This window comes from Lagopus muta, chromosome 1 (genome assembly GCF_023343835.1).
Source record: "Lagopus muta isolate bLagMut1 chromosome 1, bLagMut1 primary, whole genome shotgun sequence".
Classification (NCBI taxonomy): domain Eukaryota; kingdom Metazoa; phylum Chordata; class Aves; order Galliformes; family Phasianidae; genus Lagopus; species Lagopus muta.
The window spans coordinates 77,602,382-77,704,870 of record NC_064433.1 but is presented as its reverse complement, the minus strand read 5'-3'; the positions used below and the strand labels follow the sequence as shown (position 1 = coordinate 77,704,870).

Genomic DNA, 102,489 nt, shown 5'->3' with positions numbered 1-102,489 from the left:
GTAGGTAAAGGTACGTAAAATGGGAGGAAATTAATTTTAAACAGAAGACAGAAAGCAAAGATCACCTAAAAATTCCTTATTACAAAATAGAGTATGCCTTAAACGGGGCAAGTGACACTGCTTAGACCCTGAGAGAATCAATGGAAGAAACACAAGTAAATATCTTCATGTTGAAATAAGTATCTTTCATGTTTAGAACATAGAATTCTCATACAAACCACAAAGTGCTACTGGATTTGGCCTAACGTCTCAAAACCCTTTAAGAAGAGGCAGACAATACAAGAATACTGGCATTTCAGAAATGCTCCTTTCTCTCTGGATTAACCAATTCCCCCAACCTGCTATCAGACAGCAGTCTGAAAAGTGCCAATTTAAAAGTAAAATATGAAACCACAGTGTTGCTATTCATGATCAGTGCCTGTGCCACCCCAGAATCAGACACCTCCTTATGCCCCATCCTACCCCACTGCTGTGAAACTTCTGTCCAACTGCAGTAGGTGTGTCATATCACTAATACCAGGATAAGACTTACACATCTCATGTGAGAAATGCCCTTACAGTGTAACAGGAAAACTCACTCTGCTAAAGTAGAAGATCCTGTCAATGTGATTGTATCATCGTATTTGTCACAATGGCCAAGAATTTGTTTCAAGGTAACCACAGACACACATGAGATTTTAACCCTGTGTAGCAGAACATGCGATGTTCTTATATTCTCAGTGAGAAACAGTATATGATGGTCTACTCTAAGGAGTTTCTTCAAGCCATGTGGACTCTTTCCAAGGTTTTCCATCAGACAGCCTAATTGAGACCCACCCCCTTTCCTGAGATCATCCTTCCTCAGACGCAACTCCCCTGTCCCACAGAAATAAAACACTTCCACCAGCCAGGATGGCAAGACCACATTCTGTTTAATAACAACTCCATAAAGGACTGTACATGCTATTTTGAGCTACCTCCCCTATGTGGTTGCTGCCACATACAGGCATGGAGGTGTATAATGCCATACAGTTTCCTAAGTCTATATGTAGTGTGTGTACATGTATGTATGTGTATGTATGTATTTGTATATGTGTGTATTTATATATATATATATCTTCGTAGAAGTGTTATCTCATAAGTCACATTATCAAAACATGCGAAGTATATTCAACAAAACTTTTCAGGCAAACATGTTTTGGAGCTGGAAGACCAAAGGCAAATAAATCACCGTTAAGGGCTAGGTAGGGATGAAAGCTTACAACAGTGGACCTCTTCCTCTTTTCGTTTTACTTCCATTCATTCCATACTTTCCCACCAAACATTAATGCATCTCTGTAAACACTAATTTGAAAGAATACAAATAATCACCATGCAGCCTTCCCCTACAGAAAATGTGTACAGACTGGTCTTAAAATTGCTTTGCTGCAACTTCCATTGTCCCATATGCTTGTGATAAAGCAGTTTCAGAAACTAAGAATACAATAACTGGAGCCCCAAACCTTTACTTACTTTTAAACATGCTCCAGGAATGCATTCCCCGTGACACCCGAGTCCCATCAACCACCCTTGCATCTCCCAGATCCTCAGTCTGGACCCTCCTATATATGAAAAGAGATAAATTATGTTCCCTGCGAAATTACTTCTGAGTTCCTACCATGTTGTCTAGGGATTCTCAGAGACCTCCAATAATCCACAATATCCACAAACCAGAGAAGAGAAAATGAAGCCAAACAAGAATATATGCCTGCAAAAGAGCTTTTGGCTTGCTACATTGCTCACATGCAATATCCAAAAAGAAGTGAAGCCCACCTGCATTTGCCCCATGGAAGCTCAGCAGAGCTTTAGAAAAGGGTTCCTAACCTTTTAACCTCCAACATATCACTGGAGTTCCATGCCTAATGAAAATGAATCCAGCAAACTAGTAAATATGTACTAGATGATTTTATCTCATTACAAGTAAATCTTCATTCACATATTCTTGTTTCCAACATGGAGAAAATCCATTTTAGATGTTTTTGTCTGACTAGCACGGACATTTGCTCCCTTAGGGAAAAGCAGAAACAAGACCAGCACATGCAAAACATCCCCAATAAAAACAGATAACATTCTTTTTACATAACGCTGCAACTCCTCTGTTCCTAGAAGACAGCAGCTACCACTCATCAGTACATAAGTTCTTTGACATCTGCACTGAGAGACTTCTTACTTGAACAAGTTTTCATAACTTTAAGAACCAAGTCTCCACAGTTTTAGTAAACATACTCTTTCTCAGAGTCCTGGACTAATTTTTTCCAATTCCAGCATTGTGTATTTGCACTGACAAAAAAAAAACAAAACAAAGCAAAACAAAAACCAATCCACCACCTTTTTCTCTTGGTCCATCTTATGGACCAACAACAGACATTTATAGAGCTTCTCTTGATTACCAAAGAGAAGATACCACTTTTTTTCCCTATTTTGGGGAAAAAAGTAAATAGACCCTTATGTTGTAATGCAGGTCTCCTGTGTCCATTTCTTAACATAATAACTATCTGTCCTCTTTCCCACCCCAGTTAATTCTTGCTCAGGCTTCTAGATGCATTCTGAGATGAAGAAAGACATTGCTCTGACACAGATGTCAAGTTCTACTCTTCTGTTCCTGCGCATTCACTACTATTTAGTCTGCTAAACAACTGTCATACAGAAGAGGCACCTGATGTTGACTTTGCAGCCTGCATTCATATTTGAGACTGTGCTTTAATGACTGTAGGCTGTGCTACACATACGTTTAGTTCTAATAGGCACTACTTTACTAACACGTTCCCTGTTTATTTTTTCCTTTCCCTGAGCCATGGCATAGCAATCTTTCCCTGTCAGATTACTACAGGGTAGTGGAACCAAATTCACAATGAATCTGTTACTTATATTTTTCTAGTTTTAAGCTGGTGTTGCTGATAATCTCGGTACTGGAATGGGTTTCATTTCTATTTCCTTTCTTGTTCTTCTTTTGGAGGAAAAAAAAAAAAAGAAAAAGAAAAAAAAAAGTCAAACAATTAGTTTAAGGGAAATGGTGATTTGTTTATAGAGTTGCCTGAACAACAAACAAGGGATATTCCATCCAGAAAAAAATGTTTCACCAAGTGAAACAATAAAAATTGCTGAAACTCTTTTTGTAATAGGGAACTGAGTTCATTTTCATTGGTGCCAGTTCCTGAGCAGCCAAATGAATGTTAATACTCATGCTTCTTAGGCAGCAGAAGCATACAGTTGTTGGAGAGGAAAGGCAGGAAGCATGACAGCTTCCTTTGGCAGCTTAGACTTGTCATGGAGATACAATTTCAAAATGGACTTTCACAGTTTACCTAACCTGATATAAATGCCAGATGCTGAGAATAATGCTCATTCTCCATCTGCTCACAGCTGTTCCCTCTTCCCTTTTGCAGTAGAGTATAAAGGTTTGTTGTGGGGTCAGCTGTCTATCAGTATCTGCACAAGGGCTGTGGGAGGTGAGTACAATCAGGGCAGAGGGCTGCTTCCTTCACAGCATCTCACCGTTTTATCATCTTAAAGTTACGGTTAAATTCTGTTCTCTGCTTCAACCTTACCATGAAAGATGATTTAAAGTCTTAAAGGGGTAAGAGAAAAAAGGGAAGTGGGTGACTTGTCAGCGGTTTCCCAGAAGTTGCTGACTTAGAAGCACAGAAACTGAAGAAGCAGATTGACTTCTCCATCCCAGAGTGTGAGGTAATGGGGTTGAAGAAAACTCAAAAAGCTTGTGAAGAGTGCTTAAAATGTGTCTATAAAGAAAAAATTATGTAAGCTTCTCTTGCATGGTTCTTGTCTTTAAGGTTTGGACCAAACAAGCAAAATTGTTGAGTCACTGTAATCCCAGGGCCCTGAATGGAAGGAACTCATCCTGTGAAACACAGCAGGGTCTGTAGATCTCATATGACTGAATTGGATGGGTGCAGTCCAGAGCTGCCTAAACAGGGGCACTCCATTGTATCTTAGGTAAAGTAAATAAGATCTGCCCTCCCTCTGAGTCATAAGACAACAGGAACAGGAGCACTAGCATTATGTCATTTCTGATGCCATCACTGAAAAGAAGCAAGGGGAACAATTAAGCAATAATCTGACATTCATCAAATTACATCAGTGGTCATAAAGGGAAGATTAACAGCTGCTAGGAAGGTAGAGGCCCAAACCAATGATTTAGTAGTTCTAAGGTGCCTCGCTTTCCTAGCCACTTTCTTTGATCAAGGCTTTAGCATAGAATATTCATGTACCACTTAGTAATTCCCTACATCCCCCTCAACATGTAAGCGAGCCAGAAACTATGCCTTAGAGATGAAACATGCTCATCTCCAATGTTCTGAGGTAGTCACTTTTCATGCATTATTAGGGCAGCCCAAAGCTGCTGGTTCCAGCACTTGTTCCAAATCTTAATATAACAAATCTGCCAAGATTTTGCCAATCTGATGTTCTTATTTCTCCCCCATTCCATTTTCTGGGTTTAAATAAAGGAGTATAATTGATCAAAAATAAGCAACCCTGACGATAGATCAGGTATACTCAGCTTACATTTCCTTACTATTTTCAGCCTCGCTGTTCAATTTGCACTCTGAGTACTTGGCTGGACACTGTACAATTCATCCACCCTCACCAGGATAAAGAACTGGAAGCCAAATTTTGCTCACAGAGCACCTGTGCCTTCCATATGCTTCAATAGGTAACTATATAACGATGGCTTTTTTGGAAAATGTGCTTTAGGTTCCAGGTAACTCTCTCTGATAGAGGATACACACAAGCAGCAAGCCTATTACATAAGAAAAGGCCAGGTTATACAAACCTTTCACTTGTATTCAAATCACCTTTCCAGTTCAGCTCTGGATGCTTACTCAAGTAGCAAGTGATTATGGGTGGCCTGCTATCTCCAGTCAAGTTCCTTTCAATTAGAGAAGCAGATACATTTATCATCTGGATTGTGGAGAGGTTGTGAAAAATAGCCTTTTTCATCTTTCAGAAATAGGCTGGAATTTCATTCACAGACAGTCATGACCTTTATGAAAAAACTTTATAGAGTGTCGTAAGCTTTAAAGTTTTCACAGAGTACTCCTCAAACTCATTAGACTGCACAAAGAATGAGTCTATCTGTACATTTCTAGAGATCAGGTTATGAAATTATACATCGTATATCCTATTCAACAGAGTCTAGAAAACTCCAGATAGGTTTTCCCTCGCTATCGAAATCCACAGAATTTTCCATAAGTCCAATTCTTGTTTTTTTCACATTTTTTCCTATGTAGGTATTTCCCTGTCATTCCCTTGCATGGAGGAAAATGTACATCTTTTAGACACTGATTATATGCCTTATTAAATACCACAGTATAAAAAAAAAAGAAAAAAACCATAGACAATATGACCCACTTGTCTCAGTCACATAGACAACATGGAAAGATAATCTGAAGCTTCTCTGAATCACTGTGAACCATCCGTATTAGTTCTGGAGAGGCATATGAGAAAAAAGCAACAAACCACTCAAATCTTCTCCCACAAAGAAACTTCCCAGACTATTCTGTTTCCCTGAAGGTTTTTTTTTTTAGGAAGTAACAAAAGATTAACACTTCCTCATTTGTCCTCTGCTGAGGTACCCTTGGCACTTGCACTGTCCCCTGCTCTGGTTAGTGTGATTTCCTGGCCCTGATCCACAACTAGATCAAAGCCAGTTCAGGAAAATGAGCTAGCAGAGACCCTGAAAGAACTGTTAACAAGTGCTGCTGCCCAAGGGAAGTTAGCACTTGAATGTGTAAACATCTGCACAGAGAAACTGAAAGTCCATCATTCAGGAGAAGAGCTACTTCCTACGACAGATTTAAGAAAGCCCAAGGAAATTGACTAAAAAAAAGGGTCACAAAAGTTTTTATCTCTTACCTACACCAAATTATCAATCTTGCTTAAAAATCCCAGAGGTCTTTTGCTTTAGAAGAACAACAGAGAGGGAAGACATCCTCTTGAAATGGTCAGGGCTGGAAAGACCTGGGAGTTCTTAGACTTCCCTCTTCATGCAGCTGCCAATGTGAGAGAAAGCTGAGTGGGATAAAGTTACCTGAGAGTCCCATTTGTATTTTTCATAATTCCTGGACATAGGCTACTTTGCTTGCCAGGAGCTGTCTGAACTCTGACGTCTGATGATGCTATTTTGGTCACATTTCACTCTCCTTAGACATCCTTGATGAGTCTAAAGCTGAATCAGGAAGTGAGCACGTATCATTCTCCTGTAATCCAAAAATACAAGCCTGAAGAAGAGGCAAAGAATAGACAAACACTTGATGAACTGAACAGAGTAGGTATGAATCAGAGAAAGTAGGAAGTGATGCCCCTAGCACAGTATGGCAGCGTCCAGGCAAATTCCTCCCTCTAGCTCATCAGATCTAGTATCCCATCTAAACCCATGCTTTGCCGATGCTTCATTCCTAGAGATATTGCAATTAAAACTCAACATGTGTAATTTCCACTGTTCTGGTCAGCCCTCTAGCAAAATCAATAGCCTTGTACAATTTTTTTTCTTTTATTTCTGTTCCCATTTGTTTCCTGGTGAAAGCATAAGGGAAGACAGTTTTTTAGTTACCTTACAAAGTCCTTTCCCTTCAAAAGGAGGTCCATAGAAACATAGTGAGGAACTGTGAGAGACCAAATTCCCACTAGTCAACAAACTGTAATTTTTTTAACATAAAAAAGAAAGAAAAAAAAACAGAACCCAAAAAAGTAGAAAAAACTTGTAAAATCAGCTTTCTCCACTCCTAAAAAAAGAGCAGAGATGGGGCAAAAGAAACAGACCAAGCTTTGACTGTTATTTACATTGTCTGAAGGTAGGAAAACAAAAGAAAAAAATATATATAAGCAAGGAGAAGAAAGAAATAGGAAGAAACTTTGTCTCTAGCCCCTTTCCTCCGTCTGTGTTTGGCACTGCAGAAGGAGTGGCAGAAATGGGAAAGGTGCAGTATTTATAGTAAGTAACGACGGGAGAACAGGCCTTCACCACTACTAACTGCTTTTTTAGGAACACTTAAACAGCAATATAAAAAGTTTTTTTTAAAAAAAGCAACAACTGAAAATTCCAGCGTAAACTGGAAATCTGTGATCTCATAGCTGTACATGCTATTCCTGGATCTGCAGACTCTCTTGGTCTGCCAATGTTGCTGGCAAAGGAAAAGACATAAGGATGCTGCAGCAGCACCAAGATGGACATGTTCTCAAGCCCCCCACAAGAGTCAGCTCTTGGTGACTGACTCAGTAGCTGACAAAGTCCTTTCTACTGGTATTCGGTGCCCAATGCCAAAAGGACACAGCATTCCTGCCAGCTCCTGGGAAGATAGAAATGTCAAAGAGAGAAACAAATAAATTAAAGACTACAAAGAAACCAAAGCGTGAGTATCTCAGAGCAGGGTTAGATACATATCTGCACTCATTCCTCCATGCCACAGTACAGCCATGCACACAGAGCCAGGCCATCTGTACTGCAGCACAGCCCATGCCCATGGAGCGCAGTCTGTATCCACTGAGCCTACAATTTCATATCAAGGTGCTATTGAGGATCTGGTTACACAGTGAATCCTTCATCTCAGTACAGTCTGTATTGAATACAGCCTTATTCTCTGTAGCAGCCACAATCACTATACTAGTGCAATCTATATTTGTAAAGCCATATCTTCATTTTAAAACAGTCTATATTCATATATTCTATCAAAAACATCATGTCCACAAAGCAATATCCATTCTGCCAGAATGGATTCTAGCCACAAAGCCACTCCCTATATCAAGCCTATTGCATCAGCCATATCCCTATACCAGAAGAGTTTGAATCCAGAGCCAAGACTTTGTATTTAAAAGATTTAGAAATGATTTACCAATCCAGATCTCTCCAAGCACCTCAGGTGCATTGCTCAGAGCAATGAAAATTGAAAATATGTGTCCATTGTAGAGGGAAAGAAGAGGTCTTCGTGTGTCAATCACTTTGAGATTTTCCTCTTGTTTAAAAAAATAATTAAACGTCAGAAACTGAAAGTGTGTCTGCTTGGAAGTATGGGGAGCTGGATAGAATAATCCCTGTCATTTCATTCCTTGCCACCCCACTCTTTTTTCAGCAGTGATGAGAATTTCACAAAAACCATCAGTTGTTTGTTTCTCCCTCTTCCTCATCAAAAGACTGCACCCCAGAAGAGGTAACATCAGAGACTTTGCGGCTCAGCGCAGCATGTTCCATCTCCTCTCGAGGAGACAGTGATTCCAGGTCCCGGCATACTACATCATCTTCCTCTGGAGAGGGCTTCTTGTTTAGGAGAGGAGCCTTCTCCAGCCGTGGGTTCCCATTATCCTCAAGGTGGTCCTCCATGTAAGTGCTGGATTCAGCGCCACTCCCACCCTGCGCAGTCTGCAGAGGCCACACATGGACCAGCCCCGTGCTCTGGATGAAGTTTTGCTCCTGCTGCTGTTGCTGCAGCTGTTGCTGCAGCTGTTGCTGCTGGAGAAGGCTGCTCTGAATCAAAATACTTTCCTGAAGGTTTGTCTGCGATTCATCAAAATTCTGGCCTAAGTAGGAGCCAGTTGCAGGGGAAGCAATGAGGGACTGATCACTGGTCTCCCAGGCATCAGATGAACCTAAGCAATACATGCCCTGTGAGACGTAGGAATGAGGCCAGCTATCATACTGCGTCTGGGCCATGTGCTCTGCAGGAAAAGAAGGGAAACAACACATAGTTAGACAGTGTAGACCAAGCTGGTTCATTCAGATAGCTTGGGTGTCTGTACATAGTACTGTATAGGGCAACATGGATAAATCCTTTACTGGGGAGGAGAGCAAAGATGAAAGGCAGTTCTAAGCAGCAGGCATATGAACCTCATTACATCCCCAAAAGACTGCAAGAGTTGGTGGCTTTCCAGTTGTGCCCAACAAGCCAAAGAAACTGGGCTTTGGAGCCTCTCTGTTAATGTTAGATTCCTTGGATAGCAAACAGGTGATGGCTTTCTTTGATTTCAGCCCTGGAATTTGAGGCTACAGTATGAAAAAGGGCAAGTGGAAAGAGAGCAACACAATACCAAGACTGAAAGAGAGGTTTTTCAAGATTAGCAAGAGGTGCTGGAGCTCACCTTGGCTCTCCATTAGTTCCTGATAATTCTCAGAGTAGTTGCCCACTGGATTCTCCTGATTTGAGTTTACACTCACATCCTCACCATCCATGGAGGACCAGGCCATGAGAGTCGCCTCTGATATAGCAAATTGCTCCATCACTCCTGTGCCAAAGGAGACACGGACAGAGAGCAGAAATGTGTGAACATCTTCATCCCTTATCCCCTTTTTAACCGCATCTCCTGGTCCCACTGCTCCATCCTAGTTCTACTTCAGCAATGCCCATCACTCACAGTTGGCTCTTGCCCTCCCCACTTTGCATTCCACTGGGAATATTCTAATCACAGTCTCTCACCTCCATCTGCCATATGAACCACCCAGAGGTTCTCCTGAGTATGTTTATCATGTTTCTTCACGTTATATCAGGGATTCTGCTCTGGAACATCCCAACTAACCCAATTCTCATGCAAAAAAAAAAAAACAAATCAGAGCTACCTGCAAGGAACCGGGCCTCCTTTTCACCATCACTCAGGTCTGAGTAGGCGTCAGCATCTTTGCGTGCCGTCTCGTGCGTATGTTGCTGCTGCTGGCTGTTACCTTTACCCCAACCTTGCCACTCAATCATGTGAGCCACACGGCCTTGGCCCATAGCCGTTGGCTTTGTGACATGGTCCTTCATGCTGCGGGATATCCCTAAGGGACCAGACATTAGAAAACAAGGAAGGGCTATTACACAGTTCCAGAGCTGTCTGCCACGCTGTTTTTCTCTCTTGGAAGTGAGATTTCTCCTCTCCTTTCCTGACTAGGTTCAGGCCTTGGGTTGGGTGGGCTGGGATGTATCCCACCTTTCACTGTTTCCCTCTCCAGGAGAGTTTCTCCACCTTTTCTTGGACTAGTTCTCAGGGGGGAAAGAGAAACCCCAAATATGAAAGGCCATTTCCTTCCTTGCCTAGAATCCATTTAGAACAGAGTTGAGCATGAGTGGTGAAACCTGGAAGTGAACAAACTAAGAAATAGAAAATGGGGTTAAACCCAAGACAGTTTGAGGGAATACAAATGAAGATGTCAGAGCTGGGGTGCATGGTGAGAAGCAAAATTTGCTCTTTGAAAGTGCAACAGCTAAGAGATTTATATATCTAGAACTGTGGTAGTGGAACTACTCTAAGGCCTAGAGTACGCATGAGTCAGAAGAGAGCAGTTGGGAAAGCAACAGGGAGCTATGGGAAGAAGCAGAAAGGCTTGTGGAGAGAAGCTGCCAAAGATAAACCCAAGTTTTAAGGACCTCACCAGAGAAAGATGATTTAGCCAAAGCCCCAATCCCATAAGCATTGGAGTTACGTTTCAGCTTGGGGAGGATGGAGGTTGTATCTTCCATGGAGAGCTGAAAAGAAAGAATATGAAGAAATGATATACAGGAAGGAGAAAATAAAGTGAATGGAAATCAGTTCAACAATTTCAGAAGGTATGAGAAAGATGAAGAGCAGAAGCAAGCAATAAAAAGACAACAAAACAGAGGATGGAAAAATTAGAGGCTATTTAACTAATATTAGATATTGCATAACTGTGGTACTGAATGAGGTAAGGCCAGTGGCAAAGGCAGAATCAGGCTGCGAGAAGCCTCCCTCTGGCTGCTTCCAATCCTCCATGGACATGCTGCCCTGTTCCAGCTCTTTATTTGAAAGGCAATGCATGGTTGATGGACAATTCAGGAAGCTTACAATGGAGAGCCGACAATGTGATAAACAAAACACACAAATATGCATCACATAACAGTTATTATTTCATGCACTGGTTTCAGTATTTACTTCTTCTTGTATACATAGTTTACATAGTCTTAAAAATGAATGTGACTTTATCAGTGTATTCTTCATTCATTCTAGTATAGAAATGAGATCTACAATTTTACTAAATTTCCTTTACTCTCTTCTCTGTGTTCATCATCAGTCTCTGAATAACAAGTACAGGCAGCAGTCACAAATATCACAGAACACAATCTCTCAAGATGAATCCAATAGTCTCCTCTAAAGATGCTGGGCATTGCATTTGAGATTATATTTTCTTAAGGGCTAAACAAGCATTGCTTCTGCTCTTCATTTCAAGTCCATCATGTTCATACTGGGCATCCAAGCACAAATATATTCAAAAGTAGTGACCATGATGGGAAATTTTAAATCCTGACACAAAGCAACTATTCGGTCACAGGCACAGGCCTCAAGAAAACCGAGAGGTGCAGTAAGTAAGCAGTAAAGTACTTAGAGGCAAAGAAAAGTAGTGTAAAGATACTGAACTGCATGTAATCTCTGCCAATTGCCAAGCTAAGAAAGGTAAGTTTCTCTGAAAAGTGAGTGTATATGCAGTAGTTGAGGCATCCTGTAACTTTGCAGCCACATATGTGTGCGTAACACATGAGCTGAAGCTATCAGGAAGTGAAGGAAGAAGAGTAAAAATTGAGAGGTGTAGTGGAGAACGTAGTCCTTGTTTCATGATCCATCTCTTTTGATGGTAAAGCTGGTTAAAGAATGTCAGGCTATGCTAATTCTGGTCATTCTATCCTAGGTTCATTACCTGCCCATTTGTTTCAAAATGAGCCACCTCATGAAAATGAACTAGAATAGAAAGTATCTGCAGGTGGTCTCTACCACTCCAAGGCTGGACAGCTATGGCATGAAGGCAAGAATGAAAAGAAAGAGAGGGAAACTCATAAGCCAGCTTTGACATCAAGGTATACAGAATGTACACAGAATTACACTGAGGAAGAGAAAGAGGCACTTTGAGAAATCAGACTGCCATGGATTCAGAGTGGGTTGGAAAAATCAGAAATTGCAAATAAGGAAATTGTCTTCTATTACCTTTAAGGAAACATGACTATGTGTACCTTGCTTTCAGCTAGGCGGAAGCGCAGTGAGGAAAAATCTGACAAATTTATTCTGGACAGTTGCCGCAATGCACTGCAATTTTCCCACATTTTCTCTAGCTGAGCCTAGGCAAAAGTCCCAAGCTATAAGTGCCACAGTGAATGAGCTGTCAGTAGAATGAGGATTGGTTAAAAAACTACGCCCCCTTGTTATTAAGTGACAAATCACAGAAAACTTTTTAAACTTTTGAAAGCATCAGGATGTTGAAAATGCTTACACTACCAAAAATGCATCCCTAATTCTACCTTTCAGAGTATCAAACTATCAAAGCTAATCTATTTGAACACCTTTTTTAATCTACTAGAGCAGAATATTTTGGTAGCAATAATAAACACTATTCCCTTTTCAGGATGCTGGTTTTATATTAGTGGGGGAAAAAAAAAACACGTTTTTTTATGGTGTAGGTATTAAGAGCAACAGGGAACATATATTATTAAAATGTTTGCTTGTTTCTTCTTCTACTTGTTAACTGAAGTTAACTGGTTCTGACCGTTTTCCTCAGGGGACAGTAAAAATTGCCTTACTTCTGTATACAGCTGAAAATGATAAAATACACTTCCTACAAACCCCTGAAAAAGATCAAATGATGCTCTAATTAAAGACTATGGATTTTTAAAACACGCTAGGTATACTTCCCTTTTTATCTAACAGCATCCAGAAATCTCACACAGAGAACATCAGAAATGACACATATTTGTCTCAAAAGGAGAAAGGCAAGATAATAGCCAGATCTAAATACCTGCCAGACAGCAAAAGCAAACAAAATTTCAGCAGCATCCTGTGAATCTTAAACAACACTCAGAATTTCAGTGGCAGTTAAGACTTTCAAAACATGTTTCCATGTCATGTTTCCATCATCACTGCCACTATATCCTATGACTAGAAATGTGAACAGTAGTATGGCACACACTCACATTGATACCATCCCAGGAGAAATCTGTCCGTGTTTGCTGAAGAAAGCAAAAAAGGACATTGTGTTAGTGAAACAAACAAGCTGCAAATTCTCATGCACCTCTCTAGTAGTTAGTGATAATTAACAGCCTCTATTTTACCTGGGGAATTAAACAATGTGTCTTTCAATCTGGCTTCATTCATAGAATAGAGTCATAGAATCGCTCAGGTTGGGAAAGACCTTAAAGATCACCAAGTCCAACCGCAACCTAACCGTACTACCTTAACAACCTGCTGCTAAATCACATCCTCCAGCACCACATCCAGACTGGTTCCTTGCTGTTGATTGTGGTGTCTGTAGTGCCATGGTGCTTGAAGGTATACAAGTAAATATGATGATAAAGAGTCTAAGGGAGAGAGAAATACAAACACCTTTTGCTAAGACTCCCCTTCTAACTTCTTTGCTAAATAACACAACACTGGCAACCTTGTGTGGGTGGTGCATCCCTCCGAGGCTAACACAAGGAGGAGCCACACTACCTATGTATTTTTAGCATAATATAACAAGTTACAGACTGATTTTCTCCCAAAATTATTTTCTCTTGTGATCTTTCAGTTTGTCCACTCTGATCCAGTTTTCATTTGCAAACCAGATCCATTTTCCTTACCAGTCAGCACAGTAGCAATTCATAGTGCATTTCCCTCAGCTGGGAGGGCTCACATCTCAACATCTTGGTTTTGTGATGTGAGCACGCAGGAAGATTTAGATGAATAAATTTTAGTCACAATAACTATTCCTACAAACATAAATGATCCATGAGATAGAGTTCATGTTCAATGAGTTATAGATCTGTGTTAAACTTCAACTGAGTTTTCCATACAAGGTTATGCCCCACAATTTCTATCAGGATTTCATAAAACTCCCAGTTTCTTAGAGCTGCGTTCCAGTGTAATAAGAAAATAAAATACATACATGCTGGCGCTTCATCACATTATCTAAATTGTATGTTATTTATGAACATTATCTGTGATTTTCAAAATGTTATTTGTTTAAAACAGTTTAATATTTTTACTAATCATGACTGCCTGCCCTGAACCTTACCGAGCTGAAAATTCAGGTATCTAAGCTGCACTAACTCAGAACAGGAAATGAATCAGACATTGAGGTACTAAACGGTAAATCAATTGGCAGTGAATTACTAGTGAATAAATTCCTCAATATCAAAATGGAGACAAACACACTTCTTCAAAACATGGTATGGCTGTAGAGCCATGGTGTTGGGCATTTTAGTAAATCCATCATTCAAGGAATGCAGACCTACAGGCTTGCCACAACTGCCACAGTTTTATTCATATTCTATCTACCCCAGTTGTCAGTGGTTAAAAGTACTTTCATTTGCAACTCTTACTCACTCTAGATAATCTATACAGAATGACTCAACTCTATTCTAAACAAACCAAACAGCATCCTTGGGTGTGTATTAACACTCTTGTCCTCTCCGAGATGATCCCAGTGATGCACAGCACACATTTCTGAACACAGAAGGAACTGAAATTTTTCAATCTCCTTGGATAAGTGTATCTGGGACAAGCACTCACCTCAGTAGAAGGACGATGGAAGCTGCTGCCATGTAGTGAACTGGTGCTGTCCATATTGATTTGGTCCACATCTTTCAGTCCCTTCCAGTCGACTGCAATCACCTCGTTTCCTGTGGGAACACATCAACTCAGGCTTCCAATTGTCTCTACAATGCATTTTAGCATTCTTAAGTCAAGTCAGTTTAGCATACAGGAGAATCACTGACCTTAACACAACAGTAGCCTTAAACCAGACCTGATTTTAATCAGATCGCCTGTACATCATCAACTACTGCATTTCACACAAATGTCCTCATGTGAAGTCAAGTCATTTGCGTCGTTCTTAAGCAGAATGTAAGCTTGGCTAAACCATAGCTCCCCAAAATAAAAGAATCTAGTCATGATGTCTGACTGAGAAATAACCAATTCTTTTTGATATCCTGTTTCATTATTAAGCTTTCGTCACTTAAAAAGGCATTTTTCCTCTCTAGTTTGAATTGGTTTGGCTTCAATTTAGAGGCGCTGTCCCTGCTTTGCCTTTCTCAGCAAGATTAAAGAGTTTTTTAATACCTGTCATTGCATTTCAGAAAAGTTATTCATTCACTTGATTTTCTTCTTGATAAATTAAACAGACTGAGATCCTTAGGCTTCTTATTGTATAGCATCTTTCCACCTCTCTGCATCTTTTTTTAAAAAGACATTTCTTAGTTCTTCAAAACACAGACATGAAAGAGTGCACAGTACTGCAGGACTGCTTGCACCCATTCTGCTGAAGGTAAAAATGACTAACCCCTTGTATCAAAAACTTGCAGCAGAGTCTCACATTCAGCTGTTGGTTCACTGTGATCCCTGTGCTTTCTGCACAGCTTTCTAAGATTTTCAACCATTCAAAGGCAGTCTGTGCTGCCTGATCTTAGAGGCACTTTAATACACCTTAAAAGATCAAATTAAAATAAATATTAATAATATAAAACTAATAAAATTGAAAGAATAAAGACAAAAAAATTACTATAGACTTAATTTTAATATAAGTGAAACTAAATCTGAGTAGTAACACACTTCAAGTAGCCAAGGAAAAAAGATTTCTCCATATGACTGCTCTGTCCATTTGGCTATCCACTGATCTTTTTATTGCACCATCCTTAAACTCTGTTTAAAAATATTTTATTCCCTTATCCATGTCATGGAGTAGAAGACCGTGTTACATTTAAAACTGAGCTTTTGGAAATCTAGAAAGAAAGACAGCTCCTACAATGATAATCGATTCCTGGATCAATTGAGCAATCTCTATTCTATTTAAAATAGATGCCTGTGGATGTGAATGGTGCTATTTTCGACAGCTTTCAACTTTTTTAGTTGATCTTTGCTTGCTTCACCACACATGTATGAAGACCCACTTGCTTGTCCTAGCAGCTCTGGCATGTCTACACTGGTTCGCCACCACCAGATCTTCTGACAGGCAAGAGGTGTTGTGCAATCTCCTTCCCTACACAGGCCTGTAAGAAGCATGGAGAAGCCTGAGGCACACTCATTAGCTAGGTTCAAAATGCAAAAATATTAATTTGGTATGTTAAAAAAGGATAAGCATGGTGAGCCAAAAACCAGCAGAAAGCAAACGTTACTTGATTTAGCAACCACAACACCTCACATCTCATCACTTTCTAATGTGTAAGATCTGTCTTTCTAAGAGAATCAAATCATATTTTCCCCATCACACTCGAATTATGTTTCTCTTTATCAGGATAATTGGAATTGAGTGCTTTAATAGTATCCCCCATGTGCTACTGACTAGGCTGAACAAAGCAGAAGCTATTCAGAAAACTTAAAAGAAAAAAACATTCCTGTACCGTCTGCTACAAAGCTGTGCATCAGAGGTCAGACCCAAACAGATTTCAGGAGGAGGCAGGATTTGGCTATAATGAGCACAACTACCCTTCAATGCTGTGATCACCTTGACTAATTTTCCTAGCAAGTACATGCATGTATTTGTCCTTACTGAGTTCCCTTACTTATTTCTAATTGCAATTACTATTAACCATGATCAATTCATGTGCTACAACTGTACAATTTTGTGTTAAATCCTGATCAGTTTATTTAGCTTCAGACTGCAGGCATACTTCTTTGTAGGGCATGTTAGATTGTGTGATAAAAGCCCACCTGCACACCCACAAAGGAGCACAGAGAGACAAGGTCAGAACAGAGAGCCCAAATAGAGCGCCTGAACGTTACTGAAAATGAAGTTGGACTTGTTGGTGAGGGATCTGTACCAGCATTTGGCTGGGGCTGCAGCCTTGAAGGCTTATATGTCTGGGTGCCAGCAACTGTAGATACCAGGATCCAGACACAGCCACTGCACAGACTGTGCAGCCCAGCTGAACGTGGGCAGGAGGAGCTGAGGAATCAACAGAGGTGCGTGAGAGTCTGACAGCGGAGTCAGGAGTAGGAGTGAGAGCCCACCTCTGCTTGCTGGGACCAGGTTGCCTCTTCTTGTGGAGGCAGATTGCTTCTTTGCTCCATCAGCACCCTGTCTGTCACACAGAAGGGGAGGCTTGGGGCTGTCCTGCTGCAGAGATGATGTACGCAGTCAGCGATGCTGGAGAAGCAGGAGACACTACCACTACGGAGCAAAAGGCAGCAATGCAAAAGCCTTCATTACAGGCTTTAAACAGCAGTGCCAAGGCTGTTTTATCTCCATTTATCCTCAGTCTCATTCCTGTACGTTCAGCTGTTGTTGAGTATAGTGCTGCGGTGCGACTGCAAATCTCGACATCCTGGCATACAGCTCAAAACGGGCTGCAGTGCTGTTCTGAAAATGTACCACAAAGAGACCTCAAACACAGAGAGACCAACCTCAGGGAGTCAGGTGCTCAGTAGATGTGACTTAACGGTCTCAAAGTTTGGCACAGACACTCAATTTTTTTATCTCAGTATTGCTAACACACTGATAGTTTCCATGAAGTGTTAGACTGTGGAAAATATCATTCTGGCAGATGGTGGCATCAAGTAGTTGAACTGAATTATCATCAAACTATTGTTTGTCTCAAAGTCCATGCTTGCTCTGTAGTAGTAGAAGTAAAAGCCCATAAAATGTATTTATAGATTGAATAATTATTGAAAATTCTTGGTCCAAACAGTTTCACAGATGCTAAGAAAGATTTTAGGAGAGAACACCTCTTTAATATCTACAAAATGTTTTGCAAGGCAAAAATATATAAATATCTGCTCAAGTGTTACAACATCACACACTGTGGTAGAAAAGGAAATCTCTGGACTCTAATTGGTGTTGAGCCTGGGGCAATGTTACTTCCACTTACTGAAAGTAGGAAAAGTTTAGCAGTGGGTTTTTTTTTCAATTCTGCTAGAAACAGCCAGAGCAACATTAATACATAGACATGAAAAATCAAGTTCTGCTCTGACAGATGGAAGGAAAGAAACAGAAAATCTGGAAGAGACATGGACAGCAAAGTAGGAAAAGGGAAACTAAAAGTAGCACATTATAATGAGTACGGTTTTTATCTGACCTCATCAACATCTTTCTCCCTTCAATTAGTACGTTTCTCTGTTGTAACAGTGCTTTTCTTCTCCAAAATATTTCCTTTTCTCTTACCCACCTTCCATTTCATCTTAATGTCTAATTCATTTGTAAACCCATCACCAGTCACCTCTACAGACACAATTTGCTTCTCTTCACGTAGAGCTGATGAACGTTTTTAAGTATAAAGGGGTCTCAAAGCTAATTTTTAAAGTGGGATTTTTACAAACACATGCAACTGATTTCTTGTGAAAACGTCCTGAAGGAAGGTAAAGCAACATAATACAGTTTCTGAGGGCTTTTTTTTTTTTTTTGTACCATCCACATAGAAAGCACAGAGAGGGATTTTGTATTTCCTTGCACATTTTAAAGATCTTTTTTTTTTTTAACTTCTTTTCAATTTTTATAACATCATAAATTCCATCACCTTCTAAGACACAATAGATGACTGATGAACGAGCAGGAAGCTAACTATATGAAACAGTGAGACAAAACCAACACAGCTGAACTTTATAAATATATTAAGCCACACTGTTTACAAATCATAGCTCCTATGTATTTTTAACACAAATTTAATGGAAAAAACTCTGGCAGACACTTATCAGAAAAAGATGTATCCATGACAACTGAAGAAATGTTTCTACTCTAAGTCCTTAGGGGGGAAGATATCCCTCTAGTCTTTATACTATTGGTTAGGTAAAAATCAAGAACCAGTTTTAAGTCAGGCCTTTCAAAATAAGAAATATGAAAAAAAAAAATACGGAAAACATATGAAAAAGAGTTGGGGAAGGAGAATATCAGGACATGTTTCATCATGTTGTTTTTTTTTTGTTTTTTTTTAATATGGTAACTGTCATCTCAAATATTAGAAAATGTGCGCATTAGGATTCTCAAGAAATATGAAATAGTGACCATCTTTATGAACACACTGGAAAACTCCAGGAGTCCATCTGCATGTCAATATCCCACCCTGCTAATCTGATTTATTTATTTATTTATTTATTTATGGTAATTTTAGAGCTCATTTTGGTGCATAGTTTGGAATTCTACAGAGATGAAAAATTTTCAGGGTGCATTTTCAGTTTCTTTCAATTTCTGCAATAATAGGAAGTTCACCTAGCTTTAAATGACTTATCTGTCATAATGTTAACAAGTCCATCTTTTCTGGGTTTCTGCTTGATATTCTCTCAGTTTTACTTCACTGATACTGTATGTGTGCCTGTATTCTGTTCATTTAACAAGGTACTTGCTTGAATCAGGCATCTGCATCTATGCAAAAGCCTTTAATAAACTGTTTTGTTGCAACTTCTGTGATGGATGCTCAAGATCTTCTTTAATCTGTCTCCTATATTTTGTTTTGTACTAAATAGGACACAACAGTTTTAGAGTCCTAAATGCTTTTTTCTTCCAACATGCTGGTTATGAAGATGCATGTCCTATACCAAACATGATTTGTGTCAATTGCTTTCTGATGTGTTATGTCAATTAACATAAGAAGAAACTTAATAATTAAACTGAATTTTCAGCACTGTTATTATCCACTGTCAGCAAACTGCCCCCTCTTTCTTGAGTTTTACTTTCTTCAGAGAGCAGAAACATTATCATTCTATATTGGTAGGCATTGTTAATGTTGGTAAATGGTAAATTATTCTTTTCCATTCCCTTATTTTCCCTGAATAACTAAGAAAACAACAAATGTAATTGCAGTAATTATGAGCAGCCTTTGGTTCTTTCCAAGATACCAATTTTCATGATACTCATGGGATTGTAATATCTTTGTCAAACAGAACATCATCACAATCTATCAAATACGGTTGAAATGAATGAAGTGGAAGCTACTGGGAAGGGCCAGTAGATGGGTAGATAGTATAGCTTCAAAGAAATCTTTTTCATTCCTACTTGCTTTCCAGAAAGCCACTCAGAGATAGCTAAATGCTGAGGAAAAGAATAAGCCTCTGTGTCAGGTGAAGCATCCCAGAGATGAACCTGAGATGAAAGCATTCAAATTCTCCTACGTCACGACCAAAAATCAACCTGAGTTATTTGTATGATTGTTTGAACGTGGATAAGAAAACAGAAATTAGTTAGCTACTGTTTGCTTTTTCAGAGTGTAACTAGAAACTGAACCACTTGCAGCATATGAATAGAAAAATGCCTGTTTTCATGGATGAAAGAGAGCTAAAGTGCCCATCAGGACATCTTGGTCTCCACAAAATAGATGCCTTGGAAATTTCTGGCCAAAAACGAAAACACCTATATTTCTGATATAGCTATAAGATTAGGAATCAGGCATGCAGTTATCAGGCTCTCTTGTTTGGATTTAGGCAATTTAAATTATTTCCAAGATCTATTTCTCTGGCCCATGGCTATTCTAACACTTTCTACAGGTAGATCTCTTTTTAGAGCTGTTTAGGATATAACGGAGGATATATTAATGAACAAAATGAATAGACAACATTTTCCTTCTTGACTAGAAATGCTTTCAAACCAGTGCTAAAGGTTACTGCACATCATGTCCTTGCAACTAAAAAGAGCTGAACATAGAGTCTAATGTTAGACACGTATAGTTCTGTTCTGAGAAGCAGTCATGTCACTTAAGCCAAGGAAAAACTGCAAAATGAAACACATCCAATTAACGCAACAGCAACAAAAAATCTCAAAGCCCTGTCTGTCTCATTTGCAGAACAAGTATCAGTCAGCATGAACAGAAGCAATGGATTTATCCTCATTCTTCAGTGCTTCTCTGAAGTGCAAAGAATGTGTCCCCAGGGGCCTCATTCAGCACAGTAAGTATGGAAACATCAATATGAACTGAGGTAGCAGCCGTTTTTTGTGGGCCTGTAGCCAACATTGCAGAAGCAATATGCAGCAGGCAACTTCATGTTTTGCTCTCTCTATGTATTTAAATTTTAATCTCTGAGGCAAACACATCACATGCACACTGTCTTAGAGCACAGGAATATCATTAGTTGTAATATCTATGTCTTGTAGTTTCATCTTTACCAATGAGAAAGAAGGACCATACCAGCTATTCCGCAGGAGTCAACCAGCAGATTGCATTGCACCTTTCCCCCACACTCCTTTCCCTGTGTTTGGAGCAGGAAGAGAAAGGCATCGCTACCACCTCCTGCTTGCATCAGATCAGCCCATTACTGCCCACTGCTGTTCCCCAGCCAGCAAGATGGGAGGGACATAGGGAAGGGATAGCACAGAGCTTTTCTGCTACCCTGCTATCCTCTTTACCCTTTTCCTCCCTCACTCTAATGTGACTATATACGTATGAAAAACACATACAGAACAACCACCTACCCTTTCTTTTCCCATATGCTCTCTCTTTCACACCATGCCCCTCCTCCGGCTCCTCAGCACCTCCCAGTATTATGGTCTGTTTTCTGACCCTGCCAGTCACTAGGCCAGCCCTACTCCACACCCTGCCCCCCAGCACTGCCTGTGGAGCCCAGGTCTTTCCCCTCTTTCAACCTTCCTGCAGACTTTCAGACCATCTCCCAAGCATTGCTGCAGACAAACACCCAGATTCCCATCCCCACTGTCCCACCTGTGTGAAGATGTGACAGACTGAGGAAGGGTCTCTGTTGACATCAAGGGCTCTCCCAGACCTTTTCTTTCCCTCAGCCTGTGGGGTGGGCAACACCACTGCCAAGGTGATGTCAGCAAGCCAAGGGGGGAATCCAATACTGCATCTTCAAGCCCACTGTATTCTCCAGACAGCAAGCTGAGTTGGAGGAAGAAGCAAAACAAGAGTTTGCTCAAAACACCAGCCCATAAGGGAAGTACATACTCTCTGCCAAAGTCCCCATCAACCGCTCCATTTCAGAACAACAACACCGGTCAGAGCCCATTCCTTCTACAGCCAGGAGGCATAGAGACTGCTACTTCTCTCTCACCACATTCCTCCTCAAAACCAAAGTGTGGGAGTTGCCAGTAGCAATGATGTCTTATGATATGACAATGGCCACCAAACCATAGCAGGTTTTCTTCCTGCCAACACAAGTCACTCCATAGCAGGCAACAGGCAAAAGACTTGCTGCAGGCTCTACTTGACAAAAAATCAAGTCTCTAAATTCTGAGTGTAAGGGTGGTGCTATCTAACTCCTGCCTCCGGACTTCTCCAAATGCTGTTTTCCCCATCTTTCCTCATCCTCCCCTTGCTTTCCATGGTGAAGTTGGCATTTCCCATTAGCCCTCTACTGCAGGGCTGCAAAGGACATCATTCTGCAACAGGAATCTTGTACATCCAGAACTCCTCAAGGGACATACCGGACTTTCACAGCTTCTGAATTGAACACTTCTGAATTGGCTGCTTTCTGGTCCAGGAAAAGGTCACTGGAGAACAGAGACTGGAAGTATTAACAATATAAACAGACACCCAGTCCAGAGAAGACAGTTCTCATGCCTCCTTCCTGTGTGCATTAATGTCTGAAGACTCAAACTCATCCCAGGGTCTGTCAGTGAAGTGGACAGATAAGGAAAGCATTATCTGTGGGCCCAACACCCATCCCTAGAGAGGAAACACACTTCCTCTATATCCCTAGAGGCCACTGCAGTCCACGTCTGGACCCTCAAAGACAACCAAGAGGGCAGGGCGGGCCACAGCTGGGCAAGGGAAACATGGCCAGTGCTGTTGTTCCTCCATGAAGATCTCAGCTATGGCATCTCAGAATGGTTCTCCCCATCTTTGCATCTTCAGCCACTCCAGTCAGCGCTGAATCTAATATCCATGGCCAGTGGGGGAACAAGCTACTGTCTTTGATACCTGCCAAAGACTAATTGTTCTGGTAAGAAGATACAGTTGACTCTTACCATGGAAGACTACAACCTCATCTTCATCAGAGAGGGCCCTATTCAAGGAAGTAAGGGGACCAAGGAAGCTAAATGCTTCCCTGTACTCTGGGAACAACATTTCTGTCCACACAACTAGCAGGTATACAGCACTGCTGGTACCACTAGCAACACCACTACTGGACAGCAAGTTCCTCAGCTTTCTTACCTCCTTCTCTCAGCATAAAATCCTATCATGAAACTCTATGGAATGGAGAGATAATCTCCAGTAGGGGCTGGTTGCCCTCCTTACATGGAACAGGGGGGTTTTCCATTGTGTTCTTGCAAGAGACTTTTGCTGATTTAACTGTCAAGCTAAATTGCTGCAGAGATAGAAAAGCATGTGACACAAAGATAAAGATTCTTGTCGTTACCTTTGGTAGAACAGTAACCTTGTTTACCTTGGAAATACAACCCAACAAGCTCAAAGTCACTGAGGTTATGGCTGTCATTTGATACATCGTGTAGAATTCCCTATGTAGAATGGGAATCAGTAACCTAGTTGATGTCCATACCATGATATCAGGCTCAGAACATTATAATTCCACTCACTGATATGTGCCTTCCTTGGTTGTCTGGTTCCTCCCAAGTGCTACTGTTGAACAGAGACTCAACAATAGACCATTGAAAGCACACCACACCCTGGAGCAAACTCCACATTTCTCACTATGCTTCCTCTATCTCAATCTCAGTAGTTGAGTATAAACTATTCCTGGCTGAGCTGCAACTATTTCACACAACCACACGTTCTAGAATTATTTCTCTCACATCATCATCCATGGTGACTGCCATCACCTCCTGCAGGATGACACTATCCTATCAACATTTTAACAATCTGATGAAGAATATAATCTGTATAGCAGTCTCCCAGGAGCTCTGGATCAATACATTAGAGAAGAGGTATGTACTTCCCTTGGCCCAAATGTGCTAGAAATTAAAGCAGGAAGCTGTGTGCCAAGCTCTCCTACAACTACATGAAAGCAACAAGGCAGTGCAGGAATTTGCCAGAAATGCTTAATTGAGGATATTCACAGGCCGCAAAAGCAGGCTGCCCCTTAGGAATTCAGTGGGTTCACATGCAGACAGTCATACTGGCCCTGGAAGAACTTTAGGACCAACACACCATTGTCTGGTTGCAGACCAAACTTCTTTGGGAGATGAATAATAGCACTTGCTTTGGTAAGAAGTACAAAACACAGTTTGCATCTTTGCAAGGGGTACTGCTCCTCAAAGAGGTCCAGAGCAGATGCAAGAAGGTGGAAGGATTTTATCTGCAGCCCACTTTCTACATTTGCCATGCTGTGAGGGAAAATACTCAGTGACTGACCAAGACTTCCTGGAGCTCCTTCTCACTGTGGCTGCAATCTCAGACACCCTCCACCACATGTTCAGTAGAAAAACTTAAGGTTCTGCAAGACCACACAGGCTGAGCCTCCTGAGGGAGATTTTTCCTTCTGTTGCCAGAGACATATGAGAGTTCTTCTGACAAAAAAAAACCAACAAACTCTAGACCACTGCAAACTGAGGAAAGGCTGCAAAGCATCAAACCTTAGCAAGCACATAATGTAGCTGAATCTATAATGTAGCTGAAGTATGTGCTGGGTCCACCCAAATTAGAGCTACATGATACCAGTACAGAGTAATGAAACTGTACCTGATCCAAGACCACACTGAGACAATCTGCCATTCACTTTATTTGCCTCCTGGTCCCCCAAACAGAAGGAAGTATTTAACAGAATAGGTCACGGCTTTTTTATGGGGACTCTGAAGGCATTCAGTTTCAACTCCTGCTTCACAAAGTTTCTCCAGCAGCTGCGTACGTCCACAGCGAGCTTGCTCAACAGGGTCCTTTTGGCTTCAGATGGGGAGTGAGTCAGGGCTGCCCCTGACTCCAGCCATAACCACTCTACCACCACAGAGTCCTTCTTTATATTCTCTTAGAGCATGATGGACCTGGTGTTCAGAGAACTAAACTTGTGGGTGGTCTCGTAAGTATACATTACTGACATGTCTGGTTTCTAAAAGATGTGGCACAGATGGGTCTACCAAATACTGTATGTAGCACCTTCTTCTGCCCAAATAAAATGGATCAAGAGGTCTGTCCTGGGAAATGCTTACACGGGCTGCTAGCAAACTCGTGGCTGCACTCCACCAGTACCAGTAGGGTACACATCTCTTGCTCTGAGAGTCTACCCCTCTGCTATCAGCCACCTTCTAGCTACTAGTTGGAAAGAGAGGACGGTCAAGGCATCTTGAGTGGCTGCAGAAGTGGGCAGAACATATGCAGTAACGTCTTCTTCAGGTAAGTTCTTGGTCATCCATCAGTGAATACTGACCATGCCTCAGCACTGCATCAAAACCCTGTACTTTACCCATGCAACACTGACCAGCCTCTGAGAGAAACTGCTGGAGTTCTGAACACACTCTTGCATAGCTTAGGCAGTCCAAGCTGGATTGTGCTGGCATTTGCCTTTCTCCAACTCTTCTGAAATGCCTACACGCCTAGCACAAGAAGCCTTCTGCAGGATTTTCTCCTACTTTTGCTTTTTCACAGAGCCCTCCTCAGAACCCAGAAGCTCTGTGGTGCAATCACATCTCTCATGATCACCAACAAAGGGAAATGTCTTTTGAGCCCCTGCTGCATAAAACCGACCTCTTGAGCAGGCAGTAACCTTCTCACTGCATGGAAGGATGGCCCCTGCGACATTACCAGAACTGTGGACCACTGGCTGTATGGTCAGTCAACCCTACATCACTTGCCTGGTGTACTCAGATTACACCACTTCTCCTACCCAGTGGGCAAGTCCCACAGCAGTTTAGATCCCTCCAACACTTAAGTCCATGGAGGTCCTCCTAAGGCCTTGGACTGTGACTCCCTGTTCAACCTACACGCCACTCTGGCAAGCTTTGAACAACCAGTTGACCATGCCTGAGAACACTTCTTCACATTCGTGCATGAACTGAACAGCTCTACTTCCTCACCATCACATCCTCACCATCATATCCAAACCAGATATACAGTTGTAGAACCACTCATTGTCAGGAGAGGATGAGGAACCCTGCTGGCCAGTTTCTACTCTCTGCTAGTCGTCCAGCCCACGTAGAACATCTGATGAAAGATCTTACATGACGGAGATAACACAAGTTTATAAGTTTGTTCACAGGATCCCCTGACTCATATCTCTTCTGCAATGACAGTCTGACTTCTCCAGAATATTTTATTTAGATTTTGGCTGCTCTTCTTACCAACTTACTTGTACAGCTCCCACCACAAGCCATGTTTAATTCTGATCCTTTTTACTTTTTTTTTTCGTTTCACATTTATTAACATTTATTAGCTTGCCTGGTATGCCTATCTCTTTTACTTGCCCACAGTTTCTTACATCTTACAATTAGTTTAAAAACTGACTTCACGTTACCTACCTTCCAATCTCACAGTACCAAAGTAATTGTAACAGTACATAACACAATCAGTAGTTCAACTTTTTCAGCCTCAGGTTCCTCCAGAAGTCTTGCACAAATACCACTTAATGATATTTTATTTTTTTGCCTACCTACTTTACAACATCATGTACTGAGGCTTCAATCTGAAGCTGAGCTTGTGATGCATCTTTAGCATGGGAAAGTTCCAGCGGATAAACTTTCACAAATTCCACCACAACAAGGAGATGCAAATAAATATTATTTAATGGCCTGAGGATTTTTTTTTTCTTTTTTTAAATTATTATCTGTTTGCTTGCCTGCTTGTTTTCTGCTATGGTCTTAAACTCTCTCAGTAAACTACAGCCTCTGTAGTATTAACATTATGCACTAAATTCTGATCATTGCACAATGCAAATTATTTGATTTTTTCAGTCCCTTTGACTGGTTCTTGGAGCAAATGTTTTAACTCTTACATCACACTCAACTTATACCTTAGACATAGAGTTAACTGAAGCCCACTGAGTTTCCTGCCTTCACTGTCTTTCAGTCTTTCTGTGGCTGTCACTGTCACTTGTCACCAAATTGTCTAGTGAAAGTAAAAATGGTCAATAACTCCATAATAATATAATCCCTAGAACTTATTTTCCCTATTTAGGTCTGGAACATCAATCCACATGAACATTTGGATCACCATACTATTTTTCCACTTCTGTTAAGAATTTCTGCAGTGACATTTTCCCCATGAACTGTGTCTGATCAGCATCCAAACAAACAAACACATCCTCCCAGGATACAGAGACTGTTCCCTTTTACAAATCTAGTACGCTCCTGGATTTGAGAACTTGCAGCTTAAACTCACAAAGAAACATCTCAGTTATCCAATCCCATCTTCTTAAAACAGCTGAGGCTAGAAATATTCCATTCTTTAGTTATATTTTCCATTGCTGCACTTGAAATACATTTTTATTTTTTTAAATATTGCCTTTTACATATTCAGATGACTGAGAACTCAGTATAATTCTTGGTAAATTATTCCAATAGTTAAGAATTTTCACTATTTGATTGTTTGCCTTAATTCCAGTCCAAACATGTCAGCCATCTTTCCGCTGATCTTAACTGTTTTCTGCCAGGTTGAAAACACAGATTGTTTTGACGCTTTTTCTTCACTCAAGTACTTAAAAACTGTCACCAAGTCACCACTGTAAGATTTGGTTCATGGTTCACATAGTTATTTTCTAAATATTCTCCTGTCCTGCAGCACTTTCTGAAATGAGAATAATATAATTAGACAAAGATTTTTCTATTATTTTTTTCCCCACAAACACCAAATACAGAGGAAATACAATCTTCCCTCTTCACTTCAATATCCAGCTCTTCATAGATCAAAGAACCACAGCTTCTTTGGCTGTAGGATCACAACAGAAGCTATTGATCCACTGATTATCTGTTCAGACATCTCTAATCTTTTTCAATGTGACTGCTTTCTATTATAGAGCTCTGGTCCTGTACCTGCTGTTCACATTCTTTCATTAGATATATGAGTTGACATTTAGTTAGTTTAAAATACACACTGTTATTCAAGATTCAGTAATCCAAATTAATTAAACTGTTCCACTTCAGTAATTTATCTTTTTCATTTGTATTTTTGTTTTTAGTACTTCATTCAATCTTTCTTTCCACAAACTTTATCAATATTTTAGATTTCCATGCTATACCACAGGTACTGACACCTATATTGAAAAATATGGAATCACATAAGAAACACGAACGTTCCAAACATTATTCTATCGTTGTTGCTATTCTGATGCACTTAAAATGTACTATATTCGTATAATAATAGTAAAAGAATAAGTACTCAATTTTTTGCTAACTGACCAGTGTTTTATATAATTTATATATCTTTTTTTATTTAAACCTATTCCCAAAATTATAGGTGAAGTTATTTCCATCACTGGCATTCTTGACTGCATGGAGTCTCACTGATGTCACGATATGAAGTTAGCTTGCTGAGATCTGTTATGAATAAACCCACTCTTGACTGGCATTTTATGCTTCTAATAAGTAAGTACCCAAGTCATCTCACAAAACTTTTAAAGCTTTGATAAAACCCAACTTTCCACCCCCGGATTTTCCTTAGTATTTCAAGATTTACTGGGGAAAAAACTCAACAACCTACAGCTTTGAATTTTTGCCCAACTGTTGAAATGCTCTTCAGTGCAAGTTCTCTAAAACTGGCTATTTTAAGAACCAGTCTGACATTATCGTTGTTTGCTGTTGGAAAACATATTAAATGAGATGAAAGTATTCTTCTCTACATCCCCCCAAGAAAACAGGCCAAAAATACGTTCATTTTCTCTGCTTCAATGTACATCATTCTATAGAAGCCATTGACTCCCAGCTCTCAAATAACTACATGTAAGAATTTGCAGACTCAGTATGCTTTCCTGCATTATATCCCTCAAAATCACATCAGCAGTGCTGTCCACAAAATAAAAGTCTCTGGGCAATCAGCAACATGCTCAAAACAGCTGTCCTGCACTAATGACCTTCTCTAATACACTTAGCTTGGACTTGTTTTTTAGTACAGTTTCCTTAGAAAACTAGTCTTACACAACTGGGCTATTTGTTAGCTCTCTCCCTGCAACAACTTTGAAATCATAAACTTATTTCAATAAACCTGACAAGAGAGAAAGAGAGAGAGGTCTCAAAGATGATCAGTTTGTAGACACTTCATGATAACTGGTCGCAAGGTCAGTGACAGGGTCTCCATTCAGACTCTTATTGGCAGAAATAAGGTCTTATCCCAGAGCTCTTTGGCTGATTTTTCAAAGTGATCAGATAGAGAGCAGCTCAAAAGAAGAAAAGTCCAGACTAGAAAGAAATAGGAGCTATTGCTTTATTAAGAGAGACCAAGCATAAAGCAGTCTGGTAGGAAAGGTGTACCTTCATCCCTTTTTTTACTTTTCTACCTCCCAGCTAAGAGAGAAACAAGATATCCAGATGCCCTTCTTCAAGTATGCACACCCTTTTCAACATAGGTAGAAACAGAGGTTTCTACAGGGTCCTATGCATTTCTCCTTTCCACCTATGTGCATGCAAGTAAACAAATAAATCCCTAATGCCATGACTCAGTTTCCTTTCTCATCACCTTCTCCACTCCTAAACTTCTCCCTCCCAATTCTTACCACTGCCACAGTTACACATTGAGAGGGAAAGGAGGAACCAGACAGTGCATCTCCTTGATACGTACTGCATATACTATACTTGCCACAACAGATCTCAATCCATACAACCTTCAGATCTTTTGTGGAGATGAATAAAGAGAAAAAGGAAGGGGGTGTACACTGAGTCTCCCAGGTGCTTACCCTGCTCTTTTCAGTCTCCTATCATGCTCCCATTCTGCTGAATCTGAAGTAGATGAACTGGAAGCGAGTGGTCTTTGGCTCCATCTCTCCTTCTGTCGATGCTGTGAGCCATCAATACACTTTGTGCAGTGCAGCCAGTGAAAGAGCAACACAGAAAGTACGGGCTCCTCCAACCTTACTAGCATCTGCATTGCTTCTCTCGCTAACTGTATAGTGACCATTCTGTTATGAAGTCCAGCAAATCTGCTAGCTAGATTCAGCAGATCATATTTGACCCAATAAGTGACAAATGAAGAGAACTGCCTTTTCCAATCTGCAACCCAGTGACTACTGCTGTGCATGAACATACACCAGCTAACATATGAGCTAGTTTTTCCACAATTACCAAGTTAAGCAGACATGGAGAGGATTTCAACTGACAGCTAGAGTTCTTACAGTGAGGTGATATAGTCTGTGGAATATGGCATTCCAAGTAGTTAAAGTGATGGACAGAAGAAAAGTAGGAGTGTACTAACGGCGCAGAAACTTGCAGTCCTCTGACAGCACATGACTGAAGTACTGGGTAAATCTGATTCAAAAAGTCAGCCACTTCAGGCTTCGGGTTCTAAACACAGGATCACAGGGTAATTCAAGCTGGAAGGCACCTCTTGAGTTCCAAACTCAACTCAGAGTCATCTGTGAAGTTAGATCAAGTTTCTCAGGACTTTAGCTTGTCTGGTCTTAAACAGACAAAGAACGGACACTGTGCAACCTCACTGGGAAAACTGTTCCAGTGATTGACAATTCTCATGGTCATAAAGGTTTTCTGGTACCTAGTGCAAACATTTCTGTTTTCTCTTCCCTCATACTTCAAAAGTACTACTAATTTCTTGGAATATTTTTTCCAAGATTTCATTTCCCTTCATAAAATGTGTTTGCTGCTGGCTTTTGCGTAAAGAAATCAGGGACATCACTGGGAAAAAAAGCCTTGAGTTTGACATTCATTTAAATCTATTTGAAGAATTAAAGAGAGATCACACTAGTCAGAACAATCAATTCCATATGTCTAAGCTATGGTCAAAGGTACACTTGCAATGCATTCAGAATGGAATACATGCAGATATGTAGGCAGGCCTGAAATACCTTGAATTTGGATAATTCCATTACAGAAAATAATCAAGCTGATCTTTGCATGTGGTTGGCACTCGAGTATCTACAGGTTTCCAACTGGATATTGCAGCCTTAAATGTCCAGTAACCTCAGTGATGAAAGCCCCCTTTACATTCACTGAAATTAAGTGCAGCTATCATGAGAGGCACTGGGCAGTGAGGAAATGTGATGGAATGAGTGATTATCACCAATAAACAGACCTGACCTGTAGCTGTTATCAGAGGCAGAAGTGAGCTCTGATGCTGAAAGGGCTCTGGGTTGTTGTGTAACTGATATAACACCATGAAACAGAAAACACGTATGACACTGAGATATGAGTGGGAGCATCCATGGAGAAGGTGACTGGATATCCACTCAGTCCTTTAAGATCACCTTTCAATTTTCTCATACTCAAAGAAATACAAGCCTAATCACTGCCACTGTGATTTCTGGTATCTCCTATAGGACTGAAAGATGTAATATGATTTCGTTTCAGTCTTACACATACGGAGCTGCTCTGCTATGTTCCTCTCCATTACTTTCCCCAGGGAGAAATAACTGGAAATTTTATACTTAGGAAAGAAAATGTGAAGTTGAGGAAAGAAAATGTGAAGTTGAACATCACCAAACGTGCAGACTATGACTTCTAACTAGATCATAGGAAAATGTCCCTGGGGGAGATGGAGAAATCACGTGGTTTGCTTAAAATTGGAATGGAAAAAGGCCCAGAGCAAGCTCAGGGCACAATCCTGCATTGGTCCCTGTGTGGTGACTAAACTAAATGTGACTGATTGTGATCTTTCTAGCACTGATTAAACCCCTCAAATTCTGCATTCAAAATCTGCTACATGCAAATTCCAAGGTAGAAACAACAGAAGCATAGCATCCTCCTATCTCTGGCTTCCTCTTGAAAAGGCAACACAGAGCCTGTATATTAAACATTCTGCAGAAATCTAACCAGTACACCACACAGCAAGAAGTTCTACTCACAATAGGGTATTCATTTCCAACCCTAGAGCTCAAACCTAGCACTTAAATACATTGCAAAACAGGGAATACAACCAATAACTCCACAAAGGCTGAAATGAAAAATCTAGGCTGTCCAATGAGAATTGTTCTGAGCAAGCCCAAGCAAAATTAAAAGATCCAACCTGCACCCAGTTCAGCCTCTAGTACTGCAAAGAGATGCATATGAATGTAAATCTATGACCTACATGTATGAATGATACTTGCAACACATTAGTTATACTGGCTTTTTGTAACACAGACACCAGGTCAGAGATCATAAAAATCCTACCATGCATAGGAACAATTAGCTTCATGGTTAAGCAAGAAAGCTTTGTGGCATTCTTAAGTCCACAGTGGTTGCTACCAGATGCACGTTTACTATTTATCTGAATAGTGTTGTGGTGAGAGGGACCAAAAATTAATGCTATCGTAACAACACACCCTGTTAAAAGTGGTATAGGACATTTGTCAGACAGTGGGAAAATAATGTCCTTGACAGCGTGTGTATATAAAACACATGGGAAGGGCAGGAAAAGAGGCAATGCATGTTTTGATGTGCTGCAGCACACAGACCTGTGTGAGTTTAAAGAATCTCAAAAGAGGTATTGCAGTGATCTTTGCCATGCAAACATTCCAGAAAACATAAAAGATTTCTTTAGGTCACAAGGCCATCTGCGGCCAGTTAAGAAAGAAAGACCAGTTGTGGGAATTAAAGCCTAAGGCAGACATTGGAGGCTGCAGTGTAAAGTTTGTTTCTGCATGAGTATATGCTTATGCTCACAAAGGGCTTTCTCACTAATTCAAGAGGTGTCACAGCAGCAGACTTTGATGTAGCCACTCAGATTTACTTCAGGGACCTGGTTTGATCTGCTTGTCCTCGTAGTTTTCCCAAATGTCAAAGTGCCTGTGTGCTTTTGGGAAAGATTGGAGAAATAGGTGTTTCACCAAAAACGAGCTGTTTTTCTCTCAAGGGCTGTTTGGGTGGCTTGAATGACGTGTTTCCACATATCTGATGTCTTCATATGCGGCGTGGATGGAAATCATTTTTTTCTGTGAGGAGGAAAGCATGCCCCTCAATCCCAATTTTAACTAGAGGGACCTGCGCTTAGCTATCGAGGGACCTCGAGAGATCGAGGGATATATGCATGTGTGTAGGAGGAGAGAGCTAGGTTTGCATAGCCCAAAGGCTTGGAATCCTCTCCGAAAAATGCGTGGCCCAGTGGAAATACGCTATTTCTCCTACCGCGTCCCCTCGAAATGGCTCCGCGAGAAGGAAAGGATTTCGTTTTGCTCGCCGCTCTCCCCTGAAGCGCATGTAAGGGGGAAGGAGGAGAGCAGACGTGCAGATCGCGCAGCGTTATGTATGCTCGGGCGACAATAAACCGCCGCCGAGCGAAACAGGGAGCCGCCGCCGTCCGCCCGCTCCCGCCGCGGGAGGCACGCCCCGCACCCTCCCGGAGGCAGCGCGCCGACCCGCACCTCCGGCAGCGGAGATGCCCCCGGCTGCGCCCCGCGCCGACCCTGCGCTGCCTCTCGCCCCGCCGGGAGCGGGCAGGGTGCGGCGGGGAGCGGTGGCGGGCGGCTAATGGCGCTGAGCGGCGGCGGAGAGGAGGGGGTGCGAGGGGCGGCCCGCGACCCACCGCTCCAGCACCGTCGTGCGGAGGAGCGGGGGCTGCGGCCCCCCGAGCATCCCCGAGCACCGTCCCCGCCGACGCCTTACCCACGGTGCGGGATCCGATGCAGCCCATCACTCCGGCAGGTCTCCGGGAAGAGGCGGCGGTCTCGGCGGCGAGGAAGCGGAGGACGAAGGCGACGGGGAGAGGTCGGAAAGGAGCCGGTGCCTTCAGCGGGAGGCGCCGGGCTGGCCCAGCCGGGACCGGCGCGGGGTCATGGCCAGGTACGAGCGCGGGCTGCCCCCGGCGCGGAGACGCGGGCCGGGGGATCCCGCGGGCCGGCAGCGCGGCGCCGATTGGCTGCCGGCCTCCGCGGCCCGGGGAGGCAGGGCCGGGCCGGGCCGGGCCGGGCCGCGCCGTCCGCCCCCGGGGAGCGCGGGAGCGGGGCGGAGGCGGGGGCCTGGCCGGCCGGAGGCGGGCGCCGCGCGGCCTCTCCCGCCCTCCGGGACAGCGCAGGTGAGCGGCAGGCGGGCGGTGCTGCCGCACTGGCGGGCGACGAGCAGGTGGGGCCGGGGGCGGAGGGGAGCGTCCCCGGAAGGAGAAGCGAGGGGCACGGGGATGCTGGAGATGGAGGCGGCAGCACGGGCGGGCTGGAGGGCGGCGATTCGCGCTGGTTTCCCGGTAACTACACTTGCAAACTTGATTCAATTAAAGGCAGCCCCCCTAGCGGCGGCGGCGGACGAGTCCCCCGGGAGGGGCCTGGCTTCTCGCAGCTCTCGCTGCCGGAGAGCCGCCGAGGGCGACGGCGGGGGTCCCCGACCTGATTTGCTTCTTCCAGAGATGCTGCCGCCCGGAGCGCTCCCACGTGCGGGTGCAGACTGCAGCGCTGCCCTCCGCCCTTCCAGCGGTGGACAGGTGAAAGGAGAGAGCTCAGCCCTGTGGAGGATCGCCTCTGGCCTTTCCCATGCCTCCCTGCCGGCATGGTTGTAAAGAAGGATCTCCAGGGGCAGGTGCTACGTCTGCCCCCGTCGCGGCTCAAATTTGTCCTCGCCTGATGGCAACAGGCAAAGTCGTCCTTGTCCACTTCCCCGGCACCACCGGCTGTCCTCAGTTTTCACCTTCCCACCCTCGTGCTGGGATGTGCTCGTGGTTTCTCCCTGTTGCTTTGTGCTTCCTTCATCTACAAATCCTATCCGATCTCACCAGCTTCCTTCCACCAGCCTAGCAAATTAAATTCTGTTGATCCCATATGAGTTATTTTGTTCTCAGCCTTGGGCCTCATTCATTTTCGTTTATGCTCAAGGCAGCTGAGCAGTCTTACTAACAGCAGAAATGGGGAATAGGTAAGTTCATTCTCCCATATATGGCTTACGGTGAGCCTAAGGAAAGATATAAAAAAGAAAGAAAGAGAAAGAAAAGAAGAAAGAAAGGAAGAAAAACAGAAAGAAACAGAAAAAGGCTTTACATAAAGAATACATGTTTTGCCTCAGACTCTGTAGGTAGAGAGGGACTCTGCCTATATAGGCTGCTTCCAAAGTAAAAGTTACATAGGAAAGACACGCAGAAAAGAAAAAATGGCAATGTCTGAATACTAGCAGCTGTTACATATTTTCTCCTTCTCCAGGGCACTGAAGATCTAGTAAGCATGGTGAACATAACACTCCTTACGTATAAGAGATCCCAGTCTCCTGTCCAGGTTCCCGAGGCCACCATGAGTGCTATAATGTTCTTCACAGCACATTCTTGTTTTCAGAGAGGATGAAATTTCTCCACAGTTGTTTTTTTCTTCCTCCTCCTCCATGCATTTCCAAATCTGTCAGGTTTCATGCTGTTTTTTTTTTTGTTGGTTGTTTTTTTTTTTTTTTTTAATGACTCAATATTTTCCTGATGTGTCTGAACTCCTGAAACCTAAGTTTTAAAAATGCTGGGAAACTGTAGATCTTGTGGAAGTTTGTTACCTAGAGGTGTTTTAGCCTCTCTGAAGAGCACATCCACATTGACTTCCAGGTCTAAATGCAAGGACAGGGGAAACAAAAGCAAATTGAAATAGGAAGAATGGTATTTTAAGACACAAGGCCTGTCTTAGATAAATGTTTTGTAAGCTAGTGACTGCCCAGACAGCTGTTGTACGGGGATTGATCAGGACAGCTGTCCTGAGGAGGCTTACCAAAAACCCCACCAAACAGCTTTTGCATCTTATCCTTGCATAGAGAAGATGTATTACTAATACAGCTGTGGGCGATTTCTTAAGTCTTTCTCCTGTTTCATGTTTCAATTTTAATCCCCTTCTCTCCACCCACAGTCTAAAATTGTTATTCTGTAAACCTTCTTTCTGATCTCAGGCATATCTTTCAGTGGTGGTTTCAGGTAAGTCACACTGACTCCTCATTTTCTTTCCTGGGCTTGACACTTTACCTTGTCAATCACTTTGTCTCAAGCTCATCATCATACCTGGGCCCTTTCAACTCTGGATTTGGCTTTCCTTTCATTGAACTACAATAAAATCTGCATCAGTCTGTTCTGACTTTGGCCTCAGGGTATGATTCCATAAGTAGCTGAGCAACTCCTAGCACTTACTGTGCCTGAAAATCAGCTTTCCAGTTCTTGATGGATTGGCTTTCTGCTGCTTTAGTGACATGGTAGTTTACACAAGGATCTGGCAAGTGATAATGATGCTGTAAGGTACGGAAAAGTATGGATCAGGCAAGCAGAGCAGAAAAAGAACTGGCAAAGAGGAGGACTTCTCACTTCCAGGGATGACGAATATCCAGTGTTCCCACTAGATTATACCAAAGTGTCTGTTCATTCACTGCACAGAACTACTGACCTGCCCTCATGGCTGGTGCCACGGACTCCTTTATTTTTGTTTTGAATCAATACCACCTAGCTGTGGAAGTACTTCTACCTGTTAGCACCCAAGCACCCACAGCCATGCTTTATCTGCCATTTCTTATGTAGTCAGTTTAAGCAAAAGATAGTGTCTTTATTGGTTCTTACTCTTACATTTATTCATTACAGACCTTATGTATATAAATCTACTTTAAATAGTAAAATTCATTCTCATGTGAAGCTGGGAAAACTTTCTAGGCTACCAGTAGTTCTTACAACTGCTTGACTCTTCCATACAGGAGGTTCCATGCGAGCTTATCATCAGAGAACAATTTCTTGTTTTTAATAAGCCAACACCTAACTTTTCTTCCTAAATTCACTTGAAGAGCAATTTTTATCATACATTAGCATAAGAAAAGAGCAGCTATTTTACATTCTGAAAAAATACTGCAGCATCTCAGTTATTAGATATAGCTTAGTTTGTTACTGACTTCTAACGTGCCCATATAGTGTGTGTAGGAGACATTCCCACTTCTGACTTTTGATTCAAACAAAGATTGTGTCAAAATGGCCACCAGGAGGATTCTTTTTTTTTTCTATTGAAGGAAGATGAAATTCTAAACTCAAGCCATATCTGTTAATGTCCTGTGATGTCTTTTCCGCACAAGGCATATTTTATGAATATTCTCATGTATGAGATAAGCAAAAGGACTGAATCTCTGCACTAAAACAGAGCATAAGCAGAGTAAAGCTGAACTTTCCCCCTACAGTTTCTGTCTTTGCTTTTCCTGAGGTGCTGCTGCAAGGGTCAAGAAGTAAATGAACAAAACAAAACAAAACAAAAAAGTGCTTTTTTTCCTTTGAAATGCACTTTCTGACAGGTTCTGAAGATCTTTTTGAGTATTGCAGGTACTTTCTTAGATAATTAGGCTACAGTTTCATGTGGAAAGTGTGTACAAAATATGTTTTGTGTAGTGGTGATTTAAATGCTGATCTGAAAGATCTTGGTAAATATAAGTGTTCACATAGGTGCAATGATCAGTGGTGTAAATTCTAGCTGGAGGCCAGTAATGAGCAGAGTACTTCAGGGTTCAATACAGGATCCAGTCCTGTTGAACATTTTCATTAACGACCTGGATTATGGAGCAGAGTATGCTCTCAGCAAGTTTGCAGATGCCACAAAACTAGGAGAAGTGGCTGATACAGCAGATGGTCGTGCTGCCATCCAGAGGGACTTCAAGAGGCCAGAGGAATGGGCTGAGAGGAACCTCATGAAATTCAGTAAGAAACGTACAGTCCTGCACCTGGGAAGAAACAGCCTCGAGCTCCAGGACATGCCACCTAACTGGAAAGCAGCTCTGCAGAAGACCACTAGGGGAGTCCTGGTGGTGAGCAATTGAGATTGACAGACCTGTAGTAAAAGAAAAAAAAAAAGTGTGTGCTCCAAGTGAGCACTTGTTTCAGGGTTGAATGCCAGGTTGACCTGTACAGTTGGGAAGCGACAGGAGCCATCCATCAGCTTCTTCCCCCCATCCCTGCACTCAGGGAGAGGTCTGAGCAGGAGAGGGTGGGCAGAAAGATGTGCTTGAGCAAAGCTCTGCCTAGCAGAGACATATATATAATAGCACAGAGCAAAGCAGTTTCAGAAAAAGATCTGATTTTTAACAGCTTCTTCTAAATCCATACTGTAGCACTTCCATCATAACCCCGAAGACAAACTTATGCTGTAAAGTGTTAATTAATTTTTATTTGCTTTTTAAGACATGCTGTTAAGCATTGATTACCTTTTCTTTAAGCTAGTGATTAATTGTACTATTAAACCTAATTTTCCCTATGTTCCCTGTAGCTCTGTATATATATATATTATATAATATATATATATAATATATATAATATATATAATATATATTATATATTATATAATATATTATATATATTATATATATTATATAAAAATCTTTTAAGTTAGAATACTGGAGCAAATTCTTCCTGAGAAATACTGCTTGTAAAATACAAAGCTACTGTCACTGTCACACTTGCTTAATAAATATATTAATTTCACAGTAATTAATTATCAGGGATGGTGATTATATTACAATAAATAATGTGCCCCATGTCTTCTGCCTTAAGTCCCTTTTAAAGCTGTGCAAATGCAAAAAATTACCAATATAAATCTTGCCACTGAATGTTCCACTTTTAACTAAACTTTGCTAACTCCAAAATAATTTAAAATATCATCCTTCTCTCTGTCGTTCATCCTAACATTAATTTCCATCCCCAAAGATCTCATCGGCAACCATCTATGAAAAGACTGAAAAACAACTGCTCATTTTGCTTTCCTTCTTTGATTTATTTTTTTTTTTAAATCCTTACTTATAATCCCATAGCATGACCAATTTACATCACAGAAGGATACAGACAACTTCATACATTGCTTCTTGCAAGATGTGTCTTCAGCTGTGGAAAATAAGCAGAGGCCTACTAACTTTGTAAGTAGGAGATGTTTACAAAAAATAATGTCTGTATCAGATCTATAGAGGCAGGAATCACCCTCCAGGGACTGTTGCTCCAATACACTTCTCTGCTGGCCTTCTGCCACTGGCAGTATGGATTCCTCAGTAAATGCTTCTTCTGGCAAAGATCTCTGTAATTGCTTCACAGAAGTAATGGAGTAGATACCACAAGAGTTAATTCTACATCAAGCTGTATTAGCTACTGGTAGGATTTTTGAGAGGACTAAAAAGGAAATGAGATAACAAAATGACTCATACCATTCTTTCTTGCTTGGGAGATCCTTCCTTCAGTGCAGGAGACAAAACCTTTCTATGAGATTCAAAGAATGAAAAAGGAAGTACCAGCCTGGTTCAGCTACTGAAAGGGTGTAGCATATTTGACATACATAAATAGAAGGCTGGGTCCTTTCAATCTGCGAAAATATTTGAGGCTATGTGCATGAACTGAAGACAATAGGTGAAGGTATTGACATAGGATATATTTGCATTACATATTGCAAAATAAGCTCATGCATACCTATATGCACCTCCAAGCAAATGTGATATTGTTCTGCCCATATCTAAAAGCCATAAAAAAATTATAAGTTCAGTAGAATTAATCCACCCACTCAGTAAAGTAATTATCAAAAATTCCTCTTAGTGCTCAATGGCATTTTATCCTACATTGCTGAAGAGAAGTAATGGTGGCACCAAAAGATTATTTTTCCCCTTCTCATGCATGGTGAGTTCTCAAAATGGTCTATGCTGTCAAAGTAGAGACACAAACTTTGGATATCCTAGAATAATCTATTGGAAACTGAACACTGATGGAGCATCCCAGGAAGGATAATGAGGAAAAGAGAAAGAAAAAAAAAGGGGGGGGGGGGGGGGGGGGGGAAGAGAAGAAAAAAAAAAAAGAAAGAAATGGCAACTCAACATTTGGTGAATCTGCTGTAGTGAGAGTGGACAGGGTGCTCAGCATCAGGTAGCTAGTATCAAGAAACAAGGTCTGGGGAAATAGTTTTGGAGGGTCAGAATGGTTACATAGTACGCACTAAGAAAAGGAACGCTGGCATGAACTTGAGATGTGTAACAGGGTGCAAACGCCTTTGATGCAGTATGAGTCTTATTCAACTTTTTTAAAAACATTTCCTTCATTCTCTACTGAATGTCTCATTCCCAGTGAAACATACAGCAGCTACTTCTCATAAATGTCAATTGAATCTGTACCAGTGGTGTTGCTCAAACTGCATTTTTAAAAATAAACTGCAAGCAGTAAATGTGCTTTTTAAATTTCCAGTGTTATGTAAAAAGGCATGGTATTTTTAGCTTTACAAAATATCAGTTGTCATCTTCTCATTCTGTCCCTATGGTGTATTAGAGATGGGGAACGAGGAGCTTTCAGAAAGTGAAGCTATTAGCTCTTTATGAGGAAGGGATTTTCTGCAATACTGTTATGCAAATCGTACTAAAAACATTCAGCAAAGTCACAACAAAGAAGGTACTTCTTATTTTAAAAGCCAGTATTTCTGTCCTCACTACCAAATTGTTATGTCTGGAATAACAATAGTATAATGTATCCAGAAGCAAAATATCAACCAGAATTGTTCACTCATGCTGACAGAATGGCCCTCGCTTTCAAAAAATTATCCAGAAAATAGTCTCTGACACGTAACACTGAGCAACGCAGCTGCTGTGAGTAAGCACTGGCACATCAACATTGACTAAAACTGGTTTTGGAATCAAGTCAGGCCTACTGTTGTTTTTAGGAGATCAGAATAAACCTACCTGCTTTACTATGCTGTAATCTGTATGAGATCTTAAAGGATCTAGAATGATTGCCTTTGTGCTGATGTGGGGGTGACATTTCGTTTCCTTTCTGTGTTTCAAGACTTCTGAGGTCTAATGTTCTCATCTGCTGACAAGCTCCTTAATAAAGCACACAGGGACCTTGCTTCTTGCTGTGTTCTCTACTGAAATTTGAGGAACAGGATCTTTGCAGCTATAGAAGAGTCCGGTGAAACCATTTGCTATCTATCTGATGCTTCCTGTAGGGAGGCATCCCCTACCAGAAGCAGACCAGGAAAGGACAGCATCTTGTTTACCGCCTCACCTCAGAGTATATGGACTCATATGTATCAGCACTGGGCAAAGACCCTGTGATTTCCATAGACAGAAAAGTGCAGGAAAGACAATAGCCACCATTCTGGACAGTATTACATCCAACTGATAACCCTTCCACTTCTCATGAATATCAAGGAGTGCTGCATTAGAACAGTGTGATCTTAGCCAGAGCTTAGACATTGCTGTGTCTTTATGCTGGCAGACAATAATGAGCTATTTCTTCTTAATCCTTGTTGATTCTGTGGCTGACCAGCAGCTGCACTTAGGTAATGTTGCCATGAATCACTTATGTTTTAATGCTTACAAGTACTTTCTGTGGTGGCTTGTCATAATCCAGCATCTTTAATTTTCAGCCAATTCTGTCCTGAGCATGCTTTAAAAAAAGTAGTTTTAAGCAGAAACAAGACACCTATTGATTCAATACATGTTTTTTATTCACAGCATTGTACTGTGATCAGCCATCACTATGTTTCAAAAAGCTGCTCTGTTCTCACATTTTCAAATTTAGTAGGCCCATCCTCATACAGTAAGGCTCTGGAACAAAAAGTGCAGTAGATGCAGAAGTATTTCTTCTGCATTTTGGGGGACATCAGCTTTTCACTGTTCCCACAGAATGTTGCTCTTCCTTTTAATCTCCCCAAAGGTGCAGTTGGTTTCAACATGCACTAAGAGCATTTATCACTTTCATGTTTACTACTTCTTCATTTTACTATCAGCGAGATAAAAGAGTTGAAACAATTGTACATGAAAAAAGTTACGGTCTCACTGTCTCTCCAATAAATTATTGATATGTTTAGGAAAGTGGAATTCTTAAGACACTGGGCAACAAGAATGTAACTTGAAGCTTCGCTCCTTGGTTGAGGTGTACGGATTTGGAGAAAAGCAATTTTTGAGTAAAGAGCGGACACAAATGGAGGCTCTAGGACTAGTAAAGATCAGTCAAAGAACAAAGCAAAGAGGATGCAGCATCATGTCTTCTCATCAGTATATGCTGAAAGACTAAATTAATTCTGAGACCAAGAGAATTGCTCTAGCTTCAGAACCAAATCAGGAACCTAAAAATACGTCACATGAAAGAGTAAAAAAGTTTCTACGTTTTATAGTCCCTCTAACCTTGACTGCAAGCTAAACTCATCAATTTAAATTTAGGCTTTTGGCACACAAGATCTGCTATCTGTCTGCAGTGATATCATGTTTGAGAAGTTATGGGCAATGAAAAGCATCAACTAGACCAAAACTTTGTCCATGTTTTCCAAAGCATTATCCCTCTCAGTACTGATTAGTACTCTGTACCCTTCTCTGTCCTCTTAGTCAAGAAGACTAATTTGCAGTGGGTAGTTTCAGCCCTATGGAATGCCTACTTTTGAAATTTATGAAGGGATGGATATAGTATTTTTAATATATGTTAAAACTTGTATCTCCATGGAGATTTCCTCTTTCTTGAGTCAGAAAGTATGGAGAAACTATGCTATCCTGGTGTGTTCTGCTTTGCTCCCCTAGGTAAGTGGACAACCATAGCTGAGAGAGCTCCATCCCTTTCAAGGTCTTACATTTGACAATACTCTGGCTACGTCATCATGCACTGCCTGCAATTGTTTGGATATCGTATGTGGCTTTTGCACTGTTTTACATTTACTGCACCCTTGTACAAATCCATAATCCTTGCTGTACTACTGCATAAATCTGTTTTCAATATAAGCATATACTTTCTTTTATCAAATCTCATTTTTGTTTTATATTATTAAACTAGAGGCATAACGACCACCTTGGTGGGACACAGTCTTGGTGAGCATGGACATCAAGAGCAAACAAACAGGAGTAGGACCAAGAAGCTTTTTTGAATGAGGTTGAATACTACATATCAAGATGTTGGGAAGGAAGACCACGTTTCCCTGAGTGGGAGGCCCAAGACAAACAACTGATCAGGAGGAATAAATGCGTAAATATCACATTTATTTCTTTTGGCAGCAGTAAGTCCAATACTGTCTCTGGAACATCAGTCACACTGCAAAAAGTGGTTTGATAGTGGTTTCTTCATAATCTGAAGCACTTAGCAGCCTGATGAGATTCTACTGGCTCAATTTCACAAGCATATTTCACTACATTCTGCTCCCAACTTTTAGCCATCACTGCTGAAGACATGACCTCGCACTCAAGAATCCCAGGAAAGAAGTATATTTTCATATGAAGCTTGAACATTGATGGTCTCCATGTAGATTTCAACTGTCCAAACACATTACCTACAGCTGTTTGCACGGAACTGAAGTATTTTGGGTAAAGATAAAGGTTCCAAGCAACTTGTTTCATAAGCCATGGACGCAAAGAGTCAAGAGGTTTGACAAGTATGTAGGACATGCTCATCTTTTTGACCTTAATGGAGAATGCCTTAACTGAAGGAAATATGTCTCCAGAAACATCCACCACTGACTTCATTGATGCTGTCCCTCAAGCCCTTGTCTGATGTATTTACCATTATCTGGTGACAGATAGGGATAGTTTCATTAGTACAGGAAAAACCCTCCACACTGGCATAAATGGGTAGTCAACCAATCCACACAATAGGCTATTCCTATATTATCCCAGCACACCTTTGGAGAACTGCATGTGCAAATTGTCAATGACTTAGTAATCACAGAATCATAGAATGGCCTGGGTTGACCTAGTTTCAACCCCCGTGCTCGCCAACCACCAGACCAGGCTGCCCAGAGCCACATCCAGCCTGGCCTTGAATGCCTCCAGGGATGGAGCATCCACAACCTCCTTGGGCAACCTGTTCCAGTGTGTCACCACCCTCTGTGTAAAAAACCTCCTCCTAATACCTAACCTAAATCTCCCTGTCTCAGTTTAAAACCATTCCTCCTTGTCCTATCCTATCACTATCCATCCTCATAAACAGCTGTTTCCCCTCCTGTTCATATGCTCCCTTCAAGTACTGGAAGGCCACAATGAGGTCTCTCTCCCCAGTGCCTTCTCTTTTCCAAGCTTGACAAGCCCCATTCCCTCAACCTTTCCTCATAGGAGAGGTGCAAGAGCCCATGGGCATGGCACCTCCTGCAGCTGAAGCTAGAAGGGCTCATCAACAGGCTCTCCCTGATCAGGCGGCCTGTACCAAACTCCAATCACTAGATGCCCTTTCCTGGACTGATCCATTATTTTAACCCACAAGCTCTCAACCTGATCGTGGCTGTTTCTCAAGACACAGCTCTTTGCAATATATCCACTTCCTAACATAGAGGGCAACTCCGCCACCCCTCCTACCCTGTCTATCCCTTCTGGAAAGTCTGTAGCTCTCAATCAGAGTATTCCAATTGTGGGACTCATCCTACCATGTTTCCATGATAGCAATTAGGTCAAACTTTCCCAGTTGCACCACAGTTTCTAACTCCTCTTGTTTGTTTCCCATGCTGCATGCACTGGTACAGAAGCATTTCAGCTTGGCTATTGGTCTCGTTGCCTTCTAAGAGGAACCCTCCCTAATAGCTTCAGGACAACTCCGAGGCTTTCCTCTACCACCTCCCAAGGTGACAGTGTTCCCATGTTCTTCGTCATCCAGTACACCCTCTTCCGCTGCCATATCTAGTTTAAAGCCCATCTAACCAGCCAAGCCAGCTTGCTCCCTAGAATGTTTGTGGCTCTTCTAGTCAGTCACCTCCCATCTGCTGTCAGCATTCCCCCTTTTTCAAGGCTGCATCCCAAGCCATAGTACCCAAAGTCCTGAGCACAACACCATTTGCAAAACCATTCATTCAGCATGTCTGCCCTCCTCCTTTTGTATGAATCCCAGTCACCAACTGAGAGGACAGAGGAGAACGCTACTTGTGCTCCCAATCCCTTCAGCAGTCTTCCCAGTGCTCTTAAGTCCCTTTTGATCACCCGAGAACTTCTTGTGCCTACCTCTTAATTTCCAATGTGGAAAACTAGTAAAGGATAATAACTGGAGGGCTTGACCTGGTGAGTGCTGCTCCTAGCAACATCTCTCCCCTGGGCTCCAGGCAGGCAACACACCTCCCTGTATGATGGGTCTGAGTGGCATATCGGGCCCTCAGTTCCCTTCAAAAGGGAGTCCCCAATGACAGCAGCCTTTCTTTTTTTCCTAATTGATGCTGTAGCGATATGAGGTGCAGACTGACTAGCCCTGGACAAACCCTCCTGCATGGATGGACCTTCACCCACATCAACATCCCCCTGTCCCTCCAACTCCAGAGCTTCATACCTGTTATATAAGGGCACTTGGGAAGGTGGGACAGGTTGAGAGGCATTCCACTCACTGCCCCAGACAGGGACTTGTTTCCATCCCTTGCTGTCTCTGAGGTGACCCCCTCCCATCTGACTGTTAGAGGATAGACGATCCCCCACTGCCTGAAGAGCATCTCCCCCATGCCCTTCACTGTAGGGATGGAGGAGCGTGACTCCACCCATCAGTCTCCTTCCCACAATCCCAGATGCTTCTCAGCCTTTCTACTTCCTCCTTTAGTTCCACCACCAGGCTGAGCAGATCATCCACCTGCTCACACCATACCCAGGTGGTATTCCTGCTGCCCTGCTGTAGCAGTCACAGTGCCAGGCATTCTCTGCAGTCTGAGACCTGAACTGCTGCACGGACACACATACTTTCAAGTCTCCACGTCCTTTTTAGCAGCAGCTCCCCACGTGTAGAGACCATGACTGCCTATCAGTGTGCCAAAAGATCAACGACCTGTTCAGTGAGTTAAGTGGCCCCTTACCCCTCCTCCTATATGGCAAGCTGCCCTGCCCTGCCCTGCCTGCTCGCCCTGCCTGTGTGAACTCGTATAATGAGGTTAAACTTTTTGAAAACCTCTTCAGCCCTTTGATCAACAGTTAGGGCTACTGGTATCTCAACATCACTTTGCCTACCTACAAAGTGCTGGCAATGGTGGCCTGTCACTGCTGATATCCTATTCCCCACAGTCAGTGGCTCTTGTGTAGGCTTGACCACTTCGTTAGGTAAAGAATGAACTTAGCACATCTTTTCAGTAACATCTGTCACACCTTTACATTTTCAACTTACTGAAAATCATAGCTCTAAGGTCAGCTACCTCTAATAAATTACCACTTTCCACAGCTGCTACTAGACAAACAGCGGCACTATTGCAAGGCCCTGCTAATTATCCAGGCAACCCCAGGAAATAGTCCAGGATTTTTGTCTGGGTTGTAATCATCCCGTTATTTATACTGGCAGTAAATTAACTACCAAACATGCTGGTAACAAGTACCAGCTCCATACCTCTTGCTTTTGGAAAGCAAGGTCTTAAGGAGGCTGCACCACATCAAAGCTGTACACAGATTGTATTTTACTGTGCACTGTGTATACAGTCAGCATTTCACTTATTTGTTTCTGGAAGCAGACTATTGGACTATATGCCTATATTGTCTATTTTGTTTATCACTTTTCTCTAGAGCCCTGATTCCTTAATCATCTACAGTGTGTATGCACTAGTTTTTGCTAGGACTCCAATCTGGTTTGAAACAATTACTTATTTTTGTGAGGCTCAAAAGAAAGAGTAGTTTGCTTCAGTATCCACTTCCTACAGAAAATAAAGGTATGGACTATATCAGACTTCATTCTTCGTGACCAGAACTACACATCTTTGTGGTCATGTCACAAAAAGACAAAGCTAGCAGTCTCCAAAAGCCACTCTGTTTACTTGGCTCCTTCAGTTCTCAAGTGTGAAAATAATGGCACACAGGTAGAGACAGTGATCAGGATCCTGTTTTGTGATAATATTACTGAGACTGTAATATATAGATTGTGAGAGACAGCACCTCTGTCCCTGAAGCACTTTGCTGCACCAGCTACTGTGGGAAAGCCACCACAGAACTTCTACTGTATGGCATATGAGATTCAGTATGAACTAAGGGAGCTGAAGATCTGGTTTTGCCTCTTATTTTTGGTATGCCTACAAGACTACACAGTGTAACAAAGAAGAAAGGAGACTTCTACAGCAATTAGGATGGAAAGAGGCTTGTACCACAAATGGGAAGAGTAGGCTCTTTAATTAGCAGAGTGACACGTCTGTTTCTTTGACAGTTAGTTCTGACAAGCACTGTGTGCACAAAACAACTGAATACATCTCAACTTTTCTTGCTGGTGGCAAGTAGTAGGGCATTAGGCTATGGAAACTGCAAGGGTATAGCTGCTTTCCAAAGCAGAACAGATTTGGGCAGAAATCCACATCTAGCCACATCCATGGGCATGGTGCAATTAATCATCTGTGTTTCAGCTGTGTTCTCTAGGCCTTGGCTGACTAGTTGGGGTTTTCCAGAGTCACAGAACAGCTTATCCTACCCTAAAGGTAAGAGATACTCACTGAGCTAGCCTGTTTGCTCCTCAGGAGCCAGGTCCTGCTGCAGTGACAAGATGTGGGAGAGCAATGCTGCCCTGTCATGAAGGGGAGAGGCAGCTATTCATCAGGAAAATTTGGCATGAGGAAACAAGGAAACAGAAGTGAGACTGATAATATCTGGGAGCTGAACCTCTGCCATATTTCTGTTCAGGGAAGACCTGCCAGCCCTGTTAGAAATGTTGCTTCTCCCCAAAATAGACCCCAGGTCTCTGCTCCCCTGGCCACTAAGATGGCCTGTGACACATTGGTATGCCCATGATCATACCACAGAGATGCCTCACTCCCTCTTTCTTGTATACATCTGCATTGCCTCACTAAAGTGTTTCCTACCAGAAAAGGAGGATTTTTTTTGTTGTTCTTTACAAATTATACTCTTTCTAATGCTTTAATCAGGGACACTAATTTTTTTGTGTGTGTGTGATTAGAATGGCCTTTTGAAGTATGTACATATGTGTGTATAATGCAATACTATATATTATAATATATATATATGTTATATATTATAATATATATTATAAATTAATTTGAAGATATAAAAATAATCACAGCATGGCTGAGGCTGGCAGGGCCCTCTGGATCATCTGGCTCAAGCCCTGTTCCAGCAGGGACACCCACAGCAGGTGCCCAGGCCCATGTTCAGGTGCCTTCTGGAGATCTCCAAGGAGGAGACCCCACAGCCACTCTGGGCAACCTGTGCCAGTGCTCCATCATCTGCACAGCACAGAAGTGCTTCCTGGCATTCAGAGAGAACCCCATGTGTACCTGTGTGTGCACACTGCCTCATGTTTTGCTACAGGGCACCACTGAAAAGAGCCTGGCTGTGTCCTCTGGGCACCCTCCCTTCAGGTATTTATGTATGTTGGTAGGATCCCTCAGTCCTTCTCTTGTCCAGGCTCCAGGTCTCAGCCTCTCCTCACAGGAGAGATGCTCCAGGCCCTTAATCATCTTGGTGGCCCTACACTGGATTCTTTCCAGTCAATCCATATCTGTCATATCTGAGCCCAAAAATATATTCAGCACTCCAGGTGCAGTCTAACCATTACTGAGTAGAGGGGACAGATCGCCTCCTCAACCTGCTGGTGATATTTTGTTTAATGCAGCCAAGAGTACTATTAGCCTCTTTAGCAGGAGGGCACACTATGTTCACTTACGTTATGCTTATGTTCACTTGGTTTCTACCCAGACTCCCAGGTCCTTTTCTGCAAAAGGGTGGCTCCCAGAAAGTACTGGTGCAATGCATTGTTTTCCATAGGTGCAGGACTTTTTGTTGTTGAATTTCATGGATTCTTGTCAATCCATTTCTCCAGCCTGTTGAAGTCCCTCTGAAAGGCAGTGTGGTGTTCTGGTGAAACCAGCCACTCCCCTCAGTTTCATGTCTTCTGTGAATGTATTGCAGGTGCATGATGATCATCCATATTGATGAAGATGTTCAATAGGACTAGATCCTGTACTCACCCCTGTGGTACTCTGAAAATAACTGGCATACAAGTAGACTTTGTGCTTCTGACCACTGCCACCTAGGCCCAGTCATTCAGCCAGTTTTCAAATCCATTTCACTGCCTGCTCATTCCATCCCAAACATCAAAAGGTTTTCTATGAGGATCTTATGGGGGCAGTGTCAATTACACTTCTCAGAGAACACTGAAGTTCTCCATAGCTGTTGAATGAGCCCCTTCAAAGAAGACAGTCTGCTTTGCATAGCAGACTTGGTTTTAAAGGGAAAAATCAGATGCACTATCTATCTTTCCTGGGCAGTTTGTTGTTTAGGGACTTCTCCAAAAGAATTCATGACCTTTGCAAATAACTCTGCAAATTCCTGACTGCATGCCAGTTTCACAGATGCAGGAGGATGATTAGGCTTATAAAGACTGTAGCCTGTGCAGTCTCCAAGTGTACATCTCTATATTTAACTCTTTGGCACCCAGCTGCCAACATGCATCCTAGAAGGGGAATGAGGCACTCCAACTTGAAATTACTTTTCAATCAGGACAGTGGGGCCTGGCAAGTGCCCCTCCCCTTTCTGCAAATTGAGGCAGCCTGCATCAGCAGGACAGTGATATCTATATGGTTGTAGTAGTTTATCTGATCCAATGCCACGGCACATGTCAGCCTTCGTCAGATCTAAGCATTTACTTGGAGAATTGTCATGCAATGCACAGGAGGGAGTAAGTCAAGAGCATGCTAAGAGTCTATGCTGTGAGAGCACAGTGGATCCCCCAAGAGCTCCTACCGGAATGCATTTCATGCACCAGTCAGTACACAAGCAGCCAGCCTGCTGCAGGTGGCCTTGCCCTAGACAGTGTGGACCTAACATCGTCTGAACCTCTTGGCCTGGGGACAAAATTGGACCCATTATTTATTCTCAATTTTTCTGTTCCCACAGACAACATTTAAATAAGAAAGTGTATACAGGTTAAGCTGATGAGTAGCACCTTAGAATAAATTAAAAGAAAAAAAAAAAGTAATTAGACTAAACAGAAGCTACATGATTAAAGAAGTAACAGAGATGCAAGACAGGTATGAGTCAGGACTTTTCATTGGTTACAAAATCATAGACTCTTAAGTAGCACTAATAATGACTAATTCATGCTAAGATAAAACGACACTAATAGATTTCTTAGTATAGATGAAAATTACACAGATTAAGATATTTTACATTATTAACATAGTTAAAGCATTTTGTCCAGCATCCAAATAGCTTTCCTCTGCCCTTTAGCTTGCTGTTAATACTGAAATCTGCAGTTACCTGGAACCCTCTTGAATTTAGGTAAGATTTTCTTCCCCAAAGGTTTAATTCCCTATTGGTGATCTCAGAAGGAATCCTTTTTGTATTCAAGAACTTATGTTTTCTTATCTTAATTTTATTTTATAGCCACCTAATCACTGCCAGCATACTCCTAATTTCAGTGCAGTAAATGAATTTGTCACATCACTTCTGTATTGCATTCACCTTTACTTACTCATTGTATTTTGCAACTTGATCGCCCATAAGGATTCTTTATGTTTGTCTCCATGAAAACAGTCTCTCTTAGGTGTGTTCATTCAACTTCAGGAATTTCTAAGCTTTGGTTTGACAGACAGCACTGGACCTTGCTTACTTTCGCAGATCTCAAAGAAGGAGCCAGCCAGAACTGCATAGTCTAAATCCCTCCATCATCTGCTTTGTAGTCAGCTGTCATTCCACCCAACATGTGTGGAGCAGTAGCTTTCACACCACAGTACACTCCAAAATACCAGATCACTATTTCCATGGCATGGGACAGCCAAAGGGATTCAAGAAGAGGACTACTGCTTATTCCAGAAAACACAAGGTCAAGCCCATGTCCTCAGGCACAACAAGCCAAGTATACCTGCTGATCTATATCTGTTCCCAGGCAGCTGAACTCTTATTCAGGAATAATATTCTGCTCCTAGTAAGGGGACTGACTGCTGCTGTCTGCATCTCAAGGTACTACTTTGAGTTTGCAGCTGAAAAATGTCTGCTCCTCCAAGCAAAGAACTGCGTGAAGAAAGGTTATCAGCACAAAGAGAATTTTTTTTTTTAATCCACAAACTCAAAGTTTTTCTCTATGTATTCTGACATACTCTGATTTGAGAACTCTCTTTCACATCTCCAACCAACTAAACAATTACCTGTTTCATATCTGTTTCTCCATTGTGAGAGGTAACATAAAACATCCAGGATGGACTCATTTTCTTTTTTTTATTTTCATTTTCCTTGAGCTGATGTTTTTAACATCACCAGATTGGTGAGACAATCAAGTGCACAAGCATCTGGATTTATGTGGATGTAACCAGAAATGATGAGAGGGTAGAATTTTTTCATATTCTCTCAGCACTTTTTAAATCTCAGTCTGAGACATTCTTTGTTTTCTTTGGAGTCAGGGCTAGCAGTGGGAACAGTGGTACAATACTCTGAGGTCATGCTGATTGTGTGAGGTGCACTGCAGTGTACCAGAACTTCATTACTTTTTACTTCTGCACTGAAATCTTTCCCTGAACAAAAAGGAAAAGGACTGTTAGCACTAGAAAAGCAACAGTATTAGAAGACTCAGCACAGCGCAGATAAACCTTCCTTAAACTACACAATTATTTTATGCATTAATTACAGTAGTTGGACTGATGACATGCCTAGAGAAGTGGCATTATAATAATATTTAGCACTTATATGAGAATTAAATATCCTTAAGAATTTAACAGCTCTAGGCCAGCAGTTCAACAGCTGCAGCTATGGAAGCAGTGAGATGTCATGACAGACGTATGGACAGATAGATTGGTATAGGTGGCATTTTCAGTTGTGTTGAACTGGAAAACCTTAGAGTACCATTCGTTTTCCAGCTGCATCATAAAATGCATTACCTCTTTGTGCCAAACCTGCTTATAAAATTAATTTGTTTACGCTGGATTTCTTAAGCCTTGTTGAACCTCTCTGTGCAGCTCTCTGATGGGAGTATACTGCAGTAATGTACGCTGGGAATCTAACTGGCATGGCTCATGGTTTGCTCAGCCACCTGCAAATGAATTACCGGTGCTGGAAGGTACCTTTGTCTCTAAGAAGCAGAAAAGCTCCAGATCTCGTGAGCATCACCAAATACAGAAATTCTAATTGGAGGGGCATTAACCCCAATATTAAGGCTGAATTCTGAAGACAACATTTAATGATGGCACAAAGCACAAGGAATGCTGTCTTCATTGACACTCCTCTTTCCTAAGAGGCGTAGAAGCAAGGAGAATCAACCACTGCAGTTGAAAACTACACACTTTACTGCACTGGGCCAGGTATCGAGTAGGACCGAGCCCTGGCCAGTGCTGGGCCAAAAACAAAGCCCATGTGCAGCACAGACCATACAACAAGGCAATTCAAGCAGCCGGTCTTTGATACAAAAGTTCAGTTTCTGCTTCGCAAGCAACGCAAGAAGAACAAACCCCACTTCTGCACTGAAGAATCATGGGATGCGCGTTTTAATTTCTGTAAGACAGGGGCAGCGCCTCAGCAGAGCCGCAGGATTTCTCCCTCGGCTCCAGCCCGGCGCCGGGGCTGAAGAAGGGACGGAGGGAGAGAGCTGCAGGGCGGAGTGGGGCGCGGGGAGGGCGGGATGGAGGCGGCCAGGGCCGCGGGCCCCAGCGGGGCGGCAGGATAGGGGTAGGGCAGCCCGGAAGAACGCTTCTTGGTCGCGATCGCCGACAGGAAAGCCCCCGAGAGCCCCTCTTGGTGAGGCTGGGGGCGGGGAGCGCGCCAGATGTCAGCCCGGGGCTCCCGCCGCAGCCCGAGCCGGCCCGTCCCCCTCGGGCGCTCCTTCCCCCCTTACCTCATTGCTACATTCCCCGGCGAGTGAGCTCAGCTGTTCGCACAGCCTCTCTCCTTTTATGGTCAAACAACTTTGCCTGGGCGAGGCTTTTCCGAGAGTTGGTCGGAAGCGCTGGGACTCAGCAGCTCCCCCCTTCATTTCTGTTGCCTCTCCCGGCGGGCACGGCGAGGCAGCCCCAGGCCCCGACCCAGCAGCACCCCCCGCCTCTCGCCCCGGGGCGGTGGTTCCCTTTCTCGCTCCCCCCGAGGTGAGTCGCTCGGCACGGTGAGGGGCTTCGGTCGGCAGCGCCGTGCTCGGGGGATCGCGGTCCTTTCGGCGCTGCTGGGCAGCGGCTGCCCTGTGGAAACGCCTCCTGGACCGAGGGGTTCGTTTAGGTCACGATTTATCTATTTGCCCGTTTGGGTGGGGATGCCCTTCTGCCGGAGAGCGGCTCCGCTCTGAGAGTGCGAAGGCAGTGGGTTTTGCCTGCTGCTGGTGCAATGGAGTCGGCTGGAGCTGCTGTACGAGCAGGGGGAGAGGGAGGAGGGGGTGTTGCCTCGGTCGGGACAAGCTCTCTTTTGTGTACGCGTGGATGAGCGAGACACCTAGGGAGGCTTTTTCCAGATGTGCTCAAGAGAAGAATCTGAGGCTCTTTGTGCATGAAATTTGTTTAATAGATGAGCTTCTGTCTCTCTGGGAGTACCTTGAGAAAGTGACGGCGCAACTGCTTGCAAATTCGTAGAATTTCCTAACGCTTTAAATATGTTTGCATAGCTTCTTGGAGTTCTTTTCCCTTTGCACAGGGAGGAGGAGGCAAGGCTAACATATGTGGAAAAAGCTCACAGCTCTGAGCTCCCCTTCCCCCATCCTGCTTTTCTGCAGGCTCTGCCTTGTGGCTTGCGGAGCTGGTAGGACTTTGCTCTGTGAAAATTTGCAGTTTGGGGGCAGGTGGGGAGAACTTTCTGGCATCAACCTGTATGAGAAGGTGAAAAGAAGCATGACTCCTACAGCTTGTTTGCTTTATGGTCCGTGTGGGGTTTTTTTTCTTTTTTTTTTTCCTTTTTTTTTTTTTTTTTTTTTTGCTATGGCTTTCATTCTGCTCCATCCCCCCTGTATCTAAAGGGAAGTTGGCAAATAGGGGAAATGCAGATGCAGTGTGTCAGACCACAGTGTTGAAACAGCTCTTACTGTGTGCCCCAAGACAGACTGCTTTCTTTCTACCAGCTGAGGTGGCAAATGGCATTCTGCTCTTTCCCTCTAGGCTCTTTCTTTTTCACTGCCCAGGGAAGGGAGCTTGGCTCCTGAAAGTTGTCTTGAGGCCAAAGAACTGAGAACCATGTGTATGTCTAACAGCTGGCAGACCTGTCACAGAACCTCTCGGAGGTGACCTTGCTGCTTAGGGGGATGCTGCTTGGTCCTACAGTTCCTTGCTCTGCAAGCGCGTGAGGCAACTGCATCCTTTCACTGCATCCTTTGGGGGATGTCTTTCTTCACAGGTCCACCTGAGTCATCTAACTGCTGTTATCAGCAGGCAGAAAACCTCTCACCTCAGGGACACGTGAAGAGTTGAGATTAGATCTGCTGGTTTGACACTCCCTCTTCCAACTGCTTTTACAAACAGTGCCACAGGACTAGTGTTCCTGATAGGGTTCAGATGGTACTGACAGCAGTGTGGAGCAGGGGGGACACAGCAAGGCCAGCCTTCCTCAGCCTGTAGGGTCTGTCTGGGGGCAGACAGATAACAGAAGTGAGGATGAGCAGGGGCAGCTGCTGTATGTAGACAGCTTTGAGAAGAAAGGGTCTTAAATGTGACACTGCATACTGGGAAATAGGCTGCTTTGGGTTCAGTGAGATAGCAGCTGCTGACAGTGATGCCAGCACATTTTATGAAGTGGAGGATGTCTCACTGCTGGCTGACCTCAATCTGAACAGCCATTAGAAATTACTCTCTGACTGTGGTGTTCTGCTCCTAAGAGCCTATTCTGGTAGGACTATAGCAGGAGATTCATTACACTGTGACAAAACAGTGGAGCACAAGACAGTCTAAGTGCCTCTATCAGCAAAAGCCTCTAAAAAATGCTCAGAGGTCTCTAACAAGTTCAGTAGCTCTGTAGGAGCTGTAGACTGGGTAGAGCTCATCAGTCTCTTCTGACTTGCTGGCTCCCAGCAGCGTGAGGGATCAGCAACAGACCTTGCTGATTGCTTTTCTGCCTTGGTCCTTTCCCATGTAGGACCATATGGGGCATGCTCTGCTCAGCTCTTTGTCTGCAGCTCACTGTTTTTTGAGGAGCCCGGAGCTGTTTGTCCAAGTGCATGCAACTTGTCAACACTGTGCAAAGGAAAAAAAGAGCAGAAGCATAGCCTTACTGTTTGTCTATGTTGTTGTGTGTTTGTAAACTGTTACAAGGTCCATCTTACCAGGAACCACAGCAGCACGTAGAACTGAGCACGTAGCTCTCACCAGCAGCCATGGGTAAATTAGTGGTGGGTGGAAGTTGGTGACGCCAAAGCTGTCCTAGCAGCTATCACTGAGAGCTATCTGCAAGCAGAGTGGAAGGGCACTGGTCTGAAACACGGGCGTAGAGCCCTAGGCTGGCAGCAGTGCTGTTGGGCTGGGGCGTTAGAACTGTAGGCGTGCCAGGGCTGCAACAAAGCATCTGGCTTTGAGGAGATTTTTAGCACAGATGAGATTTCCGACCTGAATTCCAGGGCTGAAGGAATGCTGGAAATGTAGCCCTCGGGCTCCTGAAACAGCTGGCTTGGTGGGGCTAGCCTATGCTTATTCAGATTTGGTGACAGAAAGGAGGGAGGACGGAGGGGCTGTCATGGCTGCATGTAGCAATGCTCACCCTGCTCTCAGAACAAAGCTGAGTTATTTGGGCATACCGCAGGCAGGCCAGGCCCTGCACGTGGCAGGGCTGCAGCTGCACTGCCTGCTGCTGTGTGTGTGACCTGAGCTCTGCTCTCAAGTCTGAGGTGCTGAGTCTCATGGCCCCAGAGATGCTGCCCTGAGCCCTTGGAACTGCTTCCTGGTGGAGGCGGAGCAGGCGGCTGGCGCAGCCAGTGAGGGTCAGGGGATGCTCCTTCACCGGCAGTGAAAGGAAGAGGGAGAAAGCAGAGGGCTCTGCCGGGGAATGTGGCACCAAGAACCCCTCACCTGACCCGTTGTTTCTGCCTCTGCCTGCACACAAGGCTCTGGAGGTAAAGTGGGTGGGATGAGAGATGCAGGGGTGTGCTGGGGACTGAGGGGATGTTGCTGGGGGTGTCACAGGCTGAGGACAAGAGGAAACAGATGACGTTATCTGGTAAGTGGGGCAGAGGAAATTATTCCAGTCGTGGAAGAGGGGTGCTGTGTGTCGTGTGGGGGTTGCTGGGTGAAGATGCTTGCGCTGGTCGTCAGCTCCTTCCTGCATTGTGTGTGGAGGGGTTTCGAGCAGCAGGGAGCTTAGTTTTCTCTGTAGCAGCACATGGCTGACAAGAAACGCCTTTGTGGTCAGCACTGTGCTGAGCTGAGATAAGGCTTATTCAAGCTGCCTTTAGTCGCCGTTCCTCCTTCTTCCTGTACTGATTCTCAAAGTGTTCTACACTCTGCTTTGGCTCCTCGGCCTTTGCCCAGACACAAGCTCCTGTATCTCTCCATTGTATATTCCTTTCTATTAATTCCCACTTGGAGCAAGTCTGAATTTATATCACTTTCCTCTCTCTTCTCTCCTGCCAGCAGCCAAAAAGATGGCTTCTCCAGGTACCCCAGGGACCCGTATGACGACCACAGTCAGCATCAACATTTCCACACCGTCCTTTTACAACCCACAGAAGAAGTTTGCACCTGTGGTTGCCCCTAAACCCAAGGTGAATCCCTTCAAGACTGGGGGTGCATCGGAGTCATCGCTGCCACAGCCTCCTGGAGCTGGCGCCCAGCGTGCCCAGATAGGGAGAGTGGGGGAGATCCCCGTATCTATGACGGCAGAAGGTAGGTGAAGAGGGGTGTGGCAGATGTGGGTATGCTTCTCAGTTCTCAGACTGCGAGGTCTGTAACTGGGTTAAATATGAGAATCACTGCAAATGAAGTAATGCTCTTGCTGTAGATGCTTGCAAGTTTCTGAGTAAGATAAAGGGGTTGTAAAACGATCTCAAAATATGTGGCATCTCAGTTAGGAAAGAAGTTAGGAAAGCGACTGCACTTAGATTTTAGTAAAGCTGGAGGAATGCAGTGCTTTTTCATGATATTCCCTGCACGTATAATTTAGTAACTGCAGTAGTATTCTGGCCAGCAAGTCAAAGAGCAAGTATGTTGCAGGAACATTCACCCTGATGCTGATGCATCACACTGTTCGTTTTCTTACTGTTCCATCTTAACTTGAGTTGGTTGTCTCCAATTATAGAGACCCTTCTTGTGGACTCATCTTTAGCAACAAAGATTGCAGTTTCAAAGGAAGTAGAAATAATTGCATGAAAAGAAAAGGAACCTAACAAAACCAGGAAATGAGATTTGTATAACTGAGTTTTATGCTTTCTACTAGTGGTTTGGGGTGAGTGTGTTTTCCTGTGTAGACTGACTTTGTGCTTTAGTGTGCTTCCTTTTTAATTTTTTCTTTCTTTTTCTCCTATGGGTGTTACTTGTTTTTGTTGCTTTTGGTGGTTGGTTGTTTTTCTTGTAAGGAGCAGAAGGTTCCTGTGTAACGCTGGTGTGTCCTGTATTAACTCAGTGGGCAGCTGATCTAATGGTAGTAAGGCTGATCCTGCACTTGGAGGCAAATGACTAAACCATTTTTTCCATTTCATGAGTCACAGTGGCCCCAGGGTGTCGGTGCCTCTGTCTTGTAGAATTGCACCACCTAACTGGTGACCTTTTGCTTATACGTTGTTGGCTGGAATCTTGATTCTGTCATCCAAGGTCTTATCATAGTTTTTATGCTTTTCTGCTAAAGTTCTGTGGATTAAGAGTGTGTGTGTAGGTTGCATCAAATTGACGGAAATATATTAGCTCAACTACAAAAGCAAACAAACGGATGTTAAAAATTGTTTTTCAGAATATAGTAACGAGAGAACTGGGTGTTAGTTGTTCCACTTGCACACTTCTTTCCCTGTAAAGCTTCTTTTGGAGGAACAGGCTTGATGGAGATTAGCAGTACTGTTTGGCTTAAGCCGTCACGTCACCAGTGGGTAAGGGCTGCTAGCAAAGCTGTACTAGCAAGGCAGATGAATGACTGAAACTCAGTTTTGACTCAGTCAAGGTATGCATCCGATTTGATTCTTCCCTGATACACTTCTTTGATCATTCTCTCCCTTTCCTGTACACTCCCCAGAGGAATGATAGTATAACGTGAACCCATAGCAATTGGTTTCTCTGTTTTAAATGGCAGGCTGACTAAGTTGATATCACTGTTGTAATGTTATATTTAATACTGGTCATGCAGGAAACTTCTTTGTGCAAATAATTCCTAAAGCAGGCTCTTAGTGCATCTTTTTGAAGCACTGTGACAGCAGAGCATGGTTTTGCTTCTGCCTTCTTCTTTTAAATAAGCCAAAAAAAAAAAAAAGTTCATGCAAACTTGAGCTTACTCCCAAACTGTAATTTCAACGAAGAAATACTGGCTTTGTATTACTTCTTTTTTTTTTTTTTTTTACTCCCCAAAAGCAGAACAAGAAGACTTGGAAGAGGTACTGCATACCAGTGCAGTTTATGCATTCCACTGGCTAATAAGATTTCAGCTTTCATTTTTTAAAAACATTCAGTTAGTCTCCTTTAGGTTACAGATGAGAAATCCTAACAAAGCCTGTGTAAAACAGCTGCATATAAAGATAAGACAACTTGATAACTGCTGTGGAAGAAATACATTGATCTTTAACCCTGCTGCTGGTTGGGACTAACTGGAAAGAGGAGGGGATGTTTAGTATAACCAGAAAAAGGGATGTAGAATTTATACCTGCTTGTCTTTGTTGTTGTTTTGTGCTTGGATGATGAGATACCTTTCTCACATAAAGGGTGAAGGCAAAGAATATCTTGTTTGACCTATGTTGTAATAGACATCTTCAGCCTGTTCTACATGCAAGGGCACAGAGAAAGAGGAGGAGTAAGAAAAAACATTAGGACATGTTTCTCAGTTACCCAGTGAATTTCTAGTGACTAATGCAGTAGCTTATATGACAGCAAGTAGTTTGGACAAGGTGAAAGCAATCCCGTGGGGTTCAGTTGTCCTTGATGGATACTGGGGAGCACTCGCTGTAATACCTTCAAGGTGCCTTGTGGGGTTTGTAACTGGCTAGGATGAGAAATGATTGAGGCCTGCTCTTGTTTTCATTGTTCTTCATAGAGCTGCCGCTGCCACCTCCTCCCCCACCTGGAGAGGATCTAAGTTTCTCCTCAAACTGTGCTTTTCCTCCTCCCCCACCACCCTTTGAAGAGCCTTTTCCACCAGCCCCAGATGAAGCTTTTCCTTCTCCTCCTCCGCCTCCTCCACCAATGTTTGATGAAGGACCTGCCCCACAGGTGAGTGAGGTCAAGGGAAGTATAATTTCTTTTGATATCCTGAGCTGGGACAACTTCTCAGTGCTCTCTGGATTCAACAGCAGGAAGCTCAGAGATCTGGGAAAACAGTACCAGTTTGCTTAGCACCTTAGTGTCTGCACAGTCCTTTCCTATAAGATGCTATAGAAGTTCAGCAAATATAAATGCAAAGTCCTGCACTAGGGATGGGACAGCCCCATCTGCCAGCATAAGTTACGGTCAACTGGCTAGGAAGCAGCTCTGCAAATGAAGGACCTTGGGATCCTGATGGACAGTGAGTTGAATGTGAGCCAGCAATGCACCCTTGTGGCAGTAAAGGCTAACCACATACTGAGCTGTATCAGTCTTTAGGACAGGGAAATGATTATTCCTCTGTCTTCAGTGTTATCAAGGCTGCATCTCGAAGCAGCCAACTGAATTTTGCAGTTTGGTCCCATTTTGTACTAAACCCAGACGAATACTGAAGTAGTAGTAGTCCAGCAAAATGTCACAGCAGTCCCTGAGGGATGGAGCTTTTGGTATGAGGGCTGCATTTGTTCAGCTGGAAGAAGAGGAGCAAGGTCAAAGGTGGGGATCTAAATGATGTTTGCAATACAGAAAGGAGAGAAGACATGCATCTTATGGGGGTACAGCAAGAGAACAAGAGACAAAGCACACAAGTTGCAGCAAGGTAAATTCCTGAAAAAAGAAAAACCTGTTCACCTCCAAGAATGTCTCAGCACTAGAACAGATGCCCGCAGAAGCTGGGGAATCTGCATGTTTGAGGATGTTCAGAAATCACCTGATCAAGGCCCTGAATGACCTGGTCTAGCTTGAGAGTCAGCTCTGCAGTGAGTAGGGTATTGGACTGCAGGCCTCCAGCTGTCTTTTCTTACTTCAATCTTTCTGTTAGTCTTACTGGGCTGTTTGTTTTACCACTTCTGGTAGATTTTGGAGACTTTGTCCTTGGAGACTGTTTCCTGTTTGTCCTCATTAGCTTTCTACCTGCTCAGAACCAAGAGCAGATCCCAGGTGTAAAAATCTGCTGTTGTAGGGGATGCACCCACTTCCCTGGCTGCTCCTGTAATGTGCTCTGATCCCTCTTTCCATGGATGGTGGTATAGGTGCGTGGCAAGATGAACAGCATTGATCTTGAGATTGACTCACTGTCCTTAATGTTGGAAGACATGGAGAAGAATGACCCCTTCAAATCCCGGGTGAGCTGTCTAGAATGTCACAGATGGAAAAAGAGATGACTGAACTGAGATAGTGAGAAGGATGCTACTGAAGATTAAGATGTCTAAATCATAGCAGGAAACCTACCTGAAGAACCAGGAAGCACAAAACATGTATCTTTTCAAGATTAACTATGTAGTAATGTAGGGACTCTAATCATTGTGAGTCTGGGGTACCTACTTACCTATTCCTGTAAACAGTGTATTTTTCTCTTGTAGTTTGTTGATAACTGCCGGGTTCTCTGTTTCTTCCCTTTACAGATACCTTCAGGATCCACAGGTTCTCTGGAGAAACCATTGACTCCAAAAGCTCATGTGGAAATCTCATCCGCACCCAGAGATCCTACTCCTCCTTTTCCTTCCAAGTTCACTCCAAAGCCAAGCGGTAGCTTATCTTCCAAGCCCCCTGGATTGGATTCAACTCCTGCCCCAGCTCCGTGGGCAGCTCCACAGCAGCGCAAGGAGCCCCTAGCATCAGTCCCTCCACCCTCTTCTCTCCCGTCTCAGCCTACTGCTAAATTCACACCACCCTCTGTTGCCGGCTCTCCTGGATCCAAACCAGGTGCCACTGTTCCCATGGCTCCTTCAAACTCTGCAAGATATCCTACCTCCCTTCAGACTCAGTTCACTGCCCCTTCACCCTCAGGTCCCTTGCCTCGACCTCCGCCTCCCAATTTCACCCATGCTCAGCAGTGGGAAAGACCTCAGGTGCAGGAGAAACCTGTTCCCACTGAACAATCTGCTGCTGCAAAAGACGTGGTAAGGGTCAGAGTTGTGCCTCTGGGCAGGTATGGCATCACAGGGGGTTGAATTGTTGAATTGGAGGATGAGGAGGGAGGGTCTGTCCCAGGCTCAGGGATGTAGTTGAAGTAGTTGCTCACTTGGCAGCTTTTGTTATGTTATTGAGAAGCGGAGCTAGGAACAGTGCTGGAGGGGGACAGAACTTCATGTAAAGGTGGAAAAAAGCAAGCAATGTGGATGGCACACTGGATAGAGAAGAGATGTAAAGTTGAGAGAAACAAGTTTATCACTGACAGAGTGGGAATGAGTCTGTGTGTATGCATCCTTTGGGATTGACTATTTTCTCTTCTGCAGCATAGACCCAGTGCAAATCCACCTAAGGGAAACTCTCCTCTGACCATGAAGGAGGTAGAAGAGCTGGAGATGTTGACTCAGAAACTAATGAAGGATATGGACCATCCACCTCCAGTAGAAGCTGCTACTTCTGGTGTGTGTTCTTTTAGTGAACAGCAGCAGGACTGAGACTGTGGAGGGTTATTATCTCTCCTAATCCCTTTCTACTCCTGTTGGCAGAGCTGTGTGGCTTCTGTCGGAAGCCCCTGTCACGGACCCAGCCAGCTGTGAGAGCTCTGGACTGCCTTTTCCATGTGGAGTGCTTCACCTGCTTCAAGTGTGAGAAGCAGCTGCAGGGGCAGCAGTTCTACAATGTGGATGAAAAGCCCTTCTGTGAGGACTGCTATGCCGTGAGTAACTGGGACAAAAGCTGCTGCAGAGGGCTGAGCTTGCTGTGGCTGTTCTCTCCTGCTTTTCCTTCCCCCTTTTCATTTCACCTGTCTGGTGTAGTCTCCTGGGGATGGAGGTTTAGATTAATGTTGTCTTACTTGTTTCTTTTGTGTTTAGGGAACCCTGGAAAAGTGCAGTGTCTGCAAAAAGACCATTACAGACCGGATGCTGAAGGCCACTGGTAACTCATACCATCCTCAGTGCTTCACCTGTGTGATGTGCCATACTCCTCTGGAAGGGGCCTCCTTCATAGTGGACCAGGCCAACCAGCCTCACTGTGTGGATGACTACCACAGGTATGGAGGGAACACATGCATGTGGTATCCTAAAGCAGGCAGATTCCCTCACATCTGTTTAGTTTTCTGCTGCAAAATGGACTTGGGTTACTCACAGTGAAGTTTAAAAATGAGTCAGCAATGCACTGTGTTAAAACTAAGGTCTTTTCCCTCTTTTTGTATGACTTGTGCCTCTGTTTCCATTACTTCTGTATGATGGTGAGAGACCTGCAGGGTTGTCATCTCTGCTGTATTTGTGTTGCAGGAAGTATGCTCCACGCTGCTCAGTATGTAGTGAACCTATCATGCCAGAGCCTGGGAAAGATGAGACAGTGCGTGTGGTGGCACTGGAGAAAAACTTCCACATGAAATGTTACAAGTGTGAGGTAACCCTGTTGGCCCCACTCCTCTCATTTGCATCATCACTAAGCATGCTTGAACTTTCCTTTCTTGACCGAACACTAACGGTGTCTTAAATGATTTGAAAGCATGTTGAGCAAGGTTTGGAATCATAGAATATCCCAAGTTGGAAGCGACCCGCAAGGGTTGCCAAATCCAACTCTTGGTTCCACCCAGGACCACCCAAATTTCAAACCATGGACTATGGGCATTGTCCAAACACTTCCTGAATTCCAGCAACCTGGTGCTATGGCCACTGCCCTGGTGAGCCTGTTTCAGTCCCTGACCACCCTCCTGGTGAAGAACAAGAAGAAGGTTAGATATTCACAGATCACAGGTTCAGAGCAAGGACTTTGCAAACATGTAGCCCTATCAAAGCCCCAATATAGCAGCTGTGTCTGCCAGGAGATTTTACAGGGTTCACAGAGGGGACTGTGCTCACCTGCTCAAAATGGTTTCTCCAATTACTACAGTCATAGAAAGAGTAGTGGGCTATGAGCCGTTGTTCTGATCCAGTAGAACTGCTTACATCCTTATCTCTGTCATCCTGGCCGTTGGCTGTCATTGAGCTATCCCTCTTATTATTCCCTTGCAGGACTGTGGGAGGCCCTTATCTATTGAGGCTGATGAAAATGGCTGCTTTCCACTGGATGGGCACGTACTATGTATGAAATGTCACACTGTTCGTGCTAAAACAGCGTGCTGAGGAGTTTGGAGTGAGCGTACCCTCAAGACCCCTGCACTCAGTACTCTTTCCTTCCCCACCGTTGTCCTGCCCCTCTGCCTGACAAGGCAGATTGCTACCAGTGAAGACTCTGCCAGCGCAGTTGGTTACCCACGTAGGATTTGCCACTTGTAGACTTCACTATGAGCACCCACTAAGAAAGGACCTCTTCTCCCACCGCCACTTCCTGGCCGTACTGTATTCCAGGCTGAGGACTGTGACTGAGATGAGTGCAAAATCTCTGTTTCCTCAAGACAAGAAGAAGGACCAAATCTCCACCATCGCCTGGTGGAAGTAGCAAGAATGACCCGGTGGCAGCTGCTGAGAAAAGGCTGAGCATTCTTCTGCTGCATGAAGCCAAGAAATGATTTCACATCATAAGGTGGAAGCCGCCTCCATCTCAGCACCGCTTCTGTCATAGGTTTTCCCACACCACCTCGTTATCTGGATGTCTTCCCCTATTGCCTTCATCACTTCTGGGTAAGAGTGTGGAAGCAGAGTGTACTGGGAGCTTCTGTTCTAGTTGCTGGAAAAAGCTAACCTACTATAGCTTTTCTGCTTCTAATGGATTTTATTGGCTAACTGCCCTGTCAATTTTTTTTTCTTCTTTCCTAGCCAGACTAAACTGGCAGTGTTTGGAATCCTACTCTGCTCCTGAGTTTGGACAGTTTAATCTTAATTTTTTTCTCTCTCTAAAATGAATTGCTTCCCAGTGTGGTTTCTGGACAGACAGGGTGGGCAAGAATAACAAAACAGTCCAAAGAATGGCTGTCATAAGCATATAGTGAGGAAGTGCCTCAGTGAGAGGATGAGGACTCAGCACACTGAGGAGCTCTCGGTGTTCCAGCAAGAGTTTTTTCACAGCTGTCAGTAGGAGCTACGATGTCACTGCAGTGTACTGTCTGACTCTGTGTTACTGCACTGAGCCTCACTCCCTAGACTAGAAACTCTTCGCACAGGGCAAACCTTTTGAATAACTATGCTGTCCGACCACTGTTTGCATCCAATAAAATTGTGAGTTTTTTTCCATTAATATGTCTCTGCTGCATTTGTTTAACAACTCATAAAAGGTGATGTCTTGGGCAGTAGAGAATATGTTGTTGCTATTCCACTCAGCTTCCCAGAGATGGACAGACTCTGAAAATGGCCTTTCTTCATGGCCTTTCTCTCTCCACATATTGGTTTCCTTTTCAAGTTGTTTGGTTTTATACTTCCTTTCATTTAAAGCAATAGAATACCACATTCCAGTACAGCAAGATGGTAGTCTGCTTGGTGAGGTATTACAGTTCAGTTGCATTAGTCTGGGCTAGAGTGCACAATGAGCTTTGCCTTCAGTATTGCTATTCAGACAGAAAGTGTTTGTGCTTGGTGCTTATGGTTTAGAATGGTGATGTTTCTGTCACTGCAGGTGAAACTCATTGTGGTAAGCATTAATACTTCTACACTTCAAAGGCAAGAAACCTAATCTTGTTCTCCTTCCAGTTTTGGGGAAATATTTAATGACTGCTTCCAAATCCATACAGTAAACATCTGGAATTTTCCTATAGGATAAGGAAGGAATAAACAAATTCTAGACTGTTTGTTGCTGTTGGTTGTTTTAGTTACTTAGCTGTGTCTTTGAGCTTGTGATTAAAAGTTCTCATCCATAAACAGCAAGGAACACAGATGAGAAAAGCAATGATGGGTGAGAGAAGCACCCTAACCCAACTCCTTGGACAACTACCACAGGACTATAATAAGCCCGTGTTTGGGACATAAAGAAAAACAGAGCTGCTCACTGGATCGTCTTGCATATTAGGGGAGTTACTACTTTTGAGGGGCATGGAATGCAGAGGAAATGCATTTGGAAACTACAGTGTATTTTATGAGATGTTTAGGGGCAGGAAGAGGGAGTGATCAAGGAGAGGAAGTAGCATGGGAAAGACAGGAAAGGGGCATACAGAGGGCTGGCTGCAAGCATGCAGTACATTCATCTGACTGTGACCATCTTAACAAACTCCTTTTTTAGTTATTTTCTTAGGGCGCTTCACTTGATGTCTGTTTTGAAGGGCCTAAATGCTAGCAACTGGAAATAATGAAGTGCATATATATTGTATGGATGCGTATGTTGGTGCACAATTACTAGTGAGAGTTAAGTCAGAGTAGTTGGTGATTGTATAGGATAAGAGACTTAAGAGCCAAGAGCTGGGCTGATTGCTGCGGAGACCTGCGTGAGAGTTGGCTGCAAAAGCCCTCAAGTCAAAACCAGCAGTAAGCCTAGATCAGCTATCAGAGAACATTTTTCATCCACGTATGAGAGGTGATGAGAATATCAGGAAATCAGACTCGGTGTCTAAAGCTAATTACCAGAGAGATCCTGTGTATGTACACACAAGGTGGGCTGAATACCCACCACCAGAGTGGGGCTGCAGGCCATTGAGAGCTGATATGTCCCGGTGCCAGCAGCTGAGAAGACCCAGCTACTGGATGGCTGATCTCAGACACTCAGTTCTACCAGAGGAGTTTATAGTGTTTGTATGTTTCTCATGAACAGGCTCATCCTGATCGGCCAGAGAAGGGAATAGGATCGGGTTTCCTGTGCTGTGCTTGCCTGACTGCTATTTTTTCTGTCTATGAGGCCACTGATGTACAAGTGTATGTACATACATTTTGTTGGAACGTGTGCAGGAGTGCCTTCTGGGAATACACGCCCCAACTTGCTACTGGCTGTACCTGAAGGCATGCTGCAGATTTAGCAGCTCCTAACAGCTGAGGTTGGAAGAGACCCCCATACCCAACCTCTGGCTTAAAGCAGGGTCAGTCAGAGCAGGTTGCTCAGGACTGTGCCTGATCAGATTCTAAGTAACTCCAATCATGAGAGCTCCATGACCGTTTTGGATTTTGCTGCAATTAGAAAGTTTTTTCTTAATTTCAGATGGAAATCCATGCAGTTTCATATACATTCACTGCTGCTTCTTTCACTGGATACCACCAAGGAGAGCTTGGCTTCCTCTTTTTCACATCTTCCCTCATCTAACTGTATACAATGATAAAAGCTACCCTTCTCATCATAAGGTAAAGCAGTTTTTCCTCTCTCAGACATCCTGTATGTCAAATGCTGTAACCTAGACATATTCATGGCCACCCCATGCCCTGTGCCATCACGGTGGTGGCTCTGCCCCACCGTGTGGCCTGGGCCAGTCCCAGACACACACCCATTGCTCAGCAACAGTCAAACATCAGTGTGTGATTGGGACTGTCTGGGCTGAAATCAGTGCAGGAGGAGGGTACATTGCAGTACTTACTCAAGTTATGGCAAATAATTATATGCATTTTGATACGTGGGCTAAACACAGTCCTGGGAACAGTAAAAAATATGCAGCCTCGCTTTCTGTCTTGGTAAAGGAACTTAAGAAAAGGTTTCAAGGTTGCAAAAATAAACATCATCAATTTTTCTCTCTGGATTTGACTCCATTTTCAGTTGATGTAAATACATGACTTGGAAATTTTCAAGTGGAACGTGTAGAGTTGCAATCAGATATTCAACTTGAAAATTTGGTCATGTCTCTTTACCAGACTTTTATAAGCCCTATCTTAACAGAAAAAAAAAACATCCCTCGCTTCTCAACTGTGCCTCATTCACACGGTCGCTCTTTGGCAGTCTGTGCATTTCTGAATAACTATCATCAAGGATGAAGTACAGGAAGAGTAAAATTTCATCAAAAGTCTCTGATGAACACCTTAAGAACTCACTAAGAATTGCAACCACTTCCATCAAACCAGACTGACATGTTAGTTTCACAAAAACAAGGTCAAATATCCCACTAGTTCTATGTTTTCTCACTTTTTTATGTTTTAATTAAAAAAAAAGAGTTTTGTTAGTTATATACATTAACTGTATTCTATAATTTATATGTGGCCCAAAACAATTCCTCTTCTCTCAGTACAGCCCAGGTAAGCCAAAATGTTGTACTCCCATGGTGTGATCCCTTCAAAATCTTGCTGACCTTACACTGATATTATTGCAGTAAATCCATGTCCTTGTACCAGAGTTGGACAAAACATTCTGTCTCCTCAGAGAGGAGAGGGGAAAAGAAGATCAAGAGCACTCTCAGCAACTTTGCAGATGACACCAAGTGATGCAGTTGACGTGCCTAAAGGTCAGGATGCCATTCAGAGAGTCGTAGACATGCTTGAGCAGTGGGCCCAGGTAAACCTCATGAGGTGTAATAAATCCAAGTGCAAGGTCTTGCACCTGGCTCGTGGCAATCTCTGCTATCAGTGCAAGCTGTGGGATGAAAGGATGGATCACAGCCCTGATGCAAAGGACTTGGAGGTACTGGTCACTGGGTGTGAGGCAGCAATGTGCCCTTGCAGCCCAGAAAGCCAACCGTACCCTGGGCTGCATCAGAAGCAGCGTAGTCAGCAGGGTGAGGAAGGTGGTCCTGTCCCTCTGCTCTGTGCTGATGAGATCTCACCTGGAGTGCTGTGTCAAAATGTGGAGTCCTCAGCACAGGGGAGGAGTGGGCTTGTTGGAGTGCATCCAAAGGAGGGCCACAGAAATGATCCAAGGGATGGAACACCTCCTCTACAAGGACAGATGAGAGCTGGGAATGTTAAGCACCACAGAGGAGGTGGCTCTGGGGAAACCCTTTCAATATATGAAGGGGATCTATAAGAAGGAAGGGGACAGACTCTTTAGCAGGATTTCTTGTAACAGAACAAGGGGAAATGGTTTCAAAACTAAGTGAGAAATTTAGATTGGATATATGTAAGAAAGAAGTCTTTTGCCATAAGGATGGTGAAGCACTGAAACTGGTTGTCCAGAGATGTGTTGGATGCCCTGCCCTTGGAGACATTCAAGGTCAGGCTGGACAGGATTCTGATCTAACTATAAATGTTCCTGTTTTTTGCAGGGGAATTGTATTAAATGACCTCTGGTGACCCCTTCCAACTTAAATGATTCTGATAAGAATAGGCCCCTTCCAGTTACTCATGATGCATTTTCTAATGCAGTCTAGGCAGTGTTGGCCTCCTTTGCTGCCAGGGTGTATTACTGACTGGAGTGCCATTTGCTGAAGGTGGGACATGCAGATACTTTCACACTTTCTACCCAGTCAACCTCCAGCATGTACTGGTGCGAGAGGCTACATTTCCTTTGTTACAGGACTCTTCATTACCCTCATTTCCCTTTATTGAAATTCACAAGACTCCTCCCTTCCCTTTTTTCCATGTGCCAAGGTCCCTCTAAATGGCAGTACAACAACCTGCTGTAGCAACCACTCATACCAATTTTCTGTCTTCTGCAGGTTTATACTAAAGCCTATGTTTGCACGACACATGCTTTTATCTTGTGTCAGCCTCATCAGAGCTTACCATCTAGCTTGGGCACTGTTCATGCAGCAACTTTATTATCTATGCTTCATGCGAAAAACATCTATTACTAAGACTGAACTTCCTGATAGACTAACAAGACTCATAATACAAGCTCTTCTTGTTGGCTGTGACTTACTTTAGTTGCATGAACTCAAGTGGCTGAGATACATGTATATTACGGTTCCTTGTTTATGCTCTGCTGCTTCTCATCTTGAACAGAAACCATTCTTCTTGCCTTAAGTTGCATCTCTTAAGATCTGTGCTTCTTAGATCTTCTGTAGGCATAGGTAAGTGAGACCTTTGCAGAAGGAGGATGGCAATTTAAACTCTTAAGAACTTGGAGCATTATACAATTATGCAAACACACCTATCTACAAGTAACTGATTGCTGAATGGCTAGTACTCACCATCGTCACAGAACTTGACTTAGCACAAGTGCTTAGAAGTAGCTTAAGGTTAGTACAGCCAACTCACCCTAGGTATGACGTGAGAGTCCAGTTTGCTTTCTGAGGAAGTCTTAGGACCAGCAGAGTGTGATTTTTACTTTTTTCCCCTCTTCTCACCTGAATACTTTCTTCTGCAGCAAAAGGAAGTACTACTCACATATATCATTGAACTACATGAGTAGCTTCTAGTATTCTTCACAGTTTAGGGGTAAACACAGGAGCTGTACAAAGTTGGACTTGGTTTACAGCTGTATGTTACAGCAGTAAATCAGTTTAAAGAAAAATGTCTGAAGTGACCAGCTGCACATGCATCCCTTCGTCTCAATGCAACTGCATTTGCACATCTGTGGTTACATGGCTGCCAGTCCTTAAGCTTGGCTGAAACAACAAAAATTGGATGTAATCACCCTGCTGGAAATTATTATACATATTCTAGAGCAGAGGTCACAAAATTATTTGAAATAAACCAAAGCACTCCAACACACAACCTGCTCTGCCTCAAATTTATTTACAAAATACTATTTACAGTCTGTAGCACCTCTGTCTTGAGTTCTGATAAATAATAATACTTCCTTCGCAGAGAAGGAATGACAGACCACCTCTACATTTTTCTGTTACAAATACCTTATTCGGTCCCTCTTTCAAAAAAGGGGCAGAGAAAAATTGGTACCTACAAGGTTTTGTGTCTATGGAACAAGTAAAGGTATTAAGCAGGTTGAAGAGAGGTAAATCACTCCACTGAAGTACACGTGCAAGTAAGCAACATGCCAAGGTTACAGCAGGGTGCGCTGCTACTCCCAACTTCTCCTTCAAAGAACAAAGTACACCATGACTTGGTGGTGTTTAAAGCAAGAATAGCTTAATTTAAAAATATATCCCCTAGCAGCAGCCTTGTGAAAGATTGAATAGTTTGTTCCTATATTGTGAAATAAGGAAGACATGCTTCTGAATGAGAAGGGACGTACATCAGGGAGTGAATGTGCCCAACCTCTGTTTGCATCCTCATGCATGTTTTCTGCAGGTCCCATAGCATCTGAATCCTCATTTTCAATCTTAAAACATTATCCCAATCCCCACCCTGCAATTGTACGTATCCTTATATTTCCATGTGATTACCTGGCTTGAAAGTGGACTACAGGGATTATTCCGTGCTGCACCAAACTAACAGTAGAAGACAGGATTGAGAACAGATTCTAAGACCAGTGTTCTGAAAAGTACTGCTGGCTGAAACAAGGGGAAACAGAAATGAGAGCAGGTGGTGTTGCCTCATAAGTCTTTTCAGTCCTGGTTGTTTGGCTTTTCTTGCCCCAGTCACTCATTTGGAAGCAATTGCCATAGGAATGATTCCAAGTGATATCTGGTAAGACAGCATTTGGCAAGCTTGAGAGAGCAACAACTGGTCACTCCTTAAAGCCTTGGATGCTACACAGAATCCTCTTCTGGTGGCCTGGAAGTGACACTCCCATCTGTTTCAAGTCCCTGAAGGAAATGGGAAGAGAAAGGAAAAAATGAATTGCTATTCTTGTGCCTTGCAGAGTAGGATGTGCTTAAGGGCAGAAACAGTTATTAAGCATTAGTTCAGAAAGCTTCCTTTCCCTCAGTACCTCCTGCTACCCCTTTTTCTCTAGAGGGAAGAAACATCCAGGCGCTACTTCCCTTTCCTGCCTACCCCTTCCCATACAGTAAACTGGATTCTCCCCACCTTGTGACTAGGCTTATGCTCCTATAAAATTAGTACTGCATCTATGCCCTCTTCTGATATGGGCCGTGTCTCAAATCTTTAGTAGAGTCCCTGGACTGCACCTGTCCATTTGTTTTATGTAACTACTCTGGTTATACTTGGTCGCATACTCCCAATCCTACAGCAGAAAATGTCTGCACTGGTAAAGCATTTGGCCTTAGATCTTCTAAAGGGCCCAGAAGAACTTGGTTCTAGGATAGAACTGTGCCTAGCTGATACAGAGAGAAAGTCACTAGCTGACTCAAGCAAGAAAATTCTCTAATCAAGTCATATGAGACTGGAGAAATGGTCAGGTTAGGGAATTATTTGATGTCTCTTCTCGCTCTCTTGTGCCTGATAGGAGTTCAGAGCAGCTCAGGCCCCCAGTAGGCCTCAGGCATGGACAGTGAGGGAAACAGTCTCACAGCTGTGACCACTCACTCCCTTACAGGGCAATAGGCTTTTCCACTTCCATTTACCCACATAAAGAAGGATGAAGAAGCCTTACAAGTAAATGTGATTTCCTGTTCAGATAGCAGGATAGATACAGCAATTTTCAAAATAGCCTGGTGTGTCCCATGGAAACTTAGCCTGTCCTTACTCAGCAGTGAGGTCCAGAATTGACTCCATGGTGTCAAGGCCCGCAGTACGAAAGTTGGAGATATAACGCTTCATGCGAATGGATTCCAGCCACTCGGGAATAGATCGATAGGGGATACCATCAGATCCGCTGCAGCTCGGGAGCCGGAGCGTTACCCTAAAAGCAGGTGAAACCCTCATTTAGCCAGGCAAATACCTTAAGTGGCCAGTACTATGAGACAGTAGCTTGATAGAGAAAACTCTTTACCAGGACTAGGTTGCTAATCTGCTCTCTGCAGCGAGATCAGACTGCCCAGAGCCATGGCTAGGCCTTATGTCACTGTGAGAGAAAGATTACTGCTACCTTCTGCTCACAGAACATCCAATGTGTCTCTTGCCAGACTGCACTGCTAACATCAGCTCTCCTCCTGTTTGAACAGGAGGCAAAAATCTCCCAGTTAATCTCTCCTCCTCCAACGCCAGTCTGTTTACCTGGGATCAAAGTCTGCAACAGACCGGAGGAGATGGGGACTTGAGCTGAAGTGTTGCAGCTGTGCCCGAATCTCCTGGAAATGAGGCCTCCTCATTCGATCGTGTGACCAGCAGCTCTTCATTAGCTCATAGAGGATGGATGGGCAGTCCACAGGTGGGGGGAGCCGGTACCCGTCCTCTAAGCTTCTCATCACCTGCACAGAGAACAGACAAAACTCTGTCCAGGTGTAAAAGAAGGACCAGAGACCTCCAGGGGGCTGGGAGCAGACAGTTCACCATTATGCAGTGTGATGCAATGGAAGGGGTTGAAGCAGGTTACGTATGTATAACGTAGGGTTTGGTCAGCAAAGGATAAGAAAACATAATGGATGTCAAAACGTGAAGTGAGATACACATCTGGTTTCAGTCTTTTATTAGCTTAGCTCCATTCGTGATTCGGGGCACACGTTCCTTACAAGTGAGACAAAAGGATTCTGTTATTGCTCAAGTCAAAGTTTGGCCACGTTGATTTTTAGCAGAGAAGGAGAGTAGTTATGCGTTCAGATGAATGGCAAGATTGCACGTAGAAGAAGAACAAGTAAGGTCTATATTCCTTAAATAATAACCTTAAACTGGCACGAGAGCTCAAGGTATATTACCTCCTGATTGGTCATATTCCCATACGGCTTGTCACCAAATGACAGCACCTCCCACATGACAATTCCAAAGCTCCAGACATCACTGGCTGAGGTGAAAATCCGATGAGCAATGGCCTCTGGGGCTGTCCATCGGATTGGAATCTTACCACCCTGTAAAAGAGAAAAGACATAGTGTAAAAGAGAAAAGACATCTACAAACTGGGTAGTTTGTATCATGGATCAGTGCTTTCATGCAAACAGCTCACAAACTACTTCTTAGACTGGGCCCTCTTCTCTTAAAGTGATGTGTAATCTACTCTGGGGAAATCTGTCAAAAAGATAGAAATAATCTTGTAAAGTGAATGAGTTTAAGCCTCCTGTTCAATTGAATTCAAAACCACAAAACCACTGCTGTGGTGTAAGATAATGATGCCAGTAACAGACCTACTTTCAATGAAACATGGTATTAGAATCACTGGAGCTTTCTTTGAAAGGGACCTGTACATCTCCTTACTCCAAATTCCTGCTCACAGCAGGGCTGTCTTCAAAGCTGCATGTTATTAAAGTCCAAAATATCTGACATCTTATTTTGCTTCATTTCAAAAACTACGTTTCCTGTACTTATTCTCTTAGCAAACAAAATCAACATGGACTCAATAGAAAAGCACCACCTTCCATCACATAATGACTTGCAATTTTATAATGGGGTTTCTTAAGAGATTTTTTCCTCCAAATTCTCCATGTTTCATATTACAAAAAAATTCTGCCATTCTTACCCAGCAGAAACCTGATCTCCCAAGAGTGCAGCTCACTTACAAGACTGAGACCTTATCTCTCCAGAGACTGCTTTTGCATTACCTTGGTTTCGTATGTTCCCTCTGCATCATTCTCCAATATTCGGGAAAGACCAAAGTCAGACACCTTGCATTGAAGGCTGCGTGTTACCAGGATGTTGCGAGCAGCCAGATCCCGGTGCACGTAGTTGTGTTCTGAAAGGTAGGTCATGCCGGAGGCTATTCCCTGCAGCATGTTCACAAGCTGCACAGGGCTAAATTTTTCCTCATTCTCCTGCATGCAAGAAGTGAGAGAAGACCCTGGTCAAGTCATAGAATCATAGAATCGTAGAATCATAGAATCATAGAATGGCCTGGGTTGGAAGGGATCTCAAGGACCATCAAGCTCCAGCCCCCCTGCCGCATGCAGGACTGCCAACTTCCACATCTGATATTAGATTAGGCTGCCCAGGACCCCATCCAAATTAACACTCTGCTGATTTCTAGATACTGACTTTATCAATGTGCAAAGAGTGTAGTGGTAACAAGCAAAAGATGGTGCTGTAGCCCAAAGGACCCCACAGGTTCACACCAAGGCATTGGTGGTAGTCTCCAGAGTCATCATTAGGCACCTGCATTTTAACTGCCAAAGACAGCACTCTGGATACTGAGCTTCTTCAGCTGCTGAGACTGGAAATGTTAGTGAGCAAAAATCATGTGGATGTCTAGGTCTTATTTCTAGTCTTCTCTTAGGGTCCTAAAACCAGGTCAAGTGCAAGTTTTAGCAGTACACAAGCTATTATAGATTAAGGTCTCTCACCCGGAGGAAGGTATCCAGTGCTCCATTCTCCATATACTCAGTGATGATCATCATTGGCCTTCCTTGAGGAAAACATTAAAGTGTCACCCTTTCGCAGTTCTCCTTTGCAATCTGTGTTTCAATGCTCTCCATACTCCCCCAAAACAGAGAACCATACCTAACCTCAACCACCATTCCTGCTCCACTGGCATAGCTAGATGGATGTCCCTTCCCTTAGAACTCTTGCAGTGATTTTGTATTTCTCCTTGTGTCACACACATAACCTTCCACCATCCCTTACACTATTCCAACCTCATATCCACTCACCAACCCAAGAAGACCTTTACTAACACTACCTCATGACCTTTCTGGAAATCCATAACTCTCCTCCCTTCCTCATTGCTCGCCTTTACGCTAACATAACAATGTATATTTTCCCAACATAGCCTCCCTGACATAATCTCTTCTTAAGAATGTTCCTAGGAATGTGCCACTTTCTACTGTAATTCCAGGAACATTTCCCACATTCTTACTTTTGGTGACAACTCCTTCCAGATGTACGATGTTTGGGTGATTGAACTGCCCCATAATTGTTGCCTCACGCAGGAAGTTCCACCATTGTGAGTCTGAATATGTTGACTTGAGGGTTTTGATGGCAACTACAATACGTTCTTTCCCTGGGAGCCGCAGAGACCCACGATAGACCTCCCCAAACTCCCCTGAGGACAAACAGAAATCACAGGTCACAGATGAGCTCAAGAGTTGCAAGTGAACAGCAGCATGAGAGAACTGAAAGATGAAGAGAAGACTAACAAACTCACCTTCCCCAATCACATTCTCCATAGTGACACAAGAGACATCCAGTTCCTTAATGAACTCCAGAACCCCTCTACTGGGGTCATCATATGGTTGCAGGTCCACATAGGGCTTCAACCAGACCTTCTCTAAGGTAAAGGGAAACAAAAGGGCTAATTAACCTGTCAGCACCTTGGACAAGTTAGGTAGGGCAAAGATACAGAAGCAGAGATGAATCCAGAGGTTTCCAACAAGAGAAGTACACAAATACACCAAACGTACACTGAAAATACTGCAATTCTAGAAACAGACATATTGCATCAGAAAAACCATGCTCTTGTGATATTTGAAACTCCAATTCTTTTAATTCCTTCCAACCTATTCTAGGTTCTTCCCTGGTTCCAACTCACCTCGATCAAAGCCTGAAGTACTGTAATCAGGCCGTGCCTGTCTGCGGTGAGTCTTCCTGAAACACAAGAAGTCATGAAACTTGAATGGTTAACAGATAGCAAAAGAAAAGCAAGTCTTCTAGGGACTCTGCCCTAGTTGGTCAGGCATAGATCTCTGGGTAGTGCAGAGTTCTGTCTTGCAGCTGGCAAGAAAATGCAGTGTCTCCTGTACATTTAGAAATGGAGCTTTGTTTCCATACAGGTAGTTTTGTTCTATCCTTGATGAATTACAGATTAATTTCCATTTATTTCATACTTTCTGTACATTTTCAATACAATGACTGATCTAAAACAAACAGTAGAAGCTTTCTAGACACTTAAAGAGGAAGCAGAACTTTGTATCTGGGTAGGTGACCATTAAGGTATTGTTACATGGAGAACTGTTTGAAATGACTGGATTTATCTATTCTCTTAATTGAATGGCAGCTTTAAAAACTGTAGTACCATAACAATATTTTTATTTATTTGGCATGATAACAGTATGATATGGATTTTTTTTTCAACCCCTCCAAAATTGCTGATTACTGAGAATCAGTCCATCTTATTGCAACATGCTGATCTTCCTCTTTCAATTCTAACTAACTTGTCCAACTTCCTCTGAGAGATCAGTTTCTCCCTTCTTAACTTTGTCTTAAGCTCCCATAGCCTATACTAAACCTTTTTCAACTCCAAAAATCAACACTTACTTTCGTCGAAAGAACAGAATTCCCAGAAGCAGGCCAATAAATAGCAGAACTCCAAAGATAATAGATGCTACAACTCCACCAGACAGAGCTCCTGTGTCTGCAGAGACAAAGAGAATGGCCATGTCATTTAAAAGACCAAGAATTATTTGTCAGGAACATAGCAAGCAGCTTCCACCAGCTATCAGTATTAGGTGAATTATGGTGATTTGTCTTCCAGGCAGCAGAGTGACCAGATGTGAATCCTACAGTATTCTTTCATTTAGACTCCGTTGTGCTTTTATGATTTTTGTTATCGTTATTCCACATCATAACATCATGCAGTGCATTGGTAGTACAGAATCAAAGTATCTCTCAGGAGAACTAAATGAATGGATAGTAAGTAATTTATCAGTACAACATACAAACCTGAGATCAATAGTTCTGAAAGGGAAAGTAAAATTGAATATGGGAAAGCATGAAAGATAATTGACTCCGTGTTCAGGACTTTTGTGTACATAATAAGGCTTTGTCACCAAGGCCTGGCCCTGATGACAAGGAATGCAGGAGTGTGATTCCTCTGCCTTTCAGTTGGTAGAACACAAAAAGAGACGAATGTACTATATGCATGTACTATCTGATGGAGAAGCAAGTTTCTCACTAACGACATACAATAATTGTATTTTACCTGGTGGAAGGGTGCGGAATTCCTGCTCCTGGGAGTAGGGCCCAGGCCCAAGGGGTGTGATGGATCTCACACGAAGCAGGTAGGTTGTGTCTGGCTGAAGGTCTGTCAGAGTGACATTTGGCTCAAGAAGGTGCTTCACTGTGTAACGTGCCTCCTCTCCCTGCAGAAATCAAACAAGGCCAAATAACTAAAACATAGTACAAAAAGGACATTTTCATAACTTTAGGTGAAAGAGGGAAGAACAGATGAGGCAGATCTCACCTTCTCAAAGAACATGACCTCATACTCCACCGAGGTCCGGCTGCGCTGCCGTGGGGCAAGCCAAGAAACTGACAGACTACTGTCATCTCTCTGTGTCAGAATAAACTGGGATACTGTCACTGGAGCTGCCGGTGGAAAATGAAGAATATCAGTATGAATTACAAACAATGCAAAATAAGCCCTCTCTCCATCCATGGCACTATCTTTCCCTCTCTGGTCATACTGTGCAACTAGAAAATGACTCTCATTACCACTGCCACACCTTTCTCTTCTACAGTGAAAAGAAAATGAGGTCTCCAGTTGTAATTAGTTTGCTGGAATAGCTTACTTCCCCAGCAGTATCTCCCCCAACAGAAGAATTATGTATCTTTCATCCTCAAAACAAAATCAGTGATTCAAGAAATTACATTAAACACAGCACTGTACTGAAAGTGTTCAATTTGAAACCAAAATGTTAGGATTTTCTATTCCAACAACATAATACTACTAGCCTATGTGATTCATGAATGCAACTCCATTTCATAAGTGCACTGTGAAATGTCATGCTCTAAATCTCTCAGGGACCACAGATGCATAATATTCATTAATAAAATGATGATTTTTAACAGTTTGCAGTTTGAAGTATCAAAACTGGTTCTCTCCTTGTCCTTCATCAACAGGAAGTGGTGAGATAAGTCAAAGCAGCTCTACTTTCCAAACTCAGAACTATACTGCCTCTGTACAGCAACAGGAAGAAGAGAGAGGAAGTTGTATTTTGTCACTAAATCAGAACTGAGGAAAGTACTAGGGGCTGTTGAGAACTGTAATGTCACTTGTCTATAATCATGTTTCACAGCACTCTGAAAAGTATTCACAGGACAACCAAATTAGACAACTTGAAGCCAAACTATAAACATATGCATGAAGGAGAACTAGCATGTTTTTAACATCTTTATTTCTCCACGCTTTCAAAGTTTGCCTTTTCAGTTACATCCGGATTTCTGTTGTGTTTGATTTTTTGCAATATCTGAGTAATGTCATAGGCTCCATTCTTCCTGTCACACACGTAACAGTATTTTGGTTGGACTACAGCAGTGTGTCACAGAAAAGGCTTCAACCTCCCCAGATCTGTTAAGTCTTTGGTGGATTCATAGCTCTTACTGGGTAATGTTTACTGCTGCTTTGATATGCAAGAAATACGACTGAGGGACTTCACATGACAGAGGCAAGAGGTAACTTATCATACCCTACCAATACATGCAGCAGACAGAAGGAGAAGATGGAGAATGCTTAAACATTCACAGAGATTCCTCTTCCTTTTTCTGGTGAGCAGGAAAAATTCTCTGGTTCTGCTAACCTGCATGTCCAACTGCAACCCAGACAGCTGGAGCAGTTCTCTGTGGAGCAGGTCCCATTCCTGAGACACCGTTATGGGCTTCCACAGCAAACGTGTAGTTGGTGTAAGCTTCTAGGCCATCCACATCCACAGCAGTTTTGGTGAGTCCTGAAGCACTCGGGGAGAATACAACACCAGGCTCACATGGATCACATGACTGGAAATGACAGCGCTGACAGAAGACTGTGTAAGTTAGATCCTTTCGCCCACCGTGGTCACTGGGTGGCTGCCACCACAGACTGAGCTGTGTGCCAATAAGGGAGAAGCTGACATTACGGGGAGCTGAGGGAGGACCTACAAGAAACATGAAAGAAAGTATTTGATCCAGTTGATAATACCCAAAGTAAGGAGACAGTTTCCCATCTGCTGGTGCATTTTGAATTATGCCCTCTGTTCCCCCCAGTCTCTCTCTCTGATCTCTCATCCCTATTTTCAAGCACTCCATTTTCTCCTGTCTCTTAGTTCTTTCTCTCCAGCCACAACTCACGGGTGCAAGCAATGTTTTGGCCTTCTGAAGGTGCCCGATAGAAGCCGGCATTGCAGGAACAAGATTTAGCCCCTAACTCATTGGACAAGCTGTTTGGGGGGCACTTCAGGCAGCGTTTAGTCTCCAGAGAGTGACGGTAGAATCCTCGCTGGCAGGCTGTGAAGAGATAAGTTAACATAAGTTTAACAGTATCGACCAACTTTTTACACAAGCAGATAGTGGCAGGACAAGATGGGGTAGTTTTATACTAAAAGAGGGGAGATTTAGATTATATATTAGGAGAACCACTCAGAGTGGTGAGGCACTGCCACAGGCTCCAGAGATCAGCTGTGGATGCGCCATCCCTGGAGGCGTTCCAGGCCAGGTTGGATGGGGCCCTGGGCAGCCTGACCCAGTGGGTAGCCCTCTGGGATTGGAACTAGACTATTGCTAAGGTCCCTTTCGATCCAAGATTCTTTGGTTCTATGATTCTATGAAACAATTGGCCAGTTTCATTCAGTTTCTTGAACATTCCTTTTACATGCCTGCTTTTCTTCGATTCTTTTAGTTCACAGAAATATTTGGGTTGGAAGGGATCCTTGAAGGTCACATGTATCAATTGTCTTCTCAGGGCACACAGAGAAGAGATGCAAACTCAAAGTGGGATCAGTGTTATGAAAGGTTTTGTAGACCAAAGAAGTGGAATCTCCAGAACGTTGCATGAGAAAAAGAACTCAGCCAGGCTATAATTACTGGTTCCAAGTCCTTGTACTCCTCATACTCTACTGCTTGCCAACTTCACACGAGACAGCCAGTGGGCTATTTAGCAGAAACATCTTTACAACTGTTGTACCAGAATATCATCTAGCAGGGCCGCAATGAATATCTAGATAATTACCAGTTTGCCTAAAGCAGTGAATGTGATTGGCTAGGAAGCTAACATGGAATACAAGAGAACATGTGTCATAGGTTTCCTGTTTCCAGTCCTATAAAAATGCACAGCCAAATCATTCTCTAGCTGTAACATCTGACACTGTCTTTGCTGCATTAAAGTATGTCTCTCTACTTTCCAACCTCAGAAAATAACAGAACCACCCATTACAGTTTTTATCATTTTTAGCTACCGTCATTAAACTATGTGATCAATGGAGATCATTCTCCCCCTCAGCGCTGGTGAGGCCTCACCTGGAGTACTTTGTCCAGTTCTGAGCTCCCCAGTGACACAGAGCTCCTGGACTGAGTCCAGCAAAGGCCTATTAAAACAAGGGAGTGGAACATTTCTCATATGAGGAAAGGCTGAGGTAAATGGGCCTGTTCATCCTGGAGAAGGAAAGGCTTAATGTTAAGGTGACTGAATAGTGTAACATTTCCCAAAGAGGCTGTGTAGTATCCTTCTCCTGAGATATTCAAGATCTATCTGGACACAATCCTGGGTACTATGTTCCAAGGGATGTTCCTTGAGCAGGGAGGTTGGAAAGGACCTTCAGATATCATCTAGTCCAACCTCCCTGCTCAAGCAGTGAGGCTGCACTGAGAAGGAACATCTGGGTGAAGGGAGAAACCTGGGAGGGGGTAGGGAAGGCACCAGTCTGCCTGATCAAGTCCCATCACCTTAGGCTACGTCTATGCTAAAAACCAAGCGGGCCAGGTGCTTGCAGACTGGAGCGATGGCACACAGCTGCCTGTAGCACGATCGGTAGTACATCAGTATGCCTCCAGGTGGCCAAGGCTCGAGCCCGAGCATGTCTGGAGGGTCAGGACAGCAGGGGGCAGCTCCCCGCGGGCGGTACGAACGAGGCCATGGAGTTTCGGGCAATTAAGCCCGAACAAGTCCAGGCCAGACCAGACCGGCGCCCCGGAAGTGGCATCCACAGCATAGCCCCGCAGCCACAGCATAGCCCCACAGCCACGATCGAGTCCGAAGGGGGAGCGGCCCTGGCGCCTTAGGACGGGGCCCCCGGCTCAGCTATCACGACCTGCCCGGGGCACTCTCCGCCGCCTCATGCATGAGGTGCTGCGGCGCCGGCGCCTGGCGCCTCGGCTTCCTCGCTACAGCGACTGGGGCCCACGCACCCCCTGCCACCATGCCAGGAGCGGCCGGCAGGTGGCTGCACAGTGCCGGGGAGCTGCCCCAAAACTCCGGGCCGGGGCCGGCGGAAAACCGGCGGCCCCACTCAGGGACTCCATGCCAGCCCCGCCTCGGAGGCGGTGCGAAGCCTATCCCGAAGCGCCCGGCTGGGCAGGGGTGGGTATGGCAGGCTCTGCCATGTGAATGGGTGAGTGGGCGCTGCCCCGCGGCAGCTGGCCGGCAGCCACGCTGCCGTTGCTGCCCGAGAGGTGTTTTAGCCCGCGCGCTGCCACCTGCAGTTGCCTGTGGCGCGGCCGCTCTGGGCTCACTTGGCAGAAACAGGGCGGTCTCTGCCTCGGCTCCCCCAGGCTGAGCGAGGCGATGAGGAGCGCTAGCCATAGAATCGCTGAACCACAGAACAATCCGGATTAGGAAGGCACCGACAAGGAGCACTGAATCCATATTCTGGCCCCACACAGCAGCTCCCTAAACTCAAACCCTGCGTCTGCAGGCATTATCCAAACACTCCTTGAACTCCAACAGCTTGGGGCCATGACCATTGCCCTGGACAGCCTTTTCACCCTCTACTGAAGAACCTCTTCCCATCACCTAACCTGGCTCTCCCATGATGTGGCTCCATGCCATTCCCTGGGGTCCTGTCACTAGAGATCAGAGGTCAGCAGCTGCCTCTGCTGGAAGTCAGCTCCACTCCACTCTCTCTCTCATTCCTTGGCACTTGGCTTCATGGGTCCTTTGGCATCCACTCCAGACCCAGCTCCAGGCAACAAGATGCAAAAAACAAGCCTGAGAAAGGGCGAGATTAGTGCTGCTCAACCAAGCACCAGAGAAAAGCAGTGGTCTAACTCTTCCCTACCAGTATTCCTGTCCTGAAACTGCCAGCAAGCATCAGGCTCCCTTCAGGCACCAGAGTAATGCTGACATGGAGCTCAGCATCAGTAACACACTCACCCATCACCCTGCAGAGCCCATCAAGAAACCAGAATATAATCCAGAGGCACCGCCAGCCTCTTGGGTTCACAGTAAATGACTTAATTGAAGATGTTAATCATGGAAGTCTAGGCTTATTGACAGCAAGGTATGCAATGCTGTGAGAGGTTGAGATGTAATGTTTTGGGCAGGAACCACTTTTCTGGGATGATGGGATGGCTGAGCTCTGTACAGCTGGAAATTAACCAAGAGGTTGAATGAACTAGTTCAAAACCAGGTCTTCTGGCTTTCTGTTGCCACCTGTCCTGTACTAGAGATCAGATTCTCCTCCCTGTTATGAGGCAAGGATCATAGACTAGCTGTTTTTGTTTTTTGTTTTTGGGGTTTTTTTAGTTCTCTTCTTGCTTAAGGCAAAAATCAGGACTAGAAATCTCTGCCTGAAAGTCTTCTTCCTCCGTTCTGTCTGCGTGTTCATGTTTGAAGGGGAAGTCCTTCATCTTTGGAGAGCAAAAGTAGAAGCCCTTACCTCAGTGCTCATCCTGATATGGGCTGTTCCCAGTCCTTTGCACAACGCCTTTATAATGAGAAAGGAACATAAGATGTCCCCCAAAAGGCAACCTTCACCATCTCCTCTAATGCTCAAATAACACACTGCTCTTGGGACATAAAGTTACCTCTCCCTGTCCCTGCAAGGTTCTCTCTTCACTTTTCCTCCTGGGAGATTTCCCTATTCTCTGCTGGTCATACAAAAGACACTGAAGTTACAGCTGCGCTTAGGCAGAGTGGGATAAAAGCACAGACAAAAAATGAACCTGTGCAGTGATAGCAGCCAGGGCCTGTCCAGACATGACAGCTTCCCTGCCCCTTCCCAGGGGAGTGCTCTCAGGAGGGCGGGGAGAGCTCTTGTAGTACCTAAGTGGAAAAACTGGCTGGGCTGTATAAGAGAGGGGTTTTCTGGAGAAGGGGAAGGATGTTGGGTTTCAACCTTTGCTAGCTCTCCAAGCAAAGTGAGTGGCAAAAAGTGAGGATTCAGAGGGGCACCAAATCCTTGCTGTGAAACGAGGGCAGAACAGAGCAGAAAGACAGGTCGCTCTGCTGATCCTGGAAGCAATGCATGGATTCCTTTTCCTGTTTTCTGAACTGTCTCAGCTTTATGCTCCATGGCTTTGAAGACAACAACAGAGATGTGTTTTTATCTCCTTCTCTGCATTAACACATATTTCCCAAACCACAGTATGTATGCTCTCCCCTGACATACACGTGTAGTTGCCATAAGAACCTGGATCCTGTCCCCTCAGTGACAAAGGGAGCCCTGCCCTGCGTGCTCCAAGAGCCCTGTCTCACTCTGTCATTCCATTACCATAGTGATCCCTATGGCTGCTAATTGCTCTTCCTCAGAAATGAACCAGGTACAGATGGTATTATGCAATGTGCTTTATACAATTTCCCATGGCAGAAGAGCCATTCCAGTCCAAGCAGAAGAGGGCATAAAGGAGAAATCAGCCCCACTTTGGCTCTCAGCTTTCTAGTCACAGGACAAGCGCTGTTCCATGCATCTGATCCATCAGCCTGAAAGAACAAGGCTTCCATTTAAGGCTTGGGAACCAGTTGTGGAGTGAGTCAGTGTCAATCACACAGTTACAGCTTGCAGAAACTAACTCTAAAGCTGAAGGCTCCTGGATTAAGCCCAAGAGGGAGTGGAGAGGAGTTTGCAAGTCTTACACTTGACACATAAGGAGAAAATCACGATTGGAAAAGAAGCTACACAAGGGAGAAAAGGCGTAAGAAATGCCTGGCAGGCACAGAGGGCAGGCAAGAGAGAGGTAGGACACACTAACTCCCCTACACTCACTTTGTGCTTACAGATACTCTGATCTCCAACTCCCTGGAATCTCTCCCATGGCCTACAGCCACTGTCTGTATACTCACCTACGCAGCTCCCATCGACTTCCTCAAACCCCACAACACAAAGGCATCGGCCCATTGGTACCAGCCACTCCCCATCTGTGCTGCAGTGCATCCTTGGGGGAGAGCCCGTTTCTTCAGCTGCATTTTCCACGCAGACACCAGGCACTTCTGTGAGCCCCTCCAAACCTGCTAGTGTCTCTGGAAAACGGGCAAGGCCTCGTACTGCCTCTGGGCAAGTCTTGTAATACACTCGGACAGACACCATTGCTACACAAGCCCCAGAGTTCTGGAAAGCTAAGTAGAAGCCCCGACGAGACAGCTTCCCAATGGGGCACACTTCTGTGTTCAGCTGCATGGCACCAGATTCGATGTCTCTGTTTGTGAAACTCCGATCTGCTGCCACAGTGTTGAGCTAAGCAAAAGAGAAAAAGACAACAGCTTAACATCTGAGCAGGCAGCAGCTCTGAGATACCTATGCATGTCAAACATATTTTATGCTAAGGACTTTCACAGACATGGTTGACTGTTGCTAATCTCAGTGCACTGCATGCTTTCTTTGCTCTTGGAGGAAGTATTAATGACTGGTTGCCACTATCTCTTGCTTCCATACTTTTCACCATTTCCTTTCAACTCATTTGCAGTAATTCGCTGTCTTACAGAGTACACTGTGTTCTGGATCTGTGATCTTGGATGTCTGTAGGAACTACCCCTACTAGAAATTAACAAATCAGGAGCAAATCTCTCCTGTGATAATTTTTGTTTGCAAATCAATATACAAGAAAATCACAGCAGCACTTAGGGATGTGTTTTTGAAGTTGACCAGCGAATTACAGCTACCTGTTTCCAAACTGCACTTGATGCAGATCAGAGCTTCTACTCAAGTTGCTCATCATGCAGTATTCAGTACTCTTAAGCACTGAAAACACTTGGATGAAAAATGCTTCCACACTTTTACTTTCCACTTCCTCACCAACAAAACAATGAGACTGGGAGAGAAACATTTTCTATGGGTAGATGGGCAAGGCCTCCATGACAAGATGTGATACAGAAAAGCTGAACTGCAGGTGGGGTGGTCTTTTTTCCTGGAGACCTTGAAAAACAATCCTCTCCACTGTAGGCCCCTCCCTGTTACTGAACAGCACCTGCTCCAGGTAGCTGGATGGTCAATTAAAGAATCTGCAGAGCAGCTGCTTCTGGTGGTGGGATCATAAAGCAGATTTAGGAGTTGTGGAGGTGTCAACAGATATGTGCAGTAGGCCCCAGCCAGAGGGGAAGTGCAGTGGAGAAGGGAGGAGGGGAATCAGCTACCCTAGTCCTGCTCTTCCTGTTGTAGCTTTTACAATTCTTTGTTTTCATAACATGTCATTTAAACTGCAGAGGAAAGAGCAGTCAAATAATCTAGGTCTATGGTTTCTTTTAGAATAGAAAATAGTTACAGAAGTCCCTCTATCAAAAAAGCTGGCATTCCCTTTTCTGTAATTCAAATATTTCTATGACAAAATAGCAGTACATCAGGAGAAACAGCAGGTAAAATGTAGTGGTGCTGAATACTTTCACACAAGGGAGAATTTCATTAAAACAAGCTAACACCTCCAGATGTAGAAAAGAAGACCCTATATCCGATAACAATCAGAGCAAATGATCAGAAGCACAGAGATTTGATTTGGGTTCTGTTCTTCACCTGGTTTATTCTTGATTTATTGCCTAAGGCAAGTCAAATTCTTTTGGTCTCCACTTTACTGTTTCTAAAAACTGATGTAACAATGGGGCACTGTTATAATCCTTTAGAATTCTCAGCTAATTTATGCCCAGTTTAATAAGGATTTAAGAAGAATTGGAGGTCTGATCTCATTTGAAAACTGTTGCCATTTCTGGCAGAAGCTGCTCTGAGCACCGGAGAGGGCACCTAGGGCAAAGCTTATTCTAAGGATAACACTTATACTTTTCCCTTCTCCACATGCTGGTTCTCCTGGCTTCCCCTAGCCAGCGAGATCACGCCCAGTTTAAGCTGAAAGAGATGACACGGTCTTTCACCCAAGCATTACCAACCTTGATGAACATTGGGCGGCGGAACTGGATCCCGACATCCTGCTCGGACTCCATGTAGTAGAGGTTGAAGGTCTCTTTGCAGGTCACCACTTCACCTTTGAAGCTCTTGCAGTCTCTCACAGTAAATTTCAGCTCCACATAAATGCGAGATGCTGCCTCACCCCGATAAATCCAGTTGGTGCGAAGCCAGTGATCAGTGTCACCCTCAGAGAGCACGCTGCAGTCCTGATACATATAGACTGGGGTACCATTTATCATCTGCTGCACTTCACTCCACTGCTCCCAGGGTAGAAGAAACACACATTAGATAGATGTGAGAAACAAGTTTCACTTACTCCAGATATGACAAAGTCCAGCCTACAAGGTCTGTTCTCATATAGCATACAGCTCATAGCCTGCCTAGCTGATAGGCAGGCAGCTGATAGGCTTATACTAAGCAAAAGTGGCGTCTAGTCTACAGCACCATACCTGCCTAACTTTACAAAGGAAGCACAGAGAATATGCTAATGAGGATCTAATTCATTCCAAACTGAAAGGAGCCACAGTGAATGGATCCTTGCATAACCCCTTCGTCATACCTTTGTTCCAATGTCTTTTTCATACGCTGTCTCATCTTTAGAAAACTATTCCCATGTATGGTCCACTTCTCCCTGCCACTGTTTATATGCAGAGTGTACAGTAAGATGTGCCAGATCAGGACTATTATCTGCCCCTGAAAATAGTGCACAATACTTTGGGGTAAGTGAAGAGAGAGCGTGACACAATAGGAATGTCAATTGCAGAAGGACTGTGTTCATTAATTTGGAGTTCATGCTTCTCTGGTTGTGATGTTTTGCTAAACCTTAATTTAACTATTAAAACTCAGTTGATTTTCCAGACTTCATACTAGATTCTGCTTCTTGTCCAGCCAAATAATGGCTAGGAGGAGGATGTGTGCCCAGCTGAATATATGACCTCACTGATTTTATTTGCATGAATCCAATAGGGTTTGCTAAGTATTCTACCATGAGCTTTCACTGACTTTTCTGAGCTTCTATTTTTGTTTCCTCGCCACATTTCAGATATGAAATGAAAAGATTATTCAATGTTAAGTAAGTTACACATGAGAATTGAAACTTGAGAAGGAAGGTTTTGTCCACAGGGAAAACAACTTAGACCCTTTTTTCCCCCCCATGTTAATACAGCCTTTTTCATAATGCTTTAAATATTTAATCAAATTAAATTGAAACAAGTGCCCACATAACTATTGGCACAAGTTTAAGCATCTTGGTTTTAAATACACCCCAGGTTAAGATGTAATTTAGGCCTCTGTCTCTATATTACACTAGACTGTAAAGTCTCACGAGCTGAGTGTGATATTCACACATTCCTCTTCTCTAGCCCCACCACCTCCTGTGCACACAGCACAGCCCTGCTGCCTCTCTCCCGGTTTCTGATCCCACAGATCAAATACAGCCTTATAGGTTATTCTGATGCCTAGCAGAGGACTACAGATTGAGTCACAGAGTGCTGAAGTAAATTCTGCTTTTATGCCAGGACTTGGAGCACACTTCCTATACAGCCCCATTCAGAAAAATACCAGTGCTTTCTCCAAGCCAGCAAGCACTGCTGATAGCACGGTCTCATATCACTCTGTTCTCAGCCATTTACCTAAGTGCATACTAGCAGTTTCCTCCCAGGAAGTTATGCAGATGGTATCTATGTGTCCCTTCTTGCTTCCTTTTTTGCCGTGTAATTAATCTACAGTGTTACCCCACCCTCTTACTCTGACTCAGTTGGCATATACATGCACCACATGGATTTACACTTACTTCACTTACTGGAGGTCAACAGAGGGTAGATAGCAGGAGAGTGAAATAGATTGATCAGTCTCAGTTATTCAACTTGAAATGGCAATCAACCCTTGCAGTATTTCACTGCAAAACTTCTGAACTAAATTGACAAGATATCCTGAAGTATTATTTATTTGTTTATTGTACTTATTGAAATGAAAGAGAAGTTAGAAAGGGAAATAATGACAAAGTAGCTTTCATAAGAAAGTGCCAAGGTTAGGAATGACTTTTGAAAGCATTTTTTTTTCAGAGCACCTGCTTCCACCAAACTGACAGGAAATCTAGGACTGTATTTGAAGGCTGAGAGTTACAGAAGTTGCCATTAGAAGTTTGTCACAAAACAGTGCCACAGATAAGTTCCACCAGAAAGTGGTTTTTTCATACATCACTAAAAGATATGAATTGTTGTGGTGCACGTCTCGAAAATACCATTTTCACAATTTAACTGGTAAGGGCCAAAGCTTCACTTTCAGTAGTGTTGGCTCTGTTTTTTTCCTTTAAAGTTTACTACTAGAAAAAAATACAACTGCTAAGTCCTATGTTTGTTAGCTCATCTCAGGCCAGCTTCTTCCAGACTGAGCTCTTCAGGGCAAAAACATCCATTGCAGTTTCATGCGCAGTGTGGTGCAAGGGAGTAACAAGGGAGTCAGATATGTTTCTTCTAGACTCTACTGCTGATAGGTAAAGGAAGTAAAAAGAGAATATCTTTTATGCTAACAATACAGAACTATTGTTAAATATGTTTCTGACTTCATTACTCAGGGAAGATTTTAAATTCAAAGTAGTGGAAGAAAAGTGTTAAATATAACACTTAATGAAAGGGTGATGAATCCAGAAGTTGCTAGGCAACTGTCTCACATCCTCAAAGAATCTGCTGCAAAATCAAAATGTATGCCTCGGATTTTTAATGTAATATTCTTAATGAATGTGTGTGGTAAAGTCTGGTTCAATCAATATGAATTACTTGTCTCTCCAGCTTGTTGGCCTATGACACTGATTTAACCTCCTTTAATAATGTAACTTTCTACCAGTTTCATTCCAGACACTGTATCCTTACTCCAGGCATTCAAGAGAGAGCCACATTTAGTAGCTTGCCTTTCTAAAATATCTAAGGATGCAGCTACTAGATTGGAGGACTAAAGGGTGCTTCTGAGGAACTAATATACTAAAGCAAGCACTTAGCTCCAGAGATCTGTTCTTGGCAGTCTTTGTATAATAGAGAGTACAATAATTCTAGCACAGGAGTTTGCATTAAGTGAACAGAAACCCTAAAGATCATTCAGTGTAAGTACTATCTCAATAATCTCAGAGCACTGCAAGTTTAGCAAACAAGAAGGCAACTTTCCTCCCACTGCTGGGTTGGATTCAATCTTAAAGAAAGCAGTGAGGAGAAGAGCTGTCTTTACAAGCTAGTTCATAAAGACATGAATGAGAAACCAAGGGTGCACCAATAGATATTTGTAGTAAACAGTAATGGTTTAGTCTGCCTTGTGAATAAAGATCCAAAGATAAGACAGATAGATGCCTTTTAATATCTGCCTCGATTGACTGTGAATTGAAATCTAAGGAAGGCTTATTTTTTTTTTCCACCAGTATGCCTTCTCTAGATCAAACCCGTGTCCAGAAGTCAATATAAGACAACCTGCAATCCCTTCATCCATGGGCTGCTATATATAGGGTCTGCCATAAGATGTCAAATGAAAATGAACTGGGACATACAGTTTGTATGTCTTCTTGAAGCTACTGTCACAGGCTCTGCAGGCATCAGTAAAATGTTTCCTTTTTTTTTTATTACTTTTTATTTTTGTATTTTTTGTAAAACAAAATACATGACAACAAATAAAAATTCCACTCGTTACAAAAAGTAAAGCTAGCAGTGACAGAGAAACTGACTATGACAGTATTACAAATCCTCAGGCTCAGACTGGAGTCACGAGAGCTTGTAGTTCACAACAGTAAATCTGTCTCTGTCTCTGGCTTGCCAAGTTCTTGTCCTGTCTCCTTTCAGATAAGAGCCTGCCTGCTGTGACCTATATTTCACTTGCCTTCAGGTTAGCTCAGCACAGTAGCTTCCAATCTGTGTCCTGCACACCTCTGGGGAAGGGCACAGGGATACTTTCAAGAGACTTTTAAAAAGTAGCAACAAAGCAAGCATCTTGCTGGTAAGCTGGAAGTTACTAAACTAAGATGCATGTCTCCACTGGAAAGGCTAGGAGTTCATATGCTGAAAACCACTAACTTGTTTAACTTGGGGTTGGAGTTGCCCTAAGATCAAAAGACTGACTTAGTACAGCCAGCTCCAATGTACCTGTACTTAGAAAACTGCATCTCTTTCCCATTTAATTTGCAACAGAACTCAGAGTGCTATTTTAATCCATGAAATCTTTTCCTGAAGAAAAATCCCAGGGCCCAGAAAGAGCAACCTTTCCCAGCAGCACTGATGTCTCAAGCCTAAAATCACCTAGAAAGAGCACAGACAGCTGAACGATTTCTCAGTCTTCCCACTTGCAGAAAAAGGAGAGAAACAGCAGAACTTTTTGCCTGCGGAGCCTCTTTGACTTTTGTATAGCATTTGCATGCCATCACGGCAAAAAAATTCTTGACATAGGTTCAGACCTGAAGGCTAGCTGTACATTACAGATTTAGCTACATTACACTCCTAGCGTAATGTTTCAGAGGAGAGCCCATGACAGTAGAGACACCTTGCTGATACCTGCTGTGATATGGAAAGCAGGTTCTCTTTGGATAAAATACATCCAGTGACAATCTATAGTAGGCAAAGCTAAACCTGACCATGAAAAATAGCAGCACAATACTGGTATTTTGAAAATATTCCAGAATTAAGTTAATGTGACCCTTCACTGAAATTCTCTCAGCACTCTTGCAAGCCTTCTTTCTGGTGCGGAGGGCAGTTTAGATGATGATGATGAAAGAAGCCTGTTGATTAGTCAACTAGACTTTTAACTTCATGAGTCCTATAACTTCACATCTAAGAACAGCAGAGGTTGTTTGTATTTCTTTGAACTTTTGTCAATGGTCAGACAAGTTTGATTTCATCACATTGTCACGGAGCCTTCCATACAACAGAGGAGTGATGGTTGCTTGTCTGCATATCTTTCTGGGTGGGATGATATTTTTTTTTCCCACAGTGATCCATTGATTATTTTCAGGGAGGAGCAACAGCATTGTGTAATTGTTTTTCCTTTAGGGCACTAGTGCATAGGTCTCTATCCCACCCACCTCCTTACAATTTAACTTGTATTCATGTCCTTATGGGAAGGTAAGGTGCTAATTTGAGCCACAGAACTCCAGTGCATTGTTATATAACCTGTTTATCAAATCCAGGTTCTGCTGTCTGCACATTCTCAGGACTGTCTGGCCATACTAAGGTCTTGCATGAAAACAGCCTTGGTCACAACAGATGCTACCAGGTCAGGGAGAGCGATAGTCTTGTCCAACACTTCATATAGGCATGTTAGAACATTTACATCTTATGTATTTGCTTTGGTAACACTCATTAACAATATCAATAATTATAAAAAAGATAGGAACAGAAAAACAGATTATGCCTCTAAGGCTGAATTCATGTCTAAAATCCTATTAACAATAAAGCAAATGTTACCCTCATCTTACTTGTGCACTACAGAAATTGTAGATTCTAAATAGAAGCAATTTTTTTTTTTTTTTTTTTTTTTTAGTATATATATATATTTTTCCCAGGTAAAGAGCCTGGTATGATGTGATTTGTGGTTTTGTATGGTACACTTCCAAAATTTAAAGGGAACCTGAAAAATGAATCTGATGGCAATGAACAATACGTGCTCTATTTCTATAGGTTCCTTTTAAAGATGAGCATCAGATCAGATTGGATCTCACACCAGGACAGGGCAATTGTGCCTTCTCTCTGGAACGTTCAAACATACCTGAAGAAAAGAAGTTGCAGAAAACAGCAGCATGAAAGTCACCATAATGGTGTAAATGACAGGCTCTGGGCCAAGAACGGAGAAGGCAAGAATAGGTCTTAAAAGCCACAGAAATAACAGAAATAACCTTCCAAGAAACCAGAGGAAATTACCAAATTTTTCTGCTAGTCGGCCTTTGAATTAGTAAGAATCACACTTCAAAGCATGAGTCAACCCAGCAAGGACGCAGCATGCAGAAAAAAAAGCCTTTCCTTTCTAACTTGTCTGCCTGCGAACTCAGCAGCATTCTAGTTGATACTGTAATAAAATTTGTTTTGCTTTTAAACTTTAAATAGCCTATTAGTCTTCTCAGAGGACCTTGCTATAGGCAGCCTCATCTGAAGGCTCCAGCTGACTCCTGGTGCTTTTGTGTTGATGTGAGGAAGTTCAGTGAACCTTGTCCGCTCTCGTCTATCAGCTATAAAAAGATGAGCCAAGCTTCTTGAAACTGCTAGGCAACAGTGCTGTCGTCATTGCAGTGCCTGAGCAGCCATGATAATGAATGTAATGGTTGTACAGCATCTTCGCTTTAGCTTAGAATGTTGTTTCTGTCTTTCAAGTCATAAGATTGAGTTCACTAGCTGAGGTTGCTTCTTGGGTGTATGGCAGTAACTTCAGCCTCAGCTACTTTGTCAGTGGCTCATGCAATATGAGCTATTGTACTACTATTTAATAATTTACAACTAACTTCTCATCTCACTTTCCTTATTCCCCAGCCCACTTTGTTTAATATAGTAAAGTATACCTGGATACGCACAACATTTTTTTTCCTTCTCTCCCAAATATACATACAGTAACTACTTATCATCAACAAGTATCCCCATAAATCTGCATATCAACAGCAGTAGGGCACGTCAGGATATGGCTGAAGCCAGAGCTATTCACATTTTCATTTAGTTACTGACTTTTTTAGTCATTCATCCTTTATTTCAATATGGAAACAATTTACCTAGAGGTGTTAAAAACCTATGCCTGATACCTAAGTTGAGAGCAGGCTGGGGAGTGTAATGATGCTTTCTTTCAGGATCAGAAGCAACAACAGCTCTTTGAGCTAGATCCTAGAGAACGTGCATTATCAACAGCTGTGGAAAGAGATGCACACAATAGCATTTCTGGTGGTTATTCTTCATACTATCTTCAGATGCTGCAGACTTGCTGAGACTTGTTCCGATCTGAATGTGGTACTGATGATTAAGTGAACTACTCAGGTTTAGTGAAATAGGAGCGCTATGCTGAAATCACTTGCAAATTGAGGGCTGTGTGGACCACAACATTGTTTTGTTCATGGCCAGGCCCATCTGTCTGAGCAGAAATGGTGGAAACAGAAAGCAGCCATCAGATAGTATCAACAACTGGGATCTACCTTGCCTTGCTACAACCTGGAGGCCTGTAAACAATGTGGTCAGTGATATAAAAAATTTGCTGACGGGTCACAAGTACTTGATCTAGTCTATTAGCTAAAGCAAACAATTGAGCAGCGTGAAGTTTTTACTATAACATGCATTTAACAGAAAAATAAAATGTCAACAATAACAGTTTGAACACTAGCTTACATAAGTTACATTCATATAGCTTTAGCAGTTGCTACATTCATAATCAGACCTGTGAAACATGGGCTACGGAGCTGCACAAGAATTCCATCATTTCCAAAGCTTTCCAAGTGTTTTAGGAACCACAGTAACTGCAGCTATTGGCTATTTCTGAAGAGGGTTGAGATACATTAGGCCACTGTGCTTTACATGCCTATTCTTTGTTGTGTGTGAAAATGAACCAGAGCTGAGCAGGCCAGGTACCATTCACAGTAGGGGACTTGGTAGAAAGTCTGTAACTGATAGCAATAGTTTGATGTATGTGTGGAAGCAGCAGAAAAAAAAAAAAAAAAAAAAAAGATGTCCTCCACCTCATGCAGAATACACAAAAATGGCAGGCTACAAAGGATTGAAAAATCATCTGAATTTTCTATAATATTATGTTCCATGCAGAAGTATAATATGAGAAAAGTAAACTCTCTAAACTAAAAAGCTACCAGTTGAGAACTGTTCATTTCTGAACTTCTGATACTAATACAATAGGGCAAATTGTACCTATTTATACAAGTTGGCAACTAGTGTGCTTCTGATTCTGGAAGTAACAGATAACCAAATTAAAAATGAAGAAACTGTTAAAACAATCTCTTCTGTCAGCATTGACTGTTGTAGAGCTGGTGAAAACTTGCCTCCAAGGAATGCTGGGTTAATTTGCAATCCATAGAACAGTATAAAGACAGAATGCCATCTTGAGAGGCCCACCTACAATACAAATGGCTAAGAACTTAAATATTCACATATACAAAGTTGAAAATGTGACTGGACTATATAAATGCTGTTCATGTATACACAAAAATGAAATCAGAAATAGTAGACAAAAGGAAAATTTCAAGACTGGCACACAAGGTAGGCATAGAATAATCATAGCAACTAAACACAAATATTGGCTTGCTGAATACATTTTATCACAGGCCTACATAAACTGATAGAGTGAATCACAGGTATAGATGTGACAGAGCTGAATACATTAAATCAAGTAGAACTGGGAGAGCCTTATTTTGCCTCGGCTAAATGTACAAAATCAAAGTGTTGACAAACAGAACACTCACGGAAAATAAAGAAATATTTTGGTGTGAAAGGACCTCTGGGTCCCTAGTCTATTCTGACAAGGCAAGGCTAAATTCAGAGCCAGACTGGGTTGCTCAAAACCTTATCTATTGAAAGCAAACTTCAAGAGGATAATGCAGCTCCTCGTTACCATCTGTTCAAAACTGATGTAATTATACTTGAAAGCAAAACAAAGATACATGATTTTTATGTTGTTATTTTACAACCTGCCAGGAAGCAATGCTACTGTGCCTTGTCATTTTGTTTAGTCATCACAGCACTTCAGAAATACTTTTCCAATAGATTTGATGATTTTTAAAATCAGTGCAAGGAGCCAGACTGCATGTGCAGCATGGGATGACCTTAAAGAATCATAGAATGGTTGGGGTTGGAAGGGACCTTTAAGATCATCTAGTTCCAACCCCCCTGTTATAGGCAGGGACACCTCCCACTAGACCAGGTTGCTCAAAGCCCTGTCCAGCCTGGCCTTGAATGCTTCCAGGGAGAGCATGTCCACAACCTTGGGGCAGCCTGTTCCAGTGTCTCACCACTCTCATGGTAAAGAATTTCTTCCTAATCTCAAGTCTAAATCTACCCTCTTCCAGTTTAAAACCATTTCCTCTTGTCCTGTTGCTACATGCCCTTCTAAAAATGTCCCTCTCCAGCTTTCCTATAGGCCTCTTTCAGGTACTGGGAGGTTACTATAAGGTTTCCCAAGTCTTCTCTTCTCTAGTCTGAAGAGACTAGCTCTCTCTCCCTAGCTTTCTCAGCATGTCCTCATAGAGGAGGTATTTCAGCCCTCTGATCATCCTTGTGGCCCTCCTCTGGACCTGATCCAACAGCTCCATGTCCCTCTTGTGTTGGGGGCCCTAGAACTGGATGCAGTACTCAGGTGGGGACTCAGAAGCAGAGCAGAGGGGCAGAACCACCTCCCTCAACCTGCTGGTCGCACTTCTCTTGATGTAACCCAGAATATGGTTGGCCTTCTGGGCTGCAAGTGCACATTGCTGGCACATGTTGAGTCTTTCATCAGACACCCCAAATCCTTCCCCACAGGGATGCTCTCATGCCATTTTCTGCCCATCCTGTATCAGTGCTTGATGTCAGAGCAAGTAAGTTTTTGGTTCCTGACACCTTCAAAGTGATCATCGTTCGTTTTCTACCATGTTAGAAGAGTGGTTTCTACCACTGTACTGTAATATACATCTCCATGCTTATTTGATATTGCTATCTCAACAGTCCACAGTAATTGATTAAACAAATTATCAAGGAATTTGCTGGGTGATGAGGGGGCTGTGGAGAGAGAGAGATAAAATTATGGGAACTACAGTTTGCCTTGTTAAGGGCTTTGTTTTTAATAGCTTTTATCTTAAAATGAATGAAACACTTCGTAAACACCTATTACAAAGCAAGCTAGCATAAACCTTTCAGCCAACAAATTTCTAGACACACTTCAGTTTTATGTCACCACTAAACTTAGGTAAGATTTTAGTTAGTTAGTGTAATGCTAGTTAGTGTACTCTAAAAATCAATAATAGCGACCTGTGCTGTCCAAAACTGGCTGGGATTCACTTTACAGCTTGGACATAGGCTGCACATGTATTAACAAAAGCATTGTCTACGTTTGTACAGACCCTGCATTACCATGAAAACATCAAACATGGCAAGCCACTTCATGCATTATCACTGGCTAAAGAAGAGCAGAAAACAAAGGTGTAATTCTGCCTCCACAGAGTTAACCAACCTCCTCTGCGCTATGCCTTGGAGACCTTATCCGTATAAAGCATGAATATTCCTCACAGCAAATTCCTTCTGTGTGTGATAAGTGTATTGACACAAATCCAGCTCACAGATGGGAGATCTCTGGCACCCAAGATTAGATACAAGTAGCATTGTTATATGAAATACAGCTCTTTCCTGTAAGCCATACAGCTCACATGTTTCCAGCCTGTTAATACTGAAGCTAGTCAGTCTATTCCATTTTAATCTCAGCTCTTTTGTGTCAAAAACATTCTGAATTAATCTCGGTTCTTTTTCAAACACACTTCCTTCTGCATTCTGGAAGATCAATTTCTGAAAGTTGTTCAAAGTTCAATTCCAAGAGAATCACTCATTGTTCCATTTTTGCTAGTGGCAATTTGTGAGCCCCTCCAACTAACAGTTATCAGGAAATGACAGACAAAATCCTACAACGGAGTTGCTCATCAGAAGTCAGTGAATCCATTTTTCATTATCTGTTAGTTTATCAGTCATCAGCATCTTGATCTATTAGATTAGCATGCTCTCAGACCATGTTCTCCAGCATCTTCTAAAATTCCCAACTGCAACTACATGTGAAATATATAAGGTGATTTTTTAAAAAAAAGCAGGTGTAGCACAAACTGAAGGGTATGGCAATTCTTATGCCAAACCAGGTGTTCTGTGACAAAGGTTTTGTCTTCTTTCTAACATATTATTTTTTAAAATGCACTTTTCAGTTTCTCTCCATGTTTTCAGACCTCATCCTGAACATGCCTGGAGAGCAGCACTGGGTTAAAATCACCATGCAGACAGTTTATATGGACAACAAAGGGAACAATGGGCAAAAGATGATCTACGTATATGTGTCACTATGGCACCTGTTTTGAGTAGGTTATAATAACAAGCAAAATAGCTGTACAAATAAAACAAATGCAGTTATGCCTGTATAGGAAAACCTCACTATCTGGCTTTAGTTCACCTAACAAGACTACCAGGAGTAGGTGGAGGCTGGGATGAATTTCAACCAGCCAAAGCACATTACAGAGGAAAGTTATGAAAATGAGTTAAGAACAGGCTGAGCCCACATCTACTTTATAAGCAGCAAGGGTAAAGACTCTTTCACCATAGGAGAGCTTGTGACTTGCTAGAAAGATAAGAGCATGGATAAGGAGCTTTAACTACATATTAACATCCTTCCTTTCAACTGCTGCCATGTATTTCCTGAATCCACTCCGTTGTGCCTTTTTCCACTACTCCCACAGAGTCCTGCTGCTTTAAAGGAAATCATCCTCCATCACTGAAGTCCTGATGCTAGAAGGATCACTCATCTGTTTATGAGGCAAAATAGCTGTACTTAGGCAAATATAACTGAGAGCACAGCACTGCCACCTCTCAAAGGATTACACTGCATTATTTCACATGAAGGCTTGGCTCCTGGAATCATCCCACAAAAAAATTCAGTAGTTTGAATTTGAAAATGTGATCAGAGGTTCAGGAGAAGAAGGAGTTGCAGATGCCTGATCCTAGAGGATAGGATAAGTTTTCAGTTTGAATTCTGTTTTTCCATTTTGTAACGTTCCCCATCAAGCAGTTCCCCATCCTTGAACATGTATACTCACCCCTACTTCTGGAGGGTCTGGAAGCCAGCCCAGCTCACCCTGTGCAGTGCTTGTGTCTAGCAGATTCACTGAAAACCAAAGAAGGGAAAAAAATCAGTGACCTAACTCATATGTCCCATGGAATGGCTTCATCCTAGTTTTGTCAAAGATGGCAAAGCCTGCACTTTCTCTGTCACCTCACAGCTCCACATTCTTTATGACCTTTTATCTTCAGAAAGTACGGCTAGAGGAAGAATGGGAAAACATAAAACACTGCAGCTAGTCAGGAGTTAAAAAGTTCTGTCTCGTATACGAGACCCCCTCCTCTTCCACCTTCCTCTCAGTTAACACCCACAGGCATCTGGAAACATCTGAAAAATGCAATGCCATGCTAAACCCTGACAACATTTACTGCTTTCTAAAGCTGTCTCAGGATGGGAACAGGAGGCCGAAGCCTATTGAAATGGGAAGACAGCATTAGCAGCTGCTCACATCCTCCTTGGAATAGGAAGGTAGCAGACAAAATGGATGAACAGGCAGGCAATCAAATAAATTACCAGCACAAAAGATCAATCGGTGTCAGCAAGAAGTGCCATTCAGTGCTTGAAACACCGTGGGAAAGACAGGCAGTGTGAAGTGGTACAAGGGAGTTTCCACTGTCACAGTCTCCAAAAGCCATGAGATTTCAGCTTCTCAATCTGCCTAGCCCTACACCTCTGTAGAGCTGCTGTTCACTGTCTGATGCGGGCCTAGAAATCGTTTCACTGTCTGCTCCTCAGAAACGTTCCAGCCACAACAGCGAGATAATAGCAGCTGCAGGGCACAGCACTGCCACCTCTCAAAGGATTGCACTGCACGATTTCACATTAAGTCTTGGCTCCTGGAGTCATTCGACAAAGAAATTCAGTAGTCTATTCATTTTTAGCCCTAAGAAATTTGAAAATATGATCAGAGTTTGCCCTTAAGTCTTGATCTAGAGTGAAATTAAAAATGTATCGCTTCTTAGGCAAACAAGGAGAAGGGAGAGAAGATGAAATAAGTCACACTGCTGGATGCACAGCTTCAAGGCTGCCTTTGGCTCTGCTGGCACTGACAGAACAGACTACCAATGTCAGTGCACCTATCAGCCCCAATTTGCTAACACAAGAAAAAAATCTTTGGATTAACCTTTTGAATTCCTGCGAGTGTATTCAGAGGGGTCATTTCTAAACATCTCAGAAAAGAATTTGAGAGTGAGAGGTAGGAGAGGGGAAACATTTAAATTGCATTTAAATATCCAGATTTCCTCCCCCTCGTCTGACTGCTTCACAAATACTGCCTGCCAACTACAACTAACAGAGTGTAAAGTGCAGATCAGCAGGAGTCCTGTGGAATGAGGAAGCAGGCTGTGGGCCCAGAATCGGAGATAAGAGGGATTGCACTGCTATTCTCACCTCTGAAACACCTTTTTGGGATTGGGAGAAATGAAAAGCAGGAATCCAGGTTTTGCAAGTTTGCTGCATTCATGGGATGGTCATATGGCCAAACCTTCCAAGCCACAAACTCCCTGTCCAGAAGAGACAGCTCTCTCCTGCTTTCAGTCTCTCTATTTCAGATATTATTCTAGTATTGTTGGCAGCAAAAAAAACAAAACAACAAAAAAAAACATTCAGGGTGTGCTAGCTTGTCCTTCCAGAACCGTCACCCAGATAATATCTATCCCACACACTTCAGGCCTGAAGCAGTGATGTGGAAGCAAGAGGGGCTGTGCAGCAAGTTCTAGCAGAGAGCAAAAGAAAAGACACTCAGAAGAAGCCAGGGCAAGAACCTTCACAGTCTGTAAGCCATGTCTCATCACCGTCACAGGTGTGGACAAAGACCACTCTTCAAGAAATACATCTCTCAAAGTGAAACCCACAGCACAGATTCTCCAACAAAAGGAAGAACGAGTCAGTAGGACTGCAAAAGCAGAGGGAATGCAAGTACTTTGGGGCTGCTGGCTCTTAGGTCCACAGTCTCTGACCTAGGAATCTCACCATGGCTTTCCATCCACATGGGAAATCTACTCAAAAGAAGAAAGATTTCAGAAAAGAGGATGTCAGGGAATTGCTTGTTCCTTGCTAGACACATGAAGGAAGAGTAGATCACAGATGCAGACAAAATAAGATGTTTGAGATAGCTGAGAAGTTGGCAGAGAAGTCTGTGTGTAACTGACAACTACTGGTCACACACATATGGAAAACAGAGCCTGTGTGGCAATACCTTATATTACTTCTCACCTGGGTTCACTTTCTCCATAATGTCTACTAGTGGTTTCCATTTAGCTGAATCCTTAATACAAATATGCATGTCAAGAACAGTTTAAATGAGCATTCCACACACAGTCTGAGGTGAGCCCATGGCTGCACTGCCAGTTATGACTAAGTCCTCCCAATCAAGGGCTTGGAGCAGGAAACAAGGGGGCTATCCTTCGGAAGAAAAGTTCTGACAGCCCTCACCATACAAAAGAGAGACTCAAAAAGAAGTCTCTAGCAGAAATTAAGTGTGAGAGGTAGGAAACTGAACGGAGCTTTACTCTTCCTCACCCTTCTGTTAAGATTCCCATTTCCCAGGTGTTTCATAACTACCGTGCAATTGCCAAGGTGGAAGAAAAAAAAGATTACTGTATCTAATAAAAGGGGCTCAGCAGAACAGACAGGGGAAGCAGGAGGGTCTTGAAAGAAGAGGTGGAAGAAGAAATTGTAAAGCTGAGCTCTACCTTCCCACACTGAGGTAGGTTAAAGAGACTGCCTCATCTCCCACACCTCCCAGAAATGACTGCTCTCTTGCTCACAAGGGTTAACTCTCTAGTGAGCTTCCTTAGGAAACTGCGGGGGTGTTGTCGAGGGGGTGAGGAGAACAACTTTGTGAGTTTATGTTTAAGCTTGTTATCTGCAACACATATGTTTAATGCAAACAGAGGAAGAATTCTCTTGGATCACTAGATATGTTGAGGCAGTTGTGCTTCGTTTGAGAGGGAATGGAGAGGGAGGGGGGAACAGCATACCTGAGCTCAGTTCACTGAGCCACTGAGAGACAGTGGGGGCTTGCTCTTGGATTTCAACCCCCACACCCCACCTGCTTTCCGAGGCACCAGTTTCCTGCAGCCCTTCTCTCCGGGAAGGCTATACTGTTCCCAGGACCCCACACAAGCAAACCAGGCCCCGTTCCCCGCCCCTCAAAGAGGTCCCTCTCTCTTGCTTGCTGTCCAAGCCCAGCAGGTCCCACACTCACCTTCTTTCCCAAGCACCTCAGGAGGAAGGAGAGATCCAAAGAGAAGGATCCCAAGGGAGAGCTCGATCCTGCCCATTCTCAGCTCCATGCTGGTTGGAGAGGGGGCCTTGATCCCAGCCCCTGCCTGCTCTCCTGGCTCAGGCCTCCAAGCCTCGGCTCCTGCTCACAGCGCATGAATCTCTCCCGCAGCCTCCTGACTGGAGCGCGCACATTGCACAACCTCCCTGCCTGGCCCACAGTTATGATGAAAGATCAAGGCAAGTGGGTGGAGAAGCCTTACTGCCTTTACCTGTTTGAAAGGGGCTGGTCACAGACTTCCCATCTGGCAGGCAAATAAACCCACCTTAAAGGCAGCCACCTTTTTCCTGGGAGCCTCCCTCCACCTTTGCTCCAGTCCTGAGAAAGGCTCCCGATTGCCACCTCCTGGGCAGCTCTCGCTAACGCCCTTGCACCTGAGCGGGCCTTTTGCACAGGAGAACGGCCCAGAATTTTCGTCAGAAACTGCTCAGTCCGTTTCTGTCTGTGATAACGTCGGTGAAACCACTGAGCAGTGTTCTTGCTATCATCCTGGCAGTAGATATTTAGGAAATTCGTGTGTATAGTAGTGGCAGTGGCTGATACTGCTCCCCAGATTGGAATGTGAGAGCCGTACAGCATTATCCTGTAGAATCGCTGTCTTCGTGTTAGTAAACTCCCCAGCCTGAAAGAAGATGCCCGAGTTTTCAGTACAAAAACAATGCTGAGAGAACAACTGAGCTGGGAGGTCTCTTGCTATGTATGAAGACCTCATGTGATTTTTAGTTTCCTACTTGAGGGACATAAATACGAAATAACTTCCTTTTGTGGTATCTCTTCTACCATTTTGATGTTCTTTTATCAACGATGTTACTCCCACTCATCTACAGCTATTATACCCCTCCCTATAAAACAGATGGTTACATTTCTGCTGTTGCTGTAAGGCTGTGTTCTTCCTGCTCTTTTCTTCCTTCTCCACAAAGAAGATTGAAGAGAGAACTTTGTCAGGTTGCCTAGAGAAACTGGAGGACCTCCAGCCTTGGAGATGTTCCAGGCTTACCAGTGCTCAGCCCTGAACAACGCAAAATAGCTCAGGAATCAGCCTTGCTGTGAAGCAGATACTGGTACTACAGACTTCCTGAGGTCCCTTGCTCCTAAATCTTTCTATGATCAGTCTGTAATTCTATAACCACATCTTTTAGAAAATCAAAGTCTATCTCAGAAGTTCCAAACGCATGTGAGAGAAATTTTTCAGAGAAAACAGGCAAAATGCTAAGCTTTAAATTTAATGTAATGCACAAATTTATTCCATTTTAATGCTGACTAAAGTGTTCTTTCTCATCCTACAGTGCTAAGTCTCAAATTTTCATGCCCACCCTTTCCCTACTGCAACACAAAGATGTTTCCCTGTCTACATCCCATACCTTAGGTTTGCACTAGCAGAATATGTTGATTTTCAGTCTTCATTTCTTCAGTTTGTGATGTAGCTACAGCTCACTTCTCCTTTTTGATGGGACAGAATAGGTGAGGCCTATGTAGACATGAAATAGGAAAGAACCATTTGCAGCTGGAAGAGAAGGCTCTGGGACTGCTCAGGAGCTCATATACTTTATATGTGGGGGAAAAAAAAAATCAGTCTTGTGGACTTACATTCATTTGTTATGATCTACCGAGGTTTGCATCTGTAAGCTTTCTAAAGGGCCAAAGTTCTGGTGTGAGGAACATGGGGATTCTCTGTCTCTCTTTAGATGGCAGATAATCAAGAACATCTGATCTAAGCTGTTAGGAATAAGCGGCAACAGATTTACTAGAAACAAGCAGAGAAGGTACCCTAAAATTATTTTCTTTCATCTTTTTCCCATGTTAATGTTGGCTAATGGGTGTG

General features: G+C 43.2%; 4 protein-coding genes across 14 annotated transcripts; 2 read left to right on the top strand and 2 right to left on the bottom strand.

Moving 5' to 3' along the window:
* Positions 1–894: 894 nt before the first annotated feature.
* FAM131B (family with sequence similarity 131 member B) lies at positions 895–52,623 on the bottom strand. 5 transcript variants are annotated; one of them, XM_048968763.1, is made up of 7 exons: positions 52,500–52,623; positions 14,494–14,603; positions 12,918–12,953; positions 10,380–10,469; positions 9,584–9,794; positions 9,109–9,252; positions 895–8,688 (listed from the first exon to the last, which is right to left on the bottom strand). In XM_048968763.1, exons 2-7 carry the CDS (start codon positions 14,545–14,547, stop codon positions 8,132–8,134), a joined length of 1,092 nt encoding a protein of 363 aa, XP_048824720.1. In that variant the 5' UTR covers positions 14,548–14,603; positions 52,500–52,623; the 3' UTR covers positions 895–8,131. The 5 variants fall into 5 exon arrangements, with proteins under 5 accessions (XP_048824720.1, XP_048824694.1, XP_048824685.1 ...); XM_048968737.1 differs by lacking the exon at positions 52,500–52,623 and adding an exon at positions 33,488–33,595 and having other exon boundaries at positions 9,584–9,781; positions 10,376–10,469; XM_048968728.1 differs by lacking the exon at positions 52,500–52,623 and adding an exon at positions 33,488–33,595.
* LOC125703824 (translation initiation factor IF-2-like) lies at positions 32,759–38,047 on the top strand. 4 transcript variants are annotated; one of them, XM_048968852.1, is made up of 3 exons: positions 32,759–33,082; positions 33,527–33,664; positions 34,095–38,047. In XM_048968852.1, exons 1-3 carry the CDS (start codon positions 32,909–32,911, stop codon positions 34,368–34,370), a joined length of 588 nt encoding a protein of 195 aa, XP_048824809.1. In that variant the 5' UTR covers positions 32,759–32,908; the 3' UTR covers positions 34,371–38,047. The 4 variants fall into 4 exon arrangements, 3 of the variants coding, with proteins under 3 accessions (XP_048824809.1, XP_048824819.1, XP_048824824.1); XM_048968862.1 differs by lacking the exon at positions 32,759–33,082 and adding an exon at positions 33,137–33,323; XM_048968867.1 differs by lacking the exon at positions 32,759–33,082 and adding an exon at positions 33,305–33,382.
* A 14-nt stretch (positions 52,624–52,637) lies between the features above and the next one.
* Positions 52,638–64,155, top strand: ZYX (zyxin). Of its 3 annotated transcripts, none has more exons than XM_048968577.1 (10): positions 52,638–52,746; positions 56,200–56,448; positions 58,793–58,968; positions 60,090–60,182; positions 60,462–60,959; positions 61,296–61,428; positions 61,515–61,684; positions 61,842–62,020; positions 62,265–62,385; positions 62,994–64,155. In XM_048968577.1, the coding sequence occupies exons 2-10, from the start codon at positions 56,208–56,210 to the stop codon at positions 63,102–63,104; spliced, it is 1,722 nt and encodes a 573-aa protein (XP_048824534.1). In that variant the 5' UTR covers positions 52,638–52,746; positions 56,200–56,207; the 3' UTR covers positions 63,105–64,155. The 3 variants fall into 3 exon arrangements, with proteins under 3 accessions (XP_048824534.1, XP_048824527.1, XP_048824542.1); XM_048968570.1 differs by lacking the exon at positions 52,638–52,746 and adding an exon at positions 55,457–55,679 and having other exon boundaries at positions 56,197–56,448; XM_048968585.1 differs by lacking the exons at positions 52,638–52,746; positions 60,090–60,182 and adding an exon at positions 55,466–55,679 and having other exon boundaries at positions 56,197–56,448.
* A 4,427-nt stretch (positions 64,156–68,582) lies between these two features.
* On the bottom strand, positions 68,583–100,982 carry EPHA1 (EPH receptor A1). Of its 2 annotated transcripts, none has more exons than XM_048966570.1 (18): positions 100,590–100,982; positions 97,359–97,426; positions 85,573–85,848; positions 83,545–83,935; positions 78,621–78,776; positions 78,095–78,427; positions 76,759–76,883; positions 76,498–76,657; positions 75,834–75,930; positions 75,109–75,164; positions 74,725–74,847; positions 74,437–74,622; positions 73,925–73,986; positions 73,190–73,399; positions 72,353–72,502; positions 71,715–71,908; positions 71,245–71,400; positions 68,583–70,402 (listed from the first exon to the last, which is right to left on the bottom strand). In XM_048966570.1, exons 1-18 carry the CDS (start codon positions 100,675–100,677, stop codon positions 70,324–70,326), a joined length of 2,910 nt encoding a protein of 969 aa, XP_048822527.1. In that variant the 5' UTR covers positions 100,678–100,982; the 3' UTR covers positions 68,583–70,323. The 2 variants fall into 2 exon arrangements, with proteins under 2 accessions (XP_048822527.1, XP_048822536.1); XM_048966579.1 differs by having other exon boundaries at positions 100,879–100,977.
* Positions 100,983–102,489: the final 1,507 nt, after the last annotated feature.

What these genes read in the sequence shown, in the direction of transcription:
- EPHA1 (XM_048966570.1), bottom strand. Translation starts at nt 100,677, where the DNA reads ATGGAGCTGAGAATGGGCAGGATCGAGCTCTCCCTTGGGATCCTTCTC. An exon ending in CACTGGATACCTTCCTCCGG is followed by an intron (nt 73,400 to 73,924) that starts GTGAGAGACCTT and finishes TCTTGCATGCAG; the next exon opens with GAGAATGAGGAAAAATTTAG. An exon ending in GGAATATGACCAATCAGGAG is followed by an intron (nt 71,909 to 72,352) that starts GTAATATACCTT and finishes TTCTCTGTGCAG; the next exon opens with GTGATGAGAAGCTTAGAGGA.
- ZYX (XM_048968577.1), top strand. Translation starts at nt 56,208, where the DNA reads ATGGCTTCTCCAGGTACCCCAGGGACCCGTATGACGACCACAGTCAGC. An exon ending in TCTGTGAGGACTGCTATGCC is followed by an intron (nt 61,685 to 61,841) that starts GTGAGTAACTGG and finishes TTTTGTGTTTAG; the next exon opens with GGAACCCTGGAAAAGTGCAG. An exon ending in TGAAATGTTACAAGTGTGAG is followed by an intron (nt 62,386 to 62,993) that starts GTAACCCTGTTG and finishes ATTCCCTTGCAG; the next exon opens with GACTGTGGGAGGCCCTTATC.
- FAM131B (XM_048968728.1), bottom strand. Translation starts at nt 33,515, where the DNA reads ATGGGCTGCATCGGATCCCGCACCGTGG. An exon ending in CATCGGATCCCGCACCGTGG is followed by an intron (nt 14,604 to 33,487) that starts GTAAGGCGTCGG and finishes GTGTTCCCACAG; the next exon opens with GAAACGAGGTGATTGCAGTC. An exon ending in CTTTGGCTAAATCATCTTTC is followed by an intron (nt 9,795 to 10,379) that starts TCTGGTGAGGTC and finishes TGTTTTCTAATG; the next exon opens with TCTGGTCCCTTAGGGATATC.
- LOC125703824 (XM_048968852.1), top strand. Translation starts at nt 32,909, where the DNA reads ATGCATGTGTGTAGGAGGAGAGAGCTAGGTTTGCATAGCCCAAAGGCT. An exon ending in CGCTCTCCCCTGAAGCGCAT is followed by an intron (nt 33,083 to 33,526) that starts GTAAGGGGGAAG and finishes TCACTCCGGCAG; the next exon opens with GTCTCCGGGAAGAGGCGGCG. An exon ending in CGGCGCGGGGTCATGGCCAG is followed by an intron (nt 33,665 to 34,094) that starts GTACGAGCGCGG and finishes ATTCAATTAAAG; the next exon opens with GCAGCCCCCCTAGCGGCGGC.